The sequence below is a fragment of the Ascidiella aspersa genome, chromosome 8, assembly GCF_963924565.1.
Source record: "Ascidiella aspersa chromosome 8, kaAscAspe10.2, whole genome shotgun sequence".
In the NCBI taxonomy this organism is placed as follows: domain Eukaryota; kingdom Metazoa; phylum Chordata; class Ascidiacea; order Phlebobranchia; family Ascidiidae; genus Ascidiella; species Ascidiella aspersa.
Window position 1 is genome coordinate 7,198,148 of NC_139454.1, and position 144,179 is coordinate 7,342,326.

General features: G+C 38.7%; 4 protein-coding genes across 4 annotated transcripts; 2 read left to right on the top strand and 2 right to left on the bottom strand.

Annotated features, from left to right (window-relative positions):
* The first annotated feature begins 6,043 nt into the window (after nt 1–6,043).
* LOC146135586 (uncharacterized) lies at nt 6,044–98,208 on the top strand. The gene is made up of 21 exons (XM_083396082.1): nt 6,044–6,146; nt 6,218–6,325; nt 6,921–7,012; nt 35,597–35,657; nt 37,054–37,092; nt 38,018–38,274; nt 39,661–39,849; nt 41,682–41,813; nt 78,338–78,464; nt 82,770–82,966; nt 85,022–85,233; nt 86,269–86,532; nt 88,338–88,449; nt 89,144–89,274; nt 90,190–90,362; nt 91,876–92,023; nt 94,047–94,202; nt 94,835–95,003; nt 95,730–95,978; nt 96,851–97,090; nt 97,897–98,208. The coding sequence occupies exons 1-21, from the start codon at nt 6,044–6,046 to the stop codon at nt 98,206–98,208; spliced, it is 3,471 nt and encodes a 1,156-aa protein (XP_083252208.1).
* LOC146135587 (cytochrome P450 1A2-like) lies at nt 43,832–60,380 on the bottom strand. The gene is made up of 9 exons (XM_083395247.1): nt 60,180–60,380; nt 57,347–57,539; nt 56,621–56,722; nt 54,821–54,974; nt 53,310–53,519; nt 50,552–50,714; nt 48,668–48,897; nt 47,432–47,647; nt 43,832–45,633 (listed from the first exon to the last, which is right to left on the bottom strand). The coding sequence occupies exons 1-9, from the start codon at nt 60,358–60,360 to the stop codon at nt 45,316–45,318; spliced, it is 1,767 nt and encodes a 588-aa protein (XP_083251373.1). The 5' UTR covers nt 60,361–60,380; the 3' UTR covers nt 43,832–45,315.
* An 8,120-nt stretch (nt 98,209–106,328) lies between the features above and the next one.
* Nucleotides 106,329–128,245, top strand: LOC146135588 (general transcription factor 3C polypeptide 3-like). The gene is made up of 21 exons (XM_083395387.1): nt 106,329–106,506; nt 107,123–107,300; nt 108,815–108,906; nt 109,531–109,763; nt 109,872–109,928; nt 110,003–110,051; nt 110,711–110,814; nt 111,380–111,497; nt 111,893–112,084; nt 112,994–113,153; nt 114,620–114,767; nt 115,563–115,647; nt 116,288–116,437; nt 117,378–117,649; nt 120,273–120,373; nt 121,262–121,343; nt 121,966–122,139; nt 123,282–123,460; nt 123,917–124,031; nt 125,442–125,570; nt 126,516–128,245. The coding sequence occupies exons 1-21, from the start codon at nt 106,356–106,358 to the stop codon at nt 126,795–126,797; spliced, it is 3,051 nt and encodes a 1,016-aa protein (XP_083251513.1). The 5' UTR covers nt 106,329–106,355; the 3' UTR covers nt 126,798–128,245.
* A 252-nt stretch (nt 128,246–128,497) lies between these two features.
* Nucleotides 128,498–134,989, bottom strand: LOC146135589 (uncharacterized). The gene is made up of 7 exons (XM_083395809.1): nt 134,640–134,989; nt 133,666–134,001; nt 132,863–133,056; nt 132,523–132,660; nt 131,278–131,752; nt 130,338–130,460; nt 128,498–129,649 (listed from the first exon to the last, which is right to left on the bottom strand). The coding sequence occupies exons 1-7, from the start codon at nt 134,889–134,891 to the stop codon at nt 129,368–129,370; spliced, it is 1,800 nt and encodes a 599-aa protein (XP_083251935.1). The 5' UTR covers nt 134,892–134,989; the 3' UTR covers nt 128,498–129,367.
* Nucleotides 134,990–144,179: the final 9,190 nt, after the last annotated feature.

Sequence of the window (144,179 nt, forward strand, 5' to 3'; positions counted from 1 at the left end):
GAGTCTTCGTCAAAGCGACATGAGACTAAATTTTGTTTGCTTTGTTGGGTTCAACACACTTACGAAGAATGCGAAGTTATAAACAACCATCCCTTTTCCCCATGCTTCAAACATATCAGGTAGTTGTTGCGCGTCGTCAAATGTTCATTCTCTACTGCTGCTATTTAACACTGGCGTTGTCGCTAGTTTTGCTGCTTGAAAAAGCAATCCATACAAAGTTTAGCTTCAATAATCTTGAAACGACTTAAACTCTTGTCAACTGATTGATACCGCATACTATTTAAGCACTGAGCGTTCCAATCTTAACTGAATAAAGTTTAATTTCATAAGCATAATTTCTCTTAAGTTTTCAGATGAACAATTAGGCGTTCAGTGTTAGCTGATCAAAATTCTACTTGCCTTAGGCAAATTTTCCCTTAAGTTGTCGGGCAACAATTACGCATTTATAGTTAAAAGACAAAACTTTACTGGTAACAGTCACGCTTCCAAAGTCAGTGTTTTCTTCTTATACATCCGCTGTTCTTCGTAATAAGAGTTAATTTTACGACAGCGAAACTGACCTGTTGCTTTCACATTATTGAAATATCCGTTCTTGGTTCAAAATAGAACAAATAATCACGCAATACTCGTGTTATTCGCCGCAAGCGAAATTGCCAGGCGCCCGGAAACAGTTGTTTACAGGCTCGACGGCAATCCACAATAACAGGCTTTTCCTTTCCAAATGTGTTTACTAGCTTTCGAAAACGAACTGATCCAGCCTCGCAACGGCTTGTTGACCGACGGTGTTTCGCCGAACTTGGAGTTGGCGGCCGCTATAAAGCACCCAAACACCGCTGCAAGGCAAGGCGAAGCTATTTTCCGTTTAGCTGCCGACCGCGCCCTCGTTCGTTTCACAAGAATATCACTTTCGTTGCGGCCTCGAGCCCAAACAAAACCCTTTCCTAAGTTGGTATTTTGAATAGCTATACTTGTTTGTAAAAGACGGGGTATTTTTGACCTACAACAAACGAACGTATTTGCCATTTGTAAATGCATCTAAAGTAGAGGCGTTTCTTACATACATATGCACGTGAGATCCGTCCCCTAACACAGTGCTTCTTAAACTTTTTTAGTTTTGTTCACCCCTAGCATCTATCTCCAGATTTCATTCACCCCTTTCTCATGATTTGATAAAACTATCTCACCTATATATAACAGCACAAAATGACTTGGTTGTTTTCGCAAGCTATCATCGATTTCTGACGATTCACCCTTATTCACCCCTTTTGGTTGGTTCACCCCTGCAAACATTTTATTCACCCTGGGGTCAACCATTCACCTGTTAAAGAAACACTGTCCTAGCATACCATTTGAGTCGGGAGAAACAGAGTAAGGTCAGAGGTAAAATCTGTATTAATTTTTCATCATATTTATATAATGAATATTTATCAGTTTTTCTTAATTTATTTGATAGGAAACTTAAAAAGAAAAATCAGTAGAACTCATTTTGGTAACCGAAAAGTCATTTGACTTATCTTAGATCCGTATCTCGACCTGACACATAACAATTTAATTCTCTAAATAACGACCAGGAAGAAAACGAGAAATGCAAAAAGAGGACATTTAAGACAGATTTCAGTGTCCTTGAAGGACCATTTAATCTTCTTTCGAAAAGAGGTCAAATCCTCTCAAGAGGACATATGATATTATCCAATAGGCTTGAAAAAAATTATCAGACAAACCGGTGACACCCAATACGCTGTTAAAGCTTCAAAATGCGTCTTCTTTTTATGCAAGTATGGATGTTTAGCGTTCAGAGCTGTATTGTTAACCAAGCGAAAATAGTTAAAAAAAAACAAAGGCATTTAAAGATATTTTTATGACGTTTGCCTATTGTTGTAGCGTGGGGGTGCAGGTAGGTCGACGGCTCCACGATTTCGACAAACAGACAAACCGAGCCGCACTTCCTGTTGCGTCACAGAAGCAGGTATTGTTACGCAACGGTGACGCGTGGCGCATTGTGCAGGCCCAACATCTACACGCATTGCTCAACGGCGCACAATGCGACGAACAAGATGATCGGCGTCGCCGGAGGTGAGGGTACAATGCCGAGGGGTACACCACAGCAGTCGGACGGGGGGGGGGTCGAATTCGTTTGTCCATTGCGAAACAACAACAACAACAACAACAACAACTGGATATTGCGGCTAAAAATAGCCAGGATATTTGCTGATGCCAGCAGCAAACTCCCCCCCCCCCCCACATTAGGACGCCGATCGTTTTTTCATTGTATGTTCTGCAGCGCGCGCCCATTGTCTTTGTTGTTTTCTCGTGCGGCGTTGGTCCATTGTCGGGTGTCATAAGCCCCCCGCGTCAGGCCGATCTAGTTTCGCGTTCGGGCCCGCCGCTGGCCCCAGAAAGAATAACATCGTCAGCGGGCAATTTCGCCGAGCGCCAATTGTTTAATCCTGTAATCACGCTCGGCACGTTTTTCCTGCCATCCGGTCCATAACACCCTCTGCATGCCATTTGTTTTTCCTTTTTGCTTTCCAAAGACTGCTGGTGCCAAAAATAGGCCGCCTGATTTACTTTGCATGTGCTGGCTGGCCCGGGGTTTCACACACCCTTCATAATAGCAAACTTTTTATAAGAACTTTTTGGGCAATGAGCACGTTGGCACAATTCCGTCTTGAAAATCGGCCGTGACACAGCACTCAAAAACAAGAAAGTTCTGTTATTTCAAACCGATTTTCCTAACAAACCAAGAAACGCTTCTACAATAAGTGATTAAGAGTGTTTGCATAATGTCTATGAAAAGAATCACTTACAAAATTACACGGGTTCATTCATATGACTTTATAATGCGGCAGCTTAAAAGAGTAAACTGGCACATTTATGGACAAATTTTTGGAAGTTGAACATTTACAAACTTGTGTTGAACATTTACAAACTATGCGCATAAACTTAAAAAAATTAGAAACTGTTTTTTTAAATAATATGGAAGAGTTTGGAGTCCAGAGGCAATAAACAAAGCAAAGAAAATGGTCGTTAATCAAGTATACGATGTTGCTTCTTCTGGTGTGGCTCTTTCGGTTCCTTCGCCGTGATTGACGCCCGGCTAGCACGCGACTGGCAAGAAGCCAGTCTTTTGCCATCGCGCCGTTCTCTATGACGTCACAAACCCTTTTGACGGGTAAAGGTGGCACCAAACTGCGGCGTCACGTTACCGGTTTAACCTGACGTTGATGAATGACCTTTGTGGACGAAATAAATTATTCTGTTATTACGTTTTTTTCTCGACCTATTGTGAGGCACCCTTCTTTTGTTTGTTTTAAATACTTTTTGGTATTTTTTTGTCTTTTAGTAGGATATTATTATATTTCCAGGTAACGTGAAATGTTTTAGGTTTGCATTTTGTATATTTTTTCGTAAGGTTTTGCCATATTTGGGGGGCGTTTTGCTATTTTCTTATGTCTGTGCTTTCACACTCTTTCAATGTTTTTACACGCTATCTATAGATATTTTACTAACTATCTATATTAGTTAGAATCTAAGAGTGTGTTTTATAATCTTCATACAATTGTGGGATTCATTGTCGCCCAGTCTTTTACTCCTTACTTAGCGCAGTTGACGCGATTTTTCGGTTTTAAGAATAGCGCTTTCGCCCCCCAAACCCTTTGTCTCAGTCTAGAAAACATGTTTACACTTCCTGCCAAGCAAATGTCAAGGTGGCGCAAAGAGAGATCAACATCATGCCTATCTGGAGCGACACTTTAGCTTATTCCGGGCACTGGGCGAAATAGTTTATTTTCGCCCTTTGTAGAATGCGCCCATTCAGGGCAAATGGCAAAGCGCCCGTGCATAAACGCAGTCCGACAAAGGGCCGGCTCATTTGCGGGCGCATTATTGCCTTTTCTAATCGCCTATCGCGAACGCAATCTTGTCTGCGGATTTGTCGGCGAACAATTGGCCCAGTCAACACAAGGCGATCCGGCCAGCGATGAGATATACGTTTTCGCGAATCTGTACGAGAAGTTGTTAAGGCTGCAACATGCGCCTCTTGCTTTATTACGTTTCAATTCCCTTCAGTGACGTCGGAAACCACCGTGACGTAACATCAAGCTCGTGTAATTAACAGTGTTGTAATGACTTGAGTTAATGCCAATGGTTTGGCTTAAGTGTACCTATGTCACTGTTTTCTAATGACTTGACTTGACTTAAGTCTTTCGGGCAAATTACTTTACCAGGACTTTTAAGTGTTTTCATAACGTGGTGACATCGATCTCAAATTTTGCAGATGGAACAATTTGCCTGCTGCATATTTCTGACATTTTTATTTGAGTAGTGGCTCATTATTATCGGACGAATTGGATAATTTTAATAATTTCACGCTTTATTTTATGTCAATAACTTGACTTGAAGTTGACTTGCTCTAATAATGACTTGACTTAGGCAACTGGACTTAGACTGGGACTTGACTTTCTATTTTTTGCAAAAGACTTATCTAGAGCTTAAGTCATTTCAAAATGACTTGTCTACAGCACAGATAATAACCGTAATGTCAAAACTCAAGGAATATGCCATGCATTCAAAATTGTTGGACACCAATAGCGGCCTTTCCCACGACAGGGAAGGTCAAGCAAGTCCACTCTTCGCGTTCAAAGTTCGTGACGTGTTCGACCGGTATTTGTCACGTGGCCGCAGGGATGTTGCTGCTGCTGTGACGTCAGACGCTCGTGCTGACAGGCGGATTTTCGGCGCGTCGGTGTTGGATGGCCGGCCGGCATCTAGCCGACCATTAGACGGGTGATGTTTCGTAAACATCTAAAGTGACAAGCACCCCATGCTTTGTCCTTAGCCATCGGTGGCCAGCCAAAGCCGGGGATGTCTCGGGTTACCCCAGACGAGTGCCCGAACGACCGCAGGCAGCCCAGGAACGCGCCCGCGGGCCCCTACCACCCCCCCAAGAATTCGCCCCCCGACACTACCGCGTTAATTTGAAATCGCCCGCAAAACAACGGCAAAATGGCGGTATCGTTGTTTTTTCTCAAAGTGCCAAAATGCTCAAAGCACTGAATTTTAAAGCGGTTTGGAAAAGTAAGAAAGCAAGGAAGTATTGGTCTTGATTGTTTTACAAGAGTTATTGGCAAATCTTTCGGAAATCAGGCCAAAAAGTTCCAGTTCTATTAAATCAACTAGCTTTTTCCTTGCTGCGTTGGCTTATGGAAAATGAGTGGCAACGAAACACAAGAAAATCCCAATTTTCGACATAATTTTCAACTATATCTTGAAAATCAGTCGCTTCATATTACACTGAATGACGATTGACGATAACAGCCCCGTATCTATGGAAAACCTTGATTAGTTTTCCCGAAGGCTTTAGACGAGACAAAGCATTACTGATGCGACTAACATGTCGTAAGCGGTTATATATAACACAATGCGGCGCATATAAAATTACGTCATCGTTGTATTTTTGCACTAGGATGTCTCTAAAGACGTAAACACATGGCAATATTGTCACACAAACTGAATCGAATTTTACGGATAAATTTAAGGCCGCTGTTGTGGCAAAAGCACGTTTTGAACGAACTTTCGCGCTTTTGGTGACAAAAAAACAAGCGAATTTGTTTTTTATACGATTTTTTAAGATTTTTTCTGTTGGAGATACGAATGCGAGTCTCCCTTTAAGGAAACGTCCACATTTTGTGACCTAAAAAAGACAGGGGATTAGCAGTTAGGGAGTCATTTTCGTAAAGTGAACATATTTTTTGGCAACTGCAAGTGAAGGATAAACCTCGAAAAATTCGAGGAAAACTGCGCAAAAATGTGCAGCAAAACCACATTTCGCCTGTTTTCAGTTGGCGACGTCGGCGGTGCGCAAGCCTGAGATCGAAACACAAGACCGTGTGAAATCCGCGAGACATTTACCCGAGTTTCATAACTCTGGCGCGCCACAACGTAACTCCGCACCCCTGGCCTTCTTCGCTTACCAAGGCGAGCTTCTCGATTGACAAACAAAAGAAATCACTAACTATAGGTTGTTTTTTTGTGCCGCATAGATATGCGAAACCTGTATTGTGGCCTCATTATTTCGGCAAGGCTGGGCGACCCAGTACAACTTCCCAGCGGAATCGAACCGCGCTCCGTTCCAAATCGGAGCCAAAGTAAATGTAGCCTTTGCCACCCGCACTCGAAACGGAGCTCCTTGCAAAACAAGCCTTGACGCAATTTGCAGGCGACAGGAGCGCAGATCACATGCAACTGCTTCAGCATCGGCTAAAAAACAACGTCTCCAGGCCCGCTTTTGACCCGCGTTTGGCCCCGCTATGCTCGGCCGAAACAGGTGGGTGTGCTTCCTCGGCGCGCACGAAATTGCCGCTTCTCAGAATATTAAGGTCGGATGTGCGGACAGCGCAGGCATCCTGTGAGCCCAATGCCTTCGCTGGCTAATCGCTATTTACTCGAAATCGGACACTGGCCTTGCAAATTTTTCATGGTGCGTCACCGCCGCAAAACAGAGACGATTGAATGGCGAGAATGAGAGCTGATTGCAGGCTGCCAGCGCCAAGCCGCCTCCATGAGGCAAGTACAGGTGAAAGCTGGGCGTAATTGTCGTCAAGCCGCGACGACAATTGGACGTTTTGACACACTGGGCCACTTCAAACACGCTAAACTTTTTCTAAACTGACTGTCTGGCCAAAAAAAGGCGTCCGAGGACCTCTCATCTTATAGACAAGAGGAGATTTAGTAAAACGACCTACAGGAAAAGACTCAATTTGCAAACTGGACTACTCAAATTTGGCACAAAAGAAAGAATAACCCACGGCGTTTATTATCATGTTTCAAACGGTTTCTGTCTTTGAAGTTATCCCTAAAACTCTTGCCCCCTAAAAGTTCTCCTGGGTGCCTGTCGGTAACCACCTATCTCAACTTCTCAGAAAACAACTTCTCGAAAAAGGCGGGGCGAATGTCGACTTATAAGTTCGCCAGGAGGGAGCACATGGGGGGCAGCAAAATCTCGCAAAAACAAGTGAAAAGGTCGCTTTTGGGACGGTCGTGTAATCCGATCAAGTCCGTGTTTTTTTACCCAAATGACCGGGTCGTTTTTGTGCGCGCAGAAAGCGTGGCAATTAATACGTCGGAGTGCGAGTTCAAATGGAGCTGTCCAGGCCAGCTGTCTCGCGGCTGGGCCGGGCCTAATTCTAGGTTTTATTTAACGCTACCTGGAAGCTGGGTAAACGCCGGTTCCAAGTTGCTTTCGACGAATCGCCGGCTGCGGAATCCCGCCTTCACGCCGTTACAAAAGTAGTGTTGGCATCTCAATAGCGGACCATATACGCCAGGGATGTCCGATGATAGCGGATCAGGACCGGTACCCAATGCCAAGTTAAGTATCAGTACTCGCCCGATACCAAATAAACAGAGGAATTTTATCTATGATTTCCGATCAGACGCAGACTTTTCCACTTTAAATGGCTGATATATTAAAAAATAGTGGCCTAATACCTGAAGGTCACCCTAATACCCTGAAGGTCAAGTCTTAACGCTAAGTCAATTTTGGGGCTAACAAACTAGAAAAAATGTCTTTGGACTTCTTAAATTAATCTATTGCATTTGTTTGAGCATAATATTGACGTAATGGGTATCGGATCGAAGCGCGATATCTTCTGTTTAAAATATCGGGTTTCATTATCGGAAAATTAATCAGTGAACTTAGCGCCTGGGATCTTTCTGCATCCCGCGACCGTGTTCCTGCCTCCTCTCAATCCTCTTCGGACCATCCACCCTCTGGTAGACATCATCGCAGTGGTATCTTCGTGGAATGGAGGACACGCTTCTTCCCCTTCCGTCTGTATATCTTAATTGGAATGAATAAGCAATGCTAGAATATTCTGCTGTCTCCAAACAATAACATATACGCTTATAACTGGTTTATTGTGCCAAATTTTCCAGCCCCCATAAAACATAAATATAGATACACGCTTTGTTAATTTTAGACTATATGGAACCCCTCCTGTTCTGTTTAAAATCAAGCTGTTTAAGAACTGCTGCATAACGAAAGAAACTTAAACAATGCTATCAATTTGTTATTTTATTTTGAGTTTTTATAAAATATTTATTTGTTTTATGTAGTTTTCTTACTACTTGAAAGTTGTCAGTATAATTTGTATTTGTAGCGCTAAACTTAGCTAAGGCAGTTACAGAAAAGTCTGCTCAATTCTTAAAAAGACGCTGGAAATAAATTTTATCAATTTAAAATTAAGGGGTATGGCAATGGTTGTTTTGTGGTGTTACTTCAAAACTTTTGTTTCCAATATGTGTTAGTTGTTTGTTTCTAAAATTAACGAGCGGAAAACGTGATAAAACTGTAAACGTTTATCTTTTTAATAAGGGGCTTGAACAACGTTTACACCTAGGTGAAAACGTTTTTTGATTTTTTAGCTGTTTTAAAAAAGATTTGAAACAAAAACTTCAGCTTTCGGTTCACCAAAATTAGCGATTTATGCAAGTCTGCTCTTTTTTGCGACCGATTTTGACACGGCGTACGCGCGCCCAAATGCGGCGGTAGCCTCCTGCCATTGCCGCCGCGCGTAACTGCTGCTTTGCTTTGCTGCTGCTTCTGGTGCCGGCTTTATCGTTTGACCTCGGGTCGCCGGTTTGTTGTGACTCCGTTCGGCCGGGGCTGCGGGCGAAATTCCTCGCCGGATGACTCAACTCCGGTCGCGTGCTACAAGGCAATAAAGCGACACCGGGCCGGCACCCGCAGGCTTGCAAAGCACTAGCGCCGAATCATCCCCAAATCCGCGGCGCGCGAAAGGAGCGATTTCGGCCGGAGTTGATCGCTACTACATCGCGCCCTTTACCTAATCTCTCTCTGTTTGGCCAAGGCGCGGCACGTTTTCGCGCTGCATTACGCTTTATCGCGACTGGTGATGGGGCGTTTTGCGTGACGGCCTTGATCTTTTCGATGTGTCGGGGATCCGCCAAGCCGCAGGTATTGCGACCGCCGTTTGCCAAAAGCGGCGACTTCCAAAACGTCCCTTATCGACAGAGTATTACTTACCACGACGGATCGTGTTTTTTTGCGCCGGATTTAGTTTTTTTACAAGTCATGAATGCCGACGAAGTAAGTTGTCAAACGGGAAAAAAGTATAGAAGCTTAAAAAATGAAAGCGAACATTGTCAGGTGAATTTGTAAAACTAACTTAATTCGATCTTATAGGCCTTTATTTTTCTGTCTCCCGGTCGTAAACTGAGATTTAACCAACCTGAAAGTGTTTTGTAACTAAAAGGCCAGTCTTGCTCAAAATCATGGTTGTCGAATGACCATAGCCCGTTACACTTTTTAAATGTTTTTTGGTCTTTAAACTGTTGTGGCTTTGTAACATGAACTGCCATATATAGGCTTGAACTACGACAATTAGTTTATTTTGCCGTTTTCAAACTATTTAGGTAATAAGTTTGTAACCCCAAAATTGTAATTGTACATTTTACAACACGCGCTGTTACCACAAAATCGGCACGAAACTATAACATAAAGCTGGTTACCAAAAATATGCGATGGTCATCTGCCCAATAAATGAACCAAGAGTTAACTACAAAAATGACGTATTAAACACAGTAATAAGTAAATATACAGTTGTGTTAAAATGTTTGTGCTATGTTTAAAAGTATGTTATGCTTAAAAATCGACGGCCCTGACAATTTTAACTGACTGTACCCATTTTGAGTCTTATCAAAGATACTGCGGAGATTGGAAATATATATATGACGCTTGGAAAATTTCTTGTCTTACTATTTTACTTGGTATGGCCGGCATTGGATCAATTGACTATTGATGCTTGCGGCGGATTGTGTTTCACAAGTTGCGCCGCTCTTTGTCAAGAGAATCTGACCCGAGCTCTTTACGCTTGACCTCCAAATTCGGGTGAACTGTCTTATTGCGGGGCAATATATACCGCGAGCTGTAAAGGGGCCCCTAATAAAGGTCGATTACCCTTGCTGCACAGAGGGGAAGCATTGTTTGGCGTGCTTTTTTCCTGACATGGCTTCATAAAGGCGCCATTGCCCCTCCGATTGTCGTTTCGACGTTTGTGGAAACAAACACTATATTTAATCGATCGGCGCTATATGGTTTGGACACCACAGGCGTTCTTTCAAAGTGTGTATTTTCTTGTTTTTATGATCATTGGCGCGAAAAGACAAAACAGCCTGGCTGAACTGTACTGGTAATAACCGCTTCCCATTTTAACGTGGTCATGTAATACAACCCAATAATAAGAGTAAAATGGTTAGATTGTATCTCGACAGTGACCCACTGTGGATTTACGGGGAGTTGGAACGGAATGAATAGTGTCGGGACAAAAGGAATACGACAGACATTTCCTGTTGCAAGTCTAGGTAAATTGCCGGTTCAGGCTGTAGGCCTTTCCTTTATTTTTTGCTAAAGCTACACACTTTTATCCGTAGCGTATTTCCTGACTTTGAAGAGCTCTTTTTTACTAATACATGTCATTTTTATATGTCGTCCTTCTAAAAGAAATCAAAATCACCAAAAAGTTCACTTTCTTTCAAACAGCAATTTAAGCGGTTAAACATGTGAATGACCAAAAGGGTATTTTTTAAAGTTTAGCTTACAGCCATTAAAAATTCCGGTTGTTGCCAAAGTAGAAGGTTATCAGCAAAAAAGATCTGTACCGCTAAAACTTCAATATCTAAACATTTCCCCTCAAAAAAAAAAAAAAAAAAAAATAATAAGAGGACGATGCTTTAAACAGGCGTTTAATAAGTCTGAGAAATTGTGCTGTTTCAAATAACCATATTTTTTTATCCTGTGCTCATATTTTAAACCGTGTGCGTATTTCCAGCCAGCCCTACATCTCTGCACAGTGGACTCCCAGAACCTATTGTTTGTCAATCAGTTTGGGCGTCTAAAAATTAATTTTCAACCGAATACCGGCGGTTTTCAAACGTGCTGACTTTGCCACCTCTATTTTATGGTGTGTTTGCTCGGCGGATTTTGTTCGCCCCGCAAACTTTGCACCTTGCCGCTTCACAAAACAACGATCGAACTTTCCAGTTGCTTGCCATAGCCAAAGCAAAATTGTTTTACGATGTGCGTCGATTCCCGAGCAAGCTGGTTTACGGCATCTCTTTGTGCAAACAGTTCGTAATGAGGATCACGGTGTCCCTATAACAGTCACGACCAGGCGCGTATCAAGGATTTTTGTTTGGACGCGCTTAAAATAATTTCAGAGATGACAACACAAAGTACGTAATAAATCAATAACCTTCGCAACACTACACAGTTCGTTTATTTCGTTAAATTTCAGGTTTGAGAGGTGTTGTATACAGTAAAATAAAACTGCACCACAAATGTATTATCGATTCGCGCAAAGCAACATACCGCTTTATGCCGTTTAAAAGTTAAAATAAACCTAAAAACACAGTTTGGGGGGCAAAGCAAAGTAGCCCTTGCTGGAATCGCCTTTGCTCACCGCTGTGTGATATGTGGTTTTAGTATCATGCTATGCTTGATATTTCAAGTAACCCCCTTTATTCATTGTACATGGTTAAAATAAGGACACTATGCCAAAGTAACACTCATATGCATATAAGCTTTAGATAGAAAACGATTCGGTGAATGTAAGAGGTGAACTTATTTTCTTTTTTTCTTTCTTGGATTAAATCGCCGATTTTACAAGCCAACTATTTTTGAAAAGCCGCAAAATAAACTATAGAGAACCAGCAGCGATACCCCGATTCCATATAACCGGACATTCCAATCGCACTGCGAATAACTTCTTCTGTTATTATTCTATATAAAAGTAACAAAATAAATTTGATAAGTTTTCTGGCTCGTTTACAGAAAACCCCTTAAAGCAGGGGCAACCAAACCCCTTAAGGCAGGGGTCACCAAAGGCCTGATCCGGTCCGCCGGGTCAATTGATTCGGCCTGCAGCATGTTTTTTTAATGAAGATTAAGTAAAGTTTAAATGTCGTCGCATGCAATTCCGAATTAAATTTTATTGAAATTTAAAACTGTTCGACAATTTGTTAAGGCTCACTACAGTTGTTACTGTATAGCAGGGGTGTCCAACTCAAACATGCCGGCGTGCCAATTTTTATCTTATAACTTCTTCCCGTGACAAAGTTTCGTAACCGAACCAGTTCTTTTTAATCATAAAAGCGCCTTTTTACCAAAAATAAGAAGGTTTATTAAAAGTTGAAAAAAAAAACTGTCGTGTAGATTTGCGCATCACTGCATCAAAGTGTCTCTCGGTGAACTTTTGTTTCTTTACACCAAGAATGCTAGCCTCCACACAGTATAACGTTACCATCTTAAAAGTAATTGTTGGTTGTCGTGATTGCCGCGATTGTTTTATATTGTGAACAAACAATGGCAATTGGCTGTATAACAAATTTAGTATTTTCTGACAATTGGCTGAATAACAAATTGAGCTTTTTTGGCAATTGGCAAAATAACAATTTTAGTTTTTTGGGGGAGGGCTTGCGTGCCATTTTTTATTAGGTCGCGTGCCCCTTGTTGGACACCCTGCTGTAGAGGTATTTATACTTCCTTCGATAGTAAAGTGTGACAAATATTTTTTATTCTACCCCCAAAAAACTCAAATCTCAACAGTTTTCGGCTCGCGATAGTCAGGACCTACGGTTATCCGACTTATGAGAAAAGTTTGGTGATCCCTGGCGTAAAGCACTTTAGGAAATATTTAACTGTACAAACGGGAAAAAAGGACAGATATTTCCCATTTCTACTACCTATGTTGCAAATTTGTTTAACTGCTAAACCCCAAAGTTGAATGATTCATGACGCATGGACGTTTCACAATAAAAAACAGGCAAAATAAGGTGAGTTTATTTGTAACGGAATTCTGTTTTTTTCTGTGGAAATTTGTCTTACCAGATAAGCACCGCCCCTTGTGGGAACACAAAGAAGGCTAATTACGCCTGAAGTCCAATCAACTGTCCAATCCCTCAATTGGCGCTCGCGGCCGGGCGGAAATCCATGCGAAACCCGTATCCGAAAATCCTCGTCAAAAAGCGACAGTTCTCGAGGCTGTTTACCGCTCAACTTGCGGCCGACGCCCAATCGAACACCTTTTGACATCGACTTTAATGCCCTCGTGCCCAGTTGGCAACCCGAAAGCAGCCGCAGAGTTCGTGGAAGCTGTAGGCTCACCAGACCACCGTGCCTCTAACCGATTTTCTGTTGTTGCTGCTGCTGCCGCGAAAAAGTCTTGATCTGAAATGGGATAAGGCCATAGAGATTTACCTAACTGGGGATAGCGACTATGCCTGGGCTTTAAGGCTATAGTAAGTAGTTTTGTGAGTTAGCGAGTAGTTTTAAGGTTAGCGAGTAGACCTATATCAATCTACACAAATTTATCAATTGTATTTTTCTTTGATGTACAAATGTTAAATTTAACCTAAAACCCGGTTCCCCGGAGTCTCACATTACTTAAGTGAGAGCTAAAGCAGACAACGAAATATATTATGTGGAGCATAATGACTGGAGGTTTTAGACTTGGGTGAACACAAAAGCCCGCAAAGTCTATAGGTAGCATATTTTTACCGATTAATTTCTTTATTCATAAATTTTGTGTTTGTAAGTGCGAAACCCAAAAGGTCGCAAACACCTTTAATAAATTAAAGGGGGTCGCAGACGGAAAAGTTTGTGAAGGCCTGGATTAGTTCAATTGTCACCTTCGCCCTACCGCTACCATTGTGTCGCAAAGGATGGAGGGATTTCTCGTATGGAATGGCTTACGTTTGATCGGCGCTTGACAAGCGTTTGTCGCAGCCCTCCACACTGTCATTACCAGATTTCTGCCCGACTAAGAGCCACCCATGAGTGGCTTCCGCACCGCCACCCGCTAAGCTTATTCCGACCCCGTTTTAAGCCGTTTGCGCCCTTTTTTTTACATTTGTTTGTCGTTTTGAGGCGGCTACTTCGATTGTTTTGTAGCATTTTTGCTGCTTTTTTCCCTTGATTTTCTCGCTCGTTTTTTGTAGATTAACAAAACTCCAAACTTTCAAATGTTCACAACATAAAAATATTTCGTTAAAACTGACACACTTGTTAGTGGGTTAGGGAAAACCCCTTTGTTAAGTGACCCTAGTTTTTAGTTTTCTGTGCCCCTAAACTATAGGGGTCCGTTAACTGGATCATGAAAGACCCAAGCCTTGAATTAAACCTGATCTGTGCAACACTCGTGTTTGATTTGGAAGCTTTTGTACGAAACGTGACTTGCTAACAAGTGTGTCAGTTTTTGCGTGATTAGCTAAAATGAATAATCTGCCATTTTTTATTACAACCATTGACTGTTGTCTTAAATACGTTGTGAAAACTGTGCATTTGAAAAACGTCGACGAATTCTTGTGTCAAAGGTAAAACATATTTACACTATACAGATGTTTAACCAGCCTCGTATTTCTTTCAATAATGATTTATTTGTAGATAAATGCAGTATATAACAAAAACAGGTAAAGTAGGATTTGTGGCTTACTGTTTATTGCGCCCAAAACTACAGTTATAATAGCAAAACACCAACGATTGTTTTGTAACGGATTTGTTATCTAATTCAGGGTTCGGCAAACTTTTTGGCCCTGCGGACCGGTTTAGAATTACAAAATTTACTAATTGAGATTTTTTATCACACAGATCAACCATGGAGTAAGTTTAAACGAAAGTTAATGTGTTTTGAATATTTTTTTTTGGCATTTTACGTACGGTTTGGGCTTACATCAATTTTAATCTGGCAACCCATGCTACGGACCGGTAACGAAATCCCTGCAGACCGGCACCGGTCCGCGGACCGGCGGTTGCCGACCACTGATCTAATTGATTTACTTAACATATTTTAATATCTGTTTGTTTACCGAAGTGTATATAGTTATGCTTTGTCCCTCTATATGCTCTTTTTCTTTCATGCTTTGAGTTTGAGTCACAATAAACCAATTGTTCCGAACTCGTCTTTCGTTTTATTAATTTGTCTATTTATCGATAACCCAAATAAAGTTTGAAACTGCCTAAAGTATAATATGAATAAATCACCTTTTCACAATTGTCTTTTTTGTCTAGCGGTTTGACACGGGGTTTATTTTCGTAATCCCAAAACGAGCTTAGCTCTTTCTTGTTTATACCACGACACACCTTACCCGTGAAAATACATGAAAACATTCCGGTCCTGGTGTCGTCTAAATAGTTATGTTATGTGCTTTGTCATGGTCTTTAATTGGTCATGGTACTCTCACAAGGGTCTCGTCTGTACAGGAACTCAAATGCGTTGCTAAACTTACTTTAAATAACAGTGTTGTAAAGACTAGTAGTAATGAAGTGACTAAAGCACACTTAAATCACTGTTTTTCAATGGCTGTACATGATTTCAACTTTTTTTGACTTATCTTCAGTCTTTTGGGAAAATGATTTGACTAGGACTAGTTAAGTTTTTTCATTAAATATTTCCTAATAAACATTTTGGTTTTTATTTGTTTAATTTTGCCTGTAACACTATATCGTTGCTGTATATTGCATTTTGGTCAATTTTATATCAGTTGGTCATAGTCAAACGTTTTATTTTTGTGTTAATGTCATGACTTGAAGTTGACTTGCTCTAACAATGACTTGGGCACTGATGACTTAGACTCGGCCTTGACTTGTTATTTTGCAAAAATACTTAACCTTTTTCCAACACTGTTACGTACTCTTTAGTCAATTTTATTGAGAGCTAAAAGTAATGTTCGGCATTAAGATATAGTGTCTTCGGGGTTTAGCTTTATTTATAAATGGAAAAACCTCTATAGGATGTAGTTTAAACGCACTGTTCTAATATGTAAGTTGCAGACTTTATTATTAAATAGGTTAGAAGTCACGACGTCTAGCGGTTAACGTCAATTAGGCTCGTCCTAACTTTTGTATATTAAGGAATCTTTGTGAAGTTTAACTTGTAGTATTGCATAAAAGTTGAACTTCAAAACGTCGGTTGTTGAAAATTCTCACATTAAAATTGTCTTAACTTTTCGGCTGCACCTCGGCACAACCTCTATACTCTATAGCAGTACTTCTTAAACTTTGTTCACCCCTAGCATCTATCTCCAGATTTCATTCACCCTTGTCTCATGATGTGATAAAACTATCTCGTCTATATATATATCAGCACAAAATGACTTGGGGTTTTTCGCAAGCAATCGTCCATTTGTGACGGTTCACCCTTATTCATCCCTTTTGGTTGGTTCACCCCTGCAAAATATTATTCACCCTGGGGTAAACTATTCACCTGATTGAGAAACACTGCTCTATAGCACGTTATCACTTCAATGTTTTGTTTTTTTTTAGTTAAATTCCCTTAGTCCGACCACAAGGCTCTAAGAATTTCAGAATCCCCACCTGAACCTTAGTATGACAAGTCAATTTGTTCAACCTTTATAAAAAAGATTGTTTGCGGTTTAGGGATGTCCAAAAATGCCCAATTGCTAGTTTTAGAATCGGTACTATACTTGGACGGTATCGGTGCCGATCTGTTGCCAAAAGCTGATTCCATCGAAAAAACAATAGGTTTGCAACTGGATGTAATTGAAATAATTAAGGCTGAAGTAAATTTTAAGCCTCAAACCTGCAAAATTTTACTTAAAAAAGTCATCAATTTTGCTTGTTTAAGGAATGACATAATTTCATATCGGATCGGATTCTTTTTTTTCAAAATATCGGGTAACGATATCCAAATAAAATGTCAAGTTTCGGAGATCCCTATCGCGGATAAGACGCGAAGATTTTGGGACCTGTTTGAATTCTGACGGGTGTGGTACGTAGCTCAACAAAACGGATATTAGATCAAAACAAAAGCGACTTGTCAGCCGCTGAAAACAGCTTATAGTACAGGGGTGGGCAACTTACGGCCTAGCTTTATCCCTAATTGACTGTCGTTGCGGTGATAATAAGATGCGTAAAGTCTACAAAGTTGACATATTACGGCCCGCGGAGACCTTTTTTAGATTGGTTTGAGCCCACCACTAGAAAAAGTTGCTCACCCCTGCTATAGTACAAGGTTCAGAGCCACGGTCTCCCGCGGTAGGTCGTTTGATTCGCTTGTTTTGCCTTGTTTCTTAACGCACCTGCGAGTTTGCGAGTGGGGCGCGGAAAGGAACCGCCCCCGGTCCTTGTGAAGTTGTGCGATTGTTTTAGCACGCCCCTGCACGCTACGTTGGGGGCCGACACGCGACCTCGTCGTGGTCTAACTCGATTTCAAACTTTCGGCTGTTTTGCTCCATTCTGTGGGGCGCGAAACTTACAGAGTGCGTATGTAATGTAAAATTATATCGTGTGTTGCTTTATTTCGCTTTGTTTTGCTTGGTCTAAATCAGGGGTCGGGAACCTTTTTATCAAAGGGAGCCATACAAGCGGAATAATTTTGGTTGTATTTCGAATAGAGTAATATAACTTGTTTCAAGATTTATAGTTTAGGTTAAAAAAAGTGATTTAAATGGGGCTGTTTATTTTGTTTTTATTTAAAAGACAGGACATATTTAGCGCGAAAAAATACATTGGCTAAGTTTACAAAACTTAGATTACGGAGTGCCACGATACGAAAATGGCCTTTTGAACAATAAGAGATTCCGTCAAACGGACTAATAGGCACCAAGAGACAAATAGGATTCGCGAGAAGCGCTGAAAAAATGTTTTTTTACTTAACGACACTTATTGTTTTACTCTTTTGTTTCAATGGCAAAGGAAAATCCTATGTTTTTGCAAACGCTGGATCAATAAAATCCTGGCTTTATTTTTGGGGTAGTGTGATACAGGCACTTTCGTTAGGGGCAAGCTAGCTAGCGTATACGTGAAACAAAATAGATGACGACGTATGTTTAACTACTATTTATGGAGATTTTGCAATAGGAACTATCAAAATTACATAATCTACCTTCAGTTTCCTCCCCGGAATTATGTTCACAGCTTTCCTCGCCCAATCTGCAACTAACGCAACTGAAATATCATTTAAACAAAAATACATTAAGCGGCAAATTACATCAAGTGACCACAAGGCTTTTAGAAGGTTTAAGGTTTTTGTAAATGTGTGATGACATGGTACAGGTCAAAAAGAACACAATAGTATTGCGTTGAAAATAATACGTTCTTGGTATCCTAGAATAATTATTGGCGTGTGTTTTTGCAAATTTTTACTTAAAATATCAAATAAATATTTCGAATTATAAGAATGGCAAAATATTATAAAAAGAGTTGCTCTTTAGTTACTTTCTATTACGATGTGACCTGATTTTAATTGGACTTGACCTTGAGCTTCAAACCTTAACAGGTGTTATATTACCCTTTTAAGAGTAAAGAAAAGTATTTTACAAGATAATGCGTTTTAATTAGGACAGTTTTCTCATGTATAAACGAACAATATTGCACATCAAAAACAGTATAATGACGTTGCACTCGTCATAACTACATTGAGAATAATACCATCAGTCTAAACCGAATGTTATGTTTGAAAATTTCTGGCATCTGTCGTACTTGTCGTTACATTAATAAGCAGACACGTCTTTTCAGTATGGTAGCAGTGATGTTATGCCTTAAGCGTTAAGTTAATACCTTGACTTAAAAAGTGCACGTAAGTAACTGTTTTTATATGGCTTGACAAGTATTTTGGGCAAATGATGAAAGTGCTTTCATTAGTTTGTTTAACACGATTTGGCCTTTTATCCCGATTTTTGCACATCAAACAATTCGCCTGCCGTATTTCGCGTTCGACTTATTTTGTGATTGAGCTATTGCTCATAATCGGAGGATTTTGCCAATCTTAATAGTTTAAGTTATGACTTGACTGGAACTTGACCATCGTACTTGAACTGGAGACTTTACTTGTTATTTATTCAAAAATACTCGCCTTAAGTTATTTTACAAATGACTTTTGCAATGACTGGAATCTTATTTATTTGAAATGACTTGCTTAGAACACTGCCTGGTAGGATTGCCTTAATGTTTCCCTGCAATAAAGACGGCCCGGTTAGTCTTATCAATGCATTGATTGCAACGAACAGAATACCATACATTAAACGTAACAGCGTGTTTCCCCAATAGCTAAGTCGATTGGCAATTTTTAATGAAAAAACATCAGCGGGCAATTCGTTTGTGTGACGATTGATGTAAGTTAAAATGAAAATTGAACGACCGACAGAGTTTTTAAGGTTTGGTATAGAGTTATTGTGTAGAGCGGTGACCGGTGGTTTTTAACTTGAATGATCAAATTTAGCAGTTAGTACTAACACTGTGTTGTACCATCTGGTATGCAGAACAAGCCTTATGTAACTTACTTAATCGGCCAGGCACAAAACATGCAATAAAATGGCATACAGCGCCTAGCGCAATACGACGAATTTCGTTTATTTTACTATTCGTTGATTCGATGTTTTAAAGAAACAGTAATTATTGAAAAGCTTGCATTTGTAGATTTCAAGCAAAGAGTGAGAAACTGCTGGTGTTCCTCTCGTGGTATGTATTTTACCTTGACTAAAAAACAGTGATTCAGAGAGTTTAAAAATGCGAAAGATTTCAATCTCTGTGAAATGCACACAATAGCTTACATGGTTAATTTTTAATTTAAAACGTAATTTTTCTTAACAAATGTTCGCGTTGAAGAAGTCGTACTGTATATGATTCCTTCAAATCACCTTAAAAAGTTGCTGCCGTTTACAGCTAGCGATCCTCTTGTTTATAACGCTTGCACAAGAGCTCACAGAACCCGATGTCTTGTCGGACCGGTTTCGGGCCTCGCGAAGCCAACGCGAACCGTTGCCAAAACAAAAAATGCGGCTTTCGCTAATGAACTTCGTCCGCCGTAATCCGGGTAATTTAGGAAGATGACTGTTGGAGATAGGCGCAACCGGTATCACCTCAAATCAACGAAAAACCAAGCTGTGCTATTTTATGTTGCCTTTAGGCCAGTGGTTCTCAACCTTTTTACTTCTGTGGCCCATTTTCGTTGCACGAAAATTCTGTGGCCCAATAATTTTTTATGAAAGAACAAACTATAAAAAAGGTTTACAACAAAAAATCATATATTAAACCAGGTTATTTGTTCAGCCGTACATTAGTGAGGTACTTGTTTTTGAACAATAAATTTACGTTCATTTACATTCCCTCTCAATTCTTCCCTAATCCATTATTCCTTTAAAATTAGGTATAGTGATAGTGACACAAATTAAACTAAATTCTTCAATAAATCCAGCTTTTTAAATGGGCGTGTGGCCCACATAAAAAGTTTCCATGGCCCACTGGTTGAGAACCGCTGCTTTAGACCAACCCTAAATGACTAAACGGAAAAGCAAGGTTTTCTATTTTGCAAGTCACGCTGCCGTGTTTGTATATTGTCGCCCAACACACCTTGTTGATTATTAGATAGGTGGTCTTGGGCGTTATACCCTTTAAGAAGGAAAACTCCTTTAACATTAAATAGTCAGACTTGCGTACACAACAAGCGGAAGACACACATTTTTGGTTGTTATGAACTACACTTTTAGAATAACGGTTATTGCCTTTTCATAATAGGATACCCGATTGTCATTGATTTATCTTTGGAACAACTTAATGGAGCTCACATAGTGGCGTCACTGCAGGTTACCTTGATTACGTAAGCGCTGTCTGTCAGTGACGCGATCTGGAAAAGAAGAACTGGACCTAATGGTAGCAATTTTTGGTTCTCTAGCACATATTGAACAAAATACTTAGATTCCTAAACTAACGTTTCTTAGCTAAAAGATTTTTTTGTTTTTACAAAGATAATGTCTAATTATTACTATTAAACTTCAATAGTTGACAGAAATAAAACGATAAATTTATAACCAGGTCAAGTTTTCTGAGAATTAAATAACATATCCAATACTCTTGTGGAATTTTAATTCCCAGAAAACTTGACTTGGTTATAAATTGCTCGTTTTATTTCTGTCAACTATTGAAGTTTAATAGTAATAATTAGACACTAACTTTGTAAAGTTCAATTGTTGCCAAAAGTGATAATTAAAAAAGATTAGAACAAACTCAACTATAACAGAAGATTAGCGCAACCACTACACCAATGGTGTATGCCGTTATACCATAGGCAACATCAATGAAAAACCATCGTCTTTTTGTCCCTAATATCATTTTCAGAGTGCCCATATATTCTCCTCAATGTACTTAGTGGTGAACCAAGAAATTCCCGAGACTTTGAGTGGCTTAATACTTTATATGAAGATCGTTAAAGATGCAAATTGGAAAAATAATACAAAGGCTTTCTTTAAATATTTAAACACATTTTTTAATTCGTCTGGCTGTCTTACATACTCGTACATGTGTTATGCAGGCAATTTTTTTAACCATTTTATAGTGTCGCAAGTGAAAAAAAGGTTGCAGAGAACTGGCCTAGACGTTTAGGTTAAATTGGTCTCGCAAGGGTAAATCTTTTTCGTGGTAATGGTATCTTGAAGCTAAACGTTTACCTGTGTAAATTCCCAGCAATTATAATTTACTTTTAGGCAGTAGCGAATCAGCACCCTTCTATAGTCGAACGGAATACTTTTCAGTGAAATTAAGTCATAACTGTATGAACTTGGGGAGCGTGTGAGGTTTACAAGGGGGGCGCGAGAAATTGACAAACTGTATAGGAATTATGACAACATTAGGGCGAAGTGATATTTCCCTGCTACTAATCCTTGAGTAAAACATTTGATTTAAAAAAAAAAAAACAGTTACATCCATCGCATTAATGCAACTTACCTGGAAATAAATTGTTGTTTAGCTTTACGTTTTATTTTCAATTTCGAATCAAGGTGGGGCGCGAGTTTTGTTAAAATTGTGAAAGGGGACGCGTTTCAAAAAGTTTGAGAACCGCTGCTTTACGACGACAAGCAAATGACACAAATTTACCAAAAGGATTTGACGCCAAAACTGTGGGGAAAAATGGACGATAACAATTCCAATTTCAGCAACAAACACTACTCGAAATTCCGGCGGCCCGCAAATAGCAGCACGCTTAAGCGCTAAATATCGCGTGAGAAACATGCTTTGTTGCCGTTGTTTATGCGCATATTTGTTCAACAATTGTTTACGAGTTCTCGAATCACGCCATTGTCTCGGCTTGAACCAACCTATTCCTGTCCTCACTTGCTTGCAGGTCTCAGCATATCATCAACACACACCTTTGTCAAGAAACAACAAGAGGTGCCACGTCACCACGTTTTTACTGTGACGTAGACAATGCAAGCGAGCGCGGCAGTTGACAACACTCCTCGTTTAGCCTTTGACGGTTTGACGTTCACTGTTTTTCGAGGAATTAGACGTGGGCTTAACACAGAACCCGTGACAAGATGAAAACAGCCTTCAAAGGTTTTCAACACGGGCAAAATATTGTTTTTATGCAAAGCTTTATTTTGGTGTTTGTAGACGTCAATGATATACAACTCAGTATCATATAGGTAAATAAAAACACTACTAAACAAACGTCAAATAGCGGCGGTTTAAGTTTTTTGTTTCGCTTAGTAAATAGCACCTGCGGAAGAAGAGAACATTAAAGTAAAATATTACTTACCGTTTGTAGCACATGGCAGTTTTGTAAACAAGTCATTTTGAAATAATATAAGACCCAGTCAAGTCAATGGTAACCTATCTTATGTCCAAGTCAAGTCTTTTTGAATAAATAAGCGGTTAAGTTCCAGTCAAAGTCATCGGTTGCCCAAGTCAAGTCCGCAAGTCAACTTCCAGTCAAGTCCTTGTTCTAAAAATAAAATAATAAAATTAGTAAAGTCGCTCGACTATAGGCAATAACTCAATTGAAAAATTACAACATCACATAATATGGCAAGTATATTGTTTTATGTGCAAAAAATAAGATAAATTACACAAATTTATAGAAGGTTTCCAATGACAACACATTTCAACCGGGGGCCATTTGTTCCCCAAAAGACTTGTGTCAAGTCAAGTCATTTGTCCTAAACACTAAAGTCAAGTCACGTCATTTTGCCCAAAGACTTAATTTCAAGTCTTTTAATAACCGTGACTTAAGTGCACTTAAGATAAGTCAATCACTTAAGTTTTACAACACTGTATAACAGCTGAATTGGTATAGTTGGACGTGTCGTGCAATTAATAATAAAGCATATATGCAGAATGTATAGCGTCTTTTAAACGTCTTAAATAGATATTGTTATGAGATACAAGTTCGACTGAAATACGTCAATAAATCAAAATCAAAAATGTTTAGACAATACTGACATCTCGTGGATGTTAGCAAACGTAAAGTTTCACAAATTAAAATCGTCCTAAATTTAAACAAGCCTACTACAATATTTAACAAGTTTATAACGTTAACATTAACAAATGTTGGGCTTTTTCAAACAGCGGTCGCTTTGAAATGGCAAGTAGGCCTTAATCAATAAGTAATACATAACGCCAAATAAATGTTTCGTCCATCACTGACGAAATTGAACTTTGTTTATAATTAATTAAAAAGGTCGAAGACAGAAATATTTTGGAAATCTTTGTCATAATGAAACAGTTTGTTAAGAAATGCAGACTATAATTACTATTTGCCGGAAAACTTACAAAAAGGGACTGATCACTAACTAAAAGTCATTTTAAAGTGACTTAAGTTATTAGTATAACTTAAGCTCAAGCCGAAAAAATATCAATTCAAGTCCCGGTCTAATACCCAGTTACCAGTCAAGTCCTTGGCAAGTAATTCTTAGAGCAAGTCAACTCCATTCCAAGTCCTTTAAAAAATAAAGCTATAAGTTTACCAAGCTATAAAATTGGTAAACTCGTCGGATTAGGAGCCTTAACTCATCTAGAAATTGAGACGAACGTAAAATATAACAAGCCAGTTGTTGTACGTGCCAAATATTGGATAAATTGCCTCAACGCATTGAAAAAATGCTTACTGGGTCGGCAGGCACCACGAGTTGGCGAGCCCCAGACTTGTTTATGCGCCTTTTCGCGAGTCGTCAGCAATTCGGATCGCCGAAAAAGGGATTGCGCGTCTGCTTTGGGCTCGCCGAAATATGCAAACACTATCTCCCGCGCTCTCACCTATAGCTCTTTATCGCTCCGGCGAAACGAGCTGCTAGCGATAGATTAGACGCGCAGCCTGGGCAGACAACAATCATTGTTTGGCCAAAGATACATTCCGGCGGCGCCGTCTTATGTGGTTCCACCCGCCCCCGCTGGTCTTTGCACGCCATCAAGCCGCCGTCTCTTTAGCGGCGGCTGTGCATCGCGTCGGATTATGGGCGGGGATGCAGCGTACCGCAAAGGCCTTCGCCCCAACGGAGGCCACATCGCGCCTAAGCCCCTTGATTGGCACCGCCAAGTATCGCGTCACAGCTAGGCGCTGCCCCGATCCGCTGAGAGACAAGATGCAAGCGCAGGCAAACGAGCATTAGGCAACAGGGATTTCATTCTGCTTGGCGAAAACCAGAAGAGGCCACCTATTATGCTCCCGAGCTGTGACGTTGGCCTGGCAGGTGAGCGACAGGCCCTCGTGTTTTGCTTTAACCCCTAGGGGTGCGCCGCCCCATATATTTTTCTGCGCGCCCCACTTGGACCCACTTTCAACGCTCTGCAGCAGCAAGTAGTGTTTTTCAACTGACTCTGCTGAAATTCTTCAAACCGTGTTTATTGCTGCTATCGGAGTCTTATCTATTGCAGCACGTCGATATTTTGCACAATGCAATGTTGGTGGTTGTGAGTTCCAGCTTGTCGTTTCACATGTTTGCGTGTAGCCTGCGTGTGGCAAGGTAAAGGCCTACGGAATGCAATTGAGACGGAATCCACAACAGAGGTACCTGCGGGTGCACGTCTCTTTGCGTTTGAGCTAATCTCGTGTTTTGAAGAAACTACAGTAGCCCTCCCAATGCAGCTAGAAAGAATCCAAACTTTTGCTGATGACAATATAAATTGCACTTCTGTTTTTAGGTGTGAAAGTTGAAGCCGCTTCGTTCAACATCTATAATTAACAGAAAAATATATGAATGTAGGGTGACGCAAAATTGAAACTAAAGCAAAGTTTAGCACCATAAATGATATAATATCAATCAACCTGGACGAATCAACATTTTTTATTGTCTAATATTTCATTTTTACTTTCACGAAAAGGCTTGAGATCCAGGGTTGCCCTACCGTGCTTATTTCTAAGATTTGTGCATATTTTTGATTGCATTGTCGTATAAAATACTAATGTGCTTATTTCTAAGAAACGTGCTTATTTTTTAGTTGTGTGGTTAGTTTGTCTTATTTTAGAATTGATTAGGCCTCACTATAGTTTTTTATTGCATGTTTTTTCATTTACTTAGTTTAACAATATTCAAGTTAATAAAAATCGACAAAAAGTATTATACCTGGCCCGCAATCGTTAATCCTAACACTTGTCCGGACACCGATGTCCTGGCCTTACAATTATATGACACTTACCACTTAAGGCTGGTTCACACTAGACGCGTCTAGCGTTAACGTAAAACGTTTTCAAAAACGCTTTCGGTTGCGGAAAAGTTGAAATATTTCAACTTTGACGCTTTCGGTTATAAGCGAGGAAATTTTCCGTTAACGCTGGAATCGCTTTATGTGTGAACTGGACGACGTTAGCCGTTAGACGCCAGACGCTAACGCTAGACGTTAACGCGTCTAGTGTGAACCAACCTTTACAGTATATGTAAGAAGTTTGGTAAACCCAGACGAATCTGCAACGTTTCCTTTTATATTAAAAGTTTTGCCAATTTAATCAAATAAACGATTTTTTTCACACTTGGCACGCATTTGATGTATTTGGCGCAGAGAATAACAAGTGTTTTAAGGATTATCTGTATTTTGATGCCCTGCAATAAAAAAGCTGAATCCGCCCGAGTTTGCAGTAACGTGTTAATTTTTTGGTGTTACGGTAACCCTGTTTAGATTTCTAAAAGGAGGGATTTGTGACACTGGGGACGTCGGCAGACAAAGCAGGAACTTATTGCCCAACAATAGGGCCGAAAAGAAAGATACGCGCCGTACAGGGCTGAGCTTCAAGGTTGTATCGAGGAATGATTGACAGATGGCGGATTTGTGGGCTAGGGACGGGCGGCGGATTGCTCTTATTCTGGCCTTGAGGCGCATCAGTAGAGGAAGAGAAGATAAAATTCCATGAATTTTGCGCTTTGGGGGACTTTCTCTCCTAACAACGCCGTAATGGTGTTTTCGTTATCCGCCATCGAACAGAGTCTGTCAATTTCTCGCCATGTTATTACTGACTGTGACCCTTTGCATACATTTTTGCTGTACAGACCCATGTACGGCATGACCGAGGTCGTGGGTTTAAACCTCACCGCAGGCTAGTTGCTCTACCCTTGACTTGTTTGCAAACTGTAGGAACCTTAATCAGCCGTTCACGAATCATTATGCTTTAAACCTTGTTGTTTGTTGCAACCCAAGCGTAAAATTAACACGAATTGGAAGCAGATGTATGGCGGTATGTATACATTATTTCATTTGGCGACTCAATTCTCTTCACTGCGCTTGTTGCACGGGAACAGAACAAGACGGAATAAATAACTTTGAATGTTTTAAATTAATATACAACAATCTTTAAATTGTTTTCTTAAATTTCCCAAATTTGGAGGAATCTGGCTCAGAACCAATTTCAAAAAATCTAACAGTGTGAACGACTGCAGTCGGCGACCAAATCAAATTAAACGGCGACGCAATGTTAAGAAGAAATGTTTTACAGAAAACAGTATTTTTCAATTTTAAATTTGATTCAATTAACAGCATGCTCATTACAAATTATATCAATATTTGATTTGGTATTTGTATATTTTTCGTGCTTAAAAGTATTTAAAATAAGTACAAGCATTGCATAACTCTAGATTGGCCGATAGAGAAGTGGCTAATGAAAAAGGCAAACACCAGGATCCTTTCATAATTCTTCTTATATAGGCCTAGGTTGTTTATCGGAAGGCTGCGGGCGCATTCCTGTGCTGTGCGGTCAAAAGTGCAGAGGCGGATAGCGAAAAATAAACAGGTAAGAGCAGTAAATTTGTTATGGCTTTACCGCCCTGTCAAAAACGCAGGCGCCATTCGCAAGCGTCAAAGCCCACCGTTTAACAACGACGCCTGTGTTTTAAGCAGCTCAAAAATCCCGCACGCCACCTGCTGCCAACCAAGGCCGCAAAACTTTAATTGCCGACACTTGCACTTGACACGCCTCTACGCCCAACGCGACAATTTGCTAAATTTAGCGGCGGCCAATATTCTGTGGGGCCGATTTTCGGCTGGGCTCTTTTAAATAGGCCGGCACCGAGTTTTGTTCTGTGAATAAAACGATATAAAGCAGGAGATAAAAGTGAGAAACGCTTGTCTTTAAACTACAACCGCTTTAACTTGCTGAGGGCTGTAGAATGTCATGCAGTTACGGCTAAAAATGGGAGCCTGGCACCCTTTGCCGAACGGCCAGGAAAACCGGCCGTTTCATGTACCAGTGCTTGCTGCTGTAATAAACAACCATGTTCGTTGGCGACGCCCTGGTTACACGAATGAAGCGGAATTCGCGATAAAGTAGATGCCGGCTTTTAACAGCTAAAGCAGGTGACATACCCGACTATTTTTTCGTGCGATAACGGACGGAATGTTCAAGTTTTTTGACTTGCGTTTACGGTATTATAAAGGCGCGGGGGTGAAAAATATTATTCCGGCGATGCCTTAATTGCTGCAGCTGTTGGTGAGTATAAAGCGACCAACAGAAGAATGCAGCATACGAATATATATGTATATACTCTGCTTGACAAAAGGTTATCCATGCTTAAGGATTTGTAATGGTATGACCAAATAAAGTAACATTTGCAGACCATATAGTTAATAAAAGACTCTTGCAAAATTGAAAATTCTTTTTTGGAAAAGTGTGAAAAATGGAGTTATTTGCAGAAAGTAATTAATAGTTTGTGTTGTAAATGTGATCATTTCTTTAACATTATAACAAGCATAATGGATTATCAAGCCATTCGCACAATTCATCGTTTTATTGTTCCTAAAATAAAACGACGGTTGGCTACATAGCAACTTGGACCTGTACCCAAAATTCATTTCCGACTTGTGTTTTGATTTACGTTGTGAATTCGTTGGTGGCAACAGTTTGCGGCTGCTCGTGCGAGAAAAGGCGCGCGCTAAAAATTTAACCAATAAAACGATTTTACCGAAGCGGCTGGCCGCTAGAGTTTACCTTTTCCTTCGCCGGTCGGTTGGACTTGACTAGCATCGCTCCGCCATGCGGAATTTGCCTTCCAAAAAGGAAACTATCCTCGCCAAAAATAGATCTCGGTCCACGCGGCAAAAACAGGCACGCTTTGATGCCGGTTAAACCGACTCTGGGCTTGAATGGGAAGACCGATTTGCGCTCTCAGACAAGCGTGCCGCGTCTGGCGCTTTTCTCCACCTCCCGCACGCGCCCATAAACAAATTTACCCACTTTGAGTGGAAAAGGACACGTGGTTCGAAAAACTGAGTTAGATTTTTGTGATAGCACAGCACAGTGCTTCTTAAACTTTTTTAGTTTTTTTCACCCTTAGCATTATCTCCAGATTTCATTCACCCTTGCCTCTTGGTAGGATAAAACTCTCTCGTCTATATTTAACTAAACAGGTTAAACACCAGGAATATCCACCCTGCTCGCAAGCTATTACCCATTTCTGACGGTTCACCCTTATTCACCCTTTTTGGTTGGTTCACTCCTGTAAAAATTTTATTCACCCTGGGGTGAACCATTCACCTGATTAAGAAACACTGGCATAGCACAATCGAGTGTGGAGTGCACTTAGGTCGCTGTTTTCAAATGACTTGATTTGACTTAAATTTTTGGACAAATGACTCAATTGACTTGACTTAAGTATTTTGGACAAATTACTTAATTGACTTAAGTATTTTGGACAAATGACTTAATTGACTTGACTTAAGTCTTTTGGACAAATGGCTTAAATGACTTGACTTAAGTAGCCATTTACTTGCTATATGTTGCGTTTTTGTTAGTTTTTAATTGAGTCATAATTCAACAAGTTTAATTTTTATGACTAAGTACTTGGCTTCACTATAGTTAATCAAAAAGACTTGACTTAAACTTAAGTTATTTTTCAAAAGACTTGACTGGCAGATTACTCAAATTCGCGAAAAAGTCGATTTCCTGTGTTTAGATGCAAAAAAACTAGTCGATCTGCAACAGGACATGAACGTATTATTTTATACAAATCGATCCTGGTCACAGCCGACCCAGTGATCAGCATTTTCACTTTCGATTTTTATTAAAAATGGGTGAAGTTTTATTTCAAATGCGAAAAAGATGCAGTTAAGGGATACCGACCAGAGTTGTTCCTTATTGTTTCCTGGCAACCGCCTAAAAACAGAAAATATAAACGACACCGACGTTTTGTTGGATTCAAAGCACAAAACAGGCTATTTGTGGTGGGCGCTAACAAATTAATTCCATTGCCAATGGGGCGGTACCAGGCGTGAACCCGTCCAACGACAGACGACTATATGTTGACTTCACCCAGTGCTATCCATTGCGGATTTCTTTAAACCCAGCTTCGCACCAATTTTTTGACGTTCGGTCGCGATGCTTAACACCTACGCAATATACCATAAACCTCATTCCAGTGCTGATTAATGGTTTCTCCAGTGTCTAAAGACTTTTTGAACTTGAGTGAACTTAAGTCACTGTTTTCAAATGACTTGACTTGAGTCTTTGAACAAATGACTTGACTTAAACTGAAGTCATTTTGTGAAATATCTTTGGCTAAAATTATTTGTTTTCATTAAACAACTTTTAAAACAATTCGGTTATTTCTGTTAATTTGTGCACGTACAATTTCCTTGTTCTGTAGCATTTTTGTTGTTAGATGTATTATTGCTCATAAAGGGACGACGCTACCTATTTTAAAAATAGGCCTACAACTTTTTATTTTGATGACTTTGAGTTGACTTGCTCGCATAATGACTTAACTGGGACTTACTTGGGCAACTGATGACTTGGACTGGAACTTGACTTGCTGTTTCAAAATGACTTGTTTACAGCACTATTTTTTTTATTGTTTACCTCCTAACCAGGGGTGGAAACATCATATTTTGTTAATTTTAACTACCCATTGTTGTATTTCCGCTCGAAACAATTTAGCGCCGTCAGTGCCCTAAGGTTATACTAAAATAGTTCATGGTCGGGCCCACTAGCTTGCATAATGTATTTGCGCTTCCCTCTTATGATTTTTCTAGTTTATACTATGTTTGCTCATTTCAAGGGATATTTTTCAGCTTAAATGTAGTTTTTTACTCTTTTCTTTATGTTTACATCCTAGCGTCGTGTGGAATCTGACTATCTACCTTGCAATATGTCTGTCGAGTTGTCTAGCTGATGCAATTTGTTTCTGTTTGAGCAAGTCTATACCGACTTTCCAACGTGGCCATTGTCTATGATTTTGTGAATAACACCATACTGTTAAAACAAGACAAACTTAACATTTGCATTTTGCGCCTTGTACGAACGTTTTATGTGCATTTAGTTTTAGTGCACCCATACAGCTGTGCAGTGAATAGTGCTAACCGTTTCATGTGCCCAATGTGTTAATGTTCATTGTTCAGTGTTATAAACAAGTCATTTTGGAAAGACTTGAGTCCCAGTCCAAGTCACCAGTTGCCCAAGTCAAGTTCCTGTCATAAAAATAAAACCTTAAACCATTTAAATTGCTAAACTTGTTCGATTATAATCAATAACTCAACTAAAAATAACAAAAATCCAATATTTAGTAAGTAATTAGTTTATGTGAAAAAATTAAAATAAATAATGATTTCAACCCAAGTCATTTGTCTAACTTTAAATACTCAAGTCAAGTCATTTTACCCAATAGACTAAATTCAAGTCAAGTCGTTTAAAAACAGTGACTTAAGTGCGCTTTAGTCAAAGCATGGACTTAATGATTAGGCTACAACACAGGTAAATGCTTGGCCAACTGAAACCAAACAAACTCATTTTTTTGTGCTTTGTGCGATTCTCAATAATTCAGTTTAATAATAATTGTACAACACTTCGTTCGAGGACAGCGCGCTTCTTAAGATTACTTAACTATAACGTATAACTTGTGACGCTTTTTAGATATGGATATACCCTAAACAAAAATCCTGGAAACCCTGATCCTAACAGAGGATGATAAACAAAAATGCAAAATATTTTTTAAGGGCGAAACTAGAAAAGTAATTTTAATTGATGAACTAAAATGAATATAAAAATCAATTTTTTCTTTGCTAGTTTTATTCCAGTAAAAATCAGCTGACGGCTTGAATAGTAAGTTGGTTGCACCAAGTTAGACAAATTTTACGACAACATACATTTTATACAGTTATATGACAAAATCGCTTTGTATTTCATTTCTGGCAATCGTCATTCTTCTGCGAATGACTAAATCTTCAACAATATGCGCGGATTTTGAAAGTTACCCGTAACAAAACTTCTGAAACACAGTATTTAGGGGTAAAGATTGGATTTAAATTTTAATGCCTGTACTGAAATAAGTCGGCTTTACTTTAATCTAAACTGGCTCGCCCTTTAAAAACTGGTAAAAGTTAAAGTTAAGCCCTATTTTGACGAACTCTTATTGGTTCAGATGTGCAGTTTAAATTGTAAATCTAGGTGCACACACTTGCTACACCCAAATACAAAATCTATCTCGATCATTTGCTACTAAAATTACGGCAGTGTTTTTCCATTTATTGGCAAAAAGCCTTTACAGTAATTGCTGTTAGAATTACTGCGATAACAGTCTTGAAGATAGGCTTCAACTTTGCGACTGGTGAATTTTTTAACCTTTTTTGCTTACTATTGCCACCAAGCGAAAAAACATTTGTAGGTCACTTCGTCACTTAAACAGTATCTCTTTTAGTTGATACCAGCGTTTGCTACAGTTTATTGGATATAACTGGCGTTTTATTTACTGCGCATTTTTAACTGGCACTTTTATCCTATTATAATTATTTTTATATAACTGGCATTTCATTTACAATGTTATGCATTCCATCTTATGCGGAGCATAAACAATATTTTCATTTTTTTTTAAGGAGCCAGTTTTAACGTTTATTTGCATTTCCCGTTCACCTTAGAAAATATAACTGACTAAACTTACTACAAAATTTACGATCTGATAAACGGTTTAACTTTAGAGACGCCAAGATTAAGTTCATAGATTGCGCACTTGAAACAGTTATGGTTCAAAAATGGTACACTTTTAAGTCCCAACGAAAACATCCACGTTACGCACAATACAAAAATGTTTGCTTTTAGCTGGTAGCCTACTGTTGTCGCAAAAATCAGAATAAGTTGCCGTCTTTAGTACATCGTGTCATTACAAAAGATCGCCTGCTGTCATGACAACGCTGACGCAATAGGCAATGTGTTTTGCTGGACGACTGTTGGTTTGGAGAGAGGAGGTCAGTTTACACGGCCAGCTGGAATGGGCCAGGCTCTTTTTATCCGGCCATGCTTTGGTGCCTGTTTCCAAAACTATTGGCCTGTTTAAATGGGTCTTCAACAGTATATAGCAGTCATATCAGAGTTGGATCAATTGTAATTTGTAATTGTATGAATTACAGTTTTTAATGTAATTGTATTGTAATTGAGGCATTTTATTTCTGTGTAATTCTAGTTACAATTGTAATTTGCTAAACTTTTGGCTTAACGCCTTGATATTGAGAAAAAGTTTCAATGCGGAAAATTATAATAGATGTAATTAATTACAATTGTAATTGTAATGTAATAAAAACATTAAACGGAGTAATTGTAATTGAACTGAATTGATGTAATTGATCCAACTCTGAGTCATATTTTTGTATATAGTTATACAGTTTACCGTTTTCAGTCAAGAGGCGGTAAAAAAGGCAAATATTTCAAAGTGGCCTTGTAAGTCGGCCACTGAAGAAAAGCTACAAAGGAAGGGAGCAAGAAAAAAGAGAGCATGGTTTGCTGGATTCCTGCTGAACACTGCTTGGCCGATATCCAGCACTACTTTGAGAGGCATCGCGGCTCGAAGCAATCTTGAAACTCGCCCTCAGCTTTTGTTAATTGCCCGCGCCTTTGCCGTTCTACTAACTGTTGAGCTTTTCTTTTTGCGCAAGCGGCTGGAGAAGAGGGCGAACGGCCTGAACAGCACTCGAGCCCGTCCTAAAAACAAGAGGCTCGTAAATCGGACAGATTTCTTTGTTTTCCTTGTGAGCCACTCGGACAAGAGTTGCCAAGGCGGACTTTCCGAGCGCTGTGTGTGTCTTGCCTAGGGCCGCTACAAAGGCGCAGTTTTCAAGGCGAGTTATGATTCCGCCCCGTCGCTAGTTTTTTCCTATTTCCTCGCCGCCCGTGTGTTGTTATTGCGCGGCGACGTCGGTCCGTTGTTGTTGCCATGTTTTATTGCAGATGTAGCGGGAACCGGAGACCGCGTTGAGGTTTTTTTTTATAGGAAGATGCCCGACTTGAGTTTTATGTCTGCTCTGCTGCGGTTGCCGCTAGTGGCTTGAATTGGTGACTGAAACCGTTTTAAGCCGTATACCGCATTTTAAAAATACTTTCGTGGCCTTAGAAAGGATTTAAATAGATTTGTGAGTTGTCACCTTAAGGCGCAATTGGGGTGATTTCGTGACTATTGCCACCATTTTATTCCCTGAAGCTGTTGCAGTCAGTTTTAGAGAGATTGGCGAAGGTTGGCGTACAAAGCCAGACAGTTCGCAACTTTTTGTTGATAATTTTTTTGTTCTTTTAGTTATGACCTGTGTTTCTGCGTAAGGCAAAAGTTTCAGTCTAACTAAACAACTATAGATTTTGTGATGAACAAGACCTCGGTTAAAATGACAAGGACAGTTGCGATAAGAGTTGTTTAAACTTTAAAGCAGGGAGCCTTGAATAAGTTTCCCGTGAAGCACTTAAGATATATTAAGATTTTGCATAACATAACCTTTCCTGCCTTTAAGGTTATCGGGAGTTCAGAAATTGCAGGTCATTCTGCCGCGGATTTAGTTCGGCGTATATAGTCTACCCCGTTTTTAGAACACACATATTATTCAGGTTTATGGTAATATTTCGGAATGTAAGTTGACAGACATTTCCCATCAATACCTTCCTAACCTGGGGGTCGCCTCCATCATCAGCAGTGATGCACAACTTGCAGCCGTTAATTTTACAAATTTTGCCGCCTTGCGTGTGTTTAGGAAAACAAGTGCTGGGGGCCGTACGGGGGCCGTACGTTGCTATAAACTTGGCTCCACCTAATGCGGAAATTGAAACTTTGTGATGAACAAGGCTTCGGTTAAAAAATAGTTTTTTTTTAGAAATTCTTTTTGAATTCCATTTTTTAACTTACACACCAAGGTTTTAATTAGTCTTTCATGGACCTCCTAAAACTAGTCCACGTACCTCGAACTTCAGTTTAAGAACGCTTACTTTATGGCGTATTTTGTGATATCTTGTTAAAAGTGTCATGCAATCTGTTAGGAACATGATTCTACTTTTAAAACTGTTTTATTTAACTGAACGTAATTACAGTAAAATTCGTTTTAACATCTGACATGTTTTGCCGCAAAACATGTCTTGCCACGCTGTGCGTGGCAATGAACTTATAAGCTTCACAATGTTGCTTAGTAATCGTTAACCAATAGTTAATTTTAAATGTGTCGTTTAATGCTTTCGCTACGACGTCTGTGCAGATTACATTTCAAGTAAGATGCGTACAATGGTTGTCGGACAAATGTATGGATAGCTAACCACCTGAATAGCTGTCTGCCATTTCTAGTTTTGTACATAGCGCCATCGTCTGGAAACACACAAAGAAGAATTAGGATGCTCGGCCGAATTTCAAGAACGGAAACTTTGTTCCTTATTGTAACTGTAAGCATGCGATTCAAATTTAACTGAGCTGATAACATAATTTAAACTTGTCCCATTTGATAATGTTTAAGTGTTAACTTTCAAATAACAATAATATACAAAACGTAAAAATATCGTTTATAATAAGTAATATTCTCCAGTGTTGTAAACAAGTCATTTTGAAATGACTTAAGTCCCAGTCAAGTCATCGGTTACCCAAGCCAAGTCCCAGTCAAGTCATAATTAGAGCAAGTCAACTTCAAGTCCAGCCCTTGTCAAAAAATGAAAACTTTAAATTATGAAAACCGGCAAACTCGTCCGATTATTATGAGCAACTCAAGTCAAAAATAACATAAAAGCTGCATATAACAAGCAAATTCGTTTTTGTGCAAAGATTGGGCTAAATAACGCAATTTTATAATTAATTGTTTAATTAAAACAATTTATTTTAACCCAAGTCATTTGGCCAAATAACTTAAGACAAATCAAGTCATTTGCCCAAAAGACTGAAGTCAAGTCAAGCCTTTTTGCCAAAAGACTTAAGTCAAGTCAAGTCATTTAAAAACAGTGACTTAAGTGCACTTAAGTCAAGTCATTGACTTAAGTCATTACAACACTGATATTCTCTCATATTATACCTGTTTTTATTTTATTGGTTGTCGAAAACGTAAAGTGCTTACTTTCCTATGACACTCATTTTTCGGATATTTCAGATTTTTCTGGCATACGTCATTGAAATCGGAGGGTCAGATGATGCAGCGGTCTACGAAAGAAGTAAAAAACTTTAAATTGTTTTGATTTTTTTTGTTAAATATTATTCTGTACCAACACACTAGGTTTTGTGAACCAAAAATTTAAACTCGCTTTTTCAAAGTAAGCTAACACGTCTAAGCTAGCACTTCACAAAGTCAAGTCCAAGTCCCAATCGTTTACTTTCGTGTCATCAGAGAGGAATTTAAAGTGGTATTATTGTGAAGAGATGTTTGAGTAATTAAATTCTTAAATTTTACATAACATTCACAAATGGTGGCATGCATATTAAACGATGGTATTCTGAACTTATGATATGCATTTGAGAATCACGTTCAACCTCATCTACACAAATTATATTTAGCACCGATTTTTAAGCCAGATTTCCGGCAGGTTGATCCTTTGCAGCAGTAGTCAAGCTATATTATTAATCAAAGTTTTAAATGTTATGTAGATGTTAAAATATATAGATATATGTTTCTTCAGCAAAGACAACTTTAGGGGCTTACCTTAATACTGCTGTCACTTATCAGTAATTAAGATCGACGTATGATTGCAAGGGTCATGAACATATAATTAACATCAATTTATCAACAACAAGATCACAGACCTTGTAAAATACTTTTAGGCCGTAAATCATGTCTTTTTGCGCGGTCTGTAACAACTTAAGCAAACGATATAACGAATGGCGGCTGTCCAATCAGGTATCGACCCACAGTCGTTAAGAAAAAACATTGTCCTACTGTATGAGAGGTCAAAGCAAACACTTGCACGGCCACGGCGGACAGCTGGTTTTTTCAACTCTCATTTGTCAGCATTGATGTCAAGACACCAGGGCCTCCCCGAATGTTTTAGGCTACGCTTAACCACATGACCCTGGCTGTTCAAACAAACTTGAACGTCCCGTTGAAATTCCATACGTGACCCGTATCCAGTAAATAAGTCTGAGAAACAACTGAGTGACGCCACGCTGTGTATTACAATAGGCTGTATCTTTATGGAAAAAGGTTGCGACCTTTTTAGTTTGTCGGTCATATGATTTCAATGGGATCTACGTAAACAAATGTTTTATAAGTTTACCCGCATAAAGTGAACAACTTTAAACAAGCATATAATCCTGTGTCTTACACTGTGTCTTACATGATAAGTTTACTACATGTTAGAATGCTACCGAAATATTTAACATTCGGTATTAAAACTTTACTAAACTAACGTCTAAAATTGCTTACAAAAGTATTTTCCTAACAAACTAAGTTTATGGTCTCATTACTCATAGATGTAGTAGTTCACCTTTTTTTATAGACTTCGTAAGTCTAAAGGCGGTAGTTTAGTTTTGGGGTATGGAGATTTTATTGCCAAGGAAATGTTCATCGTTTTTTATCAAAAAAAAAACTGATGGAAAAATATTCCTCTTTTTCAGTTTCACGGAACTTCATCCGGGTTCGAGGAATGAAAATGGGTGAGTAAACTATTTGGAGTAACTTACAGCTGTGTGGCGTAACTTCAGCTGTTTGAAATAAACAAGGTAACTTACAAACAACAGGCGACACTTCGAAAGGCCACGTTTCGAAATTCAAATGTTAGGGAATATAGTGATTTTATACATTTATATTAATTTTTCCATGTTTCAAATAAGCTACGTTACCGATGAGGCTAAACTTAGTGTAGGATTTATAACTAAAAATAATTAGACATTGTTATTTGATACAACACTTATTTACCATTAAGGCCCGTTTACACTACAGCTGCACTGAGCTGAGCAAAGCGTAATTTGCATTTAAATTCTATTGTGGCGAGCGTTTCACGCTTTGCTAAACTCAAGCCCAGTGCAGCAGCTGCAGCTAGCTTAAAAATACGCTTTGGAGCGATTTTCACGCTTTGCTAAACTCAAACCCAGTGCAGCTATAGAAACACATTACGTTTGGAGCGATTTTTACGCCCAGCGCAGCTCACTGCAGCTGAAGTGAAAACGATTTCACGCCCAGTGCAGCTCAGTGCAGCTGTAGTGTAAACGGGCCTTTAAACTCGCTTTTAAACGGTTAGATTTGCCCCAAAACAAAACTAAAATGTCCAGTTATGTACCTGTATATTTTAAAAACCTACTTTTTCTTGAGTAACTAAATTATTAAATTTATATATAGCATTCTCAAATCGTGGTGTGCATACTAAACGATGATATTTTAAACTTAATGTTTTGCTGGTTATTAAAGTTTTTTATGACCACTGCGGTTTAGTATCAATAATAACTTGGGCTCGTCTTGGCGCGACAAATAATATTCAGCTGAAGTGAAACAATTCCGTTCCGATTCACAAGTGTTTATCGCTTTATCGCCTCCGTGTCAGGATTTTGTTCAAACCGTCGAAATCTTATCGCTGTTTTACAGACGAGTACAATCTCTGGTGGTTGCCCCTATCGCTCGAAAGCTGCTACGTCAAGTGTCTTCAGGAGACTTCATTCTACTGCCGGAGCTTCTGCTACAGTACAGAAGCCGAGGCCTGTTCCCTTTACGAGAACGCCAGGGACACGGCGCCGTCGGTCTATTACAACCCTCCCGGTTTCATACCCGAAGACCCTTACGGCCACGTCGCTTGGGACTACTTTGAACTCAAGTCGGAGAATTACCGCAAGATGGAAGAAGAGGTACATATAGTACGCGTTGCTGTTTTTTTTTCAGCAACCCTTAAATGTCTTAAACGGTATTTAGAGGAAGGAATCGCCTTCTGAGCAGTAAAAAAATAAAAAAAGATAGAAAAGATTTCAGAAACACCAAGACTAAATTTATTTTAAGTAATGAAATGAAAAAGTTGATTTCTTGGACTTATCTAATGAAATCCATGTTCAAAACAATATTTAAGCTGTCATGTAAATAACAGGCAATTTTAGATAAACATGTTTTCATTTAAATAACTGGCAAACGGTCGTTGTTGCCTAGTCCGTTGCAACGTTTTGAAATTAGGAGATATGAACTGTTAAAAAAATTATTTAAAGTTATTAAAAACGAGGTATACATCCTGTGGCTTGGTAAGTCACACATTTATCTGATAGATTGAAAAGCTTTCGCAAATCGTAAAGAGTTTGGCCTGTTAAAGCAATTATAAGTGCAACAAATTGTCAACTTAAAAAATAATTTAGACTTAAAGTGAAAATATTGCAACCAGCTTCGTTTGAGAAAAGAGTGGTGTAACAAGACCCACAAAAAATATATATTTCTAACATATTTGTGTGTAGTGTAAACCAATCAAATAAAATACATATTTCAAATATCATTCAAATTATATTTTGGCATTGAGCAGCAAATTTTACACGTAGGCCTACAACTCAATAATGTGTGTTAGTGAAGCGATGTCTTTGACCCAAGTTTACTCGTTTGTGATGTTTTCTATTCGAGAGAAAAATATATTTTTATTTCTTAGTACCCTGATATGTCTTTATAACCAATACTTAGCTATTGGTAGTAGAAAATTGATTTGAGTAAAACCATAACCACTCTTTGAGTACACTCTACGCACGAATCTGTAATGAAGCTTACTGAATTAAAAAGCCGAAAAAATTAAGACGTTTCGGTGCGTATCAAATTAACTGAAGATGATACAAGTTCGTATCGAAACGTCTTAATCGAGATGATGTCGATCTACTCGACCTTTTGGCTTTTTAATTCATAACCACTTTTGCCAGACCTTGTACAAGATAAAATAAAAATATATTCCTTAAACAAGTTTAGAGCGCTTCATATTTTCCTTCCTGTCTGTCACGAACACAGTAATGTGCCCGCTATTTTAGAAATACTTCGACGCTTTTTTAGCATAGATACCCAGAAGTTTTAAACTTCAGTTAAGCTTTCAGCTTGGGTTTTTAGTCGCACATAGAACCACACGTGTTTACCTTGCAGCTTTAATGTATAGAATGACCTTTTCACACCACTTTTGGTGCATTGCGGCTAGTCGTAAACAACAACAACAAGTTTAACGCATAAGGAACGAATGTTAAATACAATCGTTAGATACTAATTTGTGACACTGTCCGCAGATGGACCGACTCAAAAACCTGACCGAGATTAGCGTCGAAGATGCCAGCGCCGTTCTAGGCAACGTGGCCAACCTGGTCAAGCCCGTCGGGGATTCCCCTCCGCCCAGTTCCAGCGGGGAAGAGGAACTGGAAAACACCCCCACGGCGATTCTGCCCAGCGAGCTGGAAATAGCTGGAGATTCACTGCTGGTTAGTTTGCTCTGTTGCTATGTTTATACTTGCTCCACAATGGTTTTAACCAATGTTGCAAACAAGTCATTTCAAATGACTTAAGTCCAAGTTAAGGGTTTTTTCAATAAATAACAAGTCAAGTCCCAGTCCAAGTCATCAGTTGCGCAAGTCAAGTCATAATTAGAGCAAGTCAACTTCGAGTAATGTTCTTGGTATAAAAATAAAATATTAAACTATTAGAAACGTTACACTCGTAGCCTACGATTATGAACAATAACTGAACTAAAAAACAAGAAAAACGCAACTTATAACAAGCAATTTGTTTATTGTGTAAAAAATTTGAATAAATAGTTCAATTTTAAAGAAAACACTTATTTTTAACCCAAGTCATTTGTCCAAAAGACTTAAATCAAGTCATTTTTGACCATATGACTTAAGTCAAGTAAATAAATTTGAAAACAGTGACTTAAGTGCACTTAAGTCAAGTCATTGACTTAAGTCACTACAACACTGGTTTTCACTTGCTGCGCACCTACAAGGCATTAGAATTCAACAGCACACCTGGTAGTTAGACCGCGCAAGTGGCATGAACGCGCATTATATGGTTTAGGACCTCTGTTTTTAGTAGCAGTGTTTCTTAGTGGTGGGGTATTGGTTATGTGGGGTCATTAGCGGAGGCCTTAATTAAGATATATAATTAGAGAAAAATAACTTGAGAGTTATACTGGTTAATGCAAATAGTAAACCAGGCCTTAATTTCAATAAAAAAACGCTCTTTTCTATATTTTGTTTTTATCAGTGTTGTAAACAATTCATTTGAAAATAAACTTAAGTTCAAGTCAAGTATTTTACAAAAATGACAAATCCAGTCCAAGTCAAGTCATTGAGAGCAAAGTCGATTTCAAGTCATGTCATTTGACATAAACGTAAAAGACTAAACTATTAAAATTGGTCAACTCGTCCTATTATTTCAACTAAAAATAAGACAAACTCAATATACAGCAGTTACATTGTTTAACGTGCAAAACTTTAAACAATGAAAAACACTTGGTTTTATTCCAAAGAATTTGACTAATGACTTAAGCCAAGCCAAGTATATTTGCTAAAAAGATTTATGTCGAGTCAAATCATTTAAAAACAGTGACTTAGTGCACTTAAATCAAGTCAATGACGCTTCACCTCCTCCTGTACGTAGGTCACCTACTTACGGCTAACAAACTGTGTACTAAGGCTAGTCAACTGCCTGGCTGCGGTCCGAATTGACAACGGTAGACCAAAACAAATCTCCTATTTACTGAAATAGTGCACAACTACTTGGGGTACTTTTGGATTATCATTTTAAGGAACTGGGAAAGAGACATATTTTCTAAAAAGCTGTCTCGAAAAACAATAATTCGCCTTTTGCTTGCGAGACAATTTCCCCCGATATTTAAAAATGTTTAACCGCATTAACTGGACCTGAAACAATTGTGAACTTTCTGATCTGGACCTCAGCTGAAACGAGTTGATTAGGCTTGCTGTAGGGCATACACAAAGAAAAGATAGAAAAGATAAAAGAAACAAAGCAACCAACATCACGATAAAACTTGTTCTAAGGCTTATAGAAAGCGAAAACTTTAAAGAGGGATAGCATAGCTTAATTTGTTTTTGTTTTATTGATAACAATATGTCTGCCAGTAAAAATCGATACAAATTAACACTTTACAAAACTATCGTGTCCATCAGGTGCTTATACAGTAAAATTTTACAAAAGGGTCTACAAAATTGAGATTAAAATATTAGAAAAAGATATACGCTCATAACATATCTTTTAATGGCGGGATTTAACGTTATTTCCCTTTTTCTCACAGAAAGTTATCGGCCTGAACCCAATTGCGAATACGACGCTAGACGGCGTAAAAGCGTTTACCAAAGTGATCGCCAATGTCAGCAGCGTAATGATCGACTCAAGCTACGCTTCAGCCTGGAAAATGGTCCAAAAGGTTGGTTCAAGTTTTAATGTGACTGATCGTTTGTCAAAGCAAAAATTCATTTTTCAAATCAAAGTTCCGTTGAGTTTGAAAGATATCCAGGCCTCCTAGCTGCTATTACATTATATGCATGCTTTCTAATAAAATGTGTGTCATGTTTTTGTTTGCAAAAACAGAAATTCAAAAGCCTTGTGTTGTATGGATAAATAGCAAAGTTAAAAGGTCAAATAACTATAGGTAAATGCTGTGGAGGACCTATTCTATTTGTAAGAATACCTGCTATGATCCTATAGTCATTTGTTGTTTATTTTGTGAAACCTTTTGATGTTTAATTATGGTTGTAATAGTATCGGGCCAAAAAGGTACTTTGTATCAGAGTGTGTAGCGATTGTGTGATTCCTAGATTTTCTAACATATATCGTTTTGTTGCGCAATTGGTTATACCTTCTGATCCGGTCCAAAGCCAACTTTTCGACTTCAAAAATGTTGTTTCAAGGAAATTGGCAACAAGTAGTCATGTGCTTATACCAGATTTAGATACCAACAACAGGGCAACCAACGTTTTGTTCGGTTTAATTTTTTATTGAGTTCATATTTAAAAATTTAGCAGCAGAAATGTGTTACTGGTTGAAGTTTCGGAGAATTATTATTGGTTTTATGGACCTCCGACACTTCAAATTTTATGCAGATTCAGATACGTAATATTTTTTGAAAGAACAACTTTTGTGCCATATGGTCGACTAACAAAATTGATAAGTGCAGTGATTCCAGACTATTAGAAAGAAGTTAGATTTTGCGTCAGGAAGTCTTTGTATATAATTGTACTGTATAGCTTTTTCTTAATACTGTACCTACTCTACTTTGGAAAACCTAGCTGAAATGCACAAACTAATCTAGTATCGGATCATCATCGATACCACAGTTATACCAAACGAGATGCCTACCTTGGCATCGAGATATTAACAGACTTCTTTTCAATAATTAAGATCCATATTTTTTCATGCAAATTTTTATGCAGAAGGTCGAATTTACTTCAAACGCCTTTTTTGAGTTGTGTGACGAATGGTTTGTGATACATTTGTTAGCGTTTATATTTATGCAAACAAGTTAGCCGATAGCTTACTGAGATGTCTAACTATTCACGTCGACCGACAACTGCTCGAACTTGTTGCCCTTCAGCTCTGCATTGTGATTTCAAATAAGTTTTTTTGCTCTGTCGCCAGAAAAGTGAAGCAATTACAAATCTGTTTCCAAAGCTCGCTTTTCTTGTTATTAAAAAAAACTTAACCAACACGTTTAAATTGTTTGTGCTCACAGATTTTTGCTACGGCGCCAATCCTTTTATTAAAATACTTAGACAATGGAGCTAAAACAAAATCCTCCTAAACATCTGTACGGTTGTCACAGTCACGGGTCACTTTTCCTCGTCTGAAGCGCGTTTGTTTTGTTTGACTGTTTGCGCTTTAAACGGTGCACAAATACGGCGATAAGACGATGTGTGGTTTTGACGTGCCGATACACAGTAATGTGTAAACTGCTGGTTCTGTTTGATTTAACCCAGAAGTGAGGTTAAGTACATTCGGCTAAGGGTTCGCGCGTAGGTCAGGCTAAGTTCACATTAGCTTAAACAAAATTAAAAAATGCCACAAAATTATATAGAAAAAACTAAGAAGTTGTTTAAATCGATATTTAACAACTAATGGGTGTATGCCTACTCTAGAGAGCCGGGCAAATAGCTTATAGGCACTTTCTGGGACTATTTACCCGGCTAACAAAATAATCGAATTGTTAAGGGAATAAATCACAGAAATTATGCAAGACTCAGAAAATTAAAATTAAAAATGCTACCACCCAAATCAAAACACCAAGCCCAGCCTTAGCTTGAGTCGAACCCAAATAAATGTATAACCACTGATCCGGGCAAAAAGTGACTTCCTAAAATCAATGCGATACTTGTTGTAATTAACGAAGGGTGGGTGGCTGTGCAATAGAATGGCTGTGGAAGTTCAACAACATCGATACAACGGGTTTTTGTTTATTGTCGCCAAACGCAACGCTGATTATAATAATAACGAGAAAACACTGATAGGGGCACCGACAAACTGCGGGCTCGGGTCCACTCGTATAAGCCGAGTTTACACCTTTGTATAATACAAGAAATGCGCTGAACTTTGCCAAGTAAATCGAGACCACATCCAAAATCAACTAAAGCGTGTACGATGATTTATTCTGTGTATAGAAGGGACTTGACAAGAATGCTATACAACCCTGCACCCCTTACTTCACACCTTCCTCCCCCTTGACACCTTATTTTCAGTTTGAATAAAAAAAAATATTATCAAATATAGAACCTAAACAGATGTGACTCGGCAAATATGCCTCGGCCCTTGAATATAATATTTATTAAGCCTTTTTAACGTTTGTATAGTTTGTTCCTTTAAAATACGACACTCTAGCACCCATCTACGTAGGGTCCACGTCGCGGGAGGGAGGGGGGTATTTCCCGAGTGAGGTTGTATCCACATTGTTAAAAACCGACCTCGTTTTTTAGTAATGTGAAAACAACGTTGACGGCACTATAGAAATCAAAAGAATGACCTTTCAAATCAAACGGTGTTAACTACGGAACAATAGAAAACACTGACTGTCGGATTACAACTCGCTGAACGCTCTGCAGAGTTTAAACCAAAAAGTTGCCAAGCCTAACTTCGTGATTTAAATTTCAAGAGCGACCCCGAAAACTTGTAAGTAAAAACGAAACGATGGTATGATGATAATAAATTAATGCTTAAAGCGACCGTGCGTATTTTTTACAGAGTAAGATAACACAAAAACAACCTGAATACAACCGGCGGGCGCGTGAATTCGACAACAGGCGAAGTTTAAACGCGACGAAATTTATCAAATCCGCTTCGTGCGTTTCCGACAAGATCTTTGGCGCGAATCTGCGATAAAACAACAAAAACATAATAACGGACAATGAAAACTAAATACATGCATATTTTTAACGGTCGAAGCGCACAGGCATCAAGCCGGAGGTAGCCCAAGGACAGAAAGCTAAAATCACCGGGTGCTAGCAAATACTCCAGGCGTCTTTGCAAGCGGTATACGTTAAGCGACAAAACCGCTCAATGACGATGACGCGTCAACACATATAGCGACAACAAAAGCATTTTTGCATTGAAGTTTGCGACGACAAAAGCTCAATTTAAGTAGTTTTTTGGATGTGGGCAAACCCAGAACGCGAGCCTAAGTTAATGCGTTTTACAACTTGTGTTTCCGCAATACGACAATATGCCAGACACGGATAAAAAGGTTTTCCACTAGTAGGACTCGAACTCGCGACCGCTGGAAAACGCGACCAACACTCGCTGACTGAGCCATCATCTGGATAGAAAGACCTCAAAACGCCAATTGCAAGCACACATCTATTTGCGGCGTCTTCATAACGATCATATTCCCTTGCACGATACGATCTTCGACCGATCTTATTGCTTTTCTCTGTCCGCGTCGTTTACAAAGGCGAAATGCTGACTTTAAAAGGTTCCGGCTTTATCGTCAGCCCCAACTTGGAAGGCCAGGGGTACGCCGGTTCGATTCCCGGGCGCGACTGTGCGATCAAACAGCGCCTTACAATCGTCGTAATGAAGATGAAAAGCTGGTGACGGGAAAGCTGGGCTCCCAGGCATTGGCGGACCCCAAGGCCCCAGGCGATCACGTTCTTGGCCATGTCACCCCTCAGTTCGTCTAACCCCGTTTCGGGGTTTGTTCGCAGAAAGCGTTCGGGACGAAACTCCTCTGGGTCATCCCAAAGCAATGGGTCTCGCGTTGTCTGTCAACAAAAAAGTTAAAACCGTTATTGATTCTTTGGATCATAATTGTTGGAGGTTGCAGTAAGACATAATAAGAATATCGAAGCCCAAACAGAAGTAGGTATCATTTTGAACGTTTGGAGTATCTCTTCACTTATTTCGATGTTTGAAAAAAGTTGTTCGAAAATGATACCTATTTCTGTATGGGCTTTGATATTGTTACGTGAATTATTATTATTGCACGTGAAATTATTATTTCTTTGGAGCCTAATGGTTGTAGGTTGTAGTAAGACGTGATAAGAATGTCGAAACCCATACAGAAGTAGTTATGATTTTGAACGTTTTGAACATATCGTTATTCATTTTGATGTTGAAAAGAGTTATTCGAAATATTCAAAATGATACCTATTTCTGTATAGGCTTTGATATACTTACTGTACGTTGGAGCATAATGGTTGGAGGTTGTAGAGTAAGACGTTATTATACGAACATCAAATTTCATACAAAAGTATATAGGTAATATTTTGAACGTTTCGAATAACTCTTTACTCATTTTCAACACCAAATGAATTAGGAGTTATTTAAAACTTTAAAAATGACATCTACTTCTGTATGGGATTTGATATTGTTACTGCGTGTTATTAATTCTGTTATCGATGTACGTGTTAAATATCAGGTAAAAGTGAATTGATTCTGATCGATTTCTAGTAATAGTTGTGAGGTCGCTTCATAGAAGGATGCGTTCAATCTCGAGTAATTGTGGACAATTGTTATCTTTATATGCTTTACTGCTGGCAGACTTGGACAACTAGATTTATTTTAGTTTTTCCAAATTAGATTATAATTACAATTAGATTGTTTTAAGTTTTATCAAATTAGATTAGAATTAGAATTACCTAATTCTTAAAAAAACGAATTTGAACTAGAATTACATTTGAATATTTACAATCAATTTCATTTAAATCGAGAAGTATTGTAATAAGAATGTGAATGGTAAATATTTTTTTGGCAATTATGATGCCTTTCAGCATAGCATATGCTTTTCAGACTGTGACAATTAGGCCTACGTTCCAACCAAAGACTTTAAATTCTTTGCCTTGACTAAGAGACTAAAAATGCCGATGGTCAAAGTATCATTTTTGGTAAAATCCGAACTAGATTAGAACTAGAATTGGACTACACAAGCAATTTACAAATTAGATTAGAATTAGCTAGTTGTCCAAGTCTGCCTGCTGGGCGCGATATTTAGTAGTGGTTGTCAAATCTTATGTGTTGTTTGGTAAATATGGTTTATTCTTTTCCAATCGACTTGTTCTGATTTACTTCTCAAATGAATCTAGGTATCTGATATAATTAATTAATCAGAATCAATGCCTAGTAGTAGCTACGGCCCTCACCCGATTCTATAGATGTATCAATGCACAATCAAGATCAAATTAATTTAAGCTTTTAATTTTGCGATCTCACTGAGAGTTATTCGGTTTAAAACGTATTTTTTTTTTCAATTTTACCAATCAAGGTTACTAAATTTTCCAGAAACTTTTGGCCTAACGACCCAAAAAAGTTAATTTTCCACATTTCAATGTGAATCATTTCACCTATTGACAATATAAATGATTTAGTTTTAAAGTGGAAGTAGTTTTTTTCCAAAACAAGGGGTATCGTAGGAATAAATACAGAGTGTCTTACAGTCCTAAACGAGTGAATAAAACTTTCGCTCGGCCGCTGTAAAAACGCACAGAGACTTATTTGCTCTTTACTCAAAAAACAAACAAGGATGTTTTAGAAAAAAATAAAAAGTAAAAAATAAGCACGCACCTGCCAAAAGTTAAAGATCACCATCACGCCTGGCGGAATGTAGCAGTTCTCCAGCACCGTTCCCTTGGTGGTCTGGTGCGGAATAAACAGTGGAACGATTGCCACGTGGCGCAGCACCTCGTACAGCCACGCCTGGGTGTAGGGACATCTCGGGCCGTGGTTTCTCAGGGTCGGCTGTTCGTCTGGCGCCATCACGCGGGCAAGCTCGTCGCGTATCTAAGACGCAAGGTGTCGTTAGAGGGATAAGGGAAACATCCCAAGCCATACGACCTAGATTTTAGTGTCTATACTGTGTAGACATGATTAACACGAATGGATGTGGCGTTTCAAAGTGTTTGCGGTTTTTTTAGAAACGCATTCCTAGGTACAGAGTAAATCCTGTAGTTCGGATTAGTACTAATTTATTTAAAAGAACGAATACACGTTACATGCAATTGCACAGGACAGTGGTACTCCCAAGCTTTTCGCAACGCCTTTCGAGAAGTTTAACATGCGATGCACCCAGCGATTGAAACGCTTATAAGTTTTATCGTTAATTAATTTATTTGCACAAAAAAAAAAACTTAAATAAAATCGTAATAATTAATTGCTGCATTTTTTTCTTAACTATAATGTACTGGAGTTACTGTGTATAATGTACTGGAGTTACTGTGTATAATGTACTGGAGTTACTGTGTATAATGTACACGAGTTACTGTGTCCTTGGTTATGATTGAAGCGATACACTAAGTTGTCACAACGCGCAGTTTGAAAACTCTAGCATAATATTTAGTTAACGGGCATTTTGTTTTATAATTGTATGCGTTGTATATATATAAGCTGAAACACTCTGGGAAGTGAGGAATTTTTACTTTGTAACTACTATTATTGGTATTTTATGCATGTTTGCCATTTGTACAAAAACTGAAAATGCCTTTTTATAAAGCGAAATATATATTTCTGTAAAATTTTAACAAATGATTTTATGATTTATAACTGTTTTAATAAACAGTCTTAAGATCTTTGGAGCATAATGGTTGGGGGTTGTTGTAAGACGTAATAAGAATATCAAAGTCCATACAGAAGTAGGTATCATTTTCAACATCATGAATAAAGAGTTATGTTGAAAATGAATAAAGATTTATTCGAAACGTTCAAAATGATACCTACTTCTGTATGGGCTTTGATATTCTTATTAAGTCTTAAGATCGTTGCATATATATTAATTTATACGCAATGCAGCTTCCACTTTATTACCTTGGTCTGCGTTTCCGGGTACACAGCGAGATAAAAGAAGGCCCACGTGACCACAGTATGAACAGTATCGAAGCCGGCACCGAAAACGTCAGCCGCTGCGTAGTTGGTGTTTTTATCCAGGGGGCTGGCACTTTGCTGCTTGCCGGGCGCGTATTTTGCCGGGTCGGCCGCCTTGCCATTTGAAACGGCACCGTTTGTTTGTCTCTTCTGCTGATTTCCGTTCATGTCTGCTAATAGAAGCTGTGCGTTAGCTGGTCTGTACCGCCAAGTAGTCTGTGCATTTCAATAGCCAAAGAGGCATTGGGTTTAGCATCAATTTTAAATAACATGATTTAGATTGATTACTTGGGTTGAAAAGTTGACCCGGACATTTTGTTTGCTCGATTGGTATTTTGTTTGCTCGATTGGCAGAAAGTCTAGATACATTTTTTCAATCCAATGTGTTTATATTTTCGAACGCTTAGATAGATAGTCGTTAGTTTTATGTCATGTGGACCCTTATTATAACGAAATTGCTCACTTGTATTTAACATTCAAAACAAAGGAGAAAAATCTTAAAATATGTATTTTAATTTGTCTGGATTACAGACCATAACAAAACATCGATTTACCTTAAATTTGACAAAATTTTAACTTATGCGTTTATCACCCTGTAGTAATTTTCGCACTGCAATAAAAAACGGGTTGGTCATTCTCAGTGTTTAAAATGTGAGAAATCGTTCTCTCGTGTGAACGCTGTGCAGTCTGGACCGAATTAAAAGCGCTTTCGTGTGTCAAGTTCAGCACGTTTGTTGCTCAAGTAGATTTCCCCGAATCAAATGATTTTGTCCAGCTAACCGTGATTTTTAGTTCTTAAAAATATTTTACTTCGACTTTATAGGTCATATTATAAATTGTTCAGTAGTATCCCTTAGAAGCCGTGCAGGCGAACATTTGGCGTCACAATTTTTGATCTCTACATTTCGGGCACTTACTTTTTTACACGTGATTGACAAAACGGATAAGAATTCCTGCTTTTTAAAGCCATTTAAACTCGTAACGCCCAACATTTAATGACACGTTAATTTTGCCTTTGAACCAGTGTCTCTTATTATTCAGGCATTTTTCCCAAAATATGTAATTTGCAAATTTTAGTGGGTAATTTAGACAATAAAGTAAGCTGCTGCCTTTGGCCGCTGGAAATAAAATATATTGAAACTTTATCTAAAATTTTCAGTTCATTCTTGTGTTGTTTTAATAATACTTTGATTGCACATAGTAACTTGTTATTAAAAAGAGGCAAGTAAAGTCCATACAGTTCGCATCAGGGATAACGAAGCTAAATATCTCATAACTATACTGCGTTAAACCACTTTAATTACTCCGGCAGGTTAAATAGGGTCCACGGAAATGGTAGGAACAGGAGGAATAACGTGGCACTGAATGTGTGATGGTGAAAATCGCCTTGACCCTTACAACATAAAATGTCAATCCAAATTTCTGATCAGTAATAGCAGAATAGTATATACTGCCAAAAATAACAGAGGAAAACACATAAGGTATTCCTACTTAAAGCAGAATACTCTAGCAAAGCTAGTAACTTAGGTCAGACGCTTTTTTATAAATGTCAAAAAAGATATATAAGATATATATGTTTTGCCAGCAACAGAATCGTCAGTATATACAAATCTATTTGAATATGATACAGGCCTACTCACGATGCCTTGCTGGCGAACATATATATTTCTTTTAAAATCTATAAAAAAGTGTCTGACATAAATTACTAGCTTTGCTAGAGTGTTCTGCTATTAATAGGAATAACTTATGTGTTTTCCTCTGTTATTTTTAACATTCCACTTAGATCTTTCAGCCATAAAGCCAGGTCTACCACTTTAAGCAGCTTACTTTCTTCAGCTGGGTCCACGTCGTCTTCCCTGTTTGCCAGCTCGCTCCTGTACTTTAGGCAGTCGACGAAGTCGCGCATCTGATCTGGGCGGTAGGTGCGCCAGTGATCTTTTAGCAGGTTGAGGACGAAACTCCAAAAGTCGTCCGAGTACATCTTGAGGTTCTGCGCGTTAAAAACGGTTTAGTCATTCATTTGACGCGTTTCGAAAGAGTTATTTTTTTTGCGGCGCGGTACCTAAGTTTTCTTGGGACACAGGAACTTGACTACAGTCTTAGTTGTACATTTGAAGACTGTATGCATTATAATATAAAGTCATGTGGCTGCTTTGATGGAAGATGTTGTAAGATGGTCGTTTAGCAACAAATATGGCCACCATAATCGATATCTCCATAGCTTTGAATAGTTATTTCCGGTTATAATTTTTACCTTGGCCAAACTAGCAATAAATAAAAATGGAAACTAAAAGTTGATCAAACAAAGTATAAAAGTGCGTCAAAGTATTTTAGGTGGGGTTTGAATGTTATTATTTTTTTGTGAATACTAATTGGCACAAAAAAAAAAAAAAAAAAAAAAAAAAACGGATTTGAAATTAGAAAAAAACACATGGATTTGAAAATTCAGCTCACTCCTATTTTTTTATCTCTATAAACAATATTAAAGCTATACAGGATAGAAAATTTCAAAACAGAATATGTTTTTTCTATAGGTAAAACGCGGTTGCAGCCATAGTTAAAACCGCTATTTTTCTGTGCGAAGAAATCGTGCATTGGCATTCAAAACACAACGACTCAGAACTTCTAGAGAAAATTAACGCTTTTCGATTTCTATACCGCTTTGGAAACAAAGTCAGGGTCGGAAATGTTTAGGCGCTTTGACTGCCTGTGCGCCTCACCGACTTCCATTCTAACAAAGCTTGTTTTTTAAACAAGTTTTTTTTTAACTTTTAACCAAGTTTTTGACAAAGGCTACACTCATATGAATACCGCTATGTCACAACCACAGCCTGTGGGTAACTGCGACAAAGCATAGCTAGCGTAAAAGTATTAGCTTAGTGTGTTGTAACTTTTACCGGCTTCGATTCGGCATGTAACATTTTGAAAATCGATGAATCCGATTTTGATGCAAGGCGTGTTCAAGTATAACAGTTGTGAGGTGAGCATCCTATGGTTTCCACCAATGTTATACGGTATTATTAACAATTACTTGATAAACGGTTCAAATAAACAATATTGGAAGTTTTTAATCTTATCTGCCTATACACCTATAAATTTACCACCCAAAGCCCTTCTTGTAAACTAGCTTCTTCTAAGTTTTTTTTTCCCATTTTTTTGTCCGCAAATGTTGCTGATATATTGAATAGCAAGCTAACCATTACTACTAAACAACACTACCCAAAACACAGTACCCTGTTTGCATGAGATTACGTATTGCACATATACAATCTAGTATAGCAGACTTGAAAAGTAACGCCCACAGGTTGTAATAACCTTAAGTGCAGTAAGCTTAGTAAATGTGTATATATACTAGGCGTGGCCTTGAACGTTTATGCCAACTTGCTTTCGTGGAAATGTTTCATGAAACAGCGCTTCAAGGGTTTACACAACATTTGGTGGTTTTCAAAGGTAACACGGTGCGAAACCGCTGGAAAACGATTTTCCGGTTTTTTGAACTATACAAGTGCCCAAATCAGCAAAATGGCGGCTGTTTAGCAAGATTATAATCGCAGGCTGCCAGATTAGCACGTCGGACGTTCTCACCACGCTCCTTCGCCTTAACAGCACACTTCTTGCCTGTACGACGCAATTAAACCTAATTCGAGCAGGCCGCGGTGCGGTAAGGGGATTTCCGAATCGTGATTCCACCGATAGCGTAATGTTTAAAGCTTTCTTTCGGTCTCTGGGTCACAAGTGTGTGACACGCCATTTATTTTTTGTAGAAAAACGCTGCGACTCTTTGATTTCTTAGTTTTAAATATTAACTTAATAAAATTAAGATAGAGGTCTTCGAGGTGTTGACTGGGTAAGTTAAGGCGACTAAACCAAAGCAAGAATAACTTTGAGCAACGAATTTAAAGCAAGCTTCTTAAGAATCGTAAATCAAGCAGTATTGTAAATAAGCCATTTTTTGTTGTATTTGCCGTTAAAATCGGCAGGCTCGACAATTTATCCTCGGGCGAGTCGAATAATAAGAACAGTGGTTATATTTAAAGTAAATACAATTTAGACGAGGAGTTTCACAATGATGCGAAACGCTATCTTTGAACGCTGAATAGTAACAGGTATAGTTTAGCTGTAGGCAATTTTTTTTTAGTTTTAAATAAGCCATTTCAACTGAAATCCGTCAAGTGAACATTATTTTGGTTCGAAGCAAAACAAGCTTAACATCTTCACAAGCTAACTGCGATAAGCAGAACCACGTTTTTAATCGTCACTTAACAATTACAATTTACTTAGTTTTTTTTTGCTGCTAAAATATGGAAAACAGTTTATCTGTCATCGCTTCCCAAAGAAAATAAACAACGTGGAACATTATTGAAACTTCAATTTTCATAATATCAATGTATTGAGCTAAAATTTTAGCTACTACATCTACAACTAGATTTACACAAAATGAAAATGCCTCAATTACACCACAATTAAAAATTAAAATCGATCCAACTCTGGATAAGAATATATAACTAAGATCCTTACAACACATTAAATCCAGACTCACACATGCAAATTACAACTTGTATCCAACTACACAACACAAACTTACCTTGTAGGGAGTCCCCACGAAAGGAACGTACTTGAGAAACGGCCAAAAGTTGACCACTTGCGAAGCGCCCATGGCGCCGTCGAAGTTCTTGTTAATATCCAAAAAAATGTCGAAGGCTCGGTCTCCCGGCTTGAACTCGTGGCCGAAGCACATTTCGCTAATTGAGTTAATTGCGTTCCTGAGAGAAAACGGCTCCGGGGCGACGCCTTCCTAAAAAAATAACGATTCGTGCTTACAAATACTAAGAGTCGTGAGTTTTTTATTTGTTTTTCGTTCATAAGACTTTTATTGCAGAATTAGCGTAACCAAGTGTCACTATTTAAAGACAAATTGTATGGAATCAAGCTTTCGCACAACCAATTTAAAATTAGCAAGCTTTCGCACAACCAATTTAAAATTAGACGAATACGGCCATTTACAAAGACTGCAGAATTAGGCATTCGATGTTAGATCAGTAATTCTCAAATTGTGTATATCGGGAGATTGTCTCAAGTGTGCCACGAAACGTTTCGTAAATTGCAAAATAACCTATTTACATAACAAATAGCAATGCTCAGAAGCATTCGAGTTGAAGGGGATTAAATTGTTTAGGGTGAGGCAACCAAAAAAGTTGAGGACCACTGTATTATAAGCTTTGACAGAGTGATTCATTTTACATAACGTGTAGCATATAGAATAAATATAAAAAGAAGAGATTGTCCGATAAAAAAGAGCCCATACCCGGTGTCAAGCGGTAGCATCTGTAGTCGTCCGATACTAGGGTGTTATCGGTGCCGATCCAATACCAAATTAATATTGAAATGTTAACCATAATTTGCAATAAAAAGCAGCGATTCTACTTTGAAAGATAAATTTATCAAAAAAATTAGATCAACATTTTTTCTCTTCAATTCAACAGTAACGACCTGAAAATAGACAGTTCAACGTCATCTATTAAGCTTGATGATCATTTGGTTTTGGATCGGGTCGCGATACGTTAAAATAGCGGATTTCGGTTTCGAAGTAAACTAACAAGTATCGGGCAACCACTAAGAATAAGCAAGGATATGTGGATGAGCAAGGAAAAACTCAGGCGATATTCGTTTCTGACCATATGCGTGGTTTACCTCTTAACCAGTGATTCCTAAACTCTATGCCGCGTCACACTATAGTGTGTCTTTTTAGAGATTGGCAAGTGTGCCGCGAAACTTTTTGTATTTTCGGAAAATAGATTATTCGCATTTCCAATGGCATGCAGGCAAGCATTTAAGTCTTACATACGCACTATCCATTGTAAAATTGATATTATTAAGACATTTACATAATCTTTGTCGTGTTAAAGGACGATTGCAAATTTGCTCTATTGTTGTTCTGTTAAAAATGTGCCGCGAAGTGGTTAGTTAGGCTTTTTAGTGCAAGGCGAGCCAAAAAATTTGGGAACCACCGCTCCTATCAATTAACGCAGTAAGTTTGACTAACAAATGATGCTCTTGGATTAAGCCCAGTCGGCCATCCCAGCTCCACACACTCACCTCCCGCGAGGCTTGGTCCAGCACTTGGTCAACGAGGTGGTTCGCGTGTCTGAAAGCGCAATCCTCCATCACACTTCGCTTGCTCGGGTCCTTACCGGTCGTATAGAGCTGCAGGGCTTCCTTTGCGCATCTCTTGTGCCGCATCCAGTGGTCGCTGTGGGAACAAATAGAGCGTGGTTAGGTGAAAGCTTTTGTGTAAGGGGTAGGGTATAGGTCAGTGCTTAGGGTCGGGCAAACCTTTTAAAAAACTGGCCATCTTTTTAATTTGGTAAGGGTAGGGCAGTGGTTCTCAACCGGGGTGCCGCGGCACTCTGGGTGCCATTTCTAATCCTCAAGAGTGCCGATAGATATTTTAAAATCTTTAAGAATTTAATTTTTGCTCAACCCGTACAACTTTTTGTGTAAGATTAGAGTAGAATGAATCCTATTATAACTTTATACGTTGTGTAGAGTAGACGTGTGTTGCTCCAGTTCGGTTTATTGTGACATTTTAGTGAATTACCTATAAAAAAATCTTGTAGGTGTGCCGCAATCTATTTATTATTTCTGAAGGGGCCGCTAGCCATAAAAGGCTGAGAAACTCTGGGGTAGGATATAGCTTAGTGTTCAGGGTTGGGCAAGCCTTTCAAAAAGCTAGCCATTTTGTTTTAAATTTGGTGAGCTTGCGGGGCAAACACGCACACCCCGTATGTTTTAACTTCTTTTGTGAAGTTTACGTCTTTCCTTTACTCATTTTTCACTCGAAAAGGGTAGGCTACTTTGAAGTTTATTCCAACTTATTATCACTCTGCTTCTTGCTAAGCTGCGAGTAAAACGCTTACAAATCCACGTTTAAAATATTTTGTGGAATGGTTTACTATGGTCAGATTTAAGGATGCCCATGCCTGATAATGGTGTAAAGTGAGCAAATCGTGATACAAAAAATCAAAAAAGATTGTTAGTTGTATATGGATGTGCTCGTTAAATAAAAATTAAATTACCCCTAGCTTAAACCTTATTGTATAGGCTACACTAAACTAATAATTAACAAATTTATTTGCAAAACAATACACCAACAGTCCAACACCCACACACCCACACGTTACATATTCATCCTCGGAATTTTTGAGGAGAAACTGTATAAAAGGAACAACGACAAAACTGAACTGTGTTTACTTGGGCGTTAGAATTATATCAATTATATAGTAGTTTTATACGGTAACAAAGGGAATGTTCGAGTGATATTTGTGGCTTTAATCCATTTGAAGCTAAAGATTATCAAATTTGGCAATACTTTTAAAAGAAAAATTAAATTTTAAAAGCTTTGCAAAAGAATCTTCCCACAACATAAAGCCTCTTAAAACGCTAGGTCATGGCCAAATTCTTAAAAATTTAAGATAAAAAACTAGTTTCAATTGCTGATATTCATTATATCTGCCTAATGAAGCTGATAGTTTTCAATAAAGTTAAATCAAGGTTATTCAAACGAGCGGTATAGGCGTTTCACAGTAAAGTGCCTCAGCCACAGATTGAATGTGGCACGTAAAGCCCACAATTCACCACATATTTAAAAAGAGGAAGCGTCCACCATCGCTATAGCGCTGTATTCAAAAATTTAACGTACAGAGCGTTGTTGCTTTTTCCCTTGGCTATTCTTAGCTTCAAGTGGAGAGTTCAACCGGTAACGTGGGACCCATATAATGTAGCGTTTACAATCCGTGGTTTTGCTGGACGACTGCAACAGCAAAGGCCAGGAAACCTATTGAAAACCGCGCCCGTGAATTTCCGAGCCCAAAGCCGTCCGCAAAGAAAATTGCTCACCTGTAGTCGTTGAAAGTGATGCTCTGTCTGCCGCAAATCAGCTTGTTCGTTTCCAACTCGGGTCTGCCGGCAAAGTCGATCGACTGCTTGGCGGCTGTTTTCCTGCAGAGACCCAGATAAACGTTACTCTTTTGGCTTTGATTTTGTCCGGCAAATTTAAAAGTCAAATGAGAAACAGATTTTTTAACACCCTTGAGCTTTGCACATTTTAGGTTTATTCTATATAACACTATACATATTTTAATAAAATAAATCCTAGTCTTGCAAGAGCAGCAATTTCCTGCCTCCAATTTTACAGACTCCAATGACCGGATGCCCGCTAAAAGTAATATTGCTAGGGTGCGCAAACTTTTAGCACGCAAGTCACGTTCTACAATTCAGTTGTACAAATGGCCGTTAAGTGGATAAAGGGTGGATTAAAAGTTTGGTGCATTTTGTGCTACAAGTATAGGTGCGAAACAACAGAAATGTTTTAAAATGCGGTCACAAATGATTCGATGTTATGGAGTTTAACGCACTGTGCTCGAAACAGTTACGGTAAAAAGGTTAGTGTAGAGATAAAATTTTGTTTAATTTTTATTTGATTCAGGGCATTGCTCTACGATTTTTGAAACTCTATATCCAATAGTGGCTTCTTAAGGCCCAGGGCAAAGACACCGAAACAATGTCAAGAACCACTGACTTTCACAATATTTCTTTCTCACGGCGTCATACTTTCTAACTCACTTGATGACGTCTAGGCCGGTCACGATCAGAACGTCCCTGGTCCCCATCCGGATGCGGTAGAGGGGCCCGTAGGCGTCGGCCCACTCGGCCAGCTTCCGGTACGGCTCGGCGCCGAGCTGCACCACGTTCCCGACCACGGGGAACCCCCTGGGCGAGGGCAGGTCGCGAAAATGCGTGAGTCTTCTTCCGTCGCCTGAGGACAAAATGGGACGCTTGATTGCTCAGGATTGTAAAGTCAAGTTTTAGAAACCAAGAGCCGCATTTGTTTCTTTTGTGACACTTTACAACAATGCTTCTGAACCGGGGTGGCGCGGCACTCTAGGGTGCCATTTAAACGCTCAAGGTTGTCGATAAGTATTTAAGCATTTTCAGGAATCTGATTTTTGTTCAATTGGTAAACTTCTTGATACAACTGTTTGTTTACAATTAGAGACGATTACTTCAAATGGTATTTCCATACATGTTTTAAGTTGATGTAATTCCAGTTTCATTTTTAGTGACATTGCAGTTAAACACTCGAAAAATTCCAGTCGGGGTCCCGAAAGTCTATTTAATATTATGGAGGGATGCCGTAAGCCATGAAAGGCTGGGAATCAGTGCTTTACGACATAAGCAGAAATGAATGTCACTACGTTTCTTTCTCACTAACAAACACACCTTTCCTCAGCTATAGGTTTAATGTAAATCAGTCCCGACCCATGTGCCACGCAAGAAAAATCGTGTGGCAGTTTTAATTGATTTGTTCGCCGACTGCAGATGATTAGATTTACACATGATAAGATTTATTTTGATCTGAGCAAAATTTTCTCAAATTTGAGAAAACTGGGAAAACAATCCGAAGCCATGGTTCATATCAATTAAATTTGAACTTATTATTGCTAAAATGTATTTTGTTTTATTCGAATACAACAGTTCATTAAAGAGAATTGGGTCGCCAAAACTTAGTTGATGGTTAGTTGAAAAGTTTAAGAAACACAGTGTCAACGAAAAAAAACTCGTTTACCTAAGCCAGTGATTCTCAACCTTTTATGGCTTGTGGCACCCCCCCAAAAAATAATAAATATATTTTCGGCACCCCAACTGGAATTTTCGTTGAGTATCCTACTGAATTCTCACTATGGAACTGGAACAACACAATCAACTTAAAACATGTAGGAAACTGTATTTGATGTAATGGTATCTAATCGTATACAAATAGGTGTTTTAAGAAGCTTACCAATTGAGCAAAATTCAAATTCTTAAAAAAATCTCAAAGACCTATTGGCACCCTTGATTATTGGAAATGGCACACCAGGGCTCCGCGGCACCCCGGTTGAGAACCACTGAGTTAACTAGCGAGATCAACACAATTCATCGTAAAAAAGGAAAGTTAAAAGTAAACAGCCGCATGCGACTTGCGAGCCGCGTGTTTGCCACCACTGCTATTACAACATTTTCCTCGACTTCAGGAATGCCACGTGCACGTATGTGTGCGTGTGTGGAAGCGCGCGCGTGTGTGTGTGTGTGTACGGGCGTGCGCGTAATATAAAGCTACTCTGTTCATTCGTCGGGCCCAGGAGAAAAGTTTCCTAAGTGATTTTATCGACGATATCGGGCTCCGCGATGCCAATTTGAGCGCCAGGTGTCTCAACCGCAAGCAAGGGGACCCTTTCCATTACAATAATTATTTTGCTCAATCAATGGCAATTTTGCCTGTGTTTAAATGGGCATGTTCACCAAAACTCACTAAGCAATACCTATGATGTTGCTACCAGGCGTAGTATATACTGAGAACGAAGCAATGTCCGTTTTGCATATTTTTATTTGCAAATAAATAACAAAACTAATAATAGGTGAATGTTAAAAGACTAAAACGCTATTTTTTCGTCAAAATAGACTTTGCTGGTCTAAAGCAGAATTTTTTTTTTTTTTTTTTTTTTTTTTTAAAAAACGTTTACTAGTAACTATTTTGCGTATAAGAACTTGGCGGAAGAAATGGCAGCAATTTAACGTTTAAAAAGAACAATTTTTTCCATGGGTGTAACACGATTGTGCAAACAAGATATTTTATTACAGGGAAGTCCAAGCCCGTTTATAACAATGTTTCACGTAACATATTGATTGGTGCTAGTGCAAGTCATTACCTCACATTCCCAAAAGATTTAGCGCATAACTCACCGTACACCAAACGAAAGCAATCATACAACATTGCGTAGCCTATAGAACAAACTTGATCCGGTGATTTAATATAAATACTTTTAGGCATGTATGTTTTGCCAGACTTGATACACAAATTACAACTTTGTATGTTTTTGCCAGACTTGATAAACAAATGAAAGTACACCGTAAGTTAGGTCTCTCATAAGCATTCGAACTAAAGTGTATTCGGTTAAGGAATTTGTCTGGCAAATTAGGCATGGGAACAGTTTGTATGGCTTGAGAGTGTTGATATGACTTCATTGACACCTTCGAAATGACTCCTCTTGACTTACGTATTTTCTGTTGTCTACAATTACTCGACTTGTGTTTTAGACAAATGAATTTAGTTGGATTGAAGTAACTTTAAGTGATATTATAACGTATCGTAAACTAACACAGTTTCGTAAAATTTGTTTGTTTAATGGCTATTTTGGTGTTAATTTTGATATTGTATGTAATGAGAATACCACTTTTAATAGTTTCATATATTTGTTCATGCTGATCGTGACTTGACTCTTTAGTTTAGATAAAGGTTTAACTTTAAATAAAAGTATTTGGCAAACTTCACTGGGACTTTCAAAAATCACTAATTCACAGCACTGCTACAGAAAGAATAACACCATTGCCACACTAATATTAAAAAAAAAAAATCCACCTTTGAGTCCGTGGACGTCACGTGATCTCGATTTCCTCAGCCACCACAGCACGACGCTGAAGAAGGCAATCCAAGTGAGCAGAAGACTGAAGGGTTCGCACCAGAAGGCGAATATGCTGCTGATCATGTTCACTGCGCCGCAATGCATTGCGACTCTTTTTATTTTACTCAAGCCTGGCATGCACAGATTTGCAACCTAACACTAACAAACCTAAAAACGAGCAGGAATTCGGTTAAAGGAAAGAACGTGTGCCGTTCCCCTGATTTACAATAGATCAACCAACGATTTAAATACCGAGAGCTAGTTGAAGTGCTGCTGGAGTATTAAGATTCCTAACGCCACAGCCAGGGTTAAAACTAACTTACTCGATTTGAACACCAAGTGACTAAACTAACTTACTCATTTATTTACAAATCACTGTTGAATGCCCATAAATAGTTGAAATATACCGGCATCGTAACCGTTCGGGTTTCAAATACGTCCGTGCTGGTTTACTGTTTAGTAAGCGAAGCCGATGATGCAGCCGGCAAATAGAGAGGACATTTGTTTTTCATTTCTTTTAGGCCATTTCGCGGTGCAACAAGATCGGCAATTTGGCATACGTAACAGGGCGCCCTAGCTCCACTTTAAGTGTTCCAATCCGGGTCATAATTGCCTCTTCCGACTGCCTTTGGCTGAAATGCTACCTCGTCAAAATGGCCGCCCTGATTTGCTCGTTCCAACTGCTGAGCAATCGCATGTGTGGCACCAAAGCCAAGCCAAGTGGAAAGGTTTACAACACAAACAAGGCGCTTATTCGTCGAACCAGCGCCACCCACCCCGACGCTGCACTTTTATTGATGCCTCATCCCTTCAAAACGCCGGTGGCTCGACTACCAAAACACACCCGCACAAAACTGTAGCGACCCGGGTTTGGTTTGGCGCGACTAGGGGCCCGCCGCTGATGCCGAAACGGCGGGTTGACTAAAGGGCCGAAAGGTTGGGCCTGTTGACTTAACGCCGGGCAATACGTCAGCTGACAATTGGCCGGACGCGCCGCCCCCCGGGTCCCTCCCCCAGAGAACAAATAACGCAACACGGAGCGCTCCCGGTCGTCGATGACGTACCAGCGTGTCAAGGCGCGCCCTCGCTAAACGGCAGGCGGCGTTTGGATCCTTTGGGAACGCGTCCTTAGCTGATCTAAAGCTGCGACAAGGATATGTCGGGCTGGTGGTTGTTCTTTTGGCTATCATCACACGGTCGTTGCATTCCGTATATGTATATATATTCCGTATATTCTTAACCAGGGGTGCAGTACCCCTTGGTGGTACGAAGAACCAAAGCAGGGGGGGGACGACATGTAGTGTGAAATTATGCGCAGGCATATATGTAAAAAATGCGCAATTTACGAAAAGCAACAACAAAAAAGTCATTAGTAAATTGACTGAGTGTTTGTATGTTGTAAACATTGTTGAACTTACAAGACTGTTTTTAATGCATGTCCTCAACACGACGTTTATAAATATTCCTATTATTACAATTTTATTTACTTCTGTCGACCATTTTAGACAGAGGGTACGAGAAAATGTCATGCGAGCGTACCCTTCGAGCGCGCTAAAAAGAAACACGGCCTTTAGGCCTACAGTAGCCTTAATGCAGCCCAGACGATAAGACAATGCCGGACTGACAATGGGGTGGTTGTTCTTTTGGTTATTAGCACACGTTTCGTATAGCGGGCTAAAAACGGCAAGCTGTTCCACAGGCGGGGGGGGGGGGGGTACGAGAAACGGCCAGTTCAGCTGCGAGGTGAAAAGTTCGCCCGGCGACTTTTTCCAAGGAACGTGCAGCACGGCGCTGCGGCATTGTGCACTATTTGAGATTGCAAGGGCCGATATTGGCGCGGCTCGAGCGGTCGAATGGATGCTGAATGACTGAGACCCGCGATAGTTGTAGGATTGAAAAAGCAGGCTTGCCGCGGGCGCGTGAAAGTCCAAGATTGGCGCGATTGTTCGTCCTTGTTTTGCTGATACCTTGATTTGCAGCATTTTCCTTCGCCGAGCTCACAGCAGCAAGACAAGGCACTCACACTGAAGCACTTCAAATGGGCTGTGAATCAGATAGGCAGGGCAGAGAAAACAAATTGCAGTCATCAGCCCGTTATTTTCGTGCAGAAGTTTGGACAAAGAAGAATGGTTCGAAGGGGACTAGGTTCCATTTAATAATCACCATAAAAACCTTATAAACAAAAACAACAAATACAACTTGAATATTCTGTACATTTATCAGGCTTACGACAAATTTCATTCCACATTTTGCATGGTAAATGCTTGTCTGCAGCAAATTAAAACCTTAACAAGAATTTAGTCGCACAAAAAAACAAAATAAATTACAACATTTGATGGCAAGCGGTGACATAAAAAGAATTTAACTTGAAAATGTTTTCGGTGGCTCTATGTCAAGTAGTGTCAAACTGCAAACACTTGGCCAACTTCGCAAAACGCGTTCTGCTGCATACAATACATTTTATACAAGGTAAATTAAAATAGCGACGCTTGTGTTCTATACGTTGACTATCTGCTGCAATTTGAAAAGCGCCAATTTCACTATTCAGATGCAAAGAACACAACCTGAGTACAGAGCTGCGGGTCGGGCGCTTGGAGTCCGGCTAATACGCGCCACCTTGCAAATTCCTGCTAGCAAGTAGTTTGCGTGTTGCGCCGAAAATCGTGCAAACCCGATCCGCACGAAATTCCACTTGCCCACCGCAGCCCCACAGCCCCCCGAAATACTTGGGAGTCTTTCGGGGCGAAAGCGAACAGTCGCTGCGGCAATTCTAGCCTTTCGAAACAAGGAAATGCTCAGCCTAAGGGGGAGATGGCGCAAAGCTATACCGGGGGTCGCACGAACCCATACTTCAACGGGCTCGGGCGACTGACATTGGATACGCCCTTTGCACGGTCACACACCCGTCCAAAGCCGCACTTAGCAGACACAGCAATCCCTGGTGAACTCGGCCGCAAGTTTAAGCCTGTCGCTACAGTGCTAGCCTTGTTTGCATGCCACACTTGCCGCGACACCAGTGAAGCCTAGGGTTGCCAAACGGCAATGTTAGGCTATTTAGCTTTATTTCGCGCAGAGAGCCTTACGGATCTCCCTTTTTCCTCCGCTTTTGCGCCTAGGCCAGCACTGTAACAACGGGCATTGCCTTTCTCTGGTGCCAGCCGCCAACAGCTGTCCGGCTTATCGAGGAATGTAATTTCATACCCGGACGCTTGCAAAGAATACACTGAATTTTGGGACGAAAATGTCAAACTCGCGAAATACCCTCCGTTTGGGGGTCCTGAAACGGTTTGTTCGGAGGACTCGCAACAACAAAGATAACTCGTTGTTTTCATTCGCCATAACAATAATCAGCTGACCAAATGTATCGACACAATAATTGAAAAGTAAATGAGGCACTTGTGAAATAAGCTGTTGGACGGTGTATTAGCTGTTCAGCATTTAGAAACAGTTCCCTTTTCCTCTTATCCTTTTGCAATCTTAACCTAAACTCTATTTGCGCAAACAGAAAGTGAGGCGGTCCCCTTTAAAAGGCGTTTAGACTAAAGTTTGCAATTCAAGTATACGTCGCTTCGAATTCGCCTGGTGCCAAACTAGCAATTAAGGTTAGCGTGGTATAGAAACATCTATGCTCCACCAACGCACCTTTCTAAGTATTCTCGGGTGCAATTTGAAACCGAACATTCCAGAGCGTATAGCAGGCTCAAGCGGGAATCCAGCGAAAGCAGGGAATATCGTCGGCCGCTGTCGAGCATTTTAATGGAACCTGACACGACGTAGTCGCATTCCGAGCGTGAGCGAAATGCCAAACACTCAAAAACCCGTGACCGTCTCGGTCGCTGTGGACTGCATGGGGGTAGGGGGGCTGTTAACTCCGCGCGACCTACTATGCGCAGTCGCTTGAGTGTTTGCTTACTGCGTTACGAGCCTATGGTCTCTCTGCGCGTTCGCTCGTAAGTTTGTGACCTCGCTGCAACCAGGTCCTGAAATAGCCCGAGCTACAGCTCAATGGAGACCGGCGCGGATTTGTTTGAGTTTTGCAAATAGCCGTCATGTGCGTTGCGCCCCTTTTCGACCGCATCTCTACCAGCCAGCTCCACCTCTGCTGTCGATGGCCTTACACTCGCAGTCACTGCTATGTCAACACGCGGGCCGTTAAACTGCGCCGCAGTGTCGCTATCGTAAGCTGGAATGTTTTAGGCATTTTCAGTCGCTTATTTGGTCGACGGAATGAAATATAGGGCCGGCTGGGCAACGGGACTGGACCTAAGGAAAGGGTGCGGCTTGATGGTTGGCTTGACTTGGATGGCCAAGAGCATTGTGTCCGACTTGCTGTATTTAGCGACTAATTAAACCAACCGTAGATTTAGAAAACTTCATGCATTTTCCTCCTATATTTTGTGCCACTTTTCACCGTTTAAGGCGTCTTAACATTACGCCAAATACAGGCTGCCAAGCGATATAGTCTACGTGAGCAGTGGACGTTTATATTGGCTTATCGTGAATTCCAAGCCAAACGGGGGAAGTCGGAAATGTTAAGCACCAGGCCTGTATTCAGTCATATTCAATGTACAGTCGCATTTTGCTGTATTACATCCATTCAAAGTTGTGTGGTGGTTCAAATAGGTTAAACCCAGCCTACTGCCTGTTAACCCTGTATTGGCCGGCGCCCAGGCTAATCACACTATGGTGTGACTTATAAGGTGGCTGATCTATAAACAGTGTTAAATAAATCAATATAGCAATTAAGACAGAGTTTGTGCTTTCATTTAATCGGGCGTATGTGGCGAGTTACAGACCTGGCAGAACTCTAGGACTTATTACACATTGCTTTAAACTTATCTATTACATAAACTGTAAATAGCCGTCGTTATGGGTTTGTTACCCTGGTTCATTATATTACTAACGTTGCGGCAACTTCGGCTGTATTACCCTGAATGGCTATGTGAAAAATGATTTACTTCGATCGACAACATAAAAACTTGTTTGACCTAACGTTCCGTAGCTAACCCTTGTGATTACAAACTTAAGCACACAACCGCATTCCTCGAAATACATTTTGCGTATTGGCATCTATTAGTGAAGTATTTACTTTCATTCGTATTAACATTCGACTCACTAAACGCTTTACTCATAATGAGGCTATCAGCAGTGGTCCTTAACCGTTGGAACCCTAGGACTTATCCGGTAACCTATCCAAGCAGCTTCAAACAGAACTTACCTTTGTTTAATTGGTACTGTGGGCAAAGTAGATCAACCATCACCTTTACATCAAGGTTGGGATCTCTGCCATGAGCACACTGCTCTTACTTATCGATACTTTTTGTCAGAGATTGTTTTTCTAAGCTTTGAACATTTCTGGTGCAGAATTGTTTTTACTTAAGTAGGAACGCTGGAAAAGTTCCGGAAAAGTTGCGCCAGACTGGAAAACTTCTGGCCAGACATCAAGGCCCAACGAGCGTAAACAAATAGCCAAGGCGTGATTTAACGCTTTCAGCATGGTTACCGAAAAAAACGTTGTATCGAACAACATTTGCTTGCATTTGAAAACCCAACATAGTACGCAAACACAATAATTCAATTCTGTTAACACTTTGCAATAAATCCCTGCAACCGTAACCAGAATAAACGCAAGCAATATAATATTCTGTCCTGTGTATTGCGCAAGGAAAGTCAGTTGCACTTCAGCTAATTACAAAACGATTAGCTAGGAACCCGGAGTCGCACTGGCCAAACGAACGAGCTCGATAAATGGCAAAAGCGGAAATAATCTATTCGCAATTCGGCTTCAATGCTGTCGGCCTCAATACGACTGTCTGCTGTACACCCTGCCCACGTAACCAATCAAGCCAACCTGCAAGAACGCACGCACGCACTGTTGTTAAAGTGCATAGTTGCGAACCTCTTATCGCGTTTTCACAGGTAATGTGGGACCTGTGTTCCGCGCGCCATGCCCGCTACGGCCGACTGATGCGATTTCGCTTCGGTCGCGCTTCATTTATAAAGCGCCGAATCCGCAAACGCCCGTCTCTTCGTGCAGAGTTCGCATAGGCCGAACGATGAAAGGGAAAGAGGCCCAGTCACGCAAGCACACAGAATGGCGTGCGCGGCCTGGCCTCATGTGATGCACCGTAGTTTACACGCGCGATAAAGCGCCCGTAATCCGCGTTCGGGCCGGTCCGCGCGCCGCCCTTTAAATTTAAAACACTAGAAGCCCGGTGCCGCTTCAAAAATCGCGTGACAGCGACGGCGGGTCGCACATCCACGCGCACCGCGGCTCATCGCCATTAAATCAATAATTACAGCAGAGCCGCTTTGCGCAAAGGCAAGAATCCGCTCATCGCGTGCCACCATAGCAAAGGCCGAGACCCAGGCGCAACCTCCGACGCCACGCTTCGGGAACCGTTGGAAATCTAATGGGCGAGTAATTAATCGCAGAGCCGACGCTCGCTCCATCTTATCAGCCCGGGCCTCTCCCCAAACTGCTAAATTTAAAAGCGTGCTCGTTTTCGGGCAAACTCGGTTCGCACGCCATTCGTTTGATGCAGCACTTAGCGGCGTCACGTGCGAAGCGCTTTTCCGGTTTCTGGTTACGTTTTCTCGCCGCCGACCCCCCCCCCCCACCGGGTGCCTGTTGTGTTTTTTGTGTTTTCCACAGTCTCCCAGCACGCCACCCTGTTTTCTCGTGTTGGTTTTTGTCGACTTTTGACGAGAAACAGAAACGCCGCGATTAGAAACATACCATTTCGCATTGACTTTGCTAAAAAAAATCAGGCTCGTGCGAAGTAATGAGATAATAATGATGAGCAAAACGTCTTAAAGTCGGGAATCAACTTAAAAACGGCATGACATGCACAAACGACGCTATCCGCCAAGGGTATTTTTGAAGCCCCCGATCATCTACATTTAGTTTTGCCGTTTGCGGATGTATTTTGGATAGAATGCACAAATTAACGTCGCGTTGCAAAACACTCGCAAGTTTTCCAAATTATTGCGACTAACCAGTCTGAAATTTATGCTAAATTTGGGGGATTTTTCTTTAAATCCTCTCTGATGACCCACGCCCTGGCGCCGAGCTTGCACGGATTTTGGACATTTGGTGTCTCCTGGCAAACCGGATTTTGCCTACTAAAACTTTTCCGGTTTCCCATGATAGCTATAGCATTCAGTTCGCCATAGCTTAGGCTGGAACATGGAAGGCCAACCACAATACAAAAATCATGTTACTTCGTTTTTACTTTGGGAAATTTTTCGAATCAATATTTTGTGGGCACAATACAGCAAATCGTTTATCGATGGCTTTTTTAAATTCATTCGTTGTGTCATATTTTCAAGACAAAGCTTTTAAAACAAGTGGTAAACCTACAACCGCCTATTTTTGCGATTTATTTTATTATGGTAAAACAATGCCAAGTAAAAGTGAACCCCCATTTTCTTTTTCAGGTGGTATTTCGACATTATTATGTTTCCTTTCGTTTGAAAAAATGAAAAACATACTAAGTTATATTTGTAATACGTTTGAAAAGTTTTAAATAATTCACAAATGGTCTTGCAAGACGGCTCGTCTAACTAGTTTGCATTGTTTTCTTTTTTTTTTGTTCTTTTTCTGCAGTGAAATTGATTTCGAAACATCTATTAAGGATATAAGCAGAAAAACCAATGAAATATGTAACGCAATAAACAAGCCGTCAAAGTTTGGAATAAGGATGAAAAGCTTTGACGTATTTTCAAATTGAAAGCTTGAACATCGAATAACGCTTTTTTAATTTGCTGTAAACCGTGATTATGACGTACTGTACAAATACAACTAGGTGATGTATTTAAATTTCACAATGATGGCATCACGTATGCTTCAGGTTTAAATGCGACCCTATTGATTTACGAGCCAAAGGCCAATAAGAGTTCACTTTGCTATATCGCTCTTGGAATGGTCGCAATAGCTCGGTTTAAAATAGTTTTGTAGCGACAACGCCTCTTTTAAATTGCTGCTAAATGTTAATACTAACTCCCAGCCATTGAAAAGGGAATGTGACCGACAGGCGGGTGTCCCTTTTACAAGCTTGCTAACAGTTTTCTACTTATACCCTTTAAAAGCAAACTCGGAATATTTTTCACGTCATTTCCTCATCGCCCCTGCTGATTTAATAATTAAGGAGCTGTTTTAACACTAGTCAATGTACACGACATTTATCTGCAGTGTTGAATGCTTTGTTTTAGGCAAGTAGCAAGATACAAACAACTTTGAGTTGCTTGTATAATAGGGAGATGTAAATCAGAATGCTCGTAGGCCCTGCTGAGTCATGTACACAAAACGCGGCGCATTTCGATCCCTGCGGAAGCCCAAGCGAGTGGCACTGTGGCAAGTGACTCAGCAAAGTGACAAATGTGTGAACAAGCCGAACCCGGGCAAACAAACCAGGTTCTCGGAAAATCACTCTTTTTCTTTCGCCTTTCATTTCACTATGTCGCGTGTAAACGCCGAATTGCGTTGGGCTCTGGGAAGATGAACAACACGTATAGCGACTTCGAGTTGTTGTCACGTCATAATTAGGTGCGACCGGTCGCTCGAGGCGTTTGCGAAAAGGTGTCGAATCAATACGGAAGGGCTGCTTCCTGGATGGGTCACGAATCGCGTGAAAAGGCGGCAAGGCGCCGCGAAATCCGCGGCGCGCAATTAAGACCCGCGAGTCGGCAAATTACGACTCGGGTGCCGTCAGCTCTTTGCCCGGCGACCGCAAGGCGCTTTGTCACGCAATCACGTGACGGAGCAAAGCCGCAGTTGGACCGCAGTAGTTGCTTGCCCTTTGCCGTCCGCCGCTAGATTTATGGCTTTAAGAGGCGGCCTCATCTGACTCTTGCTGTGTTTGCCTGCCACCGACTTGGCCCACTAAGCGCAAGGTCAATCTAGGGCCGCCTTAAACCCCATGCACTTCACTTAAAAAACATTGCCCTAGACTAAACGGTCTTGTCGTGCGGAGGACTTATTTTTTGAAAGCGAACGTGTTTATTTCATGTCAGGCGTTTTTTTTTTGAGTCGTTGGATTTTTATCGTTGCACCTACCCCTTGTATTTGGCCCTGGTCAGTTTGCCAGAGTTTTCAGAAAAATCCCTAATTTTTCCTTGTAATTTTTCCCACTCCTGACGATTGGCGTGGTGGCACTGAATGCAATGGGCCATAAATGGCTTACACTTAGGTTAGAAAGAGGTCCACTATATATTTTTCGACGCTCATTCGGGCAAAAGTCACTCTTTAAAACCAAAGTAGGCCTACCGGTGACACAATTTACACAACTAAATAAAGCCGCTAAACGAAACTTGCTAAAACAGAATTGTTCAAAAATTCCCGTTACACACAAAATCAAGATTTTAACGTGCATAATTGGTTGCATGTGTAGCGTTGTTAAAATAATTCCGTACATTTGTTTTGTATTTCAATTTTTGACTTATATTTGCGTTTTTGACCAATTTAAAAACTTTTATCTTAGATTTTCGCTGTAATTTGTTTACTGCTGTGACCTTTATATTATATAATAGCTTTTTTTTTTATTTTAAATTTGGAATAAAATTTTGAGTTTTTTAGGTTTAACCATTACCTTTTTTGACGTCAGTTGTCGGTTCAAATATATTCACGATATACTAAAAGTCAACAAAATGCCCCAAAATTTTTTCAGCCGATAAATCCCGGTATTGTTTTCACCACATTACGCGGTCGTAAATCGCAAAACTGCTCTCAGCCGCGCACATCAGGCGAAACACCGGCGTTTCCCAAAAACCGATTTGCCGTAAGCTTGTGCCGAAAATAGCGCTGACGCAGAGGGGCTCGGGCAAAAGTTTGTTGCAAGTTTCCTAGCATGTGCAGCGGAGCGTGACGTCAGCAGGCTGGCGTGGCCCGGGTCACGTGCTTTGTAACCTCAAGCGGTCACGTGACAAGCGAACTGGCGGGTTCGCGCCTCGAGAAATAGTTTTAGGTGTGCGTAACCGACTAAGAGCAGCCGGGCTCTGCCGGGCACCGGTCTAATTGCGGTTAACCCTTCCGTGACGAGTTATAATAGCGTGAGTTGGCGGAAGGGGAGACCAAGCTAAAGCTGGTTGCCTGTGCTTTCCAACCGTTTATTACCGCATGTACACCTTGTGGATTCTCTCTGTCGCCTCGTATACCGTCTGGTTTTTAAGAAAACAAGTTTTGCTTTAATTTACACAGTTTTTTAAAGCCCAGAAAAGAGTTAATACATTTGCTTCCTGAGCAACACGCATATTTTGGTTTATATGTAAATGAACTGGCGGCAAATAGAGGCTATAACTCACGGCAGCCGCAATAAAATTACTTTTACACTAATAAGCCCCCAGGAGACCTTCTATAGTGCCGTCCAAAAATCATTCGCTTCTCTCAACTCGTGCGTGCGGTTTATGGATAAATCAATTGGGGCAAATAGAGGCCATCATATAACTGACGAAAGCCGCAATAAAATTACTTTTACACTGATAAACCCCGATAGGACCTTCTAGTATACCACCCAAAAAAAATCATTCGTTTAGCACAAGTTGTTCGTGCGCCACGGGCAGTGTCCGGAACCACTGCTATAGGTAGAAGTTCATCTGACGAACTCGCATCTATCAGAGTGTCTTTAGACAAAACCGAGTATCCCCGTTAGGGCACTCTTAAAGTCGCTAGGGAACGCGGTCAGGGCGAGGTCTCTTTACCAACGCGGCGCGCAGCCCTCGATTGGACACTTTACCGACAGCAGCAGCGTAAAATGGCGAGCCTCTCCGTTGCTCTGTCGTTTAGCGGCGGCCGACGCCGTCGTTTAATATACGTAAGCGCCGAATCAGGCACACCGATCGGGCCTCCACTCCGGGCCCGAGCTCGTTCGCACGCGATGGGCTCCGATTGAGGTTTGTTTACTTCCTACAACGGCGCCTCTCGCGTGCCAGCTACTATCGCCCGCCCGATGGCTGGTAATCACCTTAACACGCGCGGCGGCCTCTCTTGTCTTAGGCTTCGCTCTCGCGGCCTGCTGAACTACACGCCTATACGGGCACGCGAGCACGCGCCGAATCCCTTGTGGGCATTTAAAGCGGGAGGCTTGAACTTCGGGCGAGTTCAAATAGGCAAGGTTGGATTCAAGGGAGGATAAATGGCCATGCTCCCCAAAACTTTATTTGTTACGTATTTTTTTACTACGTAAATACATTATTTTTTCGCGTTTCTAAAATACGTTTCTAGTATGTCTTAGCCCATTTTAATAAAATGGTTTTAGCTTAGCCCAAAGGCGTCGTGCTTTGCATTGCACATCGCATCCTCGCAAATGACAGTTAGTGCACCCTAAAAAATATAAGGGCGTTTTGAGCAAATCGATAAGATCTTTGTTTTTTTGATGTAAAAAGTACCTACAACTTTTACAAAATATACCAACTGTGTGGTTTTCCAAAGATTAATTTTTATGACTTTACGTTTATATGTAACTGCGTGCTGTCAGGTTGTCAAGTTATGACGTAACGTTGTGACGTCGCGTGACATCATCCCTAAAAAATTATCGTGGCGCAAAACGGATTTGATAATCGCAGCTGTAAAAAGGTTAAGTGGCCCATTGCGTGCTGCTAATCTGATGCAGCGAAATGCTTGGGCATTACCACGAAACAGAAAAACGTAAGCGTCTTATCTTGACGGACAGAAAAGTTTAAACGCCATTCTGACCACTCCATTTATAGCCTGTACATTTTTTAAAATTCAAAACAGTGCCAAAGGCACCCTTTGATTCATTTGGAAAACGCGATATAACCCCCATACACACTCCATCCAGCACGTTTCTAGAAAACACAGTGTCTCTGTAGTTAATCGATTGAACGTTCTGCGTTTTCTTTTTGAATTTCTGTGTGCCTTCGTATTAGACCGGCGTGGTTGGGCAGCTTCATTTTTATTTTAACTATTAGGCCTTATAAAAGGATTTTTTTTTAAACCTGGCAAACCAAAACTCTGTTGCAAAATAGCTTTTAGTTAGTCAAACTGACACAAGGTCAACATAGGACGACAAGGCCGCTGTGCGCACGTTTTGTACTTCAGACGGGTCGTGTCCTTTGAAAGTGTGACTACTTTCAGTTGTGTAGTGTACTTGTCGGAAAAAAGTGATCAGACATGTTTTGTCAATGGATACATGTTTCAACTTGTCAACTTGTAAAGTACACAATCGACAATGGATGCTGAACATCAGTGTACCGCTGTACTCTTGTATACATTCGGTAGTTGGCGACCAATTGGACTTTGCCACGTACCCTACTGTAGTTTGCATCGTCACTAAAGTGACGTTTCAAGAGGCGAATATTTAGTTGTGAAAGCACATGGCGCCAATGGCGAGTCGAAACCACAAATTTGCCCACCCTACCCTTGGATTACCAGTCCAGTGATAGAAAACTTGGCGCGGTAAGTTTTTAAGAGTGTAATATTTCCAGAAATTGCGCCGCTAATATGCTGAAATTTTCACACAATTCTCGTATTTGCTTTAGCTATATCCAGCGCACAAACAAATTGTAATTGAGCCCTTTTCACATATAACTCACTAGCGTACTTGATCAATGTTCATTTTTTGGTATAAACTACTAGACATGATGTTCTTCGTCGTACAAATTGTCCGACAAACGATTTATAGCTACAAACACTTGCATCAGTGCTTTTCAACCTTTTTGCTGGAGTGGAACCCTATGGAAACATTCCACTGGCTCGAGGAACCCCAGTGTAATAAACACACCTCAATTAGCTAAACAATTGAAAAATTGCGGAACCCTTGGACTGTACTAGCGGAACCCGGGTTGAAAACCACTGACTTGCATAATAAACATTGCTGGTTAAAACATCATTTTTGTGGTCTTGCTGCACACAAAACAAAACTCATACGCTTAAAGGGGTTGTTTTATTGCTTCAAAATTTCTAAAATTGTTGTTTAAAGCAACAAACACACCGCAGAGTTAAGTTGTTGATTTTTTCGTTACGCTTCTTCATTGTATCATGTTAACCGTTAACACGTAAAAAAAGGTTTAAATGGTAACATGTGTGGTTGAAAAGCTCAATGATGCACTAGTCAATGTGGTTGGACTTTCACTTTAAAAGCCCAGGTCAGCGCATACTAAGCAAACAGCTCGCTGATAGCCATATTCACACTTAGCTTCTGTAAATAGTTTTCTTTTCGCTTTGTCAAAGTCACGGCTGGCATCACGTTAATTCAATTACCGTGACGGGCGAATTTCGATTTTGCTAAATGCACTTTGGCAGCGAGAAGGCAATTACACAGGGAGCCCGCTATTTAATATGTATCAGGAAACGAATTTAATTGTTACTGATTGCGTTTGGGCGCGACCAATTACCGGGAATAATGTTTCACCCGATTTTAGATCAAAGTCGCCAGCTTTTTTTACTCAAGTGGTGTGTTTTCCTTGGCGTTTTTCTCACGCCAAAGCGTAGCAGCTTCCCTAGACAAACGACATATCCTAGAAAACTCTTTGACGTCAAACCCAGTCGACTTTACAAAGGATAGTATCAATCGTTAGCGTACGCCCTTTGTCACATTCAACATAAATTATTAACACTGTTCATGTGGGAGAGGGTTAACGTTTTTTGAAAGATGACGCCCAGAGGGGATTTGACGAAAGAAAAAGTAAGCTGTTCTATAGGGCTCACGATTGTTCGAGGCACCAGAGAAAACATTGGTCACGCGAAATAAGGAACAATGGTATTGTTTGGCGTTTTTTTTTCATTTTAGAAAGTTTGTGTTACTGTGTACCTTCGCATGCAATACACATAACTGCAATGCTAGTCATATAACTGCAATGCTAGTCTGTGCTGCTTAGTATAGAACATATCCAGGTTCTAGGAGACTAAATAAATTCAGAGTACAGTGTAACTCGTTTCAGTTACAGTACAACATCTATGGCGCTGTATGTTTAGGTATATTTCATTCATTGTCGGCAAAATACATCCTTAACAAGAGTTATCCCACTTTAAAATCTCTACCCATATTACAAAACATTGCGCAGCGGCTATTGCTGGTGACCACGTCATCAAAACCAGCAGCTATTCAATGACACCACGTTCTATTTCTGGCGGCCCGGTTTTTTGCTCATTTTGGGCGATTAAATCGATACCCCGAAATCAAACCGGAAAAATTGCCGCTTGCTGGGCAAACGCAACAGCCAAGCTCGCCGGCAATTTGTCATTCACGGCGCTGTTTAGACTGCAAGGCATCAATCGCCGCCATCTTCGCGCCAGAGCCGTGTTTCTGTGCGAAATCCCTGGATGCCGTTCGCTAATGCTTCGGTTTATTTCGGGTGCTTGCCAATCGCGAAAAAATCCGCCCGTTTCCGGCGCCGCGCGACTAGGACAGACGACTGCTGGCTAAGCAGTTTGCACACAGCCTACGAACTAGGGTTGGGCATTTGACCAGTCAAATAAAATCTGGTCAATTGACCGGTCAAATACTCGTCAAATAGGTCAAATATTGGTCAAATACTAAACACACTATCTAAATGCATATCTAAAAATGAATCTAAAAATGAAGTTAAAAATAAACCTTGATTTTAACTTTAAATAAATATATGAACATTTTGGTTCAAGTACAATGGTTTGTAAAACAAAAACAATTATTTTTTGACTATCAATAAGAAATTTTGCCAAACCATGCCCATCTTGCAAGCAATACTATAGCAGTATTGTTGTAATTTTTACCATTACTACAACCACCAAGTTAAGCCAACAAGTTTATTAACGAAATTTAACAACAAGTAAATGCATCAGTAAAAAAATATTTTTACTCGTCGTCACAATTTTTGTCTATATCTGAATTTTCTAAATCATCACCATGAGCCACTAGAGGCCAGGGATTTGGTTCTTTCAAATTTCTAAGTAGCCTAAGATTGTGGTATACCCCAACTATAGTGTTTCCTTTTATGACAAACGCGATTCATCTTACACGTGCATTTATTCTAAACAAAATAAATCTACTTTGCTATTACAAACACCTTGTTACTGCCAGAGAACATGTGTTTGCATCAGGTAAAGCCTACCATTTATATTTCAATTCTTTAAAAAAGTTACAATCAAGATTATTAAAAACTCAAATCGCAAAACAACCCTTAACAAATTTACAACATTTGAATCCAATATGTGTATTTGACCGGTTAAATGAAGTGCCGTCAATTGACCGGTCAATTGACAGGCTTGCCAACCCTACTACGAACCCTGTATTCTTGCTTTCAGCTTGCGCGTTGCCTGCCAGGCTGAAAGCAGTGTTGTAAACAAGTCTTTTTAAAATGACCTAAGTGCCAGTCAAGTGATTAAAAAAATAATTTAAGTCCAAGTCAAGTCTTTTTGCAAATATGACAAGTCAAGTCCCAGTCCAAGTCATCGGTTTCCTAAGTCAAGTCCCAGTCAAGTCATTATTAGAGCAGATCAACTTCAAGTCAATTGATTGAAACGAAAATAAAATTCTAAACCACTATAATTGGCAAACTTGTCCTTTATAAGCAACAATTCAACTAAAATTTAACGTGCAAAAACGTGAGATGAATTTTAATAAAACACACCTAATGTAATCCCAAGATATGTGACATTATGACTTAAGTCCAAGTCAAGTCATTTGTCCAACAGACTTGAGTCAAGTCAAGTAATTATGGTCAAAAGACTCAAGTCAAGTCAAGTCATTTGAAAACAGTGACTTAAGTGCACATAAGTCAAGTCATTGACTTAAGTCATTGCACCACTGCCTGAAAGTAAACCCTCCTTGTTGTGTACAATTTGATTTAAACCGCCGGGTAATTTACGGCAACTGCGAGCTTTCGCTAAATTGCGCAAGAACCAAGCAGAGACTTTCTGCCTGTGTTGCCCATTCATTTAATTTAACAAATCAATTTAAATCCAAGTCTAGTCATTTTTGAAAAAGTAAATCCAAAGTCCCAATCCAAGCCACTGACAGGATTCAAGCAACAGTCAAGTAATTTGCATCAAAATAAATTGCAACAATATTAAAATTGGTCGATTTTTTTGATTCGGAGCAATATTTTTATCAGCAAACAACAAAAACGTAACATTTAGCGAGTAGCCTAAACTCTTTTACAAGCAGAAATTGAGGTAAAATTAGCAAAATATACCAAACATTGCTGTTTAGATAAAACAATCAAGTCTATAGGTCAAGTCTTCGTTCAAAAACACTAAGTCAAGTTTTAAAAACAGCGACTTAAGTTCCATTGGCTTATATGTCATTCACATTTTTGACTTATGTCAGGGTTCGTCAATGTTTTTAAGTGCCGGTTTATTTAAAGCAGTGGTTCTCACACTGGGGTCCGCGGTCCCTTTGGGGTCCGCGAGACAATATTCGGGGACCGCGAAGCACCTAACAAGAAATCAATACGGCGATCCTAAAGAAGAAAATATTGTGTGCAATAAAATTTTCAGGCAATTTACGTTTCCAAACCAAGCTGATTATTATCATTAGTTGTTAAATCACGTTATTGCTCGCTTTAAGTTGAATGTCCATTATGTCGTCATAATGTTGCGTTCTGCTAATAAAAATTACGTTTTCACAATTTGCTGCGCTGACCCTGTGGGCTATACGGTCAGTCTGTCACGGTTTTAAAACTGTTCGTAGTTGCTTCACTAAAATAAAGTGATTAATTAGAGGTTAACATTGCCGAGCATAAAGCAAAAAAAGCAAGTGCACCCGTCCCATTGATACCATTAAAAACAACGTGTTGTTTTGTGTCTATTGGGTATATTTTTAAGGGACCGTGAGAAATTAAAAATTGCTAAGGGACCGTTGCGTAATTTTTTTTAAAGTTTGAGAACCACTGATTTAAAGAAATAAAGATTACGTGACGGATATAAATATTTGTAGAAACTTTATTTACTTGATTAAACGAACGACAAGTATTATTTAACAAAATATATAGTAAGCTTTCTTGTCGTTTAGGTTAAAATTTTATCAGAATTTAGTTTTAATTTGCATCAGACAAAATTTCCGTAACTACACTATAATGAACCGTGTTTTTTTGGAAATATGTTGCTGACCTGAAGAATTAAATCCGCGGGCAGTAGCTTGGAAAACCCCTAACCAGGATAACCATAACAATTACAACACTGCGCTCTGCCATTGTGGCCGACGCTTTCGCCGTACCTTTAGTTTTCCTAATTTACTAGTAGGCTACTCCTTAGGTTAGGGTAAGTGCCACAAACTTTTCAACAACACGAAATACACAAACAAAAATGGACCTGCGATTAGAGCTAATACATGCAAGCCACGTTATGTTAGAAAATTTATTTGCCTAGTTTGGAAGCTATTTCAAGTCGCTATATAGTCAACAAGCAATAGGACACAATGAAAGATGCACACACCTATGTGTGTTAACAAGTGTGATCTAGCCCTTCTGAAGCTGCTTTTTTGACACTTGACGGCTTATGTATTATTAGTACACCTAAAGCCATTGCAGACTCACCGAATCAGTCGATAAATGATGCAAGCAGGACAGGCCAGAAAAACAAGTTGTGTAGCAATAGGACACATCAGAATTTATTTTGCAATCTGCTTTGAGCATTTATTATGTATGCTCAAACGTTGTAACTCACCGGCAAAAATGTTAGAACACGCGACAGGCAACAGCACGCGTGGAGAGTGGAACAAGTGTTCTACATGGTTCATATCAACCGAACCACTGTTTTTCTGGAAGCCTTACACGTCATGGAAATTTTTTAACTGCTTAAGTGCAGCTGAGACTCCACTGTATTTCTTTTCACAGTCATTTTGTCAAGTTCCCATGGTTTTGGGTTTTGGGGTAATTGTGACACCCTTTACTATTCCACGAAAGAAGTTGACTATCAATATACAACAACAAAAGTGAGAATTAAAGTGACGCGTTGTTTTTTTTGCTTGTGACGCATCTTTTTTGTGTTTTTTTCCTTATGCTAAGGCCTATTCGCACGCGATCTCAAATTAATAGGGAGTTTTTTGTGTATTTTCCTCACACAGACGCACCCCGGAAAAAAAACGTTTTTATAATTAATTCTCGATCAGATTTGGCCTGCGCGAAAGAGCGCGCTAATTTTAGCCGGCACGAAATGCCATTTCTCTTTTTTTCCCAGGACCCTCTGGCTACCGGCAGTGCTGGAATTGTGACCACGGCTGAAGTCCTCTGCAGGGAAGCCAGTCAGCACCTTTTAGCGGATAAAAACTCTACGAACACTATTACTGCAGAATCCGAGTCAGTTGGTAAGTTGACAACAATATCAGTATCCAGTATAGTTACCTCAATTAACGTATCCAGTATTACCGCAATTAACGGATCCAGTATTGTTACCTCAATTAACAACGTTTTGACACTTTTTTCTTTAACTAGTTTGTAAGTTAACAGCACTATCTTTGTTACCTCAATTAACAAACTTTTGACACTTTTTTCTTTAATCAGTTGGTAAGTTAACAGCACTATCCTTGTTACCTCAATTAACAACGTCTTGACACTCTTTTCTTTAACTAGTTTGTAAGTTAACAGCACTATCTTTGTTACCTCAATTAACAAAGTTTTGACACTTTTTTCTTTAATCAGTTGGTAAGTTAACAGCACTATCTTTGTTACCTCAATTAACAAAGTTTTGACACTCTTTTCTTTAACTAGTTTGTAAGTTAACAGCACTATCTTTGTTACCTCAATTAACAAAGTTTTGACACTTTTTTCTTTAATCAGTTGGTAAGTTAACAGCATTATCCTTGGGTACACTATGCACGGATCTGTAATATAGCTTAATAATAAATTTCAAAGCCAAAAAGGTCGAGTAAAATTATTAAGCACTATCCTTGTTACCTCAATGAACAACGTTTTGACACTTTTCTAATTAGTTTGTAAGTTAACAGAACTATCCCTGTTACCTCAATAAACAACTTTTTGACACTTTTCTAATTAGTTAGTAAGTTAACAGCACTATCCCTGTTACCTCAATAAACAACTTTTTGACACTTTTCTAATTAGTTAGTAAGTTAACAGCACTATCCCTGTTACCTCAATAAACAACTTTTTGAAACTTTTCTAATTAGTTAGTAAGTTAACAGAACTATCCTTGTTACCTCAATAAACAACTTTTTGAAACTTTTCTAATTAGTTAGTAAGTTAACAGCACTATCCCTGTTACCTCAATAAACAACTTTTTGAAACTTTTCTAACCAGTTGGTAAGTTAACAGCACTATCCTTGTTACCTCAATTAACAACGTTTTGCCACTTTTCTAATTAGTTAGTAAGTTAACAGAACTATCCTTGTTACCTCAATAAACAACTTTTTGAAACTTTTCTAATTAGTTAGTAAGTTAACAGAACTATCCCTGTTACCTCAATAAACCACTTTTTGACACTTTTCTAACCAGTTGGTAAGTTAACAGCACTATCCCTGTTACCTCAATAAACAAGTTTTTGAAACTTTACTCATCAGTTTGTAAGTTAACAGCACTATCCCTGTTACCTCAATAAACAACTTTTTGAAACTTTTCTCATCAGTTTGTAAGTTAACAGCACTATCCCTGTTGCCTCAATAAACAACTTTTTGACACTTTTCTAACCAGTTGGTAAGTTAACAGCACTATCCTTGTAACCTCAATTAACAACGTTTTGACACTTTTCTAATTAGTTAGTAAGTTAACAGCACTATCCCTGTTACCTCAATAAACAACTTTTTGAAACTTTTCTAACCAGTTGGTAAGTTAACAGCACTATCCCTGTTACCTCAATAAACAACTTTTTGAAACTTTTCTCATCAGTTTGTAAGTTAACAGCACTATCCCTGTTACCTCAATAAACAACTTTTTGAAACTTTTCTAACCAGTTGGTAAGTTAACAGCACTATCCCTGTTACCTCAATAAACAACTTTTTGAAACTTTTCTAACCAGTTGGTAAGTTAACAGCACTATCCCTGTTACCTCAATAAACAACTTTTTGAAACTTTTCTAACCAGTTGGTAAGTTAACAGCACTATCCCTGTTACCTCAATAAACAACTTTTTGAAACTTTTCTCATCAGTTTGTAAATTAACAGAACTATCCCTGTTACCTCAATAAACAACTTTTTGACACTTTTCCAACCAGTTGGTAAGTTAACAGAACTATCCTTGTTACCTCAATGAACAACGTTTTGACACTTTTCTAACCAGTTGGTAAGTTAACAGCACTATCCCTGTTACCTCAATAAACAACTTTTTGAAACTTTTCTAACCAGTTGGTAAGTTAACAGCACTATCCCTGTTACCTCAATAAACAACTTTTTGAAACTTTTCTAATTAGTTAGTAAGTTAACAGCACTATCCCTGTTACCTCAATAAACAACTTTTTGAAACTTTCTAATTAGTTAGTAAGTTAACAGAACTATCCCTGTTACCTCAATAAACAACGTTTTGACACTTTTCTAACCAGTTTGTAAGTTAACAGCACTATCCCTGTTACCTCATTAAACAACTTTTTGAAACTTTTCTAATTGGTTAGTAAGTTAACAGCACTATCCCTGTTACCTCAATAAACAACTTTTTGAAACTTTTCTAATTAGTTAGTAAGTTAACAGAACTATCCCTGTTACCTCAATAAACAACTTTTTGAAACTTTTCTAACCAGTTGGTAAGTTAACAGCACTATCCCTGTTACCTCAATAAACAACTTTTTGAAACTTTTCTAATTAGTTAGTAAGTTAACAGAACTATCCCTGTTACCTCAATAAACAACGTTTTGACACTTTTCTAACCAGTTTGTAAGTTAACAGCACTATCCTTGTTACCTCAATTAACAACGTTTTGACACTTTTCTAACCAGTTGGTAAGTTAACAGCACTATCCCTGTGACCTCAATTAACAACGTTTTGACACTCTTTTCTTTAATCAGTTAGTACGTTAAAAACACTATCCTTGTTACCTCAATTAACAACGTTTTGACACGATTCTAATGATTGGGCTTAGGTTTGACTTGCGCTTGATTATGCTACTTTGATTTCGAAAAGTGTTAAGTGATTCATCATGGCCAGTTTTGATATGGTACTGTGCGATAATATGGCTCGAAATTAGTGTAGCGATTGCAATCTAACTTTTTAATACACATTTAAATTAAATAAGACATGACTTGCAAACAAAATAATTTAAGTTGGTGACTTCTAAATATAAAAAATTGCCAGTCTTAAGTTTAAAAATATGTTATCATGAAATGTGTCCAATTGTAATATGCTTAGCTTACAGGCTCAGTATTAACCGAAACATATAAGAGTTTGAAACACTTTTGACAAAGTAGCAATCCATATTTGTAACTTAAAAAAAATATATATATAGTTTTAACGCTTTTTAAAATCGTGTACTATCAATAACCTTTAATTCGTCGACGTCGAAACTCGTTTTTGCAGAAATACAGTCACTTCTAAAAGCGTAGCCTATATTTACCAATCGCATTTGGAACGTACTCAACCAGTAAGCTGTACCTCAGCTGAGATCCTATATGCAAAAATAGTAAGCACACCCTATACGAGAGACATGCTCTGGCAACTGTGAATTCAACAAGGCAAAGTTACGCTTATTGTCGTCCAAGCAAGCTTGCCTTTATAATCGAATCCCTTGTATTGATTTTTTTAAATTTATAGTGCTGTGTACCGCGAAAGAAAATTATTTTTACAGTTAATTTGGCCCTTTTAGGTGGTAAAAATGATTTTAACATTTTTGAAAGATCTTGTCATATTTCGTGCAATGTGGGGTAAAAGGTTTACCAGCTGCTAAAAATATTCCATTCTGGTTTGTTAACAATCATATCCCTCTTTTTTCACAACTTGGCGCATAAAACAATGGAAAGGTTGAGTTATGTTTAGGAGAGCAACGCATACTTTTTAACGGCAAAAATACAGAAAATCAATATTTCGTCACACACGGTATTTTAAAAAAATGGAGTACCAATCTTGAAAGTTATATTTTTTTAATACTAAGCATTTTCCTAATCTCATTAGCAAGAAGCTATGGGGTAAGCAAACACCTTACAACAGTAAGAATGTCTAAAACGGTTAATTGAAAGCATGGCTTTTTGTGAATTGCTTCAAATCGATTACTGAGGAGATTTCACCCGAGTATCAAACATAACAGATGCAACATCATGCTAAAATGTCTAGAGCAGGGGTTCTTAAACTGGGGTCCGTGAACTAGGGGGGTTACATGAAGGCCCAATTGATATATTAGTGTAGCCTATATTTAAACAACAGTTTAAATAAAATAAAACGGCTTTGCACTGAATGTATTAAGACTCTATTTTACTTGCACATTTTAGGACCGAAATCAGCAGATTTGGGAAGTTTATTTGTACTGTGGCGTAAATTTAAGACGTCATTTTTGAAACTTGTTGCCTAGCGTATTTAGGGGTCTGCGGTAAAAAAAGTTTAAGAAACCCTGACTAAAGAATTCGAAATTGACCAGAAACTTGGACAAGGCGAATTTCAAACAACTACTAACTTTTCTATCGTTTCAAACGTTGTAAAAACGCACAAAAACACTTTGCCCTTAACTCGTACTTTTTGCAGCTTTCTGGCTGGACCTTATCGAAAGCGATCCTTTAGAAGATGACGGACCCCTGCTCCGCTCTTCTGATGCGTCTCAGCGTAGCTCTCATATCTCCTCCGACGAGAACATCCACGCCAGCATCTTGGATCAGAGCTCTTCTTCCTCAGCATCCTCATCTTCCTATGTCTTCCCGCAGGAAGAGAAAGACACGGAAAAGGTTCGGAGTACCACCAGAGGATCAACCACGACCGAACCTCAACAAACGTCGGAAGCCTGTAAATTTAAATCTACGATATTAAGGACAATTTGTAACGAACGTCAAACTAGTTTCTTTAGAAGTTTTCAACTCAGTTATAGTTAGGGCGAATATTTTTTGACTTGTCAAAAAAAAGTCAAAATTTTGTCAAAATTTACACCTTAGGTCAAAATTTGTCAAAAATTTGTAAAGTCAAAATCAAATAAAAATGCACATAAATCGTTTACAAAATTAAAAAAATTATATAGTTAGCTTTTTGAAATTCGTCGTTCAGTTGTTTTGAAATTTATCGTTCAATTTTGTCAAAATAAATTATATTTAGGTTAAAATTTGTCAAAATTTTAATTTTTTCAGGTCAAAATTTCCTGATTTTTAGGTCAAAAAATATTTGCCCTACTTATAGTTTAAAATAGAAGAGAGGGGTTTTATCTGTTATATTAAAGATAGCTAATGATTTTGGACAGTACATGAAGCAAATACAACTTAATCGACTGGAACGACTAACCTCCTTTTAGTTTTTTTTCGATATTGAGGACAATTTTTGTAAGGAAAGCCAACCGTAGGTGATGTTGACACTTCTTTTATAGTTTTCAAAGTTATAGTTTAAAATAGATGTTTTTGAATTTCTTATAGTTAGAGGTTTTATTTTCTTGAATTAATTGAAGATAGGTAATGATTTTGTACAGTAAAGAAAAGACGACTTTACCGACTCGAACTGCAAACTTCCTTTTAATTATTTATTCAACTATTTAAATCAGATTTTTCTTCAAATCCTCAAAGAAAATTTTAGGAAATTTTAGGCATGACAGAAAAAATTACAATTACCTATATATGTAAAATATAAATGTCCACGGCCGAGATATATGACTATCATCCGGTCATGTTGCATTCGTTCATTTCCGTTTTACAGAGCCATACTTTGAACCAATCGCAGTAAGCTCTAAAAACTTTCCAGGCCTGTGGCCCCTAATCGTGCCATACCCTTTCACTGCACACCGAAAAGCCATCGCAGACTCTACGAATCTGTCGATCTATGATGCAAGCAGAGCAAGCCAGAAAAACAACTGGCCTGCAGTGAGGTTCGAACTCGCGACCTCTGGTCAAGCCGGGACCGTCGCTCTACCAACTGAGCTATGCAGGCTCAGAGAGGAGCGAGTCGAGAAACAACCATGCGCCAATACTTGCACATTTTGTTAGTACAAGCAACTTCACACACCTTTCACTGCACTTCGGGGAATATTTTGACCATTTAGACATTTTGGATGTTATTCGGATGGGTTTACGACAGGGGTGTCCAACAAGCGGCACGCGTGCCAAATGTGGCACGCGACCTAATAAAAAATGGCACGCAAGCCCTCCCAAAAAAATACTAAAATTGTTATTTAGCCAATTGTCAAAAAAGCTCAATTTGTTATTCAGCCAATTGTCAGAAAATACCAAGTTTGTTATACAGCCAATTGCCATTGTTTGTTCACAATATAAAACAATCGCGGCAATCACGACAACCACGACAACCAACAATTACTTTTAATATGGTAACATTATACTGTGTGGAGGCTAGCATTCACATAACTTATATAGCTTGGTGTGAAGAAACAAAAGTCAGCTCACCGAGAAACACTTTGATGCAGTGATGCGCATTTCTACACAACAGTTTTTTTTTCAAGTTTAAATAAACGTTCTTTTTTTTTGGTAAAAAAGCGCTTTTATGATTAAAAGAATTGGTTCGGTTACGAAACTTTGGCACGGGAAGAAGTTATAAGATAAAAATTGGCACGCCGGCATGTTTGAGTTGGACACCCCTGGTTTACGACCTATTCCGACAGATATAGATCTTATTCCGACGATTTAATGTCTTATTCCGAAAAATATATTATTTCGGCTGTGGTTTTATTATGTCGTTAATCTTAATACTGTTATAGATAATTCCGCTTTGGGTATTGTTTCTCTATATAGGGTTTATTGTGTGATTTTTTGCTTGGTTCTGTGGAACCCGATTTGATTCGACTGATGTAGGCTCACACCGAGTTCCAGAATAAGGCTTGTGTCCAAGCCCCTTCAAATCTGACGTCATTTTTTGCAGACTCGACCACCCTTCCGATCGCCGACGATTTCCTCAGTGACGTCATCAGTCTGCCGCGCAAAGCGCTCGGGCGAAGGTCTGTGGTCATCAACGTGAGATATAAAAACCTGAATCAGGCGATGCCCACTCGAAAAAACGACGACAGGTACGTAATGTGTGAGAATGCAGCCTAAAAGTGCCACCATGGCGTTTTATAGTGTGCAATATTGTTTCGCTGATTGCTTTTTGAAAGTCTATTTTTTCTTTGGTATTTTGTTAACGACGTGTTTCAGCAATTATAAAGCACCAAGTATGGTTTATTTATATCGCTACTATACCTGAATTTGATGTAAGTTGAATACCTTATCTACGTTTCAAGCTAAAATTTACTATAAAGGCCTGGATTAGACATACAGGTATGATAATCCGCAATATTCCATAAACTATATACAATCTGCTGACTGAGAAGCGGGTTCACCCATGTTTTTGGAAAATAGTGTTTTGCGTTCCATCGAGAACGTTTAATAAACTACCCCACAGTTTCCTTACAAAGCGTCAAGAGCCAACGAGGCATAGCCTACAATAAGATTTGAATCCATTATCATTTGGCAACGACAAATTTCGACTTACCATCTTTGCTAAATCAAACTATGGGAATCGGAACTCTGGAGTAAAACTACATAAGACAACTCGAGCCTTGAATCCGACGTGCGCACGCGCAATATCAAATTTAGTAACTGATAAAGCCGCAAACTATAAACTGTAAAGGAAGAATAGCATATGGAGGAATATTTTTCAATCATGTGTTAATTGTGGATCAATTATGTGACACCCCTATTATGCTGTATATTCAACTTATTTTATTTACGTAAATGGATGAAATACAATCTGGAGTGTCGGAGCCGGACTCGGGATTCGGGAGTCGGACTCGGGTTTAATTTTTGGACGTAGCCGGATTAAGGGTATTGTAAGCCTAAGGCTGTTTACTAAAGAAGGGCCTAATTTTGCAGACCAAGCTACAAAAAGTAATACAAATACATTAAAATTGTTTACTACAGGATCGAATTTTTCCAGGGCCTAAGGCTATAACCTTAGTATCCTAACGGTTAATAAGGCACTGGCCGTAGTCAGAATCGAGTTATTTTTAACCGCTTTTCCAGCCCTGGTTTTGAATCACATTTATCTGTTTTCTACACAGCAGCTTGAGCGAACAAGAATCGGTTCGGCAGAACACGCTCAACAGCGCCGTCCTCACCACCACGGTGATTCCCCGGCCGCCTGATGACGTATTCAAACGTGAGCCGGTCATCATTGTGTTCCGGCACGCCCGGGCGGCCCGGGGTAACGTGACCGGCCTGGATTCCGAGGTGCCCCAGGTCAATGTGACCACAACGGAGCCCAGTAGTCCGGTGATCCAGCACAGCGAAGAATCGGCCCACTGCGTTTACTGGGATGCAGATTCGAGGTATAGCAGCACAGCCGAAATGATTATTTGATTTACCATTCAATTTTGATGTCGACGCTGTGACTTGGACTCAATTTGTGAACTACTTGACTTGGACTTAGCTCATTTGAAAACAATTTGTTTGCATAACCAATATGACTGTTGGATTTAACACCCATTTTTGATGTCGACGCTGTGATTTAGTCCTAAGTTAATTTGCCAACCACTTGACATGGGCTTTATTCATTTGAAAATGATATGTATGTAAATAAAAAAACCTAATTTCAACCCAATTCGTTCAACTCATTGACTTAATTCCAAGTCAAATCATTTGTCCAAAATGACTTAAGCCATTTTAAACAGTGACTTAGGTGCACTTAAGTCAATGTCAAGTCACTGCAACACTGCAAATGAATTTAAAATGACTCTGAACCCAACCTAGTAACTCTCATCAAAATGGGCATAAAATTTCCCCGGACGGAAAATTGTCACGTAAGAGAGTCGCACGGATTTTTTGTCTCGAACTTTGAGTTCGGTGCGGAATTTCTGCCAAGTTGTGGCAACAACAGTCGTCGCCAATGCTTGTCCTTATGGCAAACCCATAGCTGTGCAACCGTGAGAAGTATAAACGCACCGCAGATTAACGAAACCGAGCCTTTAAAATCGCTTGTAATCGCTGCAATTTTAATCGCCTATTGTTTTGGGAGTTGGCCCTCTGTGACCCGCTGATCCGAGTTTGTTATGAAGTAGCTTACGCCTTCCGTACAGTTTCGAATTTACGGCAGTAGCGAAATTCCTGGAACTGCCAAGGCTCGGCCTCCGACTTTTTGGTGCCACTTTTCTCCTATTGCACCAACGAACAAACACCAAAATATAACAGTTAAAAAATATGAAATATTTAATCAATATTCGTCCATTTTCTTTCTTTTTTTACTAGTTTAAAAACCTTTGTCGGACATTTTCACGTGCATTTTTCTTTGGTTTGCTTATTTATATGGATAATAATTCAAACTGTGCGCAATGACTAGTCCAGATACAGCGTTTACTGAAGCAGCGTCATTCAGTAACCAATTTTGCGACTGTCAGACCACTTCAATACAGTATTGTTTTACATATTTCTGTGCAGTAAAATACATTTTCGACAAAAAAGTATACTTCTTAATACGCGTACAAAATTCTTTTTCAATATGGTATAATGTCTCTCAATTATTATTAAGTATTTTAAAGTTCTTTTTTTAAAGTTCTTCTGATTTTTTAAAGTTCTTCTAACAAAATTTTGATTATAGCCGCCGACGTTTGGATTACCTATTCGGTTCTTCTTTAGGACAATGGACGGCAACTTGACAAATAGATAGATATATATGAAATTTATCGACTAAACCAGTGATTCTCAACCTTTTATGACTTGCGGCACTCCGCAGAAATAATAAATAGTTTGCCGCACCCCTACAAGATATTTCCGTAGGTAATTTACCAGAATGTCTCAATAAACGAAACTGGAACAACATACATTAACTCTACACTACGTAGGAAGTTATATTTGAATTTATTCCACTCTAATCCTACACAAAAAGTTGTAAGAGTTAAACAAAACGATTCTTAAAGATTCTCAAATACCTTACAACACCCTTGAGCATTACAAAATGGCACCCCAGCGTGCCGCGGCACCCCGGTTGAGAACCACTGTACTAAACGTATGATATTGTCTTGTCCTGGAGTCGTACCGTACTGACCAACTTTAACGGCACAGTTTGTTTTACTGAGCTTGTGACTTGGAAACTATAAAAGTAGCACAATCACAAAGTAAAACTGACCGACGCTTGCAGTGAGAATAAAGCGGGAGCTTGGTCGACCAAGGGCTGTTCAGTGCTGGAATCCAACGCAACGCACACAACCTGCAACTGCACCCATCTCACAAGCTTTGCTGTACTACTGCAGGTAAGTGTTGGTGCTTTTATTTGTGCACAACAAAATGCAGGCCCATGCGTTTATCTGTACGTTTGTTAACAAGCGTAAAGCGTGCTATCGCATCGGAGTTATTGAAAGAGGCCGTTATCCTTTCATGACCATTTGCCTAAGTCTTTGTCGGTGCAGTTGTAACTTGCACACTGTTTTTGTATGTTAGCTGTTAACGGATTTACAAATTTATTTCAAAGTGCGAAGCTGCAAAAAACAACTAAAGATTGGTGTTATTTTTATACTTAAGTTAAACTATTCTAAAAAGCATTAATCAAAACTTTAAAGCATACGAGCATAACATTTAAAATTTAACCAACAAAGTGGAACATTTCGGCTTACGTATCTAAAATCCTATAAATCTTTGTTTCAAACCATCTGCTCTTTTTAAATGTAGCCTCTATGATGGCGACCTGGCACTTGTCATCTTAACACGTCTTTGAAATGACGTTTCAAGCAATGAAATATTCGCAAAGCTTACTTTTGTCCTGACATCAACGTTTGTGATATTCCATTTCAAGTGTATTCGAATTTAATTCATTTGAATTAAGGAACTGATGATGCCACTTGGCGAAATATATTTTCCTTTAAACAAAACGTCTGATCCTGTTTTTACTCATGTTTTTAACTAAGAGTTTTACTTGTTAATATCCGTTTCAAGTGAGTTTGTTTTTAGATTGTCGATTACAAAATGGACGACGAACAGATAAAAGGCCACGAGGAGGCGCTAAGCATCATCTCGAAGATCGGATGCGGTTTGTCCTTTGTTGGAGTTTTCTTGATGTGCGCCGCTTTTATCAAACTAAAGTAAGTTTCCCTGTCTAATAGAGCATTTTTGGCTAAGTGCATATACCGTATATAATAATAATTGAAACAATATATTTGTACCCTAAACCGAATATAAACATATATAATAATAAGGATGGGCTGAAAAGAAGAAAGGATTGCATTTACATCAAAATAGAATACCAGCATACTACAAACCCACAAATTGCATCTTAGTAAACCAACTTTCTTCAATGCACCAGTTATCGTTAGAGATTTTTCAGTAATCACCAAATAAGTATGGTTTTAAGACAGGTAGGGATAGTATTCCTGTAAATTGTCATAAATGGTATTTACTATTTTCCAACCGTTAAATATTTTACAACTATGATCACGGCATGACTTGAATTTAGCTCTCCGCTGTACAGACGTACATAATGCCCAAATAAATTGTTTTGCTAAACTAGCAAATTACAGACCACAGTTACAAACGTGTAGTCCACTTCTTCATAACTACCGAAATGTAGTCCACGGTCACTACAAGGCAGTTGGTCAACGGCTGTACAATAGGCAAAGTTATCGATCACACTTTGTTGGGTTGTCTTAAAACCAGGGCTGCGGAGTCGGACTCGGGATTTGGCTGCTGGAGTCGGACTCGGGACCCAGGACTCGAGTAAGACCACGTAAAACTACCCGAGTCCCGAGTCCGACTTTTCTAACTGATATTACCGCAAACTGTAAATAGTAAAGGTGTAATAGCATATGGTAAATATTTTGTATTGTAAGTAGATAAATTATATGAAACTCCTAGAAGTGGATTGCTGAATATCTACCATATTTAGTTAAATCGCATATTTGGCCGGACTCGGGTTTATTTTCATGGGAGAAGTCGGACTCGGTTTATTTTTAATCGACTTCGCAGCCCTGTTTAAAACGAACGATTTCTTAAAAAAACAGGTTCCACACCGAGAACATGAAGATCCACTTCAACCTGGGCGTGGCAGTGGGTGTGGCCGATCTGGTGTTTCTCTTCGAGGAACTTGCAGAAGGTTCGAAGGCTGGGTGCGTGGCCGTCACCATATGTCTCTATTACTTCAACATGTCTATCCTGGCCTGGATGCTTATAGAGGGTAGGGCAAGAGTATGTTAAATTTTTAGCAATGTTGTAATAATTTACTTCAATAACTTGACTGCACTTAAGTCAACTGTTATTAAATGACTTGAATTGACTTAAGTCTTTTGGGCAAATGACTGACTTGACTTTAGACATTTGGACAACTGGGGGTTAAAATAAATTGTTTACACTAAGCAATTATTTACAAAATTGGGTTATTTATCTTAATCTTTGCACATAAAACAATTTGCTTGCTATATGTTGCGTGAGTTATTGTTCATAATCGGAGGAATTTGCCAGTTTCAGTTTAAAGTTTTATTTTTGTGAAAAGGGCATGACTTAAAGCAGAGGCGTAGCCAGTGCATTTTGCGCCCAGGGGGCAAATTATAAAATTGGCGCCCCTCCTTCATGTTTAATCACATTTTCTATTACATTAAGATAATATACCTTACTTTATACGACAAAACAATTCAAATTGTAATAAAACATTGTATTTAAAGAAGCAGGAAGCCTCATTTTGGCATTTGTAAGCCTCATTTATGTCGCCCCCAGGGGCCCGGGGACATATGTACCCCACCGCTCCCCCATACCTACGCCTCTGACTTGAAGTTGACTTGCTCTAACTATGACTTAACTGGGACTTGACTTTCTATTTATTCAAAAAGACTTGACTTGGACTTAAGTTATTTTACGAATGACTTGACTGGGACTTGAGTCATTTCAAAATGCCTTGTTTACAACACTGATGTTTGGGGAAAAAACTTTGCACTGCTTGTTAGGGTGGGATCAGGTGCTGATGGTTAATGATAGAGCTCGAGGGCTATATATTGACTTTTAAGGGCCGCAGAGTGATATTTGTTAGTTACAGAGTGGGAACAGAATGCATTATTTTGTAAACAGGATGGATACCAGTGTTTTTAAAGAATTAACTTTACTTGAGTTTCTTAGCAAAACTACTTGACTTAACTTATGTCATTTGGAGAAATGACTCGATATGGTCATAAATAACATTAATCTGAAGAGTTTTAATTGAAAACATTTTTTATAGAAATGCTAGTTGTTTCGTTTTTTCAAACATAAAAACAAAAAACATTGTGTGAAATTTTAATACTTTAACATGGATGTTAATCTCAACTACCTGATATGGTATGAACTTACTCTGGCAAGGAATTGGACTGCGAATTGACTTGAATAACTGACGACTGGTACTTGTTACCTATTAAAAATAACTTTACCACGACCTAAAGCATTTTTGTGGTAAATAATTAAAAGGCTGTTCTGACAAGAGTGTAATTCATTTCCTGACGATGGCCATTACGCAATATATTGTTCAGTTGGTCAATTGCTGACGCTGCATAAAGGTGCAATGTTTGATCGGCAGGTATTCAAAAGTATAGTTTTATACGATGTCCATCCCTTAACCATATATTTACCGATTTGTGGGGTGCTGTGCAAATTAGGAGTACCATGCCATTACGTTTATATACATTCTAAACATTTTCAACATAAAAGGCATTTTTTTCCCACAGGTGTGCACCTCTACTCCCAGGTGGTGATCGTTTTCGTGTCAGCCCGTAGATGGGTCAAGTACTATATTCTCATCGGATGGGGAGCGCCGCTTGCCATCATGGCCATTTCCATGGGAATACTCAACGTAAAGTTGGGCAAGAACGAAGTGTGAGTAAAATAGCATTTGATTGTTTAACGAAAAAACATTTCTCAGGTATTTACATTGAAGACTTTGCCATATTTAGTCAAAATAGCTAAGACACGTCAATAACTAAAATGGCTGAATAATGACTTTCTATAAACTCTTTTCTGGGTTTCTTGTTATTTGTTTGTAGTTCGATGTTAGTTTAAAGTCTGATAATATAATGGTATAGCTCAATGGTATAGTAAAATATCAAGTCGCTTTCTAAACTGTATCACATTTGAATTTGTTTTTACCTGATACCCTACAGTAGTGATATAACTATAAAACGCTTCGGTATAAGTAAAACAAGTCAATGGTATTGAGCTATAGAAATTGCACAGGTCAGGGCTTATATTGGAATCAAACTTCAGTGTTGTAAACGAGTAATTTTGAAATGAATTAAATGCCACTCAAGTCATTTGTACAATAACTAAAAAATGCCAAAATACACAATATAGACCAAGTAAACTGTTTTCTGTGCAAAAAATTAGGAAATAACCTAATTATGGAAAACAAATGCTTGTTGAAAACCATTTATTTCAACTTAAGTCATTTGTGTAAAACGCTTAAGTGAAGACAGGTCATTTGCCCCAAAGACGTAAGTCAAGTCAAGTGATTTTGCTCTAAAAGTCATTACAGTACTGCCAAAATTACAGTACAGTGTAAGCTGGCCTACTATAAAAAGCAACTTACAAAAAAACTACACGGTTGAACCACGACACCAAAACGCATCGCAACGTATATCACACGCTCGGAAGTAGCTGTAACAAGTTTCCCGTCATAGGAACGTTCACAGGAATGATATTTCGTGGTAAGGTTGGTGGGTTGTAAAGAATGCGCACTACTATAGAACGTAATTTAACCCCGTACAACTTATTTGCCACTTTATATAGCTAGTTATACATTTGGAACATTATAAAACCTTAATGGAACTGTTTTTAAAGTGGTATTAACGGCTAGACAGGAAACATAATGTCAAATGTAAACCTATTTGAAAGTATATCGTGGTGCATATCCAGATTTTGCACGCTTTTATGTTATGAAACAAATGACCCAGGCACTTGTCCCTCGTTTCTCTAATAAGAGCGTTTTTCGTCGAGTGTTAACGTTTATAGTGCCAAGAGGCCACTCATTGCTTGAAGCGCGCACTCGACCAATTTCCAATATGCGCGAAGAGCCCTTGTCCGCTAAATATTTGCCGAAAACAAAAGGGCATGTTTCGAGCGTCAGCAAAAAATGGAAAGTGTGGTAGTAGAAGTCGGTCTAATATTTGTTAAGAGTTATTACGTGGTAAATACATCTTTATAGATTTCGAAACTTGTCGTGGAGAAACTTACTAACTGGTTGTTTTACTACTATTTTCCAAACTTTGGCCAAAGAAATGAACATGAAATTATATTTCCTTCATGTTTGGGGCAATATTGTGTTGTTACTGTCACCTGAAAAAAATTCCACAAGCGCTTAACACGTTGGACTCCGCGCTCCTGATAAAACTTGTAAAATTACGAAAGTTTTGTATGAATTCGTCACGTCATGAATATCACATAAGATCTAAAACAAATATGTATAAAATTTGCCAACGGGCAGACGTTTATCTATATCGCCTCGACTGTTTTGGAACTGCTGGCTAAAGAAAAAACACGGAGCGTCCAAAATATGTATGTTTTTATTAAAATACTTAAAACACTTTGCATTCCAATGACTTTATGTACCCAACGGTATTTCACTACTTGCTGGGAACCCGGTTCCCAAACAATAAACCTATCGATCATATCGATCTATATATATATATAAATATATATAAACAACGTGGCCAGTATCTTTAAGTTTACTGCAATATTGCTTACCGTCGCGTTATCAATTTGCAACAGCATTTATAGTTGCTGAAACCATTAAATAACAATTAAGCAAAAAAGTAGGAATACCATCTCTGCCCGCAAAATCGCCATGGACCTACTTGCATGTTTAATTTTCCACCGTTTTTTAACCAACGCCTTTCTTTTGCAGATGCTGGCTCTCCGCCAGGGACAACTCGATCTGGGCTTTCGCGGCCCCCGCCTTACTCGTTCTACTCGTAAACACGGTGATACTCGCCACGGTGGTGCGAGTCATCGTCAAGCTGCAGCCCGAGAAGTCAAACAGCGTCAAGGTGGCAAAATTCAGGTGAGCTTAACTTATGTTGTAAATTATGTCGTTTTTTTCTTTTGTTTCGAAACTTTTAGCGATATGTTGTTGTTGTTGTTGTTGTTGTTGTACTGTTGTACGAACCCGAACTGATTAACCGCCAGACAAAATACGTTGTTTTACTGTTAAATGCTGCAAAACAGTTGTAGTCTTAAGGTAGTGTAAAGGTGGTTTATCAACACCATTTAGTAACGTCGTTAAAGGAAGCATTAACCCTACAATTTATAAAACGTAAGAAAAACTAACGCTTTGTTAATAAACACGCTTTCTAAAGCTTAAGAAACCTGTAAATAGAAGAATCCCAATTTTATGAACCACTGTTAATTAATCGTTTAGTTCTTCTATTATTTAGAAGAACATCGGAACAAAAACGATGTTTAAACGCCGTTGGAAAGCATTATGGCCCGTTTACCCATCAAAAGACATTTTTTCGCATTTAAATATTTAAATCTCTGTAAAATAAGCTTTTTCTGCTTTATGAGTTTTAGTAACGCCGTAAAGACTCGGTACTCTCCTTAACGATTTAAACAAAAAAATCCGAAACAAAACAGCAATTAAATTTTATTTTATTTTATAAACGGCGTAAAACTGTTTTTCTCTTTAAACTTTAGGAACGCCGTAAAAGGAAGCATCTTTCTCTTTCCACTGCTCGGCACGACTTGGCTTTTCGGCTTCCTGTGCTTGAGCGAGAGTACCCTCGTCTTCCAGTACATCTTCGCTATCACCAACTCACTCCAAGGATTCTTTCTCTTCGTCTTTCACTGCCTCTGCAATTCCGAGGTACAGTCATTCGAGATGCGACAATTTCAAATCGAGATGTCGGATAATATCGAATCGGGGACGATGCCCGAATCGAAGTGGTGGTATCGGTATTCATCCGATACCGTGGCTGTATCGTTGACGATTCGATACCAAATTAGTTTGTGCATTTTACTCATGGTTTGTCATTTCACTGGGCGTTTTATACTTCAAAAGGTATATCGGTTAGTTAGAAAATAGCTTAATACCAACTATAAATTTCTCATTGCTAAATCATATATTTGCCTAACAACCCGAGAAACATTACATTTGCACATTTCGATTAATTTTGCTTGACAATTTGGTATCACTTAGGATCGACGATGTATCTTGCCTAAAGTATCACACATTTCTATACGAATAAAATACAAAGAATCTTGCATCCCTAATTCCAAAACATTTTTTTTTATTACACCAGTTCAGGCGATTAAATATATGCTCGAACATCTAACACGCCAAAAATCACAAACTTTTCTTTAAATGTAACTCATCTTGCATAACCGATTTCTGGTGTTCAACTGTGTTATTGCCAAAAAAGACTTGTCTTTCGAAATTGATTAGACCATACTTGGATGCTACTAACGTGGCCAACTGATAACTCAAGAGTCTTACAGTAAAACTTATATTCCTATGGTCAGCAACAACTTGACTTGGATGAAAATCTGTTCCAAATAAGTTGATTATTACAACACTTTTGTTTCGACCTAGATTCGGGAAGACGCCAAACGGCATAAGTGGTTCAGTTCGAGCGGTTCCAAGCGGACCGGGGGGCAGGCGGTCCAGTCGGGGGTGTTCGGCCTGAACGTGGCCAGCGGGATTCGCCGCTTCCGGAACAGCGTCAGCTTCGAACTTCCCTCGTCATCATTCGTCAGCAGCAGCGAGCAGTCAAGCGAGACGGTCGACGTGGAAAAGATGAAAGTGCGTCGACTGCGAAAAATCACAAACCTCTTTCCAAAGGTAAAGTACACCTATATTCCAGCCAGGGCTGTTTAGTCAGTTAAAAACAACTCGAGTCAGAATCCGTCCGGAAAAACTAAAGTCCAGTTCTAAATCCGACTCCGGCCAAAATTGTGTTTTTTTTTTTACTATTTGCCTAATTTATTTCGGGCCGAAGGGTTGGTGGCAAGAATATAGTAGGCAATAATTAGTTTAAACCAGTGATTCACAAACTGTGTGCCGCGAAACTTTTGTAATTTCGGAAAATAGAGTATATGTTTTACCAATAGGCCTACACGCAAGCATTTTAGACTTGAATACGCACTATCCATTACAAATTAATAATATTGAGATATTTACATATAGTTTGTCGTGTGTTAAGGAAGATTGTAAAATGACTGATGATTGTTGTTTTATTAAAAGTGTGCCCCTAAATATTAAAGATATTTTTAGTGTGCCGTGAGCCAAAAAAACATGGGAACCACTGGTTTAAACAATGCGAATCGAGGCACTAAGGACTAAAACGACATCCTTTTTGCAATGGTATTTCATAAGTTTCGATCGGTTGGATAGCTTCTCTTTGCGTCTCAGTATAAATAGTTAAAACCATTGTTGTTAGGACATGTACACATTTATGGAAATAAAACAATTTGTTGAAACACTAAAAGCGTTTTCATAAACAACTCCAATTCAAGTCAAGTTATTTAGCCAAACGGATATTTACCTCCGAGTGTTAAGTCAAGTCTAGTCACTTCAAGCGTGTTGAAGTCTTTGTGAAACTGTTCTAACTACTAACCACACATTTTATAGGCTTCGTCTACCCCCTGTAAGGGAACGTGGCACAAGTTATCTGTTAACTGTTTATCCTGACACCATTCTCCTTTACCCCGTAGATCTTCTCCGAGAGACTCCCGAAAACCATCAGGGAGGAAGTCGAGAAGTACTCGACCGATTATGACGCAACGACTACTACGTCACTGAGCACTCGGGGAACTCCCACTATGCGGAACACGAGCAGCACTTCGAGTCCGAAAGAGGGCCAGAGGTCCATTCCTCTGCCGGGAATGCCGACCAAAAACGATCGCATCATTTCAGGATCACCTGCTAGAGTCCGGCTTCCCAAAGAAGCACAGGTAACAGGGTCGCGCATCAATGTTTTTGTGGATTTACTTTAAAGGTTTTTTTAATGCTGTTTAAACCAGCGTTGTGGAGTCGGTGATAACCCAAGATGTTTTACATTTCCTTGATAGTTGCAGGCCAAAGGTTCAAAAACAAAGCAAAAGTTACAAAAACAGACACAAAAGGGTAGGGCAATTTGTTGGAAAGTTAGGGCAATTCGTTGGAAAGGTAGGACAATTCGTTGGAAAGGTAGAACAATTCGTTGGAAAGTTAGGGAAATTCGTTGGAAAGGTAGGACAATTCGTTGGAAAGGTACAACAATTTGTTGGAAAGGTAGGGAAATTCGTTGGAAAGCTAGGGCAATTCGTTGGAAAGGTAGGGCAATTTGTTGGAAAGGTAGGGCAATTTGTTGGAAAGGTAGGGCAATTTGTTGGAAAGGTAGGGCAATTTGTTGGAAAGGTAGGGCAATTCGTTGGAAAGGTAGAGCAATTGGTTGGAAAGGTAGGGCAATTCGTTGGAAAACCTTTCTTAAACCAGCAATCAGCATGTTTCATGGCTACAGTATTTTTTGGGAATAAATACAACGTCTTGCCTGAAAGTCTTCTTAAAAGTATAAGCAACTAACTCGAAATGCTAAAAAAGAGGAGGGGCCATTCACTTCTCTTGAGAAAAGAGAAAAAATCCTCCTATAAGAGAACATATGGTAGGCCTGGCCTACCTTTGCAGCCACATTTCACCAGTTCTATTTCCCTGCCCTTGATTGATTTTTTTTGGATACTATAAGTCTTACCAACCTTTAATAAAATGTCAACTCGTGCAGATGAAGTTGGACATCATGCTGGCCGACCAGATCGCCAAAAACATGGAGCAGAACGGCGAGGACCGGGAGCAAGACGGGAAGATCTCAGAAGATGGGGTTGGGATCATGGAACAGGGAAAAGAAACGGAAGAGGAGCGGATCAGAATGAGCTACGACTCCGGACTCAACAGCATCGACAATGAGTCCCTCCTGGACGAATCGGATGACGTCTGGATGGCTTCTCTTCTCGACAGGCAGAAGACGAAAACGGAAGAAGGGAATGACGTCACACCCGACACTGAAGCGACGGCTACTTCGAGGGCTTCCGCTTAATATGTAAATAGGATTTTGTCTCTCGCATCTGGCGGCCATGAAACCTTCCGCCGGAACACTCTGTTCGTGGAATAAAATACTGTCGAGCTCTTGCAAAATACACTGGAGAAAGTGCATCTCATTGGTGTTTGTTGTTGTTTGGCAAACGCCATTTTTTCACGTTGGTGGTATTTTTAGGAACTGCTCTAACTCGAAAATTTGCGTCTGAATTCTTTTTGTACATGTTATTCGCCTTCGTGTAGTTTATTTGGAGCTGTGAGTAAAAAGGGTCAATCCTATATTGTTTGAACAAATTTCTTGTAAAAATTTACAGACAATCGGAATTAACAATAATTCAAAATACTTATTTATTTTGAGCGCGTGAACATTTAACCAAACGCTATTAACTCATAGAATGCTCGTATCAGTTTCTTGGAAGTTTGTGCGAAAAAACAGTTAATCCTGCGCTACCGCAGTTCTCTGAAAAAAATTGTTTGAACAAACTTCTTGTAAAAATGTACAGACATTTAAAATTAAAATAAATAAAGCAAACTACTTTGTTTTCTTGCATCTTACAACCAGTCGAGCGGGTGAACACAGTGGCGTAGCCAGCCGAAAATTTCGGGGGGCCAAAAAAGTTTGAACTTTTTGTTTAGCTTTTGTCATTGTATTTACCGGCGTAACGATCACAATAACAATGTTAGCAAACCGTTTCGAGCAGCAACTGACTTAGTGTTAACGCAATACTCCATTTCCAAGAAAAACATTCAAACAGCAAAAACTGACTTTTAAGTAGTAAAACTACATTAATGTATAGCAAATCTAATATTAACTACATCGTTTGTGACGTAACAGTGCATGACAATTGAAGGTGTGGCATGCCTGTGATCGACTGTTGTGGTACTGCTCACAACCGCTAAAAAAACAAAGTATTAGGAGTAAAATGTTTATAAATTTTTTTTTTGGGGGGGTAGGGGCCCTGGCTACGCCTATGGGTGAACATTTAACCAAACACAAATTAACTTAGAGTGTTCGTATCAAATTTGATACTCTTGTCTATGGAAGGCTATATGGAATACTAAACTAATAAACTACTGGCTTTTTGTATTTATCCAAAATAAATCGTTTTGAGTGTTTTTCTTTGATGTAGTCTAAACAAATAAAAAACAATCCAAACGCCTAAAAGTAGGCTAAACTCCTTACGCGTTCTTAAATAAGTCTGATGCTATAAAACCTAAATAAGCAAACAGCCGTTTTTGTTAAATTTTGTTATACTACCCAAAAAGCACAAAGACAAACTTTATTAGAAGTTTATACTTTATTAGAAGTTTTATTCGTAGAAAAAAATCATTGGCCAACAACAAGAATCAGTCAAAAACATCAACAAAGAGATTTCTATAAAATATTAAAACATAGAACATTCATTCAAAGTGAGTCCAATTGGAAGAAATAAACACTCGGGCGTCAACACCGTGTACTCGTTTAGTCCCACGAAACATAAGAAAAGTAATATTTATAACAAAAAGATGTTTCAAACCTCACAGATATTTCCAAAAAGGGGACACAAATGCATGTTTCAACAGCAAAAGGGGCGCATTTCAGAGTTTCCATTTAAAAGAGAAAAGAAGGTCATTATCTGAAGACACTTTGACCTGCTGAAAGGGTTAGGAAAAAGTAGTTTTTTTAAAAACAATGACTCTTTAAATCGTCGTCTCCTTCATTTCGGCGAACATTTCAAACGGGCTTTCCCCTAAAATGTGGGTCCGGTACAACATGGGGCTGGTGGCCGCGTCTTTCACCCTGATCATCGATAACATATCGGCGACTACCGGTTTTGGCAAAGGGTTTCTCTCGAAAATGTGACCGCTAAAAAGCAACACATCGTAGACGATCAATTTCGGTAAAAAGTTTTACTTATAATACAAACTAATCCATTACAAATTGTTAAACAATTAAAAAGTTATAAAATTAAAAAAAAAGGTTTTAAAGGCCGAAAACAACCCCTGAAATTAAAAGCCCAAAAAGCACAGCCTATAAACTAAACAATTTTTTCACGTAACACGAACAATAAATTCGTGTTTACTGTACCGTGATACAATTTAGACGTCTTTTACTGAACCAATATAAGTTGACTTTGGCTCTGAATGGATGTGCGGAGTGTTGTAAACAAGTCATAACAATCTGACTTAAGTCCCAGTCAAGTCATTCGTAAAATAACTTAAGTCCGAGTCAAATACTTTACAATAAATCGCAAGTTCCCAGCCAAGTCATAATTATAACAACTCAATTCCAGGTCAGGTTCTTCTCGTAAAATTAAACGTTGAACTACTAAATTTGATAAACTAGCTCGATTGGCAGCATTAACCCTACTTGAAAATAACAAAAAACGCAAAATATAGCAAGAAAATTGTTTTATGTAAAACAATTAAGATATATAACCCAATTTATAAATAAAATGCCTACTGAAAACACTTCGTTTGAACCTAAGTCATTTGTTCGAAATACCTAAGTCAAGTCAAGTAATTTTTTCCCAAATGGCTCGAGTCAAGTCGAATCACTTTAAAACAGTGACTTAAGCGCACTCAGGTCAAGTTGTTGACTAAAGTTATTACAACACTGAAAAAGCCTTTAATTGTCAGAAAAAAGTGTCACTCTACCTAACAGACGTGCGCTCCTCAACTAGTAGAGATGTGATATCCGGAACCATGTTCTGCTCTTCTTCGTAGGAACCGCCCGCTATCAAACCTACACATCGTTCGCGTTGCATCTAATATTGTAACGCCAAAATAATACGCAAACGAAAAAGTACCGTCCAAAATAAGGGAACGACTTTCTTTGCGTGAAGATCTTCTTTCGTTGCGCGGCAAAAACAAACAGTCATTTCCGTCGCTAAAGAGGACGTTTGTTTCTTTCCGAGCCGTCTTTGAAGAGTAGCCACGATGCTGATCCCGGGGCACGATATCCTGTAGTTTATGGGTTTAAATGTTCTGTAAAGTACTAGTTTTGAATCCAGGATAAATTAAATTTTTGCTTGAATTTTATTCATATTTTTAAATAATGACTTTGAAATACTATTTCGAAAACAGCCACAAAACGATTTTGTCGATAAAAGCAAAAGCACAATTTATGTTGGTGCTGTAAAAAGCGTTGGCGACTTTTTAAGCGTGCTGCATTTTAGTCAATCTCGCAAAAACGGCAAAGTTGAAGTTTTCCTGAAAAGGATGTAAAGCTCCGACAAAAAACCGCGGTAAATTATGTAATTGAATAGATCCTTACAGATCAAATGTGGTGTGTTTACTCCGATTTTAGACATACGACGACTCGTCGAAAATAATCACCTGATATTCTGCTGACCAGCCCTCCTTCTTTAGAGTGCTTGAAAAAAGACAAAAATTAAAACCGTTGCCAAAATACAAAATCACCGAAGGGTTCAAAACGACCAACCTGCTTTGTTTACAAACGTTTATTGGAGACAAGTTGTGCTGACTCAAAGGCCAATCTGCTGTATAACGATCTACAAATACTGGTGTTTTAGAGGGCTATGACATTTTAACGACGACCAATGTGACTTCTTACATATATACCTGTATAGTCCATTGTAGGTCCTACAACTTGACCACTCAAACCCTTTGAATAGGTAAAAAATATTTAGATGTTACAGCCTGTATAACATAAAAAATATAAAGTTCAATGAATCGCCCAATTGTACGAGGCCATGACCTCTCCAGACAGCGTTTTTCGATTATATTTGAACTATACGTAAATACATTTGTTTCGCGTTTAGGGCAAATATAAAGTGTGTTTTTAGTACGTCCTAGCCCAGGGGTCGGCAACCTTTTTCTAGTCGCGGGCCAAAACCAACCTCAGAAACTTCTCCGCGGGCCACACAAAATGTTAACTAAGAATTGTGGAAATAAAATGTTAGAACCATTGTGAATCAGCCAGACCTCGGATTTTTTTGCGCTTAAAACGTGTTTAATTGCATTTAAGGAGGCAGTAAACTATTAGCGCAAACGCGAAAAAACAGCATTTTACTGGTTTAAAATCCGAGTCCACACGTCGTCATCTATACTACTAATGAAAAGTGAAACAAAACTACTATGAGAAAACGCGATAACGTCAATGGTTAATGTAGATTAGTGTTTGTTAACCTTTCTAAGTCAGGGCAGACATGGCGAGCGAAGCGAGCGCGATTATTTTTTTTTTTGTTATCATGGGAATTTTTTTTGGCAAGTTTTTATTACATTGCCAAAAATAAAAAATAAAAAGTTAAAGAATATACGTCCAATATTTGTGAATACGTTTAGCGTTGATCGAATTCAAAAGACAACATTCAAAATGTAAACAAACCGGAAGTAAAAAGATCATTCGCGCGAAGCGCGAAAATATTTCGCATCTTGTAGTTAAAATAGTCAAAAAGTATTTGAAATTGACTCGTGTCTAGTTTGACAAAGAGGAGCAGTGTGAAAATAAAAAGTTGGTAAACTTAAACTATAAAGAATTTTGCGAGCGAGTATTGTTTGTTTGTAACACAAAGAAACACGTCATGTCTTTATAACATCACATTTTACTTAAGTTGTACCGTCACGTTTTGATGTATACTCAACGACAAACCTCTTTGAACTTAACTATAAGTTATAGCAAGTAAAACAATGCTATAAGATTAGCCTATGGAAAGTTTTAAAATTACGACCTCCGCCAACGCTTCGCAGACAGATATTTTTAATACCTACATGACTAACATGAAAGTCTTTGACGGTCGACATGACTTATGTCTAGTTAATGTGGTTTTACTGAAGATGGCTAGACAACAATTCTCTCACGTAGCCAATGGCACTTTGCTGAAACGGTGTAGAATGATACGAGGGTCGTAAGGTTTCTCGAAACAGACTTCTTCCATCTTTTACATCCATTCTTGGTTCGGGACTGCATGCAAAACACCATATGTTTTTGTAATCCAAAAAATGTAAACTCTTCGCAAATGAGCGAAACAAATCTTTCCGGTGCAGACTCGATCTTCATGGCTAAATTATGCATAGATCGCTTATCAATTTATTTCCGAAAATCGAGCAGTTATGGAATGGCAGTATACCGTTACGTCTAGGGCTAGGCGTAACCTTTTAATTTTACATAATGTAAATAACTAGATTGTAAATAGGTAAAAAGTGTAAACGAAAAACGTTCATACAAAACAAAAGGTCCGAAAACATCAACTTTAATATTCGTTTCGAAAGTGATTTCGAAACCCTTACAAATAAATGGTTGGGAACAAATTTGCTGCTTATATAAGCCACAAATAAAGTAAACAATTAATCATCTAAAGTTGTGAAGTAATAGCAAATCAAAGATATGTGTTGATTAACTAAAAAGGATTTATCCCTATCTAATTTTCAAAGTTCTAGTTTGAAAATTATTGATCGAATTATTGATCTGTTAATTGATTGCTTAGCAATTTATTTCCGAAAATCGAGCAGTTATATCGTTTTTGGAATTGCAGTGTACTGTTACTTCTCGGCTTAACCTTTCATTTTTACATAATGTAAATAACAGAATTGTAAATGGTTAAGTTGTTCAAGTGTAAACGAAACACGTTCATACAAAAAAAATGTCCAAAAACATAATCTTTGTTTCGAAAGTGATTTCGAAACCTTATGAATAAGTGTCACATTTGTTAATTACATATGCCAGAAACAAAGTAAACAATTTATCATCTAAAGTTAAAGTAATAGCAAAATTATGGATATGGGTTGATACATATAAAGAGGTTTATCCTAAGTTTGTAAGTGCATTCAAGTTAAGTTTGAGGAAGTAAGCGGTATTAAATCAGGCTATTTACATAAATCAACTTGGCTTGCATATCATAGTTTACAAAACCAGAAGATGTTAAAGCTCTACATACACTAAACTAGTGTTATGGGAAGCTGGTTGATTAGGATTGGCCCAGGATACTTAAACTAACTTACTTAATAAATCGTTTTCGTTTGTCATCTGATAACTTGGCGACTTTACTAAGCCTGTGACTCTGGATCCAATCAGCATCTGCGAGAACCAAATAACGCAAGAAATGCCATTTGTTTTAAGTTTTGAAGTGATTAATCATACCTGATTCATCCCCGCTGGAGTCGCTTTCTGAAAGTACAACGTTTTTCGGATAAAACACTCCGATCAGAAACATTTACCACAAGCACAACAAGTTCAGCAAAAACTTTGCTGCCAATGTCAACAGTTAAAATCTACTGTCCTTTGGAGAAGGCCAATGCGTAAACTACGTAAACTATTGAAGTCAGTGCTGAAATGACTTAATTCAAGTCACACAGTTTTTAAATAATTTCATTAAGTCCTTTATAAAATTTATTTGAATTAAAAAAGTTAGTTTTTTACCCACTTTTGCCTGCAAAACGTTTTGTTGACTTAATTTTACGTTTTTTTTTTATTTCGTGACTTGTACCTAAATCGTTTCAAAATGACTTATTGATAATATTGCTTGAATTATTTATGAGTAAAGGCATACCTATCTGCCTTGCTACTTGGGAAATGCAAACCAACTTTAGCAAATCCTGGCTGGTTCCATGTTGTTTCCTTTTCACTGGCTTCGTAGGATTATGTAACTTTGAAAGTCGCTGCCTCTCAAAGAATTCCTGTACAAGAATATGAATGAGATATCATATTATATATTTAAACCGACCAGTAACTAAATTTGAAGCAAACTCACCTGCTGTTTATTAATCTCGGATTTGCTTTGACTTCGTTTAGTGCTGTAACGAGGTTGAAGGGTATTATTAGCCTGGCATAGGACTTACAGCTTTCGATTTGCTATATAGAAAGTGGAATGCATGTTTAATACATCTTACTTTTACTTACGTTGTGTTTCTTATCCAGTTCATTACGGATTTTTGGAGTTGTAGAACCCAATATCAAATTGTAGCCTGCAACAAATTTTACGGTCAGCAGTGCAGAACGCACACATACAAAACAAAAAATGTGTATTTCACCAAGTACCATATAAGTATTTCCAATATAAATTTGTTTTTTGCTTCGATATTCAAGTTGTTGCTTAATTGTAAAAGTCATAATAATATACATTTGATAAAAGTTTTTTTTATTCTTTACAATGTTTTTAGACAGCACTTGTACTAGCAGAGTTGCTTCTTAGCAAATTAATGTTTAGATACTTTTTTAATTTAGACACATTACTCTGGTAAGCTATAACATTTTGTAAATTAGTAAATGAGATTATTTCATGGTTCAGTGAAAACAACGCATGTTTTGTCTACTGCTCAATACAATCATCATAACAATAAAAATAACTTAAAGTATATACTTGACAAGCCAGTCTGCATTTTATGGGATTTCACGCTAAGATCTCGTCAAATTATGATGTGTGGACTGTGGAGCACAGTGGAGGTGTGCTATCAAGGTGTTATGCACAGTTGCTCACCTTAAAGTTTAGGAATCTTGTACAAAAAACTTTTTCTTAAATTTCAGTGTGCTAGTTGCTAATATAAGTGTGCACACAAAATCTCGGGTGTGCACCTGCCACAGAATGCAGACCGGGTTGACAAGGAGTAAATTTAACAATATTTTCTCGTTACCTATTGCAATTATCGGCGCTGGTCTAGAATCCTACCACAACGCACATTATCTGGGTTAGAGTGCGGTTTACTGTTTGGGTTAGGGTGGGTCAAGGATTTTATTACTTGACACACCCAAACGCTAACTCGCACCATAACACAAATATTGTGTGTTGATCGAATAATTGTAGTAAGATTTTAGACAGCGCCCAATTATCTTTGCCGTTAATTGTTACGTACATTAGGCAATGCTCCATTGCTATAGAAATAATAGATCAGGGTGGAAAGTTAGGTGAAATCTGTTTAATCTGGGTGAAACTGATTCGCTACACGTGAAAAATTAAGCCGGAGTGCAGGAACTAAAGTTTTTTATACTTTGTTTACATTAGCACAAATTCAATTTAACTCTATTACAGCTGTGCAAATTCTAGAAGTACTTACAGTCAACAAATAATGGGTATGCCCAGATTTTTGTGTCAATTCGCAATCGTCGTTAAATCACAAAAAAATCAACTTATTTAAACATCTTCCCTGCTAATTTTTCAATGTAGCTTTCATACACAGGCTGTTTACTGTTAATTGACAATCTTGTTGACCATGGATGGCAATACTGCTGAAGAAGCGTTACCTTCAGGGAACTCAAGTCCATCGAACATTTTCTCTTCTAGTTCGTCGCCCCGCCAAACTGATGACTCTGATCCCACTCTGTGTAATCTGCATGTTTTATCTGCGGTTGCTGCATCCTCATGTGAGACCCAAACTGTAGTGTTTTGCAAATCAGTTACACTTGTGTAGTACGTTCAAGATGTGTAACCGGCTTTTGCCACGCATATAGACTGAGATGTTATGTTTTACAGCTGGTTTTAAATTAAGGCTGGTGATTAAATTGTACTCAGCCGATCCGTACGAGAAAGGCGTCATTGGAATTGTGGGAAAAGTTATTTCCAAATCCACAAGTACACACCGACAAAACTGCCGTAGTTGCATTAGTATTGCTAGTAAAAGCTGAAAATATGAATTAATGTTAATTTGATGTGCGGCCCTCCTGTAAGCATTGTACATTTCCTAACTGGCCCTTATGTTAAAAAGGTTGCCCACCCCTGATGTAGACCAAGCACAGAAAAGTACTCTCTCTATTTTTATTTTCTGTTCAGCAAACAAATTGTTGGAATGCATCTACACTTTTGTTCATTCTTCATAACTTAGATGCGTCTTATACCCACTCAACTATTGCCACCTGTTTTACATTTATGTACATAAACTAAATAGACTTTGGTTGGAATAAAAACATGCATTTAGGTATCTGGGTAGCTAAGCGTTTAAGACACATTTAAGACAGTCAGTCAACAAAAACCTATTTTTAGCCGAACTTCAGTCAAACTCCAGATTTGGTTGGAACGAGCCTCGTCCTCAACCGACCAGTTCATCAGTTTTTGGTTCCCCATTGCTTGTTGACGTTTTGGCAGGTTCTCCTGCAACACCCACTGTACAATCTTTTGCAGTAACTCCGCTGGATCTTAGTCATGGGGAAAGCCCTTTCAGGTATATATATATATAATATATATAGGAGGTGAAGTAATCAGATATCTATAATACAAGTAGAGGTGGACCAATATATTGGTTTACCTATAATACCGGCCGATACTTTTGCCGATATTTTAGTACGAAAAAATGATATGATTTTCCTGTACAACAAACCAGAAAAAATGATATGATTTTCCTGTACAACAAACAAGAAAAAATGATATGATTTTCCTGTACAACAACCCGTTTTTTAATTAAAAAAGTTGGGTTTTAGCACCGCACCAAGTTAACATGCAAATTAATAGTGTACTAATTGTTAAAGGTATATATATATATAAACTAAACATTATTTGGATGTTATTTTTAATTAATTCAAGTTGTGAACATTTCCCAGATATTTAAAAACATCAGTATCGGGTAACGGTTAACAAAATTGTAAAAAATCGGGAAGCGCTATCGGTTAAAAAAAGTGATATCGGTCGATCTCTAAATACAAGTCGCATATCTTAAAAATTGTGTAAAATTCTGAACACTTTATGAGCAGGTAACCCAATTGTTATGGTTTTTGTTGTTATTGTTTATTGTTGAAGTGCTTTACTATTATGGTATGCTGCACAACAACATTTATGACCTCAAACTCACAATAGTTCTGAATATATTTTTCTAGTCTGCCCTGCTTGCATCAATGATCGACAGATTCGGTGAATCTGCAATGGCTTTCAGTGTACTATTGATATGTAAGCCGAATCGTTTGTCAAAAAGCAGCTTCAGAAGGGTTAGATCTCAGTTGTTAACACTCATATGTGTGTACATATGTTTCATTGTACGAATGATATGGTACTGTGGAATCTGTGGATCCCCTTCAATATAAAGTTACTTGTACTAACAGAGTGAGCAAGTATTGGCGTATGATTGTTTCTCGACTCGTTCCCTTCTGAGCCTGCATAGCTCAGTTGGTAGAGCGACGGTCCCGGCTAGAGCGACGGTTGTGAGTTCGAACCTCACTGCAGGCTAGTTGTATTTCTAGTCTGCCCTGCTTGCATTAATGATTAACAGATTCGGTGAATCTGCAATGGCTTTCAGTGTTCTAGTTCTGAATATGTGATTCTTATTATGAAGTTCTAATATCTGTATGAAGTTTAACAGCAAAACATATTTATTTAATTTGATTTCTTGATGTGTGCGTTCTGAGACTAGAGTAGTGATCTATTTACTTTCAAATTAGTATTATGCATAATGTTTGTAAATATCAGGACTACTCAATTGTCTAACCGTTCGATTGTTTATTACTGACCCCAGAACATTCCATGTCAAGTTCTCTTAAAACTTGATTTATCGAAAAAATGCATTTTTCCACTGCTTAATAAAACTACACATGCCTTTCTACTATCAATACATCTATTGCATTTGCAGTACTATAAACTATTTAAAAGCATTGACCAGGCCTGACCAAACTTTTAATCTGAATGTTTGCTAATACAAGTTAAACAAAAAACAACTTAAGTTTAATGTCACTATTTTTTTAAATTTAGATCTCCACCGTTCAGATCAGAATCTTCTTCTCTTATGGAGCTTCAAACAGTTACTCCATCCAGGATCGACAGTTCACCACGAAAAATATTAAGTGCGAAAATCTTTTAAATTTATTTAGAATAAAATATTGTAGTAATTTTTTCTTATAAATTATAACTAGGGACAGTGTTTTTTAAGGTGATTTGAAACGGTCCCCCAAATTTCTCCAGCGGTTTCCCAAATTTTTGACTTGCAACTTTTTGGTATTTAAATGAAACAATTGCGGTCTCTTAAAACTACTTAGCGGTCACCCAAACCAAACCTTAAAAAAAAACCTGACTAGTGATATCCAATATTAGGTTATTAGATCACAATTGGATATGATTGAAGGAGTTCAGATAACCCCAGATATTAACCTACTTTTGTTCAAAGATGTTACTTTTAACTGCAAAAATAACTGGTTTGGATCGCAAATCATGTCTAAAATTCCTATGTTTATTTGCACTAATACCACCCTAGTATCGGTTAAGTAGTGAAACTATCACTTGACAATCAGGTATTCCTAATTTCCTCTACCCATGCATAAATATTAGTTTATTTTATTTTTTTGATTTAACAGATTATAAATAAACAATACATTTATATTCAACTTAAATATATATATACACTTAAGTATATATTTGGCCTATTTTTTATATTTGTTTCCCTTGTTAATCTTCTTAAAATTTTCTTTTAGAAAGTACACAAGGAGGTCAGCAATCATGTGCTGGTACTGAAGACATGAGTAATTCAATTACTGGTTCTCAGAGCTATTTGCCACGGGAGCATACAGCTCCTTTAACCGAAGTAGTTGTACACGATGTATCTAAGTACGAAGACCGATCATTTCAATCAATAGCTACTGACCATGGACAGTTTAAAATTGTAATCGGTGGCGACAGTCCTGAAAAACTTGATTCTGACTCACTAGTAAGTTAAATATGAAATAGATTTATTTTCATAAAATAAAGTTGCCTTCTTGTATTAATACATCTGCATGCCTTTTCGCTAATTAAAAATATTTTATTTGGGTTCTAGGCAACAGTGTCAAAGTATGGTGACAAGTCAATGAAATCACATCAACTTGATAACAGGGTGAGTTGAAATAAAAGGGTTTCAACTTAAATATAAAACCATATATCTGAAGTACTATTCTTCTTTTTATTTAGAAAAAAAGTTCATCTTCCAAGTCCAAAGCTGGAAACACAATAAATGAAGGTTTGTGTGGTTTTCGCTATTTATGATTAAGAAAAAATATATATAATATATATTTTCTGTGTTTGTAGGTTGTATAACAGCCCGACAAGATGAAAATGCTAAAGTTTACTTACTTCACTAATTTTTTTTAACTGTATGTAAAGCAATATTGTGAAGCGAAATTTATGCAAATCAAAACAATTGGAAAAACGCAGAAATGTGCAAATTGATAACAGCAATCAAGGTAGTAAATTAGGGCTTGCGAGCCTGTGCTTAAATCCCAGAGCTCTGAAGCAAAGTGGATTTCAGCAGACCCATTTTAGTTTGTTTCTAGAACTGTAGCTAGAGACACTTTTATTATTTTTGTTAAGTCAAATCTGGAGCTAAAACCATTTTTAATGTTTTGTGTAGTCGGAGCCATTTTTCAAATTTTAGGAGCTAAAGCTATGACATTTTTATCTCCTCTAGCTCAAAATTTTTTGAATTGCCTAAATGTAACTTAATTAAGCATGTGCTGAAGCAACTTAAAAAAAAAATTATTACCACTACGGAGCTGGAACCGGAGCCAATGCTGTTTTACTGTTGTTCGCCAGCCCTAGTTTGTACATAATTTGTTAGTTTGACAGAAGGTACTACAATCATTTACTTTTTATGCAAGAGACTGCTTTGTTTGTTTACAGGAGACAGCGATGATGAAGTAGAATCGCAAAACATTAAAGATATTCAAAAATCGTTGAACATTCAACAGGATAATATTGCTGAAAGCATTAAAGTTGCAAAGAAGGTAAAGTCCTTATTTAAGTGCTAATTTTTTTTCCATAATAAAATATCTAAAAAAAACAGACGATGTTAAGTTGTATACTGTCAATTCAATGATAAAAATAGAGACAATATTTAACCAAATACCAACAACACACATATATACTAATTATGGTTTAAAATTGCTGGATAGGGTGCAAGGAAAAAAACACTAATTCCAAAACTAATCTTATAAGTCGTTTACTTGAATAGAATTATTATTTTTCTTTTATTATGTGATCGCAAAAGGTCTGAAACATGCAACGCAAATTGATTTTATTTTTTGAAAATAATAAGATAAATAGATAACAAAGGTGCCTTACATTTTTTTCAATAAATCTAAATTTTTTTTAGCTTTAGTTTTGAACTTTTAAGGGGCATAATGTTTTGCAAAACTTTTGTAAAATGGAAGTTTGTATTGAAGAAGTGTTAAATAGTTTGTCTGGCTACATGCAAATGCCAAGCAAAAGTATTTTTCACAGCAAAAGTTTATTATCTGCCTGGTATTTCAGGGTGATCATTTTTTGCTGAAATTAAACCCTTTTCTTCAGGGCAAGGTTACCAAACTTCCGAGGGAATTGCGTGGCTTGATGGGGGAAGCCAACCTTCGTTATGCCAGGGGAGAGCATGAAGACACTATAAAGATGTGCCTTGAAGTGATAAGAATCGGTGAGCGCTTAGTTTTTTTTCCCCGCATGATTGGCAAATCTTTCGCAGACCAACTGTTCAATAGATAACAATGTTAAAAAGAAAACATTTCATCTGAAATGCTTAGATGTATTTTTTTTGGGTCTTTGTGCTTTTTACAAGTATAACTCCTAAAACACTTAGGCAAAACTATCAAATTTAATTTATAAAAATACATACATATGTTATGCATCTAATATACTGCTTTAATGAGCCCGTCACTGTTTTGAATGACTTGACGTGACTTGAGTCTTTTGACTCGAAAACAGTCCAAGTCAAGTCATTTGTCCAAGAGACTAAATTCAGTTCAAGTCAAAGTGTACTTAAGTCAAGTCATAGAATTAATTTATTACAACACTGCTTCAAACTGTTTTCAGCCCCTTATGCCGCCGAACCCTTCGAAACACTAGCGATGATATACGAAGAGCGCGGCGAAACGGTAAAGGCACTTCAGTACAGCTTGCTGGCCGCCCATGTCACACCGACTGACGCCGAACAGTGGCACCACCTGGGCCAGTTATGTCTGCGCCAGAACGACCGCTTCAAGGCCCTCAACTGCTTCTGCAAGGGTTCGTGCTCGTGCAAAACCGTTCACTATATTGTGAATTTGTTACTTTCGACAATGACGCAATCAGTAAATGAACAATTGGGTACACTTTGCACGGATTTGTAATGTAGCTTGATAATAATGAAGAGCTTGTATCGTCCTCAGTTTTTAAGCAAGACCAGTTTTATAAAAAAAAAAAATTTAGCTAATGTGACTGACAAGTAATTAAAGCATCACCTATTATTGTCCCGACTAAACAAACTCGGAATAATAACAATTGCGTCCCCACCTTTAATAAGTGATTCTTTAAATACTTCGCAATTACTTGTGTAATTTATGTACTAATTTAAAATAATGTGTTAGTCGTAGAATCACATTGGAAACGGCAGGGTTTTAATAAACAGGGTACTTTTAGTTTATTTGCGAAATTATCGCACATTACCTAAACCCCCCAAAATATATATATCCTTATTTTTTCCCCATTTTGACAATATACGTTGCAATCCAGTGCCACAATTAGGCAAAATGGCAGCCGAAGCAAAATTAATTTACCGCAAGACTTCGGTTTTGCGCTTACTATTAATTATTACCAACGAATTTTTCAGCGACAAAGTTGCGTTGGATCTCTCAGAATTGGCAAAATAAGCGCCGGTTTATCTTAACGTTTTAGCTTTGCTGTTGTGTGCGCGGTTTTTTTATTTATTGTTGTAAGTATGCAAAGACATTAACGATGCCTTCTATGTTTGTATTTATGATTAGGTCGATAAAACACTTGTATATCTGTGCTCTAAATTCTGAAAACTCGCAATTCGTAAAGTTAAGTGGGATGACCTTTAGCCCAACCTGTCGCTTCTTAATAGGTGCTATTTTTCGTTCTCGTCCTTTTTCCTCTTTTGTTGTTTAAGCGTAATAATTAAACAAAACATTTCAGCTTTTAGCGCGGATCGATCGAACTTCGAAATCGCGATTCGTTGCGCCAAGATGTACCTGGAGATCAACAGTTTCAGCAACGCGCTACACAAGTACAAAGGCGCAATGCTGGCCATGAAAGACAGCCACGCCGCCGTTGAGTTGGCCAGGGAGGCCGCCAAGTAATAAAACTAAACTATCACCTATACTGAGAGGGTCAAATGTAGGCTTACAGTTATAAAAAGTAGGGTTTGGGTCTAAAAGTAAATATATTGTGTTGGGTTCTTCTCATACACCTTGTTCTTTAAAACACCCCAAACAAAGAAATCCATTGGATTCAGGTCAGGTGAGCGTGGTGGCCGTTTAACGCTGCCTCTTCTTCCAAGCCAACGCTGTGGAATAACTATAAGCCTACTTTTGGCCCAACCTGTATGGATTCTCCTCTGTTAATTATTTCTGCTTGTTTTTGTTTTTTAATGTTGCGATGTCCGAAACAAGTCATCTTCAGGGTGAATGGCCCGAACGCTCTTAGGAAAAAAATTACTTGCAGAGGAGCTATGTTGAATAATATTATGCCTGGTGGCGATAGATATATCACCTATAGTTTTAATGCTAACCCTCTTTAATAATATAATGTTTAACAGGATACACAATATGATGGCTTTCTTACCAAAAAATCAGATTATTTCCCAAATATATACTCTTCGGTATTTGTATTTTTATTTCGCCTGTTTCGTGTACAATGGTTTTACAGGTATGGTTACCATACTTTTCCTTTTCTTTCCTTTACCATTTCTGATTAAAAATATTTAACCTATATCTCTTTGCAAGTTAGGTTGGGGGAAATGTAGCACAAATGTCGTAAATTTTGTTTCTTTAGTTTTACGAATACAATTTTTCTCTCAACATTACCATCTAATTTGCTGTTATAATTGGCAGGTTAGGTAATATGATTACCGATTTCCCTGTTGGCCTTGGGTTTAGTCATATATTTTAGGCGTTTTAAGTATCTTTGATACAAAAACGCATTGTTATGCCCACCTTAGGCGACAAAGCAAAATGGCATGACTATGGTGTCAATTAAAATCTCATCGCATACTAATGTATTCTAGCTGTCAACACATACACGTTTTTCTGCATTAGAAAGGGCCTTATACTTATTTACGGTATGTTTTCTGAAAAGTTACTTTTAACCGTTACTATAAGCACAAAGAAATGTAGAGTCAGAAGATATATTCGGTATTGAATCATAACTCCGTACTTTTATTTGCTGATCCTTTAAACCAGGGATGGACAGACCTTTCCTAGTCGCGGGCCAAAACCAACCTCAGAAAGGTCTTAGCTGGATGTAATAAACTGACAATTATGCATTTAGATACAATGAATTGGCGACACTTTTTTTGTTGATAGTTCCAATCCAGGGTAGACATTACGCATTCTTTAGGCTAATGAATTTTCGCGTTTACCTGAGATGACCTACCCATTTCATAAAGGAGGTGGCTGGCCGGTTTTAGCCCGCGTGCCGTTGGTTGCCCACCCCTGCTTTAAACGTTGCTTTTATAATTTTTATGTTCGACAAACTACTTGAACCTTACCGATTTCGCGAATCGCTTTCATTTCACATAATTGCTTTTATCCCTGCGTTAAGGCTCTTCCACGCAAAAGAGGAAAACCAGTGCGCGATCGAAATCCTGGACGAGGCGCTTAAACAACACCCGCTCCTCTTTAAGGACCAGGACGCCAACATGCTCTGTGAGCTCCTGCTGCTTTCGGGCAAGTGCGGCGCTGCCCTGCAGGTAGAACGCTTGTTTCGTTCCCTTCCGTTTTTTCGTTTCCGTTTTTCTACTGATACTAATCAGGAATTGAGGTCGACGTTTATCTTGCAAGGGTCAAGGTGATTTCCCTTATCTCATATTCAGTGCAACATGTTGGAGTAAAACAAATCTTCCTGAATCCTTTAGTCTGAGTGTTATTTCCCAAACATCACCATTTCCGTTTTTCGCAAAGCGTTGGGGAAGCCTTGAACCCAGTGGTTTCCTACCTTTTTGTTGTTGCGACCCCCCATATGGTGTGGTATACATAAATGCACCTATTAGAGTCAGAACGAATCTTATTTAAATTGGCAAAAATGACGTTCTTAGAGTGGTGGTTTCAAAATTTGGCATGGGTGCCTGGACAAAAAAATCTTTTACACTGATTTTAGGCCTTAATAATATTGTATTATCCCATCCCAAGTCTAACACTAACTGAGAAGTCAGTAATATTTTTGATGTGGCTGATGGCCAACACCCAAGACAACCTTAGAGTTGTCTTTTTATGAAAAAAAATTGGCGACCCTTGGTTTGTAACAAAGCCGACTGAACTAAATCACCAATGCAGTGTTGATCTTGTTTTCACTTAGTGTAAATAATTCTGTTTATAATGAAACTTCCAAAACCATGGTATCTCACAATTTGGGTATGTTTCTGTTTTAAGTGGTATGTCATATTTACTCCTATCCCAATGTTGTTTGGCTTCTATATTTGACTATTCCAACAGACGTTATTTGCCTTTTTCTTATTGCGTTTACCGATAAAAATACTTGGTTGCAGATGCTAGTCAAGCACTCAGGAATATCCCTCAAACTGAAGGGACGTGATTTTAACGAGGGCATTGAAAGCTGCGAAAGCATCACAGGTATGTTCCAAATCTGATTTTGTGTTTTATTTCTTTGGCGTCATTTCCCTATAGAAATGCATATAGCGGTGTATTTTTTTAAATACGGATTTTTTCTTAACTTGCAACGAAATTGGTCTTTCCGCAATAACATATTACATCCGTAAAGATTCTGATTGTTTTATGCTGTATTAATTAGTACCTGTAAAATTTGGTATTTAACTGAGAAGCACCAGGCAAAATACATATTTCCTAAAAAAAAACATTTTAAGTTGTTTTGACGCAAGTGTTTTTTGACACAAAAGTTTCGCTTTTAAATCCAACGCTAAGTATTCATTAATACCGAACATTGCCTTTATTTGAATTACCTGTTTTCTTTTTTTGATTTTTACATGTACAATATTGCTAATAAATCTGGCGACAAATATCAGGCAACCGAATTTAATAAATATTAAATGCAACAAAAGCTGACACGAAAGATGCAATTTTAAAACAGTCCTCCATTTTTTTAATTAACGTTAGGCACAGGTCTAGATAGGCGACTGGTGTGTAAAATACGTTCCAAATTTTTTTTTTGCATTTTATTGATTTACGCAGCAAATAAGCTGAAAAAAAACATACAAAGATAACATGTGAGATTTACCCAGCTTTTTCTGCGCAGATTACGAATCTCTGGAAGCGGTAAAAGTGCCACCGGCCGTTCCAGTCGACCTCAAGGGCAAAATGGTGGTGGCCATGATACGACTGTCCAAGTCGGAACTTGTACAAGATATCGTGCAGGACATTTGCGCACACGACCCAGCCGACATCGGTGAGTAGCTTGGAGCATAATGGTTCGAGGTTGTAGTAAGACGTCATAAGAATATCAAAGCCCATACAGAAGTAGGTATCATTGTGAACGTTTCGAATAACTCTTTATTATGCGACACAACACATCTAATAGTTACGTATTTGTTAATTGTTGCATAAATATTACGTAATAATACTGCAATAATTTTCTGATCTAATAGAAAACTGTAGCAAGCGACCCACTGGTTGGGAAGCACTGCTAAAACTAATATTATCCTATGGCAGCTGATACCCCATGTCAGGGGGTAGTATCGGCACTGGTATCGGTGCCTATTGGACTCATTATTAAAGCTTTTCAGCCATCGTTTACAATCTTACTCAAGGGTTCTTGTACTTTTTTTCTCCCTAAAATATGTTGGGCATTGAATTTTTTTTTAAGAAAAAATTGACGTCAAAAAAAATTGGACTTAAGAAAATGTTAAACTGTAATAAAGTTGAAATACATTGAACTAGAAGGCGCCAAAGCGTTTTTTTTTTTTTTCAGTTAAACATCTTTTCAAAAAAAATTTCCAAATTATACAACGAAATTTTTATTAGGCCTTCATCCCCTAAAAGTAGTCCACGGACCAAGATTTAAGAACCCCTGATATAACTGAACGTTTCGGTCGTTCTTTTGGCCTGGAATTATGGGTGTCGGTTTCTGGGTAAATTTTGAATTATTGGATATCGCAATTACGTCGGTTCTCGCTAAATGAAGTCTGAGATCAGGCCTGTGTGGAAGTAATAACAGAAAAAAGTTCACAATTAAAATCTCAACATTAAATGGCAACAAACTTAATCTTAATCAGCTCAGTCTTATTTATTGTCAGTTTTGTGTTAAAAGATATTAAAAAAAAAACAATTCTACGCTAAAATTTTAGAACTCAAAAATGCAACTGATTCAATGTGCTCGTATCTCACAGGTGACCTCCAATTCGACCTTGCCGAGACCTACATGGACGTCAACGAGCCACACAAGGCTCTGAAAATTCTCGACGGCCTGGTAGCCTCTCCTCACTACGGACTGGCAGCTGTCTGGCTCCGACATGCAGACTGCTGTGAGCAATGCGGCGACACCGAAAAGGCGCTTTTCAGCTACCGGCAATGCATTAACCTGGCACCTGGCCACGTTCACAGTTACCTCGTATACTCGGGCGTGCTGCGTCGCGTCGGACGATTTGACATCGCAGTGCAGGTTGGAATTTAGTTGCGATTGCTTATGTTCGATCATATCGGAATGGAGCCGAAACCGCAGGCTATGTCGTGGTATCAGTGTTCGTCCGATATTATGGCGGTACCAAATTGATAAACAAATTTCAGCGATATTTTGCTATCCAAGGCGGTGATTTCTACCTTGAAAGGTAAATTTGTTTAAACAGCATAAGTTAACCACTCAAAGAAAATTGAACTTCTAAACGTTAAGGCAATTTTTTTTTAGTTAATAACCGAGATCAGGGTGGTCCAAACCCAGGCCCGCGACATCATTTTTCGTGGCCCGCGAGCACTGCTGAATTATTGCAATGCGTACCGTTGACTGTTTACTCAAAGAAATCTAAATGACAAACGAACAGTAAGAATACTGCAATTGTTTGGTCATGATTACATTTTTCCAGTTATACCATGAAATAAACCAGATTCCTATCGCTCGCCAAATTTGCAGCAGGGAGGAGCAAGGACGCCTAATTTTGGTATGTGTTATTACTAGGGCTGGCAAGCCTGTCAATTGACCGGTCAAATACGGTCAATTCACAAATGACCGCACTTTATTTAACCGGTCAAATATTCATATTGGATTCAAATGTTGTAAATGTTTTTAAAGGGTTGTTTTGTGATCATGATTTTAACTTTTTTAAAGATTTCAAAAATAAAAGCGTAAGGTTCACCTGATGCAATCACACGTTCTGTAGTAATAACAAGGTGTTTGTAATAGCAAAGTAGATTTATTTTGTTTAGAATAAATGCACGTATATGAAGGAAACAGTAGTTGGGTTATACCACAATCTTAGGCTACTTACAAATTTAAAAGAACCAAATCCCTTGTCTCCAGTGGACCCTGGCGATGATTTCGAAAATCCAGATAGTGACAAAAGTTGTAATGAGGAGTAAAAAACATTTTTACTGATGCATTCACTTGTTGTTAAATTTCGTTAATAAAGTTGTTGGCTTAACTTGGTGGTTGTAGTAATGGTAAAAATTACAACAATACTGCTATAGTATTGCTTGCAAGATGGGCATTGTTTTGCAAAAACTCTTATTGATAGTCAAAAAATAATTGTTTTTGTTTTACAAACCATTGTACTTGAATATTTGACCAATATTTGACCTATTTGACGAGTATTTGACCGGTCAATTTTATATGACTGGTCAAATGCCCAACCTTAGTTATAACTAATGACCGGTTTGAGCCGCAGTATGTCTTATACGAAACTTTTCTAAAAATGTGGTTCTCACTGTGACTTTACCCTAACGCGCTGACCTATTCCAAGATGAAATTTCAGCTAAATTGATCTGGTTAAAACCTTTTTGCGCAAAACGAAAACGTCTTTGTATTTGGCGATTGTGTAGTATGCAACATCTCTCTTAATTTTTTTTGGTTTCCGTGAACATTCTACGCTTATAAAATGCTGTCTTCTAACTGAAAATTATTGTCAAATACGCAAAATTTTTCGCGCTTCGCGCGAAACATTTTCCACAGTCTCATACTCTACGATTTCATTGCGCACAAGTTCGACGATAGTAGCAAGTTTGTGAAGCTTATATGTCTTGGACGATTATTTGTGACGTCGATTTTTAAACATTTCACGCCCTCGTACGGATGTAGCCTTATGTTTTTGGCCCGCAAAGAATATGCAAAAAATATTGTGGCCCGCGATGCTGTCAACCTTGGACCACCCTGACCTGTATAAAATATCGATACGGTATAACATCTAGTATGATACAACCCTACTAGTAAGAAGCGTCTGGTTCGGCAAACGTTGTACTTTCGTGGCGATCCCAAATAGACTTCAGGCGAAATTGGGGAGCGTACTGTACATCAGCAAATCGTCGGCAACCCCTGTTACCTAGTCGCATTATTGTCAAATATTATCATACCAGTGACGATCACAGTGAAGGATCAATAGCATTCGCCCGGCACTTGAATAATATTTGCCCTGCTTTCTTGTAGTGTTTTCATTTAAGGCTCATATGAAAACATTTTTCATGGAACGATCTAACATAGTGATTTCATTTCTACCTGCAAATATATTTCTATTAAGTTTATCAAAATTTCGATTATTCTACTATTATATAAAATCACCTATGGATTGCATAAAAGTTCTGGTGTGTAATGTAGCACCAAAGTGTTCAACAAACAACATGCAATAAAAATAAATTGTTCCATCTATCAGAAAACAATAGTCGACTAAATTTAATCCGAATTTGGATTTTAAAGTTTTACCACTCACAGACATCGTACCAATTAGGGTTGCCAAGAAAAAATCAGTTTAATATAAATAGTTGACTAGTTTTGGGGGGTTGGCTGCTTTTGAATCAGCACAACGTGGTGTGGATATTTGGTTAAGATAAATATCGGTAAAAAACGCCAAGTGTTTAAACAAAAATTAAGTTATAGAATTTTTCCTCTTATTGCCTGTCAAGAAGCCCACAATTTATTTTTAACAATATTTTTACTGCCTTGTTTTAAAAATTATTGAGTCTCAAGTTAGAATAAACTGAATTTTTAGAATAAACTGAAATTTTTATTGGGGCCGACCAGGTAAAACAGTTTGAGAACAACTGGGTTAATCCCTCTTAGTTACGAGTCCATTATTTTGTAGGCTTTGGACGAGGCATCTGCTTACGAGTGTGACGGCAAGATTCGAATGAGACTTCACATCGAGAGATATAAAGTGTTCAGGGAATGGGGCGAAAAATCACAGTGAGTAGAACGTTTTTTGCACTCGGAATTCTTTTATTAGAAACAAATAATTTTTTTATTAGGAAACAAAATATCTTTATTAGGAACAAATAACCAATCTTTCGGTGGTGCGACCCCTTATGATTTGTTAAAACTTTCGACTACCAATTAAGTTTACAAGTGTTGAACAAAACATATCTTGTTGTATTGAAGAAATGTTTTTTCCAACTATTAAAAAAAAATTGTCATGATCCCGAACGGAAAGAAACAGTTCGTGTATTATGGATAAAGTTCTCTGTGTTTAAGTGTTTTACACAGACTGGTGACCCCCTCACACTCGTTGTGCAACCCCGTGTGACGGAAGTCCTGCTCTATTTTATAATTAGTAGAAAGGCTGAAATCGAACCCATTAAACAAATACGTGTGCTATTGTTCGTAATACCACATACGTATAACATTTTGTATACTGGCGGCAGTGCTTTTTTTGGGCTGCAAACATTTCGATTAAAATCATTCAGTGATTTTTGAATATTTTAAATTCCTTATTAACGTCGTGACTTTGTGTTGATATTTAAAAACTAGCGAAATGACATTTGCAATTTTTTTGCCGACTTTGTTTTCACCCGTCATTCTTCTCCTAAAAGTTGGTCTTTACTAATAAAAATGCCTGATTTAAAAAGTCCAGGTAATCACTGGATTGACGGGAAGGTGCATTTTGGTAATAGAGTTGGGCAAAAGTGTTTATTCCAAAACGGGCGACTATATTATATAAAAATAAAGCCCATTTAACACATTCAAAGAATATTTTGTGTACGGTTGTTAGTAAGAAGGGTGCCTTGGGCCAGTATTTTTAACGGGGTTCTAGTGGAATGTACCACATTTTATGTATGTTTTTGTCATGCTTTTCAGGCCCGAAAAGTTGGGTTCCGCTGCTGACGAGGCTCTCCTTATGTTCGCAAATCGTCTCAAGATCTGCTTCATCGATGCTAAGGTCGGTTAAACTTGAGAAGACCAGTAGTTTTAACCTAATCTATACTGATGCAAATTTTGGTTGATTCGGAATTTGTCTAAATTGCCATTTCGAGCATTTTTTTTTCATTTGTTGTTTTGCAAAAGCCAAAAACTATTGATAAATACCAAAAGATAAATTGTTTTCTAAATATCAAAATTGTTTGCAAAAAAACCCGACCTTTAAATGGTGCTTACCTATAATACTTAAGGTAACTAGATTAATAGCGTAACGGTGTGACTCAATAACCTAAAATACATTTTAGTCTCACGTTTCAGTTTAAGGAAATTTGCTTATTTAACCACCATCGTAACAGATCGGGCACTGAGCTTTACTTATCTAAAGATCGGTATCCAAATCAAAACAAAGTATCGAGCAGTGAGCACACATATCCCTTTTTTCGCCTAAGCCTACATTTGTTAACGCAGATCATCTAGTAACCCCGTTATTTACCTGATGGCCTCTAGTAACCCCAGTATTTACCTGATGTAGTGATGAAGTCTGTAGTTTCAGTCGATGGTTCCTTCCAAGCTGATCCGATAGTTGACAAACTACCGGACACATAGCCCTTTTTTACCTAAGCCTACATTTAACGTCAACGCAGATCCTTTTGCTGCGGCGAAAGCGACCGCCCAACGACCCGTTAATGGGCGAAGTGAAGTTGATTAGGAGACGCGACCGCGAAAAATACCACGACGCCGTTTTCAACTGCGACCAGGCCTCGTCGGATGGCGATCACTCGATGCTGAGCAGGGAAGAATGGCTTCAACTACTCGATGTGAGATTCTAATTCGTTAACTAGACATAGACCGAATAATTGAGTAAATTATAAACTTTATTCACAGTGTGGTAAACAAGTCATTTTGAAACGACCTAAGTCCCAGTCAAGTCATTTGTAAAATAACTAATGTCTTTTCGAATAAATAACATAAACGCAGCGTATAGCAATCTAAATGTTTTATGTGGCTGCAACAACTCGATGTGAGTACTGACTCGCCTATACTACTCGGCGTGAAAAACCTAAAAAATCTAAAGCAAAAGTGCTGTGACCTAATACACCATTATTTAACAAAGAAATATAAACTCTTCACTTTAGCTCTTTTGTAAATGACAATAATTCTAAAAAAGCATCGTATCTTTCGTTTGTTTTATATACTGGCTTTTTGAGTTTAGGAAAAGTATGAGCACTTCCATTAGTTAAAAGCCAGAAAATATTGTTCAATAACTGCTATTGATTCGAAAGCTTATTAACTATAATAACGCGACTCCAATCCGGGTAATTTAAAACTACACTCGCGGGTGCCGAGTAATTAATAAAATCGATTCAGAATCGAGTAACTTGATTTATTAGTTTCGAAAACTGAATAACTAAAACAAACTCGACTCAGAAGCTAAGAAACTAAAACAACCTAACATTTTTTAGAAAGCTCTCGGATCAAGAGTAATTAAAAAAAACTCTACTCGAAACCAGGAACTAAAAGATAATTGCCTCCAAGCCAAGCACTTTAAACTTGTGTAGAGCCGAGTAGAAACTTCACTCCAAGGCTAAGTAACAAAAACTGATTAATCGCGGTACCTAAACAATACTAGTAAGCATTAATCGCACTACCTAAAAAAAATCGGTTAGAAATGCTTTTCGCATATGTTTGATATCATAAATACAAAGGAATAAACATATCGAAAATAACCCTGTATAAACAACATGAAAACACCTTTTTAAGCATTTCATTTAAGCCTAAATGCAATTTTCGGGCAGGAGGACAAAATGTTGGGCAAAATGAGTAAAAAAGTTTGCAGCATAAACAATAAACATGCAGGTTTTATTTTTTATTTTTAAGAAGGTTTTGCAATTTAATTCGCCTTGTTAACATGCATCGGCCAAGTTTCCAGCTATACGTAACAATGTTTCTCCTGCGTAAGGACACGATCGTGCTGCTGATTGGCTGTGGTCGGTTCCGCGACGCAGTCAACCTTGGCGAAGCGGCGCAGCACCTGAGTATATGGAGCGACCACCAGCCGACCAAACAACTGCTGGAAAACATCACCTTCTCCGCTTGTCTGCTCGCCGGCAACTACCACAATGCATACAAATACGTCAGGTAACGAATGAAAATTTTGATATTAGATTGGAGCTGGTGGCCGTAGCGAAGTGGCAATAATAGTACTCGTACTATATTAGGGTGGTATCTGTCTATCCAAAACTAAATATATTTGTACCTTGTCCTTGTTTTGATTTCATAATTTTTTGCCATTATACTTTTTTGTACCGGCAAAAGGGCAGAAATACTTGGAGTGGTGGGCCATTGCATGGGGTTATATAAAAACAAATACATCAGCAGGTAATGGTGCGTTACCAACCTCTCTTGTTGGTGGTAAACATTTTGTTTTATTTATAAACCTATGTAATATGCATCAATCCTGCTCGTTGCGTCCCGCTGAAAATGGTTTGTACCAATAGATTAAAAATCTCTACCCTTGAAGCTCACGACTTGACCCACACTCTATTTTGAATTTGACAGTTGCTAAAAGATGAAATTTGGTCTCTTCTTGATTAGGCTGTGGCTGATGCAAGATCCGGATTCGTCGCAGATGTGGAACTTGTTCAACCAGATCACGGCCAGAACGGAAGACCAGCGACATCACAGATACTGTTCCCGACTTAGTCTAAAGGTAAACTGACTGTTCTTATAGTAGGTGTGTCGGGAACGCACAATAAGGCCTGTGACGCAAAAATAAAAGCGGAAGTATCTATATTGCCATAATGTTAAGACCAACGACATAATAAAACAAAATGCGCGGTAATAACCACAACAAAACAAGATCGTAACCTGCATTTATAAGTCATATAGCTGTCCGAATAAGACCTAAATTTCCTAAATGACGCCTAAAACTGCAACAAATGGTATGGGACGATTAGGACCACAGGTCTGGCTTCGTCCGATTCGGTATCCACGTTCGGACACCCTAGTTTTAACGGCGCCGTTCGTGCAGCACCGTTATTTTGGTACCAAACTGTTTGCAGGCATTAATAATAATGAGTGGGGTAAGAATTTTGCTTATGGTTGTGTTTTAGTTAGGTAAAAGGTTCCCAGACCATATACTGGCTGTTTTAGGTCTTACTCCGAATACTATTCCTGGAGTCCAGTGTGTCGTTATCGTTGGGAATTACGATTTTAAAACGGCCTTATCAGCTCCATACAAGTTTTACTGTCGACCCCTTTGCATAACAAACAAATGCAACCGTTGCATAACAAAACAAAAAAAATCGTTGGTACTGATGATCGTAAGTTCGAATCTTACTAAAAGCTTTTTTTTTTCTGGCCTTCTGTACATGATGATCAGTGATGATGGACCGTGGGGCCTAAGAAAGTTATGGTTGTTCAAGTTTAACTCATTGACTTGATGTACATTTTTAACCGCGTTTCATAGCATCCAAACCACGACGTGCTGCGAATTCTGAGCGGCCACAACTTTCTCGCGGCAGGATCGTACCGAAGCGCAATGGCCGACTACACGCACGTGCATCGCAAGGTAAACCACCGTGTCCATGTATGTTGGACACTCAAAAGTGACTCCTGATAATAGACTGATAAACTCTTTCCCCGTCTTGATTGTTTATCGATCGATCAGTTTGAGTTATATGACTATAATTTTTATTGTTTTTTGAATAAAATCATACTTCCCCGACCTTTTATAATTTGGGGGATAATCTTTTAATAAACCGTTGTGTCCTGGTGTTTCAATTGATAAATTGATAGTTTTGTGGGCGTTTTAGCTTAACAATGTGCATTTTATAGATTTATGTTTGTATTACGCAAGATGTTCAAAAGGTATTCGCGTTTTATCATTAAAGGTACTTTTGAAGTTGATTGAATTACAACATTATTATACACTAAAAAATCAAACGTCAATCAGGAATGTGCAACTAATCCTCAACCTAAAAATGAGACGCATTGCTATTTGCTATAAGGCTTTACAAACCACTTCCTTTAGCTATTTTTTGCGATTTTCATCACTTGTTTGCGAAATGGGTCCTTGTCCTTACACTAGCAAACGTTTCTTTTTTTTCGACTCGCTCAGATGCCAAACGACCCTCTACTGTTGATGCTGATTGGCGTGATCTTCATTCACATCGCATCGCAAAAGTTCAGCGAGCAGAAGAACTCGCTCATCGTTCAGGGTCTGGCCTTCTTTAACAACTACGCGAAGGTGAGCCACCTGGTCGTGTACATTGTGCGAATTTTCGACACCCTATAATAGAGATATCCTATACTTGAATCTTATTCCAATACCAATACCCTATATTTTGGGAAACAGGTATCGCGATCCGGTACCGAATGACGTCATTATCATACTCAAACAAGCGAAAATTAAATTAAAACGTTAAAATTTATTTTTACCAAGGTATTAGACCAAAAATGTGCTTTAGCATTAAAAAGTTTCCTTTAGTTGTTAGTCTTTACTCCTATTTAATAAATTACATTTCACGGTAGAATCGCTGAATTGGGTCGCAAATCATGGCTAAAATCCCTATATGTGGCATAGGATCGGCACCGATACCAGCCTAGTATCGGACGAGTACCGATACTAACACTTGGTATCAACTATCGGCTCCGATCCGATATTGTCAAACATTATTTCGCCTTTTCCTGCCAATTAAGTTGTTTCGTCAACATTACCGAAAAATGCAAATACTTTATATAAAACAAAGTGATTTGTTTTATCTCATTCACCTTAGTAGCATTCACAGGCCGTCTTTCGAATCTCGTAACCCCCCCCCCAAAAAAACACTAACATATCTTCCTTTACGACAGGGGTCGGCAACCTACGGCCCGCGGGCCGGATCCGGCCCGCCGATGTAATTCATCCGGCCCGCCACCTTTTTGACAAATTAGACACGAGTCGATTTCACATACTTTTTGACTATTTTAACTACGTAATTGTGAAAAATTTTCGCGCTTCGCGCGAATAATTATTCTGCGTCCGGTTTGTTTACGTTTTATTCGCAATGGAAGGCTGTTTCGCGAACCGCAATACAAAGCAAAAAAATAACACAAAAAACTAACATTAATGGGTAAAAACTAGAAAAAGGTTGCCAGCCCCTGCTTTGCGACAACATAGCAATAACCGAACGCATGGTTCCTGTATTCTTAGGAGCGGGACATAGAGCAAGAGTCGCTGTACAACATGGGACGAGCTCTGCACCAGCTCGGCCTAGAACACTTCGCAATCCACTACTACAACAAGGCTCTCGAAGCCCCAGTGCTCAAAGTTCGCCCGCCTACCATCGACGGCGCGGTTACAGAGGTTGCCGGTTCGAATCCCGCCGACCTCGACCTGCGCTGCGAGATAGCGCACAACCTTTCGGTGATCTACCGTCGGTCGGGAAACCACGACATGGCCAACCGCATTCAGCAGCGCTATTTGGTTATCTGATACTATTAGAGTTGCAGAAATTGGGCGAACTTGAAATTGCGTCTTGCGCCTATAGCGTGTCCATTGGTGAAACGGAATCGTCAAGGGCAGGGGCAGGCAACATACAGCCCGCGGGCCGGGACGGGATTTTGAGCGACCCGCAGACAGTTTCCGGTCTTACATGATAATGTGTCCCGCGTCCACAGTCTGTCGCAATTCCCCATCACTACTTGCTTACTACGTCAAATAATAGTGATTGTTAGTTATTTTTTAGTTCTTTGTTTTTTTTGAGTTTTCAGATTGTTTATTTTGGGCTGAACTTAGATTTAGAATTTACAATAACTATTTTGCCAAGAAACGTAAAGCTGACAAGGAGTTGTCGCAAATTTAAAGGATTAAATGCCAGAATACTTTTTCACTCAATTCGGCAAAAAACTACATGCTTTCTGTGCAATTTAAGTGTTGCCGTGATTAAAGAGTACAACAAAATACGATTTATTCCTTGTCAAGATGATGATACACAATTATTGTATTGATTCGGCAATACGACCCGCCAAGTACTTAATTTTACCATATCCGGTCCGCGACCCTGGTCAAGGGCTTGCTGTTCTTTACCGCGTTTCGTGTGGATAGATGTGGGTGGAATTGATGTGCAACTCCAGCAAGGCCAACGTGCATCAAACAACTTTGAATTGTCTTGGAACAAAATTTTGAAGATATATTTTGCTTGAACCTTTTAAAGCAGTGATTCGGAGCCTTTTTAGTGTTGTGACCCCAAAAGAAGTACTTCAAACTTTTTTTATTTTAATACCTATTTTTTGTTTAATTTGAGCTTATGGATTAAAATTAGCGAGCAAACAACAGTAATAATATAGAAACAAATTAAAAATTTAGAACGAATAAATTCTTTAAACTACTCAGCATTCAAAATGCTTCTCATACCATTGTTAAAATTATTAGTAGCTGGCACTCATGGCCATGGGTGGAACCAGAAGTCACGAGGACAAGTCAACTTCTACCGAAATATTCCAATAAGTGCAATTGTTTTGTTTTTTTGCACCAATCTATAACGATTTTGCCGTTGTATAGAGAGCAACACCTATCCAACTTTCCATAAAAGATAAACGTAATAAGATATTTTTGAACCATTAATGCAATTTCGTTGCAACCATTCAACTAAAAGAAGTCAGATACTGCCAATACTTATGTGCCAATCTAAGGTAAGGTTTTGCCAACCGGAACTAATCAAACGCATTTGCCTTCGCGTTTAGCCTGAATAACTGAACTTTTCATGTTGCTCATTTCTACACCGGTCGTTTGAGAACAACAAGCTTATCAATATTACTCAGTATGGTGTCGTCTGTTGTGTATGACAAATTTTATGCGATTTGTAGATAGTTACTGTTTGCTATGGAGCATAATGGTTGGGGGTAGTAGTTAGACTTGGTAAGATTATATCAAAGCCCCTACAAAAGTAGGTAGCAATATAAACGTACCATGTTGCTAATTAATAAAGAGGTATTCGACACGTTTAAAATCCTGTATGGGTTTTGATCTGCCTACCGTTTTCTGATTGTCGATTTTCCGAAGAGTTTACAATGTACGAGTTTTTGTATCTTTTACCTAAATGATGTTGCAACAGAAGTTATTTATTATAGGCATAAAAGTATGAAAATTTGTTGATCATGGCAAATTTAATTCAAACAAAGAATAACTGGCAATGTTACTTAAAATATATCTTGCAGTTAGATATGTCCTATAATACCTGATCTGATACCCGATGCCAACTGGTAGTATCGGTACAAGTCGGATACTATGGAGGTATCGGTACGGCGGTGCCAATCATATAACAAATTACTTTGAGCAACAGCTGTGTTTTGCGATCTAATATAGAATTTTCTACCTTCAAAGAAATTTCCAGCAAAAAATTACGATTAAAATAGAAGCTAAATAGGGTTTTTAGCGCAAAAGCGAATTTCAGCCTAACACCTTGAACATTAATAACATTCCACCTCGCAATTTGTTTACTTTTTGCTTGTTAGACTATAGTAATGACGTCATTTCGGATCGGATCGCGATACGTTTAGTTTACAGTATCGGCATCGGAAAGAAATATCAAGTATCGGACATTCCTACTCGCAGAATTAAAAACAGCGGCAGCAAATCTTATTAAAACTTAACAGTGATTGGGACACAGCGAAACACGTTAATAGAGATAAGAATAACAAAGTCTAAAAACCTTAACTGGTCGAAACCTGCCAATATAGGCATAGATTTCTTATTTTTTATACCTTCATTTTTTGTTTTGTTCCACTTTTTTGTTTTGTTCCAATGATGAACAACAACAATGGGAAGTTTACACATCATGAATTTTACTATATCGATTGTGGCCAAGCTTGTGACGTCACTTACAAAACGATTCTATGAGTTTGGACGTCATGTGTGAAGCGACAGCGTTCCAGTTTGAGCACCAGTTTAGCTGTCAGTGCACCAGAGCCCAGTCTCCCCGTTTTCCACTTCACACTTTTGTTCTAACTAGCAGTAAAACAAGACTGAAAGCGTAAGAAAGGCCTCAAAAGAGCTGAAAGTCGCTATCTCATCCTCTGCCAGACTGGCCGCCTTTTCCTCGCCGGCATTTGCGGCTGTGGCAAGTCCATCATGACGCTTTGGTTCTCCAATGGCGGCCTTACGCCCTGTCGTCGACGCCGTCGCTCTCCGCCCTGTATCGCGCCCACTCTTCGCACTGCTGCCACTCTACCACCACCGCGCGTCGGATTTTCCGTTGCTTCTTCCGCATGAGAGGGCGCCCTTCTCCAGTTCTCGGACGCCTCAAGCGGTTGCAGTTCTCTGGAATCCGGTCTTCCAGTTCGAAACTGTCGCATTAAACACAGTTCATATTACAGGTCGAACAACGGTTAGATTAATTATACAGTTTACATCATTAGTCCTCCGTCTAATAACAATTGGAAGCTTCCAATAGTGGTGTGATTTCGCAAATTAGCGAAACGAAAAATTTACTCCATAAAGTTACTCAATTGAGTGATTTTGATATGAACGAAAATTCTACGAATATCAACAAAGTTTCTGTCACAGCAAATTTCATATTTTTTTCTTTAGCAATTACAACTTTCTTTTAAATAAAAATATTTACCCGAATACAAACAGAAAAAAAAATTTTAAATTAACGGTAGAACACACGGTTTTTTATATTTCTCACCTATGCGACAGTTTCATTAGAATCAAATTCAATGAATACCCAAGTAGATGTTTTCTCAAAGAGTATTAACACCGAAAAACAATGTAAGTGTTTTTTTTAAAACAAACGAGGTGCGTGAAAAACAAGAACTTGCTTCGAAAACGACCACTTCACCTCAGAAGTATGTGCAAGACGAGACATTGCAGCTTTGCGAACCTCTAAAAACTTTGTAAATGGCCGCATTTGTTTTAAATTGTAAATAAAGGAAACGGTGGAACTATGTAATTGTAAAGACATGACTTGTCGACAATTCAATACAATTTGTCTTTACACAGTGCCACCTGATACCTCTTCTTTAAACTCACTTCTCTGGTCGGTAGCCTGTCGGTCAGTTTCCTTCGCAGCGCCATTTCGCCTAGGGTCGGTGACGTCACTTTGCGGAAGGCCGGGTTTGCTCCGTGACGTATCTTCGACCTCCAGCGCACCACCTGGCGGAATATAGCATTAAAGTTTAAGTTGATGTTTGGTTTGTGGTGTGCGGAGGTACAACAATGCCCGGATAAACAAACTGGTAAAATAACACGAATTCGAATTTGAAACTGAAATTAATTTATGAACAGTTATACACCTGATTGAGATATTTTTTGTCTCATAAGGTAGAATTAAAATGGCATTAAAAGTCTTTGGGTTTTTAAAGAAAAAAAAAACTTTCATTTGGAATTTGTCAAACGGTTAATAACGGTACAATCCAGATGATGTAAGATATTGTTTTTTGATTGAAGCCTATCTGCATGCCACGGTTTGTACACCATGTAAAATGTAATCCCTGCTATTATTATTTTATGTTTAACTTGGGTTTTACCAAACCTTGAACCAGTGGTTCTTAACCGGTGTGCTGCGGCATACTGGGGTGATATTTCTAATACTCAAGGTTGCCGAAAGATATTTTGAAATCCTCGGGAATTATATTTTTGCTATTATTGCGAAGCCTTTCATTCTTTGTGTATGATTAGAGATACTTTCTACATTGCTTAGAGTTTATTTGTTATGTTCCAGTTTTGTTTATTTATATTTAGAGTAAACTACCTAGTTATAATAATTTACTCAACGAAGATTTTAGTAGTTGTGGCAAAATCTATTTATTTTTTCTGTGGGGTGCCACAAGCCGTAAAAGGTTGGCGAACCACTCCCTTAAACGATGACGTTAATGCAATAAAATCAAACATACAGTCCGCACAACACAGCTGACAAACACAAAGGTCGCTTTTGCGGCCATAAATAAACACTATACAGTACACTTCTCACCTGGTCGAACACCGAGTCTTCGCCTTTCCGCCACAGCGCGTTGCGCCTCCTAGGGGCGCCGTGCTCCCACCGATAGCGCGTGATGTCATCATCGGCGACGACGCGTGAACGGTGACGTCGCGTGACGTCACGCACCGGGGCGAGCTCCTTTGAAGCGCGACTGCGATTGTCGTTGTCTACGTTGTTTTCCCCGGTCGAGTTGGCAGGGGGGTCAAGGGCTCCAGGGGAGTCCCCGTTTGTTGGGGGGTGCCGGTTTGACCAGAGGGTCCTCCGGAGCCGGTTGAGGACCCTCAGGTTCCTTCCGCGCAACGGAGGGAGGATTGGCTTGACCACAATGGACGTGACCATGTTGGGAAGCGGTTCGACCCCCATGCCAAGGTAGTTGGCCATGAAGATGGCTGATTGGCGCGATAGAGCCTCGCTGTGTTGCTGGCTGCTGCCGCTCGTGTCTTGGTAGTACTCGAGCTTGCCGTTGCTTGAAAATAGGTCTTTTGTCAGCTTGGAACATTAAATTCACTATGGTATACTCTACAAGCGGTCGAAGTACAATCAGTGGTGAAAGTAAGGCGGGACGATCCGCAACGGCGTTCTGTTAACTAATGCGGGTATGCCGTACCTGGCTACTGCCGCTCGCGTCTTGGTGGGACTCGAGCTTGCCGTCGCTTGTGAAAATTGGTATTTCTGTCAAATTCATACCAGAAACTTGACTGGAATTCATACCACAAAATTCATACCAAAAGTTAAGAAAAATGGTCGCGAAATTACGAATAGCGATTACAGTTTAAACTCCGTTCTTAGCTTATAGAGAGTTGTACTCCTATTAGACGGTTTATTCTTTCTGTATGTTAGACAAGAATAAAATCGATAGCCATATTTTCAATAATAAAAACTGCTCATTTAGCCCTCACGAATGCCAATTTAACTTTAAATTTTAAACTAATGAACACAAGTTCCACGATACATTTTATTCAAATTATAGGTTATAACAGTGGTTAATGAAATTTGGTAAACTTTGTCGGAGAATTTAGACAAGATTTCAAGCCATGTAAGTTTTTTGTTGTTGTTTTTTTACTTTTTTCATGCAAGCAGCATCCTATATTAGGTATATTATTGTCAATATTAAATAAAATGACTTGAAGCACCATTTTATGAATGGAACGTTGTACTGTATAGAAATACTAGAAACATAAAACTTTCTTAAAAATCGAGATACAGTTTAGAATAGTATATTCTAACGGGTCTTACCGGACGGAAATACGGGCCAGTTGTGGTGTCGGCCTGTCGTACAAATAATCCCGTGCGCCGAGGGAATTGTGAAAGTCCATCACCGAGGCAATCGGCGGAGAGAATTCGCTCTCTGCAGGTCGGGATCTGTTGATTACGCTGCAAAGAAACAACTAGGCTTTGTTACTTCACCTAAGCCTAATACAACCTTCAAATTGGAAAAATAATATACTTATTGTGTGTTGTATTTATATCATTTTATTACTCAACTACTGGTTACTGTATAAACCAATTTTTTGATTAAAGTGACTTTTCTTATTTTTTAAAAGGTTGAAACAAATATGGTGGCCATTGATTATACCTTTGTTGGCTTTCATCTTCTGTAGTTTCTTTCTCAACTTTATTTTCCTCTAACATTGGGAGTTGGTTAAGATCCAGAACTTTTAACTGGGAATCTTTTAACAGGGTATTTTCGTTGTCATCTTCCCTTTCTTTTGAGTTGTCGGCAGAAACTTTAGCAGGTGGGTCAAAGTTGCCTTCGCCGTTCGCAAAATCCTAGGAATACCGAAACTCGTAAAAGTCAAAGGGGATAAAATGAGTTTGTGCATTTCGATAAAGTTTCACAAACTTATAATTGTTTAATAAATGTCAAACATTTACTGCAGGTTAGTTACATTGTTTTTTTAAATCTTGCTAAAAGATAACTCCAAATTGGGATTTTGACCGTTCAAATAATGTAGACCTATTTTAAATACTATTACTTTTGCTATGTAGGCAATATTTTCTGGAACGTGCCTATAATGTGTCGAATTTATTTAAGGTGGGTGATATTTTTATCGAAGGTCCTTATACTATACATAGGTAAGCCGCAATGTTAATGAAAAAAATAGTAAATAGAATTATTAGGTACTAAAACTCTCTCGGTTTTCTCAAAATCAAAGTAGTGAAACTTAAATTGTGTATAACTTGTAAAATACTAACCGCCACATGGTAGGGCTAACTTTCTGAAATTCCCACTTTGGGATTTCACCTACGGTTTAATTAAATTAAAAAAAATAATTCTACTTCTGCCCAATCTAATGAAGCTTCTTGCATTCCCTTATTTAAATAAATTTTACATGACCTAGTTTGTCAGGCTAAGCCCTAACAAGTCGCTCGATTTACCTTTGTTCGATTTTTCTCTTGTTCATTTATCGAATTCCGCTTATCATCCGAAACGTGGTTTTCCGGTAATCTCGGACTAGGCGCAATTTCAGCTTCGTTCGGTTTGGAGACGAAAGCTGGCAGCTTTATCACCGGCTTGCTCAGCCTGATTCGAGTTCGGCGCTGTCGTGAAACTTGCACTTTCGACATCGGCTCGTCCCGAGCGATTTCCGCGGGCTTTTCGGCCTTGGTAGCCGGCCGAGGACTCGGCGTAGAGCCGATGTTTTTCGTTGGGGAAGTTTCGGAACTCCGCCTTTTCCCCTTGGCCGTGGACCTCGCGTAGCTGTCGTAGTCTCCCTGGATACATAACACTTAATTACGAATGTAACAGGAGTGATTTCTGTTCAATACGTAGATTGTTGGTCATTTACGCTTATTCGGTCGACGTTTCTGTCAAACTATGTTCAGTTTACCTGGGTTGGTGCTTCGCTGTATTAATACAGTCTCACAAAACAAAAACAAAAACGAAATTACACATATTTACAAAGATGGTTTCATTTACGATTGTGCACCTGATAGGTAATTTTATAAAGCTGTTCAGTGTCTAACTACCAATTATTTCCGTTTGAAGAAACAACAGACATTACATTTTAGAATATTAGCCTTCTTAAAAAAATCGTTCATCGGAATAATTTTTACGTCACAGTTTAATGAATCAAGAAGTGTATTCTGCATATTGGTTGGAGGTTGTAATAAGACTTAATAAAAATATCAAACGTTCAAAATGTTACCTATACGTCTGTATGGACTTCGATAGTCTTACGATGTATTCTACAACTTTTGTATATTATATATGTATATATATGTAGCTGTATGTTAACCACTAAGAAGCAAAATTATTAATTGTATCCAGATTCAACCTCGCTATAAAACTGATACCCCTAAAATCTACCAGGTCGCCACATCTATAGAAACTAATACTTTTGATTGATCACCTGAATTTGAACTTCGTTCCACAGCGACCTGTATTCGGGCGACAATGACGCGAGTTCGTTCTTGTGCTTCGAATCGCCCAGAGACGAGCTGCTGGCTTCGACCAAAGACGAACCCTCAGTAGACGTCTTTGACTTGGAGCGCCTGTACTTGTCTAGGTTGATCAGGCCCGGCGGTTGCGATTTTGTCGGAGAAGAGCTGTTGGCGACGGCAGCTGGAGAGTTTGAAGTCTGAGCCGATACCATTTCGACCATGGTCTGCGGCCTCTGCCTGTGCTTGCCCCTCAAAAGCCTTCGAAATTGGATTGCTGTCTGCAACTGAAATTTACCGCCACCAAGAACAAGAAGTTACTTATGTGAATTCGAACCAGTTGCAAGATTGAACACGCCTTATAAACCTCACTGTCTGCAACACAAAACAAAATTACCAATCAAGGGTACCTTGCCTAATTTTTTAAGCCATGTTGGTGAATCACTTTGTGCGAACGAAACACTTCTCCAAACTAAATATTTGATTTCCTTGTTTTCTCAAATTATACAAGATCCTGAAAGGCTTGTTCACCAACTATTTCCTATACTGAGAAACTATTCACTCCCGGAAAGGCGCGTATTCTCTGAAAAGATGCATAGTCCTCTGTATCTGGCTGTGGTCCTACGTTGGCAGATTTAAGTGTAAACCTTAAAACACCGTGCGCGTCAGCATGAACTCCTGCAAGTTTTCCGCGCCGGGCTGAACGGCAAACCTGACGCATTTTACGGCGCCGGCATCGGCACAAGATACATTGGCCGTGTGTACGAGCAATGTACGCTACAACGACCTGAGCAAAGCGGGCGGGCGTCAACAACTTGTGCTATTGTGTAAGCACGAGCGGTCCACAATAGGCGAGGAAACGTGAACCCACAGGTCCGGGCCCTTCCTTTAGGCAGGGGGCGGGATGTCACCTGAACAATGCACAAGTCGCACAATAATCTCATTGCTTTTATAAGGCACGCCGCTCGATTTTTTCTGGCCTTTCGTCGCATTGGCAATCGCCACCTGTGGCCTGCGTGTACGTTGCCAATTGCCGAACAATGTAAAATAGTCTTGTGCTGCACATAGCTGGAAAAACGACTTATGCCGCTGGTTTTGCTCTTATGACAGGCTGTGGCTTTCGGGTGCCGACTTCAAAGGCTCAGAAATCGCGTTGAATCACACTCGAAATTTGATAGATTTAAGCGGTTTTCTTCCGCCACTTGTGGGATTTGTCATCACTCTAAGATCGCGAAAAGTGGCAAAACGGCGGGTTTGCTTTGCGGCTGCTGCTTGTGGCTTTTTGTCTTTCGAAGGGCCCCGCTTTTTCTGTTGACAGAGTCGTCTTTTGTGCGTCGCGGTCTCTAGCGCCAGGGGTATACCTTTACAGAGCCCGCGGGTCGTCGCAATCATGTAAATAAATTACCGTTCGATTTTCGCGCCTATAGAATTCTCGACTTAATTCTACACGCTCCCAATTAAAGGTCGTCACGTGACGCCGAAAAGGTTAAGAAGGCGGAACCTAATTTGATTAAGTTGACGCATCGGCTAACCCGTTTGCTACCGTAAGTTGGTTTACATTCGCTGTGTGTATTCTAAAAAGCACTCTAGTAGCCAATACCTATTTCGCAAAACTTGAATAGAGGTTTTCTTGAACATTAACAATTTTTGGTTATTTTACAATCGCTGTGTGCTTCTTATTACTAATTTCGAATTACGATTTGTAAATTGCTGTAATAGAGTTTTCACCCTTTGAGGACCCAAAAAGGTTTTAGGCGAAATAAAAAGGTTTTAGGCGAAACATCGCTAGTTCAAAAAGTGGTTTTCCAACTTTAAATAATAAAAAACTATCTAATAAATTGCGGTCGCTTGCAATAATAATAAATTAAAAAAACGTAAAACGTCTCTACGTAAATACCGAAAAAAAAAAATAGCAATCAACATATTAAATTTAACAAACATATAAATAACTTTTTTGAGTGGGTTCACTTTTCTTCGCTTTATTCCCGCCAAATTTAGGTTAGTTTTAGAAAGTAAAAGAAAAAAACCACTGCACATTTGCAATTGAAAAAACATTTGCTTTCCGCGCAAGAATGATTTCATTGAAGAGAGCAGAAAGCACACTATATTTTTCCCTAAAGAACACAAACGTTTAAGATCAATCGATCTTCAACGGTCGTTTTACGCTTCTATCTTCGCGGCTTTGGCCTTATCCAGCTGCTTAAAGGGATGACGTATTGGCGAGAAACGTCTGGTTGGCGACAGAAACCCTAGACAACCCGTGTACACCTCGGACAACAATCGATGTACTTCAACTCATAACGTCTGGCCCTGTAGACATGAACTTGGCAACTCGCACGAACCCTTTAGCGTAGTACGTTGTTGCCCGCTATGGCCACTTGCTGATTCTGTAACACTCCAGCATTGCTTTTGTATATATACGCTTTCGTATATGTACTCTATCTGCATACCTACTCTATTTGCATCTCAGCTTTTATATACCTACTCTATACCTATATTTTTTGCTACCTATATTTTTGCAGTTGCCTTGCTTGTTCGCCAATGACTTGACATTGTCAAGGAGGCTGCCATTCGACAGGTAAATTGTAATAAAGCCCTATCCTATACCTTATTTACTGTTTAACTGTTGTATTTTAAAATCCACGATCTAACTACCTAACCAATGACCGGATGAGTAGCCCAGGCGTGTAGCTTGTTACATGATTACATGAACTTCAAATCGCGAAAATGCGGATTCGAACAGTTCATTTTCAGATGGAATGGCGCCGTATATATGCTTCGCACTATAGCTTTCGAGGAAGTTAAAAAAAATTCAAGGCAAATTTCTTGGGCGAGAGTCAATTCTGAAACGGATGTCTCACCCGGAAAGCTAGCAAACGCGTAATTCCAAACGCCACAAGAAACACCAAACAAGCAAACCGGTAAAAACTCGGCACAAAATTGGCCGCCGACTCGGGCTTAGGGGATCAGCTACTGTATAGCAGGTAGGCTTAGGCTCTTATTCACAAATCGCGGAACTGGGCAAGGGTTCCCATTCGCTTTTGACCGCAATTCATCTCCAAATATAAAAACGTAAAGCCGGCTTCGGGCAAATGAAAAGGGCCGGCGCATTGACGAGTGCCGTCACGTATAGCGGGGGCGTTTTTCGAACAAAAGGCCGAAATCCGGGGATATATAGACCAGAGGTGCTCTGTAGTGGGCACGTCCAATGCCGAACTTTAAAGCCGCGCGGTCGTGTTTTACGCGGTGGGATCCGGATTTTGTGCTTTATTTATTCAAGTTGAAACAGCCAGTTGCCATAACGCGATTTCGTTTTCGGGGGAAAGTTTGCCAGGACGACTATGTTTTTTGTTGTACTGCATTAAAACGAATCCCTTAAAATGCTGTGCGGTTTGAAGGTTTGTGATCTTCATTAAATTGCTCTAAAATGAATTATATGTTACAGGCAGGAAGATTGCTATCCCTAATACCTACCTCAACCGAAATAACCAGAAATTGTTACCGCTTAAAAAAAAAATTCATTCCAAGTTTTGAGAAATTGCTATTGGCTACTAGAGTGGTTGGTACAATTTGAATGTGTCTGAATTACATATTCATTTTTAGGAAACTTTACCATGTTTCAAACATTTCAACGGGGTGATATTCAAGGTTACATTCCTGAGGAGGGCGTTTCATTGTTATTTACCTACAATGCAGTATTTGCTCAAAAATTTTGTTTTCAGAGCAAATAGGAAAGTTGTAATTTCGGAAATATAGTGTTAAGAAACAACTTGATTATTAACCAAAAAAATAGGCAATTGCTTCTGCTTTGACATTTATGATTTGTAAAACTCATTTATGATTTGAAAAGTGCAACAGTCAAGAAACCCAAATTAAGCGTACGAAAATAAATCGCCCCGCATTTAGGAAGGCAAATCTTTTGCCGACAATTGGACAGAAACTATAGAAGTTACGTCAAGCTGTTTTACCACCCTACACATTTATTTTACCTTTTTCGAGTATTTATTTATCCATTTCAAGCGTGTATATGGTTTTTTTGCAAAATACAGCAAGAAACAACGAAAAATACAGAAAGCGTAGAATCGCACATTTCCTTTATATTTTTAATTTTGCCCAAAATCTTTCTCTCACAAATACAGCAAAATATTATAAACCAATACCGTGTAAATAGACAAGCGTTATACATGCAGTTAAAACATTTACGTATAGATAATAATATATTTCATCCCAATATTACAATTTGTGATGTCTATCCGCCTCAATATTAATCTTCTTGTTTACTTTTGTCGTTGAAACGGGAGCCAAATCCCATGCCTAAAGAAAAGCCATAGGACTTGAACGGAGAGCCCAACTTTGAATGAGACGACGCCATATAAGACGAGAAGTAATTTCCCGATTTTGGTGAGCCGTAAGTTTCCTTGCGAGCAAAGAAGTTGGGTCCAGAAAATTCCTCGGTCGATCGCTTTTCTCTTGCACGGAAACTGGCAAATAGCACCAACAGTGTAGCACAGAATATCAACTTGTACATTTCTAAAAACAACAATAAACTGCTTGGGAGACGGTTGTCGCGCGTTAAACAGGCCGGCCTGTGTATATAGTAAGCAAACTAAATGAGTAAAATATGAAGATATCTCCTCGCCCCAAAGTACAAAGATATCTTCGCGACTTCAAATGAGAGCAAACATTTTTTAGACTTTCCTGTATTTGTTTTACTAGAACTTATGAATGACTGTCTTTGACCAAAACATAAAAGTCTAAAGAATATTTGTGTATATTTATTACTGAAACACTTTTATTTTTGAGAAGAACCATTTGTAAGATTATTAATTTTGTCACCCTGCATGCTTTCAGCAATCACGATTTAATTGACTGCTCTGCAATATTTGTTAATGAATTAGATTTTTGAAAGAAAATTCACCTCGAAAATACAGAACCTCGTAACTTTAATGTTAACGCCTGAAGCAACATTCCAAAGAGTCTTCGGATCCTACACTTATAAACGTGCAAAAAGGGGACTTGATAATAAAAAAAGATAATAAGTTTAGTTCAAACTCTTGTGATTTCTACGATTTTCTATATTGGCAACAACTACTTCACATTAAACCGGCTTGTGTTTCGATAATATTGCCAGACGTCCAATTTCCTACACCTTGAAGACGTATTACGCATATAAACATTTTCTTCACTAACCTTTTTGTTTGTCGAGAACCCCCTGAAGTTTGGTGAACGCTTTTGTCGAACACTGGCTTTGTATGTATCGTTCTAAACCCTTCAGTCAATTGACGCATGAATTCCCTGAAAAGCCTCCGCCCCACGTTCCTGTTTGTTACCAGTGTAATGCATCGACAATGTATCGATACCAGGGAGGCGTATATTACCTCCAACAAGCACAAAGCTTGTAAATAATCGTACCAAATGTTAAACGTTCTTGCCTTAAACCTAAACGACAATACACTTGAGGGATAATGTCCTGGATTTGCTATTTTGACCCGATTTATTTAAGGTTCATAGGTAGATCTCAACGTTGTTTGGAATATATGTACACCGGAAAAACATTTTCGTTATGCCTATAGTTACACCACAAAAAAAAAAGAAATACTTTATAGTACGATTTGATCCTAATAAAAACTCTACAACGTTTTGAATAGATTAAAATAATGCGGAAACGGACCACTGGATATAGCAGTAGTTGAACATTTTTTAGGAGTTAATAACAGCATGTTAGTAGGTCATATTTTTGTTTTATGTTTGTAAGACACTATTCAAAAAAGATTGTTTTCTTCTTAGCCTTTGTGCCTAATTTATTACTGTCACGCCTGTTAAAATACTGTATAAACCTACACTGAGTGCAGTACGTTGAAAACATACAACAACAGCCTGAACATTTTTTCTCCCATGCACGTTCAAGGGGAAGTTGTTGTCGCTGTATATTCTTCATACGCGAAATATTTCGGTGAATTTGTCGGTCATGTGATTTTCGGAAAAAGTTACGCGAAATGCATTGCATCAGCGTTTTCTAGTTCCATGTTTTTACCAGAAAACTAAACACGTTGTCGTTCATTAAATTATCGACGTCAGATGTTATGTTAAGCGTTTCAACATGGCGCACTATCCACCTACAGTTTGCTTAACTAAATATCTTTGTGATGCACTTCATGAAATAAACTGACATTTAATTTGCTTAAACAAAGCATTTGAAATCGTCCACTTGCTACTGCAGGTTGTCTGAGAAAAATGAAAGCAAATACAGATTGTGATACGTCTCGAAACAAGTTGTTTTTGACAACCTCAATGGTCAAAAAGTCTCGTTAAAAATGTGAACCATTATATCCGCGTGGTGTCGCACGGAGTTTTCAAATTTATTAGTCTAAAGTGCAGGTGTATCTAGAATCGAACCAATGTACTTTCTGCAAAAAGGCTACCAAACCGTATGCCACCGGTTTTATTTGTGTCCTGCGATGTGTTTATACTGGGAAAACGTGATCGCGTGTTATGAAACTACTAATATGATGTATTTTGTTCCAATTACTCTTCGGAGTGCATAAAGATGAACCGTGCAAAACATTTGTGAATTGTATCTTTTTATGTGCAATGTATGTCATTTATCAATAAAAATATGCTAAAAGTGCCCCGACCATGTTACGCTTTTTCGCTACGTTATCTTCTGTGCGAACTTCCGAGCAATATTCCGCTTTTAAAAGAGAAAGTATGGCGACACACAAAAGTAAATGGTGGCTAAAAAAAGTGTAGATGTATCAAACCGTCTTGTACTACAACCACAGGTTTTTCGATTCATGTGCAATAATTTTCCGTCTATAGCATTTACTTCGCTTTTAATTTGCTAAACCTTTTAACATTTATAAATACAAACTTATTACTGATTAAAACGACTGAATTGAGCTGTTAAAAAACGCCAACAGGCTAAGTTTGGTATACACAAACCCAAAACCTACATACATACGATTTTATGTAGGCTACGTCAATCGACATTTGGAATACACGTTGTAAAACAAGGGCAATATTTGTTAATCATACGTATGTCAATTAGACTAGTATATTTAACAACATTTTGTTACTCTATTTTTAACCTTTAGTGCACATCGTAAATAGTTTTACCTCGTGTAAAAAGGCTGTAGCAACGCCTTAAGAACCAAAAAACGAGTTTTGAAGCCATGTTTGCAATCCAATTTTTACTTTTTCAACACATCTGTCAAGTTACCTTTAGTTATTTCAAACCAGGCGGCTTATATGTAAGTAAGGGTTTGTCACCGACGCGGATCTAGGATTTTTGTTTGGGAGGACATAACATTTTTTTCAGAGATGACGTCAAAAGGTTACGTCATAACACGGTGTCACAAGCTCACGTCAAAACGTGACGTTACCAGAAGTAAACTTTGGAAAATTACATTTAGTTTGATGGGTTTTTTACTTTTGATGTTGGAGAGTTACCTTCAACACAAAAGCTATTACAAAGATGTTATCGATTTGCCCAAGAAAAAATGCCTTTATATCGTTTAAGTTGCTATTTTTTTTTATTTTCGAAGATGTTGTGAGACGCACATTTCAACACATAAGGTACGAGAAAGATCCCACTTTTTAAGCCTTTGAGACCCAAAGGCTGCTTGCATAAGATATGTGAACGAAATCGTGACGATATGCAAATCTTCGGGCATGCTTAGACCTGTCCGCGCTTATGCTTCGTTTCATTGCACCATATTTATGCAAGTCAAGGGAAAGCCGATTGGCGCAGGTCGTATAGGCGATTCCGGACCTAATCGCTACTACTTGTGCCCAGCGTCCGAATATATCGTAAACACACCCGATCCGTTAAAAATCAGTGCATTTCTAAGCAAAAAGGTCTACGACAATTAGGGCATCCAATGGCAGAAAAGTCTAGACTTTTAGACCTTGAGGTCGTGGCAATGCACTAATTTGGACCTTTAGGTAAACTCCCGGCGTAGATAAATTGAAACTAATCGCTGAAATTTCAAGTTTACAAAAAGTGTGAGATGGCATTAATAACACTTGACCCACCCTAACCCAAACGCTAACCCGAACCCTAATCCAAATAAAGTGCGTTAATGTATTAATTATTTGAATGCTGGGGAAAAAAAAAAACTTTCGGTGGGCATAAGATAGTTTCTCGTCCATGGTATATAGGATTGTTACGTCACAAAATGAGATATTGGGGCCTAAAGCGTTTATGTAATTATTAATTCAACGCATATTATTTGAGTTGGGGTGCTGGTTTGCGTTTGGGTTTAGGTGGGTCAAGTAATATTAAACTTAATCTTTTTAAGCACATTGTTAAGTCAAATTAGTGCATTGTCCGAGACCTCAAAGTCTAAAAGTCGGACTTTTTGATCCTTTGGATGCACTAATTGTCGTAGACCTTTTTGCTTAGGAATGCACCGATTTATAACGGATTGGGTGCGTAAACAACAAGCTAGACTTGGTAAATTGTAAACGCAAAACCCCAAAAGTACACAAATTAAATAGATCATCTTGCCGTCTCTTTAAAATTAAATAGCTCTTTGTAGCACTTTTATACAGTCTAACACAGCCTTTCTTAACCGGGGGTAAATTCACCCCAGGGGGTAAATTTCCTAGTTTTGGGGGGTAAATGAGCTATCAATCAAAATATCCACATCAGTTGACGGGACAGGAAAATTGTGCCAGCTGTAGGTATTGGTTTCCTACTTTCATAGTTCAGACTAACTGCTAATTCGAAGCTAGCCAAGTAGCCTGTTGATTTTTTGTTTATTGGCAACGTCCTTATCACTTAGTTTTCATCAGTTTTTTCGGCGGTCACCACGGCATAGATTCAGCCAACGTGTCTGCGAGCATACAGTGTGTATTATGTTTAATTTTTGTGCAGTTTAGGCCCACAAAGTTCCGCGATAGCGGCAAAATTACTGGTGTAATTTGTTACTTCCGTTTTTTTTTTATAAATGAACACAATTTTATATATTGGGGGTAAATCTGATATTCATCTTTGTTAAAAGGGTAAAGCAGAAAAAGGTTAAGAACCCCTGGTCTGACACAACATTTTAGCACATCGAACAATAACCGTCGATTCCTTGTTTCAAAAGTCCCTAAATGACGTAGGTTTTTCAACGTTATACGATATTTTTTTTTACTTTTACGCCTGTTTTTTATCTGCCCGCTAAAACAGCATTGATTACTTTTGATGAACATGTTGGCACTGGACCTAACACTTTGAAACATTTAAATGCTCTGGCACGATTTCTCTAAATATAACGTTTTTTTGGTGCTGGTCACAAATACCCAAATTAATGTTATGAAAAGTTGACGGGCTTTATTTTGGTTAATCAAATAACCGTCACACTGATTTTTTTAGTTTGCTTTATTGGCGATTTAGCGATACCAAGCAGCTACAATCGATGAAAGAAAGAAAATAAGAGCACAACATCATTAAGAGCTCTGGCATTTTTTCATATGCCCATAAAGTGTACAAAATATTATTTTGAAGGTTTAGTAAACTAATTTTA

Bases quoted from the DNA above. Each gene is read 5' to 3' on its own strand.
- LOC146135586 (XM_083396082.1), top strand. From the start codon at position 6,044: ATGCGAAACCTGTATTGTGGCCTCATTATTTCGGCAAGGCTGGGCGAC. The intron at 37,093-38,017 runs GTGAGTAAACTA...GCTGTTTTACAG, and splicing joins GGTTCGAGGAATGAAAATGG to ACGAGTACAATCTCTGGTGG. The intron at 78,465-82,769 runs GTAAGTTGACAA...TACTTTTTGCAG, and splicing joins TGCAGAATCCGAGTCAGTTG to CTTTCTGGCTGGACCTTATC.
- LOC146135588 (XM_083395387.1), top strand. From the start codon at position 106,356: ATGGATGGCAATACTGCTGAAGAAGCGTTACCTTCAGGGAACTCAAGT. The intron at 108,907-109,530 runs GTGCGAAAATCT...ATTTTCTTTTAG, and splicing joins TTCACCACGAAAAATATTAA to AAAGTACACAAGGAGGTCAG. The intron at 109,764-109,871 runs GTAAGTTAAATA...TTTGGGTTCTAG, and splicing joins AACTTGATTCTGACTCACTA to GCAACAGTGTCAAAGTATGG.
- LOC146135587 (XM_083395247.1), bottom strand. From the start codon at position 60,360: ATGCCAGGCTTGAGTAAAATAAAAAGAGTCGCAATGCATTGCGGCGCA. The intron at 48,898-50,551 runs GTAAGCTGCTTA...AGCTTCTATTAG, and splicing joins CGTGGACCCAGCTGAAGAAA to CAGACATGAACGGAAATCAG. The intron at 47,648-48,667 runs GTAATAAAGTGG...CTTGCGTCTTAG, and splicing joins ACCCGGAAACGCAGACCAAG to ATACGCGACGAGCTTGCCCG.
- LOC146135589 (XM_083395809.1), bottom strand. From the start codon at position 134,891: ATGGTCGAAATGGTATCGGCTCAGACTTCAAACTCTCCAGCTGCCGTC. The intron at 131,753-132,522 runs GTAAGACCCGTT...CCTATTTTCAAG, and splicing joins CTGGCCCGTATTTCCGTCCG to CAACGGCAAGCTCGAGTACT. The intron at 129,650-130,337 runs GTGAGTTTAAAG...TTAATGCGACAG, and splicing joins ACAGGCTACCGACCAGAGAA to TTTCGAACTGGAAGACCGGA.